General features: G+C 50.4%; 1 protein-coding gene across 1 annotated transcript; it reads left to right on the top strand.

Moving 5' to 3' along the window:
• Nucleotides 1-628: 628 nt before the first annotated feature.
• On the top strand, nt 629-60,579 carry BLK (BLK proto-oncogene, Src family tyrosine kinase). Its single transcript, XM_081237096.1, has 13 exons — nt 629-728; nt 41,408-41,516; nt 43,804-43,858; nt 45,363-45,456; nt 46,370-46,468; nt 47,495-47,598; nt 51,942-52,088; nt 52,526-52,678; nt 53,906-54,085; nt 55,222-55,298; nt 57,821-57,971; nt 59,117-59,248; nt 59,936-60,579. The coding sequence occupies exons 2-13, from the start codon at nt 41,409-41,411 to the stop codon at nt 60,139-60,141; spliced, it is 1,506 nt and encodes a 501-aa protein (XP_081093222.1). The 5' UTR covers nt 629-728; nt 41,408; the 3' UTR covers nt 60,142-60,579.
• Nucleotides 60,580-116,558: the final 55,979 nt, after the last annotated feature.

A 116,558-nucleotide genomic window follows, 5' to 3' on the forward strand; every position in this document is an offset into this window, starting at 1 on the left:
CACAATTGAAGAGGCTCTGAGATCAAAATCAAGGACTGGCTAGGGTGCCAGAAACAAGGGAATTAGCTGATTCTGTGCCGCCTCTCACTCATTCTGTCATTTGTGCTCTTAGTATCCCATGGGCTAGGTATCGTCAGGACTATCTGGAAGACAAGAAAAAACCAGCAAGCCTGGGAGAATGGCCACCCTGTCCTCCCAGATGGCACAAGGCAGCAGAGCCCAAGCTCCTTCTTGCCTTGAAGACAAACGCTGCAAAGCAGAGCGAAATACCTTGCCGAGTTAGCTTGGAGGTTACTAACTCTGCCAGGCTTGCTGCAGGAAAAACAACATCTGTGTTGTTAAATCAATACCCCATGAGAAAATTTCCCAGTGGCCGAGGGGCATTGTTACCTATGTGGCCCAGGCCCAGAGAAAGACCAGCTGCTTGTGGTGCTTCCTCGCAGGCTTTTCCTGGACCCAGTGAGCCCACGGAAGCTTTTGAAGGGCTTGGCGGGAGGGGCGGGGCTCCTTGGGGGCAGCTGTGACCACAGACCGGGGAGCCTGCCACCTCGGCCGGGTGATTGCCATCGTCAGCAGGAAGCTACGAGCTAGTGAACTGATTGAGACACCTGGGATGGGCTCCTGTTTTGGGATTGCTTCCGAGCTGCTGGCTGTAGCTGGAAGGACACTGCCCCACAAGGCGCGGGGATCTGAAGAGCTATGGTGACGGGCCGCTGAGCACTGCCAAGGTAAGAGGCATCTTCTGCCTTCCCGACCATCTCATTTCCTCAAAGGGTGCCAACAGTGCCCGGAGGCCTGTGGGTGGGAGACCGGGCAGGAACATCGCTATGGGGTTTATGGGCGGAGAGAGAAGACGTTCTTAGGATCCGAGCCACAGCTATGAACAGATTGCCCTGTTGTTTGTTCATTTCTGCTTTAGAGAGTTTTTTGATTTATAAAAGTTCATCCATCCAGGGTAGATTCTGCTTCTCAGGCTTTCTAAGCTGGAAAAGGTGGTGAATGTGCCACAGAGGAAAGACAGGAGGAGGCTGGGCCGGGTGGTGGCGAGATGCGTGGGCACTCACGGCAGCTGTGGGCTCCAGGCAAGGGCCTCCCTATAAGCGAGAGTAAAGGTACCATGGTGCAGAGCTGATGGAGGCCAGCGGTGATGCATGGGAGTGTCTGGCTCAAGGTCGATGATTGGCTGTTGCCTTTGTTTCATTTTGGGTTTGTTTGTTTTTTTTAAACAAGGTTTTCCATTTTTCAGACATTTGGGGGTAGCGTGATGGAATAGGTTTAACGATGGCCTTTTGGGCTAAGAGATCTATTTGGCCAACTGTGAACAGGAAAAAACAGTTGACAACATATTTTGAAAGGATTTTAAAAATTCTAGGATTTTGACAACTTTTCTAGTCATTTCCTAACTGCGTTTACCACTGTGTTTAGCCTCAACTGCCCACATTACCAATGAACTAAAGAGTTATCACCGTGTTTCCATAGTTATAGAGAATTCCATATAAATATGTTGATACTCCTCCCTCCCAGAAGGGAGCTCGATTCCCCTCAGCTTAAGTGAGAACTGGACTTAGTAGAGTGTATGGAAAGCGAAAAACGGTAACACTATAGTGGAGAATCCTGGCCACAAAGTCAAGGTTAACATCTCCAGGGATAAGTCATATTGTATTTATTGTGTAACTTTGTCTGCAAGGAGAAAAGTACTTCACCTGTGTGCTATTCTTCCCCCAAACCCATGATCCCAGTCTAGTCATAAGAAAACATCAGACAAACCCAAACTGAGGGATAGTCTACAGACTATTTGACCTTCTAGATTGTCAAGGTCATGACAAATGAGTGAAGATGGGGAAACTGTCACACATCAGGGGAGAAGAAGGAGACATGACAACTAAATCCAGAATTCATATCCGGGCTGGACTGGATTCTGGGACAACAACAACCTCAAAGTCATTAGTGAAAAATAGGTGAAGTCTAAATAAAGTCTGGAGTTTAATGACTATCATTGTACTGATGTGCCTTTCTTAGTTCTGGCAAATGTACCATGGTTAGGAAAGAAGCCAACATTAGGGGAAGCTGGGTGAAGGATGTATGGGAAGTCTCTATCTTCTCTTTGTAATTTTTCTGTAAACCTAAAATTATTCCAAAGTAAAAAGCTAAAAAAACAAAACAAAACAAAACTATGCTTATCCCTCCTTGGAGCAGAGATGGTCAAAACCTGAGCATGCTTAGGAAAACTGGCTTCCATGGCCCAGGGGTCCCACCTTCTCTTTGAGCATTCTGGAACCCAGCAAGCCTCTTGCATTTTTTACTATCCTCTCTCCCAGCTCCTCACCTTATTCCCAGAAAGCCCCTTATTTCCCTCTCTTCATGGTATTTCTCATGATTCATTTACTTTTTCATGCAGCACGCATCTTTTGAGCCCTCACTCTGTGTCAGGGGACTTAGGGCCGATACCCCACCTCTGTCTCCTAGCAGAGCTCACTGTGCTGGTTCAGGCTTCTGGGCCCCCAGCACATGCCTAGCTACCCACAACTGGCCCCTCACCAGTGAGGAAGTAGGAGGCCGAGCGTGGAGGCCAGGGAGGGCCCAGACCTGGCATGGAACACCCGATGAACTCTGCCATCCTGAGCTCAGCCATCCCCACGGAATCTGTGGTCAGCCAAGCAGCAGTGAGCTGTGCTGGCCGACGTTCTCCCGTGAGCGGAGCATCTCCAGAGGGATGCAGAGCCTAACTGGGACTCTTGAAGTGCCAGCCCCTGCACTGCCCTAGAGTCTGCAGCATCCAGATGTGACCACCAGGGGCGGCACCCTTGCTTGTAAGGGGCAGGTGTTTGGAAAGGTACCAGGGAGACAGAGAAGCCTGACCTCCCCAACACACACACACAAACATACACACACACGCGCACACACACACGCACGCACACCCCACAGGCCTGGCAGAGCAGGTGTGCCCTTGTTCGAAGGTGATATCTCAGCCAGATTAGAGAAACGCTGCGGAAGCAGTTGAGAAAGAAGAAAGAATTATGAAGCTGTGGGGTGATAGAGTTTAGATGAAAATCACATCACTTAGATGAAGATCAAAATGAAAGCGCGGAGGTTACCACTGGGCCTACAGTCCCTTCCCTGCCATATCCCCTGCTCCCTCGCTGCTCTGGACCCCCTCCACAGGTCCACGCTCCTGCTGGGCCACCCCCCACCCTTCCTCATCCAGGCAAGTCCTGCTTGTCCTGATTCTCAGGATCAGAACCAATGTCTTCTCTTCTGTCACCAGTGCCCAAACCCATCCCTGTGTCCCCATGGCCTCCAGCACATGCTTAGGGCCATTTGCTTGCTGGTCTGCTGTCCCTCTGGACCTGGGCTCCTCCAGGACAGGGACCAGGCCCTTCCTCCCTTCCCTCTGGGTCCCAGCACCCAGAACAGTGCCTCCTAGCACAAGGTGGATTCCCTGTGGAGTGGTTCTTGACGGAGAGAAACAAGGACACATTCTTGAACGCAAATAAGCTTAAGACATGAGGAAGAAAGCTGGAAGGAGGAAAAGCATGTGAGATTTCACGATCACCCTTAGTCACAGTGGACTCAGGGGCCATGGCCACACCGGGGCTTTAACGGGGGCCCTTGCAGAAGGAGAGGGGGTGTCACTAGGTCTTCAGCATGTTCTGCTCCTGCAAGGCAGAGTGGACCAGAGGAAGGTGCTGGACCTTGGGGCCAGCCAATCCTGCACTGGGACCTGGCTCTGCCACTTATGGGGGATCTGAGAGGGCTGAGCAAATGACCTAGCTCTCTGTAAAGGGGGAACAGTTGCACCCAGCTCCAGGTACAGAAGTGAGAACTAAATTGAACAAGATGACTGGAGCATGGAGGCTCGGCCATGGCCCCTCAGCTCCCCACGGGCCCCTGGGTGGCTTGTGCGTGCCCCCTCGCCAAAGGCCTGATGCTTCCTAAAACCATGGGGGTAGAAAGAGGTTATCTCCGGTGCCCTGTCAAGGCCACTCTCTGCTGGCCTCTTTGCACACCTTGTTACCTGGGCTGCTGCGCCAGGACCAGAGTGAGGCAAGTGGGGCTCCGAGGGTACAGAATTTAAAGAGGCTCACCCTCTCAGGATCGCTCAGGTGCAGGGGATGGTCGAATATATTCACATGTCTGCACGGATATGAGATGCTTTGTGTTTAATGGATTAAGTCAGGAGTTCTGACCTCGAGACCACAGACCCCTCTTAAGTTTCACGGGACCTGTGAGCTCCCTGAACTTTGTGGAAGTGTGCATTCTTCTGCAAAGAGCATTTATGGCTTTCATCAGATTCCCAAAAGGATCTGTCCACCCCAGAATATTTGGACTCACCAAGTCCGATGGTTAGGAAGGATAATTTAATTTTATCTCAGCGTGCTGTACGTACAAGGCAGGGGAAGGGACTTGGGCATAGGAGAGAGACAAAGCAGCCGTGGCTGAGAGGTCCTATAGCTGAGAGGTTAGATGCCTGGGCTTGTGGAATGGAGGGCCCAAGTTCAAGGTTCAGTCCTGCCACTTCCTGGCATGTCACCAAATGTCTTCCTGAAATAACAATTGTTTGACCTCACACTATACTAGCAGCCTCACCTATCTCAGTAGGGGACTTATACCCTTAAGTCTCATTTCTTTATTTGTTGATAATAGCACATCACAGTGTTATAAGAATTAAACTCCAAAGCCCTAATTCTTTGGTGAATTGAAGCTGAGGGGTACACAGTATTTCCATCTAGATTCTATTCAATGCTTCATGGAAGAATCAATTCTCCGTGTAAGAGGAGTCCTTGTAGTTTGAAAAGGCACATTTCACATTTGTAACTTCTTAGGTTTATTTGTATGCACAACATTTATCTTGAAATCTTGAAAAGGGAGAGTGTGATTTGGTTTCTCAAAAGAGGAAATGGGTTTAATAAGATTGAGAAACATGAATCTAGGTACCTTGGGTGCTCCCCCTGTGTCGAGCTTATTGAGCTGAGAGCTGTGTGTCTGGATCTCAGTGCCTGGGCTGTTCAGGGAACCACATTCCTGAATCAGGCCATACACCCAGCTTGGCAAGGACACACTGTGCTCGGCTCATACTAAAGGCTCCTGTAAGAAACAAGGCAGGCCCTTCACTGCGGCATCGTTGCTGCAATGCTGTTGAGACCGCCGCCCACCACTGCACTCAGCACCACCCTAAAAGGAGCCTCGGGAGAATTACTCTCAGACTCCAGACCCGGGAGACGCGCTCTTTGCCCGAGCAGCAGACACCAACTCTTCCAACGGGTCATTTCCCACCTGCTGCTTCAGACTCCAGGACACTTAGAGCCAAATTTCCATCTAACCATATTAGCAGTTGGGGAGCCCCATCTCAGGGTCTGTATTTCTCTGTACCTGCCTTACTGTCAAATTTGCTTTCCTGCCCTAACTTACCCTTTGGTCTGATTTCTTTGTCTATTTTTCTCTCCTGTTATTTCATATTTATTTTTATAAGTGGCCCCAAATCTTTTTGGAAAAATCAGGAAATGAATAAATAAGTAAACAAAAACAGGGCAGTGTTTTGGAAAGAGCTTGATGCATGGTGAGGGTACTCAATAAGAATTAGCTCCCTTTCTGTGTACAAAGCATAGACCATGTCTTTATTTTTTTACCAAGAGGGCCAACCTATTGTGAGACATCCAGCTGTGAGTCTATTATAGTTAGACAAATAGCCTGTTTCAACTGTCTGCTTTTACAGTTATTCTAGCCTCTATTGTTACAGAGATTATATAAAATTATTTCATGGTAAGATTCTTTTTATTCCTACCATTTCTAAAGTAAATGGGACTTTTAAAAAATAAATTCATTTTTTAAAAAAAAGTATTGCACTTGGGGACTTCCCTGGTGGTCCAGTGGTTAAGACTCCATGCTCCCAATGCAGGGGGCCCGGGTTTAATCCCTGGTCGGGGAACTAGGTCCCACATGCATGCCCCAATTAAAAGTCTACGTGCCGCAACCAAAGATCCCACATGCTGCAACGAAGATCCCGAACACAGCAACAAAGATCCCACGTGCCGCAACTAAGACCCGGCACAGCAAAATAAAATAAATAAATATTAAAAAATAAACATAAAAAAGTATTGCATTTGAAGATAGGACCAAAAGTAATAAGCCATTTTATGATTTTATTTGGGCGGCTTTATGGGAAAGGCTGAAGTCTCCTTTTCCTAATGAGATAGAGCCATTTCTATTTTGTGGTGTCCGTCTGTCTGTCTGTCGGTCAGTCTGGCAGACTCACTGGCACCTGTCAGTGCCGTCAGGGATGTGTCAGGTTAAGATAGGCGTCTTCAGGACTGACAGCAGGTATGTGCTGGCACATGCTTAACCACCAGCTTTCCGGGAAGCAAACATACACATTCACACATATAAGTTAATCATCAGTTTTACTTGTATGAAGGATGTATGATGCATAATTTACAAACATTAATATGTACAATACCCTTTCTTATAAATACCATAGAGCCCATTGATTCTCCATAGAATGCTCTTGTGGACTTTTGCCAAACCCTCGTATCCAAAGTCAAGCTATGGTTGCCATCGATGCACATGAACTTCACTGATATTTTCATTTATGCCAAGAAGTAACATCAGACTGAAACCACAAAGACGTGTCGGAACTGCACTTGTTAGTCTGTGTGGTGACCCACTTCTTTACTAAATTGGAAAATCGTTTTTTATTACTTTAAACATTTTCCCCATTTTGGGGGGTGCTATTCACAGCTACAAATATTTTTAAATGAAATCAACATTATCAACATTTTCTCCATCACTGTCTTAAGTTGGGAAAATCAGCGCAACAGATCAACCCCAGATGTATAGCCCTTGCCTATTCCTGTGGTGTAAACACTCTTGCCATAGCTGATTTCAAGCCGCCAACATGACTTGGCTGAACATGAAGCTGGGAAGCTGGAAAGAGGCAAAGCAGCACACTGTTATACTGTGTCCACCCTACAGACACAACTGATAGAAGTAACTTCAGAAGCAGAGACAAGAGTAAAATATCTAGGGAGTGATGAGGTTTGAGTGTGTATTACCTCCGTTTTTAAGGTCATTTAATTATATTTTATGTAATTTTAATCTTGTACATTTTAATTTTGAATAACAATGTACTTAACAAACAGCTCACAAATACCCCCCAAATTTAACAATTGGCTCTTACAAACCAGCGTGAGCTGGCTCCAGCACATGGCTGCCTGAGAGGCATAATATCTCAGTGCCAAAGTACAGATCTGCGCCTTGTCTGTATCTGGGCTTTGCTGAGCAGGGCCAAGTAGAGACTAACCTGCCTCCTGGGCTCTCCTGAGTCCCAAGCCTGGCAGAAGACGCTCACGGATCCGGTGGTCCTGCTGTGTGCTTGGTGGCAGGGAAAAAGGAGGGGTGCAGGGCCCTGGATGGAGACCCTCTCCCCACAGCAGGCGTGTCTCTGCACCTGTTGCTGCAGCTGGCGACCCAAGTCTTGGGGATCATGGACCCCTGCTGAGTTTCTTGGAGCCTATGACCTCCCTGAATTTGCATGCAAGCTTTTGTGGAATGGACAGGTCTTGAGCAAAGATCGTTTATAGCTTTCATCAGATTTCATCAAATCAGGAAGGTTTGGGGCTGCTGGCACGGGAAGGATTGGCTTCTGTTTGACTTCCAAGGGGAGAAGGCGGCTTTTCCGTGTACTCCTGGGACCTGCTTCAAGAATGAGGCAAGGTGGCCCCCGCAGGGGAGGCCTTTGCCACTCGTGTCACCTAGAAGTGTGGGCGGAGACACTTCCTAGAGGTGACCGGGGCTCAGTGCAGGACACAGTGCTGTGGCTCCCAGCCGTCAAGGTTGAGATTGCAGATGTCGCCCCTGACAACCGGGCCCGGTGGCCCTGTCACAGGTGCGGAGGAGGGATGGGGCTCAGCGAGCCCATGTTTCTGCCGCGGCCTGACCCCCGCTGAGGCTGCTCTCACCTGGGCAACCAGTGAGAGGCGCCCGCTCCCACCCTCCCCTCCTGGTCAGGTGGAGCTTCCCAGGGTCCTCCACACCACATTGTCACCAAGACAAGTGCCCTCTGAGAACTCGCAAACGGGAAGCGAAAATAACACCCCCAGAGAGGCTCCTGGCCCAGAGCCGAGTGGACAGGCCCTGTGACTGTCTCCCTCCTTCTGGTCTTTAGGAGGATCTCATTTGCTTGCACAAGAGTGCTCATAGGAAGCTCACACTTTGGTGGCGTCGGGCAGGTTTAACACCTTTCTCCTCGAGGGCCCTTGAAGGACGCGCAGGTGGACCGAGGTGGGTGCAACTCGGCATTTGCTGCATCCATGCAAATGGCTCCGCCACATTCATCCTGACGCATGGAACCTCTACTTGCAGCCTGCACAGAAAGCCACTCTCTCGTGATGTGCACCCTGCCCTCCTCCCGTCTGTTTGTGTGCCATCAGAACTGCCGCGGAGGCTGCCTGCCTGTGAAAGAGTCACCGTCACCACGTGTGGTCCTTCTCGTCCTGTTGATCGGAAAGGCCCTTGACAATGAAGGGAAGGGAAAGGTGTCAGAAGGACTGGAGAGAAACACGGGCCTCAGGGGCTTCCCTGGTGGCGCAGTGGTTGAGAGTCCGCCTGCCGATGCAGGGGACACGGGTTCGTTCCCCGGTCCGGGAAGATCCCACGTGCCGCGGAGCGGCTGGGCCCGTGAGCCATGGCCGCTGAGCCTGCGCGTCCGGAGCCTGTGCTCCGCAACGGGAGAGGCCACAGCAGTGAGAGGCCCGCGTACCGCAAAAAAAAAAAAACAAAACACGGGCCTCAGGAGCTGGTTTTGTCCGGGTGTATAGTGTGGTCAGAAGTTGTATATTTAAGGTCTTTGATGAATTCTCGTGGTTAAATACTTGCAGTTCATTGCAGGTGGGAGGGGCCACTAGCCAATCTCCCCTGAGCAGGTGCTCAAAAGGTGTTTCCAATGTGGTGATTGCTGCTCCATGGGGCCCTGTGACTGAGGAATGTGCCCCATCTCCCACCCCTGAGACAGGACCCCTTGAGGTTTTACCCTCAGAAGGCTGGAACCTGCCGGCACGCAGTGTTCGGTGGGGTAGTCCTTTTTGGACCCTGTTTTAAGAATTTTATACTAGAAAGACGAAAAAGAAAATCTGTTGCAGGCAAGGGGCTTGTTGATGTAGATGTGCTCACATACACACACGCACACACAGACACACAAGCACACACAGAGACACACCGGCTCATACGTACACATGGACACACACACACACACACACTTGTCAACAACACCAAGAAACCACCCAGCACAACAAATTGCATTTGCAACAAAAGTGAATGAATCCACTCTGCCCCATAAAGAGATCTCCAGGCCTCATCCATTCTGGAGAAATCTAGTCGCTGGAGCACCTCCTCCCCAAAGTCCTTCTCCTGCTTCACACTTTCTACCGCACAATGTTTTCTGTCATCAAATGGCAACACATGTCTTCTTCTGCTCGGAGTGGGTCTTGGGAGGACCGAGAGCACCCACCACCACTCCCCCACCCAGAGCCGGGCCCGGCGTGTTTGTGGGAGCACGGGGCTGGGACTGGGGCTGTGGGCAGGTCAGAGGGGAGGATGGAGGTGCCAGGCCCGCCCATCCTTGGGGGCTGGTGTTCCCTGGCCTGACTCCACACTCCGCAGGAGAGGCCGGGTCTGAAATCCCTGGGTGCCCTGCCAGCCCTTCCTCCCATCTCCTGCTAAGGTGGCCAGCTCCCCTGGCCTCTCCAGGAGGAGACTCTGTTCCTACAAAGGAGCCCCAAAGTGCAGGGGAAGCAGGAGTCGTAGCAAAGGCAGAGGACGGCTGGAGTTCCCCCAGGCTTCCCTGTGTGAGTGCAGCACTGTGATCACACTGACTTCTCCTTTCTCAGATGCGCCCCCACGTCTCCATCGTTTTAGCTCAGGTCCCCACTACTCCAGCCTGGATGATTGCACATCCTGGGAGCTCATCTGTCTGCTTCCAGTCTCTTCCATGCCAGTCCATCCTGCATGTGGCCGGTGAGGTCTTTCTAAAGGTCAAATGTGGCCCTGTCACCAGTCAGGGTAAAACCTCTGTTGACTCCTCGATGCCTGAGAACAGAGACCAGACAGGCTGGGTCTCCTTCCCCAGTTCCTCTCCCGGTATCCACCTCCAGGCTCACTGGGCCCAGGGGTCCTGTCCCTGGGGGCTCCCTGTGCCCATCACGACTCAGAGCTTTTGCCAAATCCTCTACTTTGCCTGAAATGCCCATCTCCCCAGGGAGAGATCCTGTGGATCCTTGAAGGTCCAGCTCTAAAATCTCGTGAACTTCTTATGGCCGTTCCCCTCTGCCCGGGCCTGGCTGGAGGCTCCCTCCATGGAGCCCAGCAGGGAGCTTAAGAGAAAGGGCTTTGGGCTTCAAGCTGGGTGGCACGGTCTCCATCCCAGGTCCCGTTTACACACCCCCGTTGTATCGCCAACTCCCAGCCACACACCCAGAGAGCAGAGTACATTCATGAGGTCACACAGATCATCGGTGACGCCTGGCCCTCGGGCTGGACCTCATCACTCTTCACTTCTGTCTGTCTGGCCTTAAGACTGCCTTGAAGCTTTCCCATGCTGCGCTTGCCAGCCTAAGGGGAGGACAGCGCAGCGCTGAGTTTGTTTCCTTGCTTTATTCTCTTTTACTTTCCCGAGATCCCCCCGCCCCAAATAAAGAAGAAGAAGAATGTCCTGCTTGTGAGAACAATGACGCTAAGGGGAAACTTTGAAATTGTTGACAAGGACACCAGCTTCACAGACGGTAGCAGCAAGGGTCGAGCACGTTGATGATGAAGGCGTTGCTGCTTCTGGAAGGACGTCTGGTGGGCTCAGGGGGGTCAGGACAGAGAGTGGACCCACGTGGGAGGGTATGAGTCTCAGCCACACTCAGTGTGCAAAAACAGAACATCTAGTCTGAGCATCTTTGCTTCTGCTGGGTCGTGGGAAAACCCCCAGGGAGCTCAGCACCCTCCCCCTTTCTCCAGGGTTGGGTCCAAGTTTGGGGGTGGGGAGCTCAAGGGAATCAGGCCTTTGAGGCCTGATGCTCCTCCTCAGTCCACGCAGGCCGCTGCTGGGATGTTTTATTCCAGCCTCTGCCCCGGGTCAAGGCTGTCAGGGTGCCACATCCTGGCAGCCACATCCTGGCATCTACATCCACGTGCGCTAAGCCAGACTCACGCGAGGCCCCGAGGACGCAGAAACAAGAGTCTCTGTGAGGTCAGATGTGCACCCACTGTGCCCACCCCTGTCTGATCTGTCTGTGACGGGGCTGTCACCCAGGTCCTGCCACGGGCTTCGGGGCCATCAGACGAGGTAGCCACTCATCTCTTTAGGGGCCAGCAGAGCCTTGGTGGAGGAGCTGCAGAAGGAGGGCAGCCCTGCATGTGCTGAGCGCTTTGGGAAGGAAAAGCCACACTTGCAGGATGCAGTGATGGCGGCTGTCGCTGTTCACGACCCCCCAGCTGCAGGGCTGCAGAGATGAGAGGGAGGCGGTTAGGAGCTCGCCTGAGGGACGTGAGCCAGGCCTGAGGTCAGAGCTGGGCTGTGGCGCCTCCATGCTAATGACTAGTGTGCTGACCGTGACCTTAAGAAGGTCAAGTCCTTATTGATGAACCTGCTGCCACCCCGCACTGCCCCCCAGCTGGTTGCACTGCAGGAAGATCCTTGGCAATTTTCTCTTGGTGGCTGTTGTGAGAGTAGCTAAACTCCCAGGGCCCATGCGGACCCTGCGGGGACCCTGTGTCTATTTCCAGCTTGGCAGGGGAGTGGTCTGTCTGCTGGGTGTGTCCTTTACTTTTGACTCTGCTTGTGGACGGGGGGAATCTTAAAAAGCAGAAGGTCACGTACATTTAGACATGAAATTCCTCATGCTGTTTGCAGGAACCAGTCTCCCTGTCAGCCCAGACTCGGATGACGAGGACCCAAGCCTAGGAATAAGGATGTGCCCTCTCTGCTCTTCCAGGTGCAGCCTGGGGTTTTGTGCTCCGTGAGGTCTGCGGAGCTCTGACTAGGTCCGCCGGGGACCTTCCTTCTTCACCTGCTCACAGGGAACCCATAGAAAGGGCTGGGCCACTTAGAAGCAGGAGATCTGCCACAGCCATTTGGAAGAATAGGCTGATTTTGTACAGATTTATCATTTACCTCCTTTCTTTAAAACTATAAGAATCATATAATACCAAAAAATGTTTGGAAATAGATATGAGCCATCAATAATTCCACTAACCTCTGATTTCTACCCAAGACTTGCTTGTCTTCATTCATACGATGCAACTTCTCATTGCTGGAATCATAAGGGACAGAGACCTTTGGATTCTGGAGGTTTTTTCCTTGCTTTCTTTTTTTCATCTTAACATAAGCATCTTTCCCATGGCTACATGTCTTCACAGTGATCATTTTTTGTTTGTTTGTTTGTTTGTTTGCGGTACGCAGGTCTCTCACTGTTGTGGCCTCTCCCGTTGTGGAGCACAGGCTCCGGACGCGCAGGCCCAGCAGCCATGGCTCACGGGCCCAGCTGCTCCGCGGCATGCGGGATCCTCCCGGACCGGGGCATGAACCCGTGTCCCCTGCATCGGCAGGCGGACTCTCAACCACTGCGCCACCAGGGAAGCCCCACAGTGATCATTTTTGAAGCTGCATAATATTTCATTGTGTTAACTCTATTTCAAACTGGACATTTAGTTTCCTTTTTTTAACATCCTAGATGGCTATGATTAAAAACAAAATCACATGTAGCTTGCAAAGTCATTCTGAACTACGTCACTCAGCCAAAGAGTATTCTTTCCTAGTCCTTCCGAGGAACGACAGTTATATAGGGAGATGGAATGCTTATTTGGGGGTGGAGTGGGGTGGATTTGGACTTGCATTTGAAGCCATGGTGATAGTGGCCTGAGTTTTCATCCTCTCATCTAGCTCCCTCGTTGTCAGCAACTATATTCGCTGACCAGGGTTAGGGATGTGGTCTTTGGCCGGAAAACAGACTTTCCTCTCTGTGAAATGAAATGACTCATAAGGAAACAAAACCCAAGGCTTTGGCCTCATTTGTCCCATAGTCTAAACCAAGATTCTTAATCAGAGGTCCATGAATTGTTGTGAGGGTTTGGGGGAAGACGCGTCCTGAAAATGAACACACAATTGGACATGTATGCACATAAGTGTGTTTGCAGGGGGGAGGTGTCTGTAGTTTCGTCAGATTCTCAAAGGAGGCTGTAGCCCCCAAAATGTTTTTAAAAACAACAGACCTCTCTTTCTCTCTCTCTCCTTCCCTCCCACCCCCTTTTGGGAGTCTTGGGTTGAAATAAAAGAATCCGAAAGATCTGTGTCTCCATACAGGAAGTCCAGGCGTGGAACAGTGACCATATAATCCCCATCTGGGGAGCCTTAGGATTTGAACCCAAGGCTGTCTCACTGCCAGCTCTGCGTGTGTGTACTCATTGTGCTAAAGTGCCTTATGGTTAAGAGAGTTACTTCTCTTTTTACTTCTTTAACCAAAGCCAGTTGCGAATGTGTTCAAATAAGAGGCTCTGCCATGATCATGGCCATCCTTGGTTCTTAACAAGAGGAAATGTTTTGGCCTTGCATTTCTCTCCAGGGAGTTGGACTGACACAGAAATATTTGTGGTTGGTTAATTAACCATAGGAGATGAGCTGAGTTTATCACACGGAAATGTTGTCACTCAAGGCTTAAGGAGCCAAAGAAACTTTGAAATCCAAGAGACCAAACCCAACAGTTCAACCCCACGGGTGGGAGACTTCAACCCATGATTTCCTGAATACCAAGGGGCCGCTTCTCTTCAAACAGATGTTTTTAGTAACAACAAACTATTTGGCACCCTTAAGTGACCTTGGCTTCCTAAATGTGTTTGATTTCCTTTCTCTCTTAGTAATCTTGTCCTGAATCTCCTTAAACACAAGCATGCATACCTGGAGGCAAGAAGATGGGGCAAAATTCAATCTCAGGTCTCCTTGCTTCCTCTGGGAATCTCTGCTAAGTTTACCACTTATTATTCCTGAAAATTGGCAGCCCTTAAAGGGGAAAGACTTCCTGAAATATGGGAAATAATCATGCAATAAAAAAAGAGTAAATTATTTTATTTTGGGCATCTTAGATGTAATACAATATTAAACATTAGATCAATGTGCCTTGTTGACCACATAGTATTGGCTAGGGATCGATAATCAGTTCCTAGAATACCACTGGCTTTTGGTATAAATGGCATCTTTTTATAATAGTCCTGGTAATTAAACTGATTACTCTTTATGGCAGCGGGATATTAGGGGGAAGTGGATAAGTAGGCATTTTCTTATATTTGGGTTCTCTCTGATTGATTCATTTATTCAAAAGAAGAGAAAGCTCTACGGCATATTAGAATACGTTCCAAGTGCCAAGATGGGTCCTGAAGATACAAAGATGAAAAAAAAAAAAGCCCCTTCCCTTGAGACATTCACAAAGTCTAATTTAGAAGGCAGGCATTAAACAGAAGGCCCAAAGGACTGTGATTGGTGCTGTAAGAAGTGCTGTGGGGGGCTTCCCTGGTGGCGCAGTGGTTGAGAGTCCGCCTGCCGATGCAGGGGACGCGGGTTCGTGCCCCGGTCCGGGAAGATCCCACATGCTGTGGAGCAGCTGGGCCCGTGAGCCATGGCTGCTGAGCCTGAGCGTCCGGAGCCTGTGCTCTGCAGCCGGAGAGGCCGCAACGGTGAGAGGCCCACGTACCACAAAAAAAAAAAAAAAAAAAGTGCTGTGGGCCAGAGGAGGGGATGACGTAATGGAAACAGGGTGCCAGGATGATGGATGGGCTACGCCATGCATGAAGACTAGTTCTTCAATCAGACCCAGGGACCAACACCCGAGAAAATCAGGTTGGGTGTTTCCTTAGCTCTTTTCCAGAACTTATTATCATTTCTTAATGTGGTCTAATCAATATCATCGTTAGCATGTAAAAATCTTCACTTGGTAAGTCAGAAAGAGAAAAACAAATACCCTATGCTAACACATATATATGGAATCCAAAAAAAAAAGGTTCTGAAGAACCTAGGGACAGGACAGGAATAAAGATGCAGACATAGAGAATGGAATTGAGGACACGGGGAGGGGGAAGGTTAAGCTGGGATGAAGTGAGAGAGTGGCATGGACATATATACACTACCAAATGTAAAATAGATAGCTAGTGGGAAGCAGCTGCATAGCACAGGGAGATCAGCTCGGTGCTTTGTGACCACCTAGAGGGGTGGGAGGGAAACTCAAGAGGGAGGGGATATGGGGATATATGTATACATACAGCTGATTCACTTTGTTATAAAGCAGAAACTAACACAATATTGTAAAGCAATTATACTCTAATAAAGATGTTAAAAAAAAACTTCACTCTAAACACTGCACTGAAAAAAATAAAAATAAAAATAAACACTGCACTGAAATCCACCTGATGACATATTAGTTATCCAGTAGGGATGTGGATAGTCTGGAAGATGGACAGTTCTAAATTTTTAGGTTTTATTATTTGGTCTTAACAGAGATTTTTATTATGTATGGTACTTTAAAGTTTACAGATTATTTAAATGATTTTCATTTGATCCTTTAAGGCAAGCAGGAAACATATTCCTAGCCCCATTTTATAGATAAAGCAACTGAGGCTCAGTGAGATTTAAAAATCTTGCCCCAAATCACACAAGCTTCTCAATAAATCAGTATAAGTATTTCTTGATGGTTTGAGGGTCTGTATAATAATATATTATCAAGCCATGGTATAATAATAACTGACATTTATTGAGTGCTTACTATGTGTTAAGGCACTATTGTAAGTAAGTTATATAGTTCAACTTATTTAATATAAAATCATTCAGGAACTTGCTTTCATAAAAGTATTTTTGGCTTTTTTGCCTTTGCTCATCTTATAGATGAGTCCAGATTATTCACTTTCAAGGTTTTCTGGGGGAAATGCATGATTGCCTTTCCAAATAAGTAATTAATTATTCAAGAAAGACTGAAGCAAAGTTCTCATTTTTTTCTTTTCTTTTTTTTTTTTTTGCCCTTGGTAGGATATTTTCTTTTTCTTTCTCTTTTACTTTCTTTCTGCTTTTTTTTTTGGCCGTGCCATGCGGCATGAGGGATCTTAGTGCCCCAACCAGGGATGGAAGGCTTGCCCCCTGCAGTGGAAGTACGGAGTCTTAACCACTGGCCCACCAGGGAAGTCCCAGATAGAATATTTTCATACTCTCTCACAATTTACCGGATCCCTGCCCACCACCTGGATTTGTTCTAGTGTTGAACCCCAGCAGAGTGTGCCTGGGTCCCAGGGCATGTCCACATGCTGGGCCCTGCTACGGCTGCTGCTGACACTGTGTGGTTGGCTCCAGAACTGGCATCCCCGAATCTTAAAGGAAGTGTCAACAGATTGGGAGGTGGGGATTGCAAAGACAGCAGAACGAGGCTGAGGGAGCAGAAGTGAAGACAGGTGATTCGTGGGCCGTGATAAAGTCAGAGAGGCGTTGAGAGGGGAAGAGAAAGCAGGGTCTCAGATATTTGCATAACTATTTCCATAGGGGCATTGTTTACAATAGCCGCATGGTTGAGTGGATAAATAAATTGTTGCATATATATGTCGTGGAATATTATTTAGCCTTAAAAAAGAAGGAAATTCAAACACATGCCACTACAAGGATGAACCTTGAGGAGGTTATTCTAAATGAAATAAACCAGTCATAGAAGGACAAACCCTGTATGGTGCCACTCCTATGAGGTCCCTAGAGCAGTCAAATTCTTAGAGACCAAAAGTAGAACCGTGGCTGCCAGGGACTGGCAGAGGGGGAAATGGGGAGTTTTTCTTTAATGGGTATAACGTTTCAATTTTGCAAGATGAAAAAGTTCTGGAGGTTGGTTGCCCAGCAATGTGAATATTTCTCCTGTTACTGAACTTTACACTTAAAAATTAAGATGGTAAATTTCATGTTATCTGTCTTTTATCCAATTAAAAAAAATTTTAGGGAAATACAGTAGAATAGAAAATACTCAAGTGCATTGCTTGAAGTAAGGGCAAATAATATTGCATGAGCCTTTGTTTCAAGGCGTGGGGCACGCATGTGCACCTTGGTATGTTCCATCTGGCAGGTGTACAGTGTGTTCGTACCGAGGGTCACCGTGAAAAAGAAAAAAAAAATGGCAAACGCCACAGTGGATGACTTCAGGCCACACAGCCCACTGAGGCTTCTCGTAACCTGTGTGGCTGAGCCCTCCCTCGCCCGGGGGATGCAGCAGAAGGCAGCTGCTGCTCTATCAACCTTACCTCCCAAGGCGTCTTCCTGGTCCACTCAGGAGACACTTATTAATGTCTACTGAGAGACAGATACTCTAGGAGGTCTTGTACTTCTCCATCTTCTCCCATTTTCCCAGGAACTAAACTCAGAAAACTCCATGGATGTGGGAGAGAAAGGAAATGGCATGTATTTAATTTACTGCATAACTGTGGAGGGAGGGAAGAAGGGAGGGGGGAGGGAAGGCAGGAAGGATAAAGATGGATGTGGTCTTGATTTCTCAGACTGGCAGAGTGTAGCTAAACCCTCTGTAACCTCAGGAAGTTCAGAGGCTCATTGGAAGCCTTTCCAGGACTTGGATGGGGGTTCTGGGAATCTCAGGCCAGTTCCAGGAAGGTGACAGGGAAAAGCACTCCATCCTGCTGGGCGTTCAGGAAGGACACTGGGGTCCCTGGGGGAGGAGGGGTGGCTCTGAGCTGCCCCACAGGTTCGCCCAGAGGGAGACCTTCTTTCTCTCTGACAGTTTCGGAAGGGAGCCTGTAGAAAGTGGAAGAGAGGAGCGTGTGTGTAACATAGCGGCTGCCATTAACACCTGGCTGGTAGCTTCAATAAAGTGCTGCTCATGTGAGATGCTGCGAGCCAGCTCCGCGCAGCGGCCCCCAGAGGGGGACAGGGCGGTTCAGCTGACAAGAGGCAGAGCTGTGACGGAAACGCAACCGTTGTGATTTGAAGTCCCTCGTCGTCCTGCCACCTCGGGAAAGGTGGTGACAGTGGTTGTGGGCCATGAGGGGACGTGAACAGACAGTGGCCCAGCATGAGGGGGAGAGTTTCATCCTGGCACATCACGTAATAACCCTGAAGCCTCAAGGGCTGCTGCAGGGTCCGAAGTTGATGACCCTTCAACTGTGTCTTCTTATCGTGGAAAGGATGCCATGTCAGAAGAGGAGCTCTCGGTTCTCTCACTCAGGAGTACCTGTGTGCTTTCCCTGAGACTGGGAGTCACATCCGTGGACAAAACACAGCCCTCTCCTCACAGGGGAAGACAGCCACTAAACAAATTAGGAAGTCCATGTAGTGTCAGGTGGTGATCGGGACTAGGGAGTAAAGTAGAGGGAAGTGCCTGACGGGGCGGGTGGGGTTCACCTTTATTTTCAAAGGTCAGGGAGGGTCCCTCTGCTAATCAGGTGACACTCGAGCAACATCTGGGGAAGGATGTTCCAGGCAGAGGAAGGTCAAGTGCAAAGGCCATGTGGTGAGAGTGGGTTTGTGAGTTTATGGCCCAGGAAGGAAGGTGGGGCGCTGGGAGCAGAGGGGGGCAAGAGAGAGAGGGGGAGGAAACAGGAGGGAGGGGGAGGAAACAGGAGGGAGAGAGGGGTGGAGATCCGGGGTCTTGGAGGCCATTGTAAGGGCTCTGGACTATTTTTTATTGTGATAGGACGCACATAACATACAATTGACCATTTTAACTGCACAGTTCAGTGGCATTAAGTACATTCACATAGTCGTGCAACCATCACCACCATCGTCCTCCAGAAGATTTTTAACTTCCCCAGCTGAAACTCTGCACCCGTTTGGTATAGCCCGAATTGGACCCCACCTTCCACCTCCTCCCCAAAATTCATATGATGAAGTCCTAACCCCTAGTACCTCAGAATTGACAGTATGTGGAGATAGGGTCTTTCAAGAGGTAATTAAATTCAATAAGGTTATTATTTTATAATCCAATCTGACTGCATCCTTATAAGAAGAGATCAAGGCACAGACACACACAGAAGGAAGACCATGTGAGGACAGCAGAGGAAGATGGCCGTCCACAAGCCAAAGAGGGAGGCCTCAGAAGAAACCAAGCCTTCCGACACCTTGATCTTGGACTTCTAGCCTCCAGAACTGTGAAAAATTAATTTTTGTTGTGTAAACCACTCATTCTGTGAGAGGCAGCCCTAGCAAACGAACACACCATTAAACACTAATTCCCCATTCCCCCTCCTCCCAGCCCCTGGAAACCACCATTCTACTTTCTGTCTCTATGAATTTCACTATTCTAGGGCCTCATATAAGTGGAATCATACAGTGTTTGTCCTTTTGTGTCTGACTTCTTTCACTTAGCATAATGCCTTTGGGGGTCATCCATGTTGTAGCCTGTGTCAGAATTTCCCTCCTTTGTAAGGCTGAATAATATTCCACTGTGTGTATATACACACCTTGTTTATCCATCTATCCATCCATGGACACAGGTTGTTTCCATCTTTTGCATATTGAATAATGCTATGAATGTTGGTGTACAGTAAACGTTCAGGTCTCTGCCTTCAGTTCTTTGGGGTATATACCCATAAGTGGAATTGCTGAATCATATGCTAATTCTATGTTTAATTTTTTGAGGAACTACTATACAGGACACTGGAGTTTACACTGAATGAGGGGTGGCAGTTGGAGGGTTCTAGAGGGAGAAGTGACATGGTCTGACCTACGTTTCCCAGCATCGGGCTGGTGGGAGGGCAGGGAGAGGAGGAGGAGAGTGGTTAGCAGACCACTGCAAGGCCCGGCTTAGACTGGGGTAGCAACAGTGGAAGCAGAAGTGGTCCAGTCCTGGCTGTGTGTTGAGCCCACAGAACTTAGTGATGGTTTGTTTGTGGGATGTAGAAGAAAGCGTGTGAACAACTTGAAGATGAAGCCGCCGTTTAGAGAGATGGGAAAGCTTTGAGACGAGCAGGTTTGGGGGAAAACTAGGGGCTCCTTCTGGCCATTTCAAGTCTGAGCTGTTTACTAAGAAATCCAAGTGGCAATCCAAGTGGCGACGCAGTCAGCTCGTTCTCTGAGCTCTGCCAACCCTTCCTCTGGCTCTTTTCCGCTGTGAGCATCATGGCCCTCCCAACCTCCAAGCATCATGGACCCTCCAGATGCCTCCAAGGCTTCGGAGAGCCTCCCGCTGTTGCAGCCTAGGCCTCGCCCCTCGGTGCCCCGCCTGCTTCCTGAGTCATATTTGAGAGAGAGCTTTCCCTGGGCATGAGCAGCGCCTTCTGGGGTCAGGAGGCAGCCGTGCAGCTCTTGAAGACCACGCTCCCTTCTGCGCCGAGCCCGCTCCTGTGAGACCCTGCCAGCTGCTAGTACAGCCCCGGCTCTGCAGTCAGAGCTTTCGCCCTGTTACATGGTGGGGTCCTATTCCCCAAGGCCCCAACAACTGGATCCTGAGTCATGGGGCGCCTCTCAGCTGAGGGTGACTTCTGGAAAGCCAGCGAAGAGAGCAGCCCAGCCCTGAGCCCAAGAGGAGGAAGCTGGACGTACTCAGATGCTGACTGACTGCGAGGGTGATGGATACCGGCCGCTCAGAGGTCACCTTACAGACAGGGAAACCAAGGCTGGGAGAGGGTGGGGGAAGATGCAGTGTCCACAGCGGGTTGATGGTTGAATCATGTCTAGATCCCAGTTCTCCCAGTTCTCCCAGTTGCCCAGGATGTGGCAGCCCCCGCCCGCCCCTGAGCAGCCCCTTGGCTTCACACAGGCATTGGGGGTCGCTTTATCCTAAACGAGGCACAGAGCATTTTCAAATTCAGGTTCCAGCGAAGGCTCTAGACGGCGGGTGCTCCTGGCAGACCTTGGCTTCTGACCTCAAACACCCAGTTTCATGTGCGCTTATTCGGCACATTCAACTTTTAAAAACTAACCTGTCAAATCCCTGCTGGGTACTGGGTTGTAATTCTGAGCGCAGACATCTGGGAGGCGGGGCGTGGGGGGAGGGAGGGGCGTCTTGTTCCCCTCCACGGACAGCCCCTCCCACATCTGAAGGTCGTCCCCCATCTCCACACCCGCGTCCATTACCCCTCAGGGCACCCCCTGCAGTGTCTCCCACCTGGCGACCCTGCCTGCCTCCGGGTGTCGCTCCACGATCTCCACCCAGCAGCTGCCGTGATCCTTCGAACAGGTAAGTGGGTCCGCTTGAAGCCCTCCAGGGGCTCATGTGGCTTCTTGAAAGGAAGCCCGGCTCCCTCGCCTGCCCTCCTCTCAGCCCGCACCGCCTCCGGCCGCCCTGCCAGCTCTGCTGCAGGCCGAGCCCCCGGAGGGCCTCCCCTCCTGCCACGTGGGGAGGCCTTTCCTTCGCGGGATGGCCCTGGGCCTCTGTGGAGGTCCGTCACACCATCGCTGCTCTCTGCACAGACTCGCCTCTCTCAAAAACGCTTGGCCTGGGGGCTTCCCGGGGCTTCCCTGGTGGTGCAGTGGTTGAGAGTCCGCCTGCCGATGCAGGGGACGCGGGTTCGTGCCCCGGTCCGGGAAGATCCCACGTGCCGCGGAGCGGCTGGGCCCGTGAGCCATGGCCGCTGAGCCTGCGCGTCCGGAGCCTGTGCTCCGCAACGGGAGAGGCCACAGCAGTGAGAGGTACGCGTACCGCAAAAAAAAAAAAAAAACAAAACTGCTTGGCCATTTCCTCTAGCTGTCCGGCCTCCCGTTGGCTGGTCGCTGTGCCAGCCAGCACACGAGCTCCAGAGCCCATCTCTGGTGTCCTCTCCCCACCGCGGGCCCAGGACCTGTGCTCACAGGCCTCCATCAGGGAGAACGGGATCCTCACAGGGAATGAGGGGGTCCCTGCTCCCTGTGGCACTGCCCGGTGCCACAGGGCCACACTGCCCCAGGTGGGCCCTCTCCCACGCATGCTGGCAGCCTATGTTGTCCCAGGAAAGCAGTCTGACGGTTTGGACCAGGAGTCCTGATCCTTGGTGTTGGTGCAAGAATTTCCTTCTGAGAGCCTGAACAAAAGGGAGAAGTCTCAAAAGTAGGCAATCCAATATTATTTAGAGTAATGAGCTGTACATTGCATCACTATGACTTATTTATTTTATAACTGGAAGTTTATACCTCTTAGAAATGAGTTCTTTTTTTTTGGTTAGGACATGTCTTTCTTTTATTTACGTAGCACTGAGGGAAAAATCAACACTGAGAATTAAACCATGACAAGGTGCTTGAATGATGGTGTTGATCAGTACTTGAATGTTACACAAACTTCTCTTGCCTCTTAAATTTCTTTTATCCAGTTCAAGGAATTCGGCCTTTGCCTTCATGTGCATGGCTTCAAATGTGATAGGGAATCCTTTTGTACATATCTTGGTTACGGACCATAGCAAAGTTTCATCTACTTGTAAATAGCTTCCATAGTAGAAAAAAATTAATAACAACTAAAAAGAAATGAGTCCTTTTTGTTTGTTTGTTTGCGGTACACGGGGCTCTCACTGTTGTGGCCCTCTCCCGTTGCGGAGCACAGGCTCCGGACGCGCAGGCTCAGCGGCCATGGCTCACGGGCCCAGCCGCTCCACGGCATGCGGGATCCTCCCGGACACAGGGACACGAACCTGTGTCCCCTGCATCGGCAGGCGGACTCTCAACCACTGCGCCACCAGGGAAGCCCGAAATGAGTTCTTTTTAAAAAAGAAAACTGCATTTTCCAAAATGGTCAAAGGATATAAATAGGCCATACACAGAGGGAAAAGCCCATATAAATCAATAAGCATCTCAAAAATAATTGAGAAAAAAACAAACTAAAACAAAAATATTCCATTTATCATCCATCGGATTAATAAAAAGTAATGTCTCATAATGCCAGTTTTGGCAAGAATATGGAAATGAGAACTCTTAGGTATTGCTGGGGGGAGGACAAGTTGGTACTCTGGAGACCCGTTTTGGGAATCCGCAACAAAGCTGAAGGGTCTCGCCCGACGGCCCCGTGGGTCCTCACAGTACACTAGAGGCACGTTGTTCAGAGAGATGCTCACACGTGTGCACAGGGACATGGGCTCTTCACGATGCACTTTGTCGTCGTGAAAAAGCGGAGACAACTCAACTGCTCCTTAGTAAAAAATAAATAAATGGACAAATAAAATGAGGTTTATTCACTTAATGGAATAAGATTTTTAAAAATCGAAGAACTAGGGACCTGTATAGCAAAATAAACGAATCTCAAGAACAAGTTTGGGTAAAAAAAAAAAAAAAAAGCCGGTTTCCAAAAGGTTACGTGCATTAGGAAGCCATTTTTTTTTTTGCAAAACATACAAAAGTATATATTGCTTGTGGCTGTTTATTTGTATGTTATAAATGTACAAAAGCATACGTGGTAACAACACCCATTCACTTCAAGATAATGATGACTTTGGAGACAAAGAAAGGAGAAAATAATGATCAAGCTTTAGGTGTATCAGTGACATAAAAAGGGAGAGAGGGAGGAAGAAAAAGAACTGAAGTGTGACAAAATATTAATATCTGGTGTTAGTGTTGTTACATTTGTTACTGAGCTTTTTATGCATATAAAATACTGTGAAAAAACTAATAGTGAAAATTAATAGATATATACACCTTAACCTAGGTGTATAGATCTATAATCTTGGGTTGGGAGAGGTATTTCTAAGCAGGAACACCAAAGGCAAAGATTGGTAAGAAAGATTAGTAAACTGACTAGATAAAGATGATAACCTTTTGTCCGCAATAAATACTGCAAACAAAATTAAAAAGCAAAAGATAAAATGAGAAAAATATTTATCATATATAGGACAAATTAATGTATAAATCAAATATATTTATGGTATAAAGAGGTCCTATATATAATTAAGAAAGATGATATGAGTCTTCTCCCTTTTTTTCTTGATGAGTCTGGCTAATGGTTTGTCAATTTTGTTTATCTTCTCAAAGAACCAGCTTTTAGTTTGGTTGATCTTTGCTATCGTTTCCTTCATTTCTTTTTCATTTATTTCTGATCTGATCTTTATGATTTCTTTCCTTCTGCTAGCTTTGGGGTATTTTTGTTCTTCTTTCTCTAATTGCTTTAGGTGCAGGGTCAGGTTGTTTACTCGAAATGCTTCCTGTTTCTTAAGGTGGGATTGTATTGCTATAAACTTCCCCCTTAGAACTGCTTTTGCTGCGTCCCATAGGTTTTGGGTCGTCGTGTCTCCATTGTCATTTGTTTCTAGGTATTTTTTAATTTCCTCTTTGATTTCTTCAGTGATCACTTCGTTATTGAGTAGTGTATTGTTTAGCCTCCATGTGTTTGTATTTTTTACACATCTTTTCCTGTAATTGATGTCTAGTCTCATAGCATTGTGGTCGGAGAAGATACTTGATACAATTTCAATTTTCTTAAAATTACCGAGGCTTGATTTGTGACCCAAGATATGATCTATCCTGGAGAATGTTCCATGAGCACTTGAGAAAAATGTGTATTCTGTTGTTTTTGGATGGAATGTCCTATAAATATCAACTAAGAAATTAAAGATGATACAAATAGATGGAGAGATATACCATGCTCCTGGATTGGAAGAATCAATATTGTGAAAATGACTCTACTACCGAAAGCAATCTACAGATTCAATGCAATCCCTATCAAACTACCAATGGCATTTTTCACAGAACTAGAACAAAAAATTTCAAAATTTGTTTGGAAAAACAAAAGGCCCCGAATAGCCAAAGCAATCTTGAGAACGAAAAACGGAGCTGGAGGAATCAGGCTCCCTGACTTCAGACTATACTACAAAGCTACAGTAATTAAGACAGTGTGGTACTGGCATAAAAACAGAAAGATAGATCAGTGGATCAGGATAGAAAGCCCAGAGATAAACCCACGCACATATGGCCAACTTATCTTTGATAAAGGAGGCAGGAATGTACAGTGGAGAAAGGACAGCCTCTTCAATAAGTGGTGCTGGGAAAACTGGACAGGGACATGTAAAAGTTTGAGATTAGATCATTCCCTAGCACCATACACAAAAATAAGCTCAAAATGGATTAAAGACTTAAATGTAAGGCCAGAAACTATCAAACTCTTAGAGGAAAACATAGGTAGAACACTCTATGACATAAATCACAGCAAGATCCTTTTGGACCCACCTCCTAGAGAAATGGAAATAAAAACAAAGATAAACAAATGGGACCTAATGAAACTTCAAAGCTTTTGCACAGCAAAGGAAACCATAAAGAAGACCAAAAGACAACCCTCAGAATGGGAGAAAATATTTGCAAATGAAGCAACTGACAAAGGATTAATCTCCAAAATTTATAAACAGCTCATGCAGCTCAATAGCAAAAAAACAGACAACCCAATCCAAAAATGGGCAGAAGACTTAAATAGGCATTTCTCCAAAGAAGATATACAGACTGCCAACAAACACATGAAAGAATGCTCAACATCATTAATCATTAGAGAAATGCAAATCAAAACTACAATGAGATATCATCTCACACCAGTCAGAATGGCCATCATCAAGGAATCTAGAAACAATAAATGCTGGAGAGGGTGTGGAGAAAAGGGAACACTCTTGCACTGCTGGTGGGAATGTGAATTGGTACAGCCACTATGGAGAACGGTATGGAGGTTCCTTAAAAAACTACAAATAGAACTACCATATGACCCAGCAATCCCACTACTGGGCATATACCCTGAGAAAACCATAATTCCAAAAGAGACATGTACCAAAATGTTCATTGCAGCTCTATTCACAATAGCCCGGAGCTGGAAACAACCTAAGTGTCCATCATCGGATGAATGGATAAAGAAGATGTGGCACATATATACAATGGAATATTACTCAGCCATAAAAAGAAACGAAACTGAGCTATTTGTAATGAGGTGGATAGACCTAGAGTCTGTCATACAGAGTGAAGTTAGTCAGAAAGAGAAAGACAAATACCGTATGCTAACACATATATACGGAATTTAAAAAAAAAATGTCATGAAGAACCTAGGGGCAAAACGAGAATAAAGACACAGACCTACTTGAGAATGGACTTGAGGATATGGGGAGGGGGAAGGGTAAGCTGTGACAAAGCGAAAGAGAGGCATGGACATATATACACTACCAAACGTAAGGTAGATAGATAGTGGGAAGCAGCCGCAGAGCACAGGGAGATCAGCTCGGTGCTTTGTGACCTCCTGGAGGGGTGGGATGGGGAGGGTGGGAGGGAGGGAGATGCATGAGGGAAGGGATGTGGGAACAGATGTATATGTATGACTGATTCACTTTGTTATAAAGCAGAAACTAATTAAAAAAAAAAAAAAAAAAAAGAAAGATGATAAACACCTCAATGTAAAAATGAGTAGAGGACATGAACAACCAATTCATCACATGAGAAACAAGAGTAGTTGATAAATACATGATAAATATTAACAGAAAATTAAAGCCATGTTGTTTATCACTTTTCAGTTAGTAGATTGGCAAAGGTTTCTTTGAAACTTGATAAAAGCTACTGACGAAGAACGAGGGAAATGAGCTTTCTTCATTGCTGTGAGAATGTAAAACAGTATTACCTTTGCAGAAATTAATTTAGCATCAGAGCTCAAGATCCTTAAAAATGTGCATCGTCTTTGACTAAATAATTCCACTTTTAGGAACATAGCTTTTAAAATATTGACCCAACAACTAAACATATATTCTATAAGGATGTTTACTACAGGTTTATTTATAATAGTCAAAGGTTGAAAATAACTTATTTGAGCAGTAGTGATTAAATAAAGTTAAGTCTATACATGACATGCAATTAATAATATTGGTTCCCAAACTGTACTTATGTATATATAGTTTACACCATAGTGTTTACTGAAATAACGTTATAATACTGCATTAACAGTCTGGCTCCATTTTCTTAAGTGTATACGCATATGTTAAAAACTCTGGAAATTCATCTCCAAAGTGTTCATAGTGGTTCTCCATACGTGGTAGGATTTCAAGCCATTTTAATTTTTTTCTTTATATAGACCTGAATTTTCTGATTTTTCAATGTGTGTATATTACTTGCTTAATAAAAAATTAGATTAAAAAGTAAAAGATAGCTTTTTAAAATAAAGTAACTTAGTAAGTATAAAAAGAATAATAACCTTTCTTAGAGAAAGGGCAGGGAAATACATACTCACATACACTTGCGTGAAACGCCTGAATGACAATTGGCAAAATATATGAGAAGACTTAAACGTGTTACACTCTTCAGCCCAGCAATCCCACTTCTAGGACTTTTAACCTCAACAGAGATTAACGGGGAACATGAACAAGGATAAAGTACATGAACAAAGGACATCTCTGCAGCATTATTTCTATACTAAAAAACTGGAAACAGCTTGGTGTGTAACCAGAGGAATGGGTAAAATAAGTATTGTACAACCTTCCGATAAGATGCCCCACAGCCGTGCATGTGATGCTACAGGCAAAATGGGTAACGACAGGAAAAGGTGGCCGTGATACACTCTTAAAAACAGGTCACAGAACAAGATGTAGATAATGATACAGATTTTGCGTTTTTAAACATGCCAATGGAAAATTACATACCAGAAAGTTAACTAACAGTGATTATCTCTGGATGATGGTGTTGTAAGTAATTCTTATCTCCCTCTCTACTTTCTGAATTTCCTGTAACTACCAGCAAATTACATGTGTAAAGAGGAAACTATATTTAATATGATTCATCAGAGGAGGCTGGGTCCTCCGAGCATGCCCTGAACACATAAGGGATAGAATTCTGTCACTTCTTTCGTCCTTTAGAATGTTGCTCAGGGGCACACGTCCCATATTTTTTTAGGTAATTGCTTATTTTCTTCTTTTTTAACTTCACATTTAAAAAACAATATTTAAGGGTATTATGTATTTAAGCATTTCGTTCTGTGTTTAATCCAAACCACACAGAGGTATGTAAAGCAAAAATGTAACATCTTTTTGCTTGCTAATTTCGCTCTCCAGAAGCTGCCCTGTTAGCAATTTCATTTATAACAAGGGCTTTCAGACATTTTCTTTTCATTTGCAAGTATATTTATATACTCCCTTTTTTTCTTTTCCACAATTATTTTATACAAAGTATTCTGCAATAAACTCTTTCACTTAACAATAATGTATTCCAGGCATTTTGAGTCAGTTAGATCTTTTATTCTTTTACTAATATGTCTACCCATTCATTTACTGAACTGGATTTTATCATTGTATAAGTTATTCATGAATATTATTTTCAAAATGTGGAAAGCTCCAAAGGGTCTAAACTGAAAATTAAAAGTTTGCCCTTACTGCCCCCAACCCAGAAATAAGTGATGATAACAGTTTTTGTTTTTAAATCTCCTTTTTGTTATCTTTACAACTTTAAAGAATACCAGTGCTTGATTGTAAATATATCTCTGGGCTAATTATATTGATTTCCACTATGAAAGATGCAGAAGCCCTTCCTTACCTGCCTTCCACCCGTACCCTCTCTTCTCTATCGAAATTTTCATCTGCGGTTGGTTGAATCCACAGATACAAAACCTGTAAATACAAAGGGCGGACTGTGGGACTTGAGAACGGGGGGATTTTGGTAAACATGGGGGCTCTTGGAATCAATCCCCCCGTGGATATGAAAGAGGACTGTGTATGGAATCAGACAGTATATACTCTTTGTGTTTTGTTTCTTTCTCTTAGCAGGGTGCTCTTGAGGTTCACATGTTGTTACAGAGATTGTGGTCAATTACAACTGCATTTTTGAAATCCATTCATCAGTTAATGGACCTTTTGGTTGTTTCCACCTGGGAGCTAATGAGTAAAGCTGCTATGAATGTATGTGCACAAGTCTTTGTGTCAGATGTCTTCATTGCTCTTTGATAAATAACTAGACATGAAATCTCTGGATCATAGAATAACCAGAGTATCCCAAACTGTTTTCCCAAGTTTCTGTTCCATTTCACTTTGCCGTCAACATTGTATGAGCGTTGCAGTGTCCCCCAATCCTTGCCAACATCTGCTATGATCTGTCTTTTAGTCGTAGCCATTCTGGCGGGTTGTGTAGGGGTATCTCACGGTGATTTTTTTTTTTTAATTTTATTTATTTATTTATTTATTTATGGCTGTGCTGGGTCTTCGTTGCTGTGCGAGGGCTTTCTCTAGCCGCGGCAAGTGGGGGCCACTCTTCATCACGGTGCGCGGGCCTCTCACTCTCGCAGCCTCTCTTGTTGCGGAGCACAGGATCCAGACACGCAGGCTCAGCAGTTGTGGCTCACGGGCCCAGTCGCTCCGCGGCATGTGGGATCTTCCCAGACCAGGGCCCGAACCCATGTCCCCTGCATTAGCAGGCAGATTCTCAACCACTGCGCCACCAGGGAAGCCCCTCACGGTGATTTTAATTGCCATTTCTCTAATGATTGATAATGTTGAGCGCCTTTTCTTGTGCTTGTTTGCCAGTCATATAGTATCTTCTTTATTCAAGTATTTGTTAAGTTGAATTTTTGCCTTCTTTTATTGCACTGAAAAGGTTATTTATATATTCTCATATCAGATATATGTTTTTCAAACATTTTCCGCTGTCTGTGGTTTACGTATTCATTTCTTTAATAGTGTCTTTTAAAGTGCAGAAATTTTTAACTTTGGAAAAGTCTAATTTATCAATTTTTTCTTTCATGCTTACATGCTTTTAAGTTCTAAGAGATTTTTTTTGCCTAAGCCAAGATCACAAAGATTTTCCCCTATGATTTTTTTCTAGAACTATAATGTATCTTTTTTAGCAGCTTTTAGGATTTTTTCTTTACCACTAGTTTTCAGTAATTTGATCATGATGTAACTTGATGTGGTTTTCTTCATACATGAGGTTGAGTGACTTTCTTGAATCCTTGGGTTTATAGTTTTCATCAAATTTGGAATTTCCATCTTTCATTTCTTCATATTTTTTTCTCTTCCATCCCTTTTCTGATAATCCAATTTCGTGTTTTCTGACCACTTAATGTGGTCATTTGTCTCACAGGTCACTGTGCCCTGTTCTTTTTCTAGTTTTATTTCTCTTTATTTATTGAAAGCACTTCGCTTTAATTTCTTTTTCTATTGCTGCTATGTCTACAATCTCTAAGACCGGCATCCTGTTCTAAAATCCTACCATAATCTACTTTTACTTGTTTATCACTTATTACTTATACCATAATTTTCTAATCATTTTTATGTTTTTCACAGATGTCATCACAAGTGTTTCATTTACATTACTTCACATACTTTGGAACACAGTAGATTCAGCCAGATTTCGAAGCCAGAGAATTGGTTTTTAAATATTAGTCTCTGACTCAGTGTATGGTCTTGATCAAGTCTTTAGACCTCACTGAGCCTCAGTTTCCTCATCTATAAAATGGGAAGGAGTATGTCTACTGTCAGGTCTAGATATACTATATGTAAAGCACATGGCAGAGTGTCCAGCCTTGAGTAGGAAGGAATACTAGGTCCAGTGCTAGTAATCATTAGTATTCATGCTCCCGTGTGATAGGCAAACCCTACAACAAAGAGTTTTATAAGTTAATTTTAGATCTTTTTGCCTCTAACCGGACATCCATGTCTGTAGATCCTCACAATGATTAGTTAACTAAAAAAATGTCAGGGACCTAAGGCCTTTTTTTCTTTTCTTTTCTTTTCTTTTCTTTCTGTCTTTAACCTTTTCCAATTTCCTGTTTGCAAGCATAAACTAGAGCCAGCTTTTTCAGTCCGAATGTCTCCCCGTCCCCTCAAGCCTGGTAGAGGTGCTTCTCTGCGCAAGCCTCCCTTCTGTTTACAAATTCCACCTCTGAGCTGTGCATAATAAACATTGGAGAGGCGGCTCAAAAGGACTGATGATGGATAGTGCCTCTGAAAGCAATTCAGGTCGTGAACAAACGCGCATCTGGGAAGACACCTGTGAGCCTCAGCTTGAGAGAACGAGGCTTCAGGTCAGAGATGTGACACAAATCCCTGTTCAGTTGCTTCTGTTTCTTCACCTCCGTCTTCAGCCTCCTGAGGACGAGGATGAGGTTTCTGTTCAGCTCACAGGGTCGTTTTGAGGGACACGTGTATGGAGGACAAAAAAAAATCATTCCTTTTAAAGACAAGAGGATCACAGGCAGGAAAACTACAAGCATTATTTACGAGGGACTCAGATGAAGAAATACCCAAGGTCTTCAGGACTATCTTTTAATCTTTTTTGCAAGTAATACTCCAGAAATGCAGCCAAATGAAAGAAAGGGTCTTCATGAAGTGGGGTTGATGAAACTGTCTGCATCAGCATGGTCAGGGCAGTAATTAAAAATGCAGATCCTGGGGCTCCAGGCTGGACCTACGTGTCAGAACTGCTGGGACTGGGCCTCAAACTGGCTGCAAACTCCCAGCTTTGATAATGCAAGCTTAGGAACTACTGTGCTAAAGAATCGTAACTGACTCCATTAGGAAGTTTACTCATGATTTAATTTTTTAATAAAATCAGTGCAAAAAAAATAGAAACTTAAAAGTACATTAAGATCCACGGTCCCATCATTACCAAATACACCAGTAGTTTTTTTGTTTGTTTGTTTCGACATACCGGTAGCATGTTTTACTTATCACTACTGTGTGTTTTTTGTTTGCTTGTTTTTTGTTTTTTTAATTTATTTTCTTTTTATTTATTTTTGGCTGCTTGGGTCTTTGTTGCTGAGCACGGACTTTCTCTAGCTGTGGTGAGCAGAGACTAGTCTTTGTTACAGTGCGTTAGCTTCTCATTGCGGTGGTTTCTCTTGTTGCAGCACACGGGCTCTAGGCGCGTGGGCTTCAGTAATTGCGGTGCGCGGGCTCAGTAGTTGTGGTGCACAGGCTTAGTTGCTCTGCGGCATGTGGGATCTTCCCTGACCAGGACTCGAACCTGTGTCCTCTGCATTGGCAGGCAGATTCTTAACCACTGCGCCATCAGGGAAGCCCGTGGTTGTTTTTATTGTTTGGTTTTTTTTTAGTATAAATGTACATGGTGTCTCCCAATAAAAGAATTTTATTCACAAGCTAGTAATTATCACAAGAATTTAAATAGCATCATGGTGCCATTTTCTGCCTAACTGCCTAACAAATTTCTAGCTTGCCTATGTCAACAGAATCAAATGTAGGTGGCACAGGAAGCATGTGTCTATATTTTACTTAACACATTGTCACAAGAAGGCTGTCTTCCTTCCTGAAGTTTTGCTCAGCAGCCTCAAACGTTTTACCACCTGAAAATCATTTTGATCAACTTTACCATTGCGGGGAGTGAATTTCCACTGCAGAAATATTTTCAGTTTACAAAATTGAAATAGCCATGTGTGTGTCTCCTCTTCACTGGGCCTAAGTTGGCGACCGCTTTGACCAAGGGCACACACAAGTCCAAGTCCACTGCTAGCTCGCCCAGTGGCCCTGACCTACTCAGGCAGGAGTTACAACTCTACAGTGGGTCCTATGCTAGCACTGGGCACATATTCTACTAGTATTGAAAATATCGCACAAGGTATTAACTGTGGTTTCTTGACTAATTCTAGCATTAGAATCCAGCCAGTGGAAAAACTCTATTTTCTGAACAAGGTTCTGGTGTCGATGTCTTTGGGAAAGCACCATTTCTGTATATGCAGATACTACCCAGCCCTGGTGGAATTATGCACGGCATTTTTTTTCTGGTGTTCTCTCGCTCTCACCCTTTACCCTCTCAACTCCCAAGTAACAAGTGTGGAAGGAATGCTGGAATTACAACATCAATATTTAGTGACCCCTCATGGAGCCATTAGCTGAAAAGTTGATGAGGAGCTGATCGATGGAAGGATCAAACCAGCATCACCTGAACCCAGATCTATCTTAGCATCACTGAAGTGGTGCCGCTGGACAGTTGGGCCTCCAGATAGGTTGTGACACAGAGCACATGTCCCCCCCATAAGGCATCTGTACCAGGAAAAGAGGAACCTGAATGTAGTGGGCCCTGCAGAGTTAGTTCTGTGTATGAGGAAGAGGTAGATAGAGCAGCAGGTTGTGAGCCGCCATGAGAATGCAAACTCCAGCACGCAGAACATTCCACAGGACCACCACTCTGCATCTGATAACTCAGTGGCACGAAACAAACCTAAGCAGGGGCTGGGGGGCAGTTCCAGTAAAGATGACTTGAGAGAGACTCAACCATCCATCCCACATAATGTGTGAAGCTTGTTTGAATCCTGCATAGGACACACCAACAGCAAGAAGGCATTTTTGAGACAACTGGGGAAATTGATTACGAATTGGATGTTACTTAAAACAGCAGAATTATTGCTCATTTTGTTAGGTGTGATAATGACATTGTGAGAAAAGGTCTCCATGTTTTAAAGACACGTGCAGAGTACATGGAGGTGACACGGCATGTTTCAAGCCATGAGTTTCATTTCATTTCAAAGTTTCAATCCTTTATTTATAAAACGATTTGTCTTAAAACACCTAAAGTACTTCAATCAAGAAAACAATTTCTGGGCTTCCCTGGTGGCACAGTGGTTGAGAGTCCGCCTGCCGATGCAGGGGACACGGGTTCGTGCCCCGGTCTGGGAAGATCCCACATGCTGCAGAGCGGCTGGGCCCATGAGCCATGGCCGCTGAGCCTGCGCGTCTGGAGCCTGTGCTCCGCAACGGGAGAGGCCACGACAGTGAGAGGCCCGTGTACCGCAAAAAAAAAAAAAAAAAAAAAAAAAGAAAGAAAGAAAGAAAGAAAACAATTTCTAAAGATAATTGGTGAATCTAGGGGGATGAGTATGGAGGTGTTCATTATACTCTATATTTAGAAAGTTTTCATTAAAAATAGTTTTAATCTAAAAAAAGTGATATCTGAGCCATCCGTTAAGGACTACCTAGTGTTTTCTTCCAGGTGGAAGTGATTTCTTCTTGCTGAGCTCACAAGACCTCTCTTCTGTATGTCACCTGCCTACCCTGATTGCTGTGACTTGAGTGTATGTCTCACCTCTTATCGTCCCCTGAGAACGGATGCCTTCCTTGTTTCATCTCTGTGTCTCTGCTGTGTCTGACACAGTACACGGCTGACAGTGACTGAATGAACACAAGAATATAGTTTCTAAGAGCCAACACTGCAGCTGTTTCATGATCATATGTCAGGGGAGCGATACGGGCACAGGCGATGTAGCCTCGTTCAAATTGAGTTATCCTGAACTTGAGACTCAAAAAATAAGTTTCAACACAAGCTCTTTGGCCTCTTCTTTAGTTCAGAGTCATAGGCCCATCACTGTACTCTTCTCATCTAGGAAATGGGCATTGCACTAGTGGATTCGTGGTGGGGTGGGGGGGGCAGGCCTTGGAATGCTTGGAAGTAGGCAAATGTTCCACGAGGGCAGAAAGAAATCACCAGTGAGAGGCTGGCGTCTCATCACGACGCCCAGCGCCCAGGATGGGCCCTGGGTCTGCACGTAGGCTTACCTGTTCCAACCTGAAGCTGCCCACCCATGTCTGGCAGGTTAAGTCAGAGGGTAGAGCTTTCGGCTAATAACATGGCAGTGTTTCCAGATCCCAGACTTAGGAACCAGTCAGAGGTGGGTGTAAGGCTGGCTCCGCAGCTCACGTGGCTTCAAGTCTCAAGTCCATCTCATCTGTAGAAAGAAGATAGCACTGGCTGTCTCACAGTTACTAAAGGAAATATTATTGTTGATTATTTGTATATGTGGAATAATCGTAAAATACTTATTAAACACTCTGAGCCAGGCACTGTTCTAAGATGTACCAGTAGCATGTCATAACTAATCTAATCCTTACCACACTCTGGGAGCAGGAACTGTTACCATCTGGAGACTAAGAGACAGAAATGTTAAGCAAGTTACCCAAGGACACACAGGTCAAAAGGAGCGAAACCAGGATTCAGACCTCAGCATTCTTGTCAACGGTGCTCCATGGTCTCTCTCTAACAGGACAGTGTTCATGGGGCATCTGGCTCAGGATCTGGCACAGGGGGACCGCTTAACACATGACAGTACCTGCTATTTAAAAGAATAAACCAGAGTCACAACATTGTAAATTAACTACACCTCAATTTAAAAAAATTAAATTTAAAAAAGTAAACCGGAGTCAAACTGATTTTTCTGTCATGCAACCATGTGCATTCCAGGGTTGATTTCATGCAGAAGATTTTTTCCACCACATCATCCTCCTGCCTCTCAAATAACCTGCTTCTGGAGCAGCCAGTTCAGGTGGACGGACTCAGAGCCGTCAACACTTCCCGGGGCCACACGACAGCCCGCCATCCTTGGTGGCCTCTGTCCCCCACCTACCATCTCCACCACCACCCAGGCTCTCACCCCCAAAGGAAAGGTTAGGAAATCCCGAAGGACCCCAGTGGCAGCTTAGGGCACCATGAAGCTCTCCTCTGTCACCCAGTTCATCCTCTAGTTAGAATGTATTTAGCACCCTCTCTGTTCTCGTTCCTTTCTGACCCTCATCTTGTTTGGTCCGCATGACAACCATGTGATTTAGGTACAGGCTGTTGGTCCTTGAACTCTATAAAACCTGTATAGTTGTGCATTATGGGTCAACATCCCCAAACATTTTCCATGTGTTGAATTCGGACTTGAGCACGTCAGCTGGTGAATGAACTGCCACCCGCCTGCCGACAGCTCAGTCTTGGCAGGACAACCATTTTCATCTGGGTAATAGTGTTTGCACAACTGTTTTAATGTTTTGGTGCATTTGCCCCCTAATTGTACACAAGTAGTCATTGGAATTACGTCTGTAATCATGGGTAAGTGCATAATTAAAAGACATCTGTGAAAGGCTAAAAATAGACAAAGATTTGCCAAGTAGGCAAGACATAATTGACACGTTATTAGTTTTTGTTTAAAAACATGCTGAAAATATGGCATTCCATAAAGCCAGGATCGGGATGAAGGAAGCGCACCCATAGGGCATTGCAAGCAGACAAGTGCGCTGAAACCTGGTTTAATTTCCACAGAAACAGAACTGCCCCTTCACCCCCCAACAAGAAAGTCCATTGTTTGGCTTTTTTCGGCATTCACCTCAGAGTATGTTTTCTCAGGAAGTCTTTTTTTTTTTTTTTTTTTTTGCGGTACGCGGGCCTCTCACTGCTGTGGCCTCTCCCGTTGCGGAGCGCAGGCTCAGCGGCCATGGCTCATGGGCCCAGCCGCTCCGCTGCATGTGGGATCTTCCCGGACCGGGGCACGAACCCGTGTCCCCTGCATCGGCAGGCGGACTCTCAACCACTGAGCCACCAGGGAAGCCCTCAGGAAGTCTTTATATATGAAAACGAGGAGTAGTTTCATACTTCCCAATTTTATAGGTCACAGACTGAGCCTAGGTGATGAGGTGATTTGCCCAGGTTCACGCAGTCAATTCGTGGCTTGCTTTTGAGCCCAGCTTGCCTGGACCCCCCACTCCCCCCAGGACCAGGGAGGTTGGAGACGGCTGTACAAGGCTCTGCCTGGAATTCCAGACCTCCCCCGTCCAGCAGCTCCCTGGAGGGGTTTCCTCCCGGCAGGAGGGCCTTGGAGGCAGGTGCAGCCTCCACAGAGGAGAGGACTGTGTGTCTGAGCCTGAGCTGTGGGCCCAGGGGATGGAGCCTCAGGCAGGGCACCTATGTACCTGCTTTGGGCAGGGAGGTCGGGGGCAGCGTGGGGGCTGAGAACCCCCTCCAGCACCCGGCTCTGTCACCTTCAGTGTGACCTTAACAAGCCACCTTGCCACTCCATCCTCAGCTGTGAAATGAGGATACAGTAAGTCCCCTACATACGAACCGTCAAGCTGCGAACTTTCAAAGATGCGAACGTGCCCCTGTATGCCAGCTGTCGTACTGTACTACTGCACTTTTCAAGGTACTGTACTGTAAGATTTAAAATGTTTATTTTTTGTGTTTGTTTTTTATGTATTATTTGTGTGAAAAGCATTGTATACCTATTACAGTACAGTACTGTATAGCCGACTGTGTTAGTTGGGTACCTAGGCTGTTTCGGACTTAACGACAGCGCTGTCGGAAAGGAACTCGATCGTGTGTAGGAGACTTACTGTAATTGTAACCACCCTATGGATGCTACATGAATATTGAATGAATCATGTATGTCAAGTGCTTTCAACCTGTGGAATGCTGGCCACTGTGAATAAAGGGCTTCCAGTTTCTCTATTTTTAGTTACTGCCTCTGCCACATCCCCTGCCAGGCTGAGGCTGTGTTTCAGGGTTTAAGCGTCTCCCCTGGGGCCTACATTGATCTCCCTGCTCTGGTCAAGGTGGGCAGGGGCGTCTAATACGTTTCAAATAAACAAGCAGAGGTCGCCTCCCCCAACATCCCCTCCTCTTTCTAACCCCTACCCCCTGCACTACACACACACACACACACACACACACACAAGCACACACACGGGTGCATTCACATGCTTGCTCTGTCATGCACTCACAGACACACGCAGGTGCACGTGTGTGCACTCTCTCTCTCTCACATACACACACACACACAACTCACATCCTCCCATCCATCCTTCACCGCTGGGAGGAGGCCAGTGCCCTTTAAGTGCAACAAAGCCCCCTGAACACCCAGGCAGCCGCACGTGTTGCCTTGGGCTTCTGCGTGGACGCTGCGTTTGTTTCCTGGCTCCACCCAGCCTGAAACTGCCAACATATCACAGCGGGGTGGCAGCCCTAGCACGGGGACACAGCTCTGCTTGTCACATGGCTTTCTGGGTAACTCAGGCTCCAGTCAGAGCCTCTGGGGTGGAGGAACCCTAGAGAACCGATGTGTTTATAAAACCCATGGAAAAGCATCTGCATACACACTGCTAAGGAGTCAAAGGACGAGGAAGTGTAAGTAGTGGTGATTTAATCTGAGGAATTTTACTTCCTGTCAAGTCATGTAGATGTTCAGTTCTGCTATTTAAGTGGACATAAAGGTCTGCCCAGGAAGTTTAAAACTGGTGGCAGTATGGTTGACCAGATAGGGTTGGTCATTCGGGCAGGTGCAGAAGCAGGTGTCCAAGTCGGGAAAGCTCTAGAAGCTGCTGCCGTCTGACGCTTCATTGCGCCAGGAGGCTGGGACAGGGAGGAAAGGCCTGAGGCCCAGGCAGCCGTTCTCCAGAGCTGGGGCTGACCCGGGTCCAGGCCTTACGCCCCCTCTGGTCCCCGGCAAGTCATTCACATCTCTTTTCACTTTCTGCTTGTACCAATAAGATTATGCTTCCTGTTAAAGGATTCAAGGAATATATAAAATCATACGAAAGAAGGTAAAAGTCACACGAGGTCTCATTACTTGAGATAAACAATATTAACACTTTAGGAAACATCTTTTTGGAGTCCTGCTTTGCATTAACGCCCACACACGCACTTTTTTAAATTTGCCTTTTTTTTTCTGTTGGGTGTGGCAGGCTTCCTCCCTTTCTGTCTCTGCCTCCCCTGCTGTCCCTACCTCCCCCACCAATCACCAAAGTAAACACCTTCGTGTTTACCCTCCCAAACCTATTTCCATGTAATATAAAAACATGTGCATGTGCCTAAGTAGGGATTTCTTGTCTCATTCTTTGGTTTTTCCGAATATGGGACAGCCTCACTTCTTCACATCCTGCTTTTCTCACCTAACTATATGTTGTAGCCATTCCTCTTAGCCTCGCTGGTAAAGATCTAACATGTTCTTTTTGATAGATGCATAATATTTTAGAGACTTTTAAAGTGCAGATTTACTCAACAATTCCCCAGTTGGTGAGCAGTTACAAAGTTTCTTTTGTTTTTTGTTGCTACAACTATTGCGGCAATAAACGTGTTTGTATCTCATATATTCCTATATAAGGATGTCTTAGTAGCAGTGAGATTCTTGGAAGTGGGATTGTAAATCGGAAGGTATGTGTAGTTTTTCATTTTAATAGAACTTGAGAGATTGCTTTCTACAAGTTTGGCAATATTTCATATTTTATTTGTTCAATATTTATTAAGCACTTACTCTGTGCCAGGCACTGTTTTAGCAATTTGGATGAACAATGTGTAATGCAAAGATCCCAGACCTCACAGAGGTATCATCTTAGAAATGGAGTGGGAAACAACAGATGAAATAACAATAATAAATACTTTTGTACCAGAAATGTAAGAAAACACAATTTTCCTTTTCTTTACCGTCAACAATTGGTATTACCATTCCTCTTATATATTTCCCAATCTTATTGATGCAACATTCTTGTTACTTTGATTTGCATTTTCCAGTTGGTAAGTAATTTCAACATTTTTCACATGCCTTTTTAGTGATTTTGATTTGTGTTGGATGGATTGTCTATTTATAATTTTTACTCATTTTTCTATTGAGTAGATTATATGCTAAACCCATACTTCTTGCCAAATTTCATGACCTCTGTGAATAAGCGGACATTTGTTTGCCATATGCTTTGCAAATCTTTTCCCCAATCTATTGCTTATCTTCATGATGGTTTCTTTTACTGTGTAGTACCTTTAACATTTATGAATCTGTCCTTTTGTTATGAATATGTCTTTTTGTCCTCTCTCAGCTTCTAGCTATTCCATCTTTGTCAATTGTTATCTCCAAGCTCTGGGTCATATGTATGGTCTCCTAAATTTTCTTCCAATTAAAATTTTTTAATTTTTAATATATTTTTTCAATACACCTGGAATTTATTTTTTTAATATGGTGTGAGATTGGCATCCAATTGTATTTTGTTCTAGGTAGATAGCTATTTCCCCAATACCTTTTATTAAAATAAACCCTCAGTTCTCCACTGAATTAAAATGCCACTGTTTTCATATGTGCAGTTTCCATATGTACTGGAATCTGTTTGCATTCTTATTATTATGCGTCACTGATGATACGTCTATTCCTATTCCACTTTCATGCTGGTTTGATTTTACTCTCCTTTTTCATAATTTTAAAGCTAGGCTAAGACTTTATTTGGTCATAGAAAGCTTCAGATAATGTTATCCAATTAAAAATTGTAATTATTGGAAGTACATTTAATTTATATTGGGAACAACAAATAAGTCATAATCAAGAAAGAGAAGAGATGAAAATAATTACAAAACAATACGATGTAAAACTTCATGGTAAATTGGAAATGGAGAGGAAATCAAAGATGTCCTATAAATCATATAAATTATCAAAGTGGTGCAAGAAGGAGGAAAAATGGCAACAAATTCCTGTGGAAGAAACTGGAAATTTATTTAGAGATCTACTATTTAAAAGGGCCCCAGGAACAGATAACTTACCAGCTGAGTTCCATGTAGTCTTTAAAGAACAGATAAACCCCAACGTTATTAAACGATTCAAGATCATAGGAAGAAAGACAAAGAGATCCCCGGTATGTTATGAAGCCAGAGTCATCTTAATGTTAATTCCTTATAGACTAATCATGTTCAGGAATATAGATTTTCATTCAAAATAAAATATTAGCAAATAGGATCCATCCGTGTATCAAAAAGACTAAGGCACTGTAACCAAATAGCTTTTATTCCAGAATGCAAAGATGTTTCAGTAGCAGAAAATTGATCAACATAATTCATTACATCAACAAATTAAAGAAGAAAATTATCATATAAATAGATATTAAATAGTCACCTGATAAAATTCAGCAGCCCTTCCTAGTACAACCCCATAATCCGTTATCCAAAATGTGGGTAAGTGTAGTGGTCTAGTGTCAGCCAGGGGTCCACAGTTGCCTCTGCATTGCTTAATTCTTTGACCGGGAACCAGCTGCTTAACATCTCAGACCTCCTACTTGCGCTTATTTTAGAGACGTGAAAGGATGATACAAGATACGTGAAGTTCTTGGTCAAGCGTAAGCTCTCCTTGAACAGCTGGCCCTGGAATGGGGGTGGTGGTGAAGTGGCGGTGCTCTTGGCCGTGGTCCCCGGGGTCTTTCCCACATCTGTCATTTGGAGATTCTTTACCCAAGAAAAATCTTGATCGTATTTCACTCACCTCTCAAGAAGATTCCCCGATATTGTTGAAAAGTTGGCATTAGATGCCTGTACTATCTTTGTGACCTAAATTACAGCATCTCACCTGAAAATCTGAGCTGGAAAGATCCTCAGAACGTTCTAACATGGGCCAAGAGAGGCAATGTGACTTTCCCAAGTGAAGACTGAAACCCAGACCACCAGACACGTTGGTCAGCCTCTTTCTAGACGGCAAGGCTCCTACCCCCAGGGGCCTGGGATCCACCCTGGCGGTTTCTGGCAGTTTCCTCAGGCCAGACCATCTCTGTGTCCTAAACCCAGGAGTCTCTCCTCTCTGGGCCACTTCCTCCTGCTCTGGGAAAAAAGATGGAGGCAAGCTTAGCCCACCCAAGCCCCTTCTGACCCCATGTTCTGACTTTGACCTTCACTGCCCCCCTGCTTCCCCACCTTTCTAATCGGCAACCGGAAGGGGTTTGGGGACGCTCTTGTGCACAGAGGCTCTGAAAACCTACTCACATCGCCAATCTGCTGTGTGTTCTCCGACAGGATGGGTGTGGTGAGCAGCAAAAGGCAGGCCAAGGAGAAGGGGAAAGGCAGATGGAGCCCTGTGAAGACCGGCACCCAGGGCAAAGAGGCCCCACCACTGCCGCCCCTGGTGAGTGACTGCTGTGCGCGGCGGGAGGGGTGGGAGAGGGGCGCACGGAGCTCCCCCGCGTGGCTCGGGGGCTGCTGCTCGTCTCCAGCCAGCACCAGCGCCATCTCTAGACAACGCGGGGCACCAACAAGTAGGCCCCTCCCACTGCCACCACGACCCATGTTGCAGTGGTGGCATAGTACCAAGCTTAGCAGCCAGATTGCCGAGCTTAAATCTATGAGCGGTGTGCTTCCAGGTAGGTTACTTAACTCCTCTGTGCCTCAGTGACCGCATCTGTAAAATGGGTACAGTAAGAATGCCTTTCTGATGGAGACGTGACCATATGCAGGTGTGCAAGGCACAGGACCGGGCCTAGGGGGCTCCTGGTAATTCTTAGCCAGTTTTCAATGCACATGGGCAGCCTTGAAGAGGAAAGGAAATCAAAAATGTCAACTTGAAGAAAGGGTGGGGCGAGGGGGTGTCTGAGGCATTTAGCAACATCTGCTGCCCCCACCCCCTGCCCAGAAGCTCCTGATGGTCATTGTCCCTTTCATGGCACTGCTGCTGGCATTCCAAGCAGCTTGCTGTCCTGGGATAAGGCAGCCTAGGACTGGAGGGGCCCTCTCCTCCGCAGCAGGCCCTCAAGTTCTCATGGAGTCGGTCATGCAGTTCTGGTCTGTTCACAAAGCGGTTGGCACCCTTTGACGGTAGCATTCCCAAAGAGGCACTTTTAGATGACGATGTTTGTGTCTTCCCCACCCGGCCACCTACCCCCTTTTGGTTTGGGGCAGTTGGGAGTCATGCCTGGGTCCCCCAACCCTCACCAGCACATTCGACTGGCCATTGCTTTATTCTGACAGTGACGTGATGGGGGAGGGGAGTGGGGATTGCCAATCCTGTTTCTTAAGAGAAATCTTATCTATCCATGTCCCAATTTAGCGCAGGGCTTGGCAGGTAGCAATGAAATGTTTGTTAAATGAATGAATGATCAGCTGGGAAAACATCGACTTCGACTGTGTTTGTTATATGCGAATAAGTAGTAGAGCCTGGAAGGTTTTAAACTTTTTAAAAAGTCACATCATATCTATTCATTATGGAGAAAAAATGTAAATACTCATTATTCCACTGCCCAATGATACCTGGAGTTAGCACTTCAGAGCTCCTGCCTCCAGACCCCTTTTCTGTGGGTTATTTATATTACACGTTTATATTGTCAATGGAACCACGCTATACATGCCATTTTGCAAAGTGCTACTTCAAAATTGTGTTCAATAAATATGGAATACAAAAAGAATATTTGGGGACTTCCCTGGTGGCCCCAGGGGTTAAGACTCCATGTTCCCAATGCAGGGGGCACGGGTTCGATCCCTGGTGGGGGAATCCCACATGCTGCGTGGCCAAAAAAAATTGGGAACGCATATGTCAAGTTGAACAAAGAACAGAATGAAGAGCCAGCACAGCTGCGTCATCTTCAGAAGTAGAAGGTGACCGGGTGAGACTGTCCGCTGCCCCCAGTGTATCCTCACCACCCCAGGCCCCACTATCCTGAGAGCGTTGAATCATTCCTTAGCTTCGCTTTTTCGGTGTGATCACACGTGTATGTGTTTCTAAACACTCTTCAGTTTGGTTTTACCCATTGTGAACTTTAAATCATTTGAATCAGACAGCACGTATTCGTCCGAGACGTGGGTTTTGGATCTCCGTTACGTTTGTGGGTTTTATCCACGGGGATGCCTGGTGCTGTAGCCACGAACTCGCCCCGGGTTTCGTTGCATGACTCGCTCCAGTTTGTCTATTCGTCTATCTTTGGTCAAAGGGTGATTTCCACATTTCAGCGATTTTTATTTTTGTAATTTTTTTTCTGGGAGCCTTCCGGTGCAAAGGTTTCTCTACAGGGCACATACCTGGGAATACATCTGTTGAGTCTGAGGGAAATATGCTTTTAAAATAATTTCCCTTGAGAGCAAATACTCTTTTGCAATTTCTCTTTTAAAGAAGAACCAGGATTTTAACCCGGGTGATACGGCTTCCTCCCACAGTTCCACGGCTGCCTCTTACGAAGTTGGGTCATCCCCACGTACCCCTCCTCCAGCCTCGTGTGTGGTTGGGCAGGTGGTCCCGGCTTGTGGGACGTGGCACTGGCACCTGGGGCTTGAGGCAGCACGTGTAGAATTTACCTGTGTAGCCTCCTGGGCCAGCAGAGAGGCTCCCCCAGACCCTCCAGCTGGCACCCAGCAGTCTCACCCCTCCTGCCCTGCCCTGGCCTCGGGCCGTGGCCTAACACAGAGCACGTGCATTTCCGCTCTAGGTCGTGTTTAACCACCTGGCTCCGCCCCCTCCTGACACCACGCACCCGGACCAAGGTAAGAAGGGGCTGCTTCGGCAGCTGAGGCTCCCCTGGCCACATCCTCCGGGCCCCGGCTTCGTGCAGTTGGAACAGGGGCCGAGGTGGGAGCAGCTTCCTGGGGAAGACGGGCCCTCGAGGGTCGGAGAGGAGGAGGCCTGGGGGGAGGCTGAGTGAGGTGCCCTAGGCTTCACCTGCCCTTGGGGGGTGTCCCTCCAGGAGCCAAGCACCAGCTCATTTAGTGTACCTGAGCCTGGGTGGGCTTTTTTTTTTTTTAAGACTTTACAAACTACGAACGAGCACCAAAAGAGTTACAGCAAATACAAACAGCATCGTCAAACCCAGGCTTTCAAAAATTCTAGCTGCCAACCTCCAAGGGCGAAGGCCGATGGCTCTGCGTCCCAGCCCTTGCTCTGTTCCAGATGGAGTTTCCCATGTCTAGTTTCCCAGCCCACTTTCAAAGGCCCCCTGCTGGCCTTCTAACCACCCCAGGTCTCCACTGCCACTCGGATGGGCCGGACTGTGGAGGTGACATAATGAATGACCTCGGCCCTCTGACATAATGAATGACCTCGGGGGTTCAGGCCGGGGCAGGGGGCTCACAGGATGGGGCTTCCGGGAGAGCTCTGCCCGAGCATCCTCATAACCCACCTGCATCCAGCACGGGGAGGCCTCCGGCATTAGAGCCCTCGCACGACTGCGCTGAACAAACAACCCGGAGCCCGGCTCCGCCCCAGGACTGCGGAGGATGCAAAACTAATTACGATGCGGCCCCCCCCCGCCCAGGAGCTCAGAGTCTTTCAGTCAAGAGCTGGAACCCAGTTAGTGGCCTGGTGCCTGGTGTTTCTTGTCTTGTCTGCTGAGGATCACGGTTAATTACCATTAGGGGCGATCCTTACTTCCCGCCGGGGCTTCGCATCTCCAGGAAGGAAGCTCAGGAGAAGGAAGTAAAACCAGCTGCCTTTGGCACAAGACCTTGAGTCTCAGAACCGGAGGAGGCCTCTGTCATCTATTCCAGCCCCACTTCCCGCCGAGGGGAGGTGAACAGCCACACTCTGGTGACAAAGCTGAGTCATCTACTTCTGGGGACGCTAAGTGGTCTCCCCGTGGCCTTTTTCGGGGCGGGGGGTCTTCGCTCCCCAGAGCTGTGCAGAAAAGCAGTGGTCATTGGAAAGACGATAAGCCAAGCTCTGGAGCCCGCTCCGTTCCAGGGACCAGCAGCTCGTCTGGGTACTGCCAGCCAGAGCGCTGTGACAGGGCCCTGGGTACCGTTACAGGTCTAAGTTACAGCTGCTTTGTTCCGAGACCACGACTCCCCTTGGAACAGAGGCAGGGAGGGCAGGGGGAGGAGGGGAAGAGAGGGGAGGGTCACGGCCTCCGAAGTGATAAGGGATGGTTCCCAGACGTGGGTCTGCGGCCCTCAGGTCCGCACAGCCGATCTCCCTAGATCTTCAGGATGTTTCCAGCCCCTACCATCGCTCTAGCAGCCCAAGCAGTGACCACCTCTTCCCTGTTCACCCTAGAGGAACACTTCGTGGTGGCCCTGTATGACTACAAAGCCGTGAACGACCGGGACCTGCAGATGCTAAAGGGGGAGAAGCTGCAGATCCTGAAGGAGTAAGTGTCCCGACACCGTCCCTGTGACTGCAGGACCCCACCCCCCGCCCACCTACCTTTCCCCCAACCCACCGCCCTACACGGCTGCCTCCAGAATACCTTCTCCAGTGCCCTGCCCCCCAGCCCAGCCCAGTCACTCAGTAGTAGGGGGTTCGTATTCACTACCTCCTGCTCTGCTGTCAAAATCCTGCTCTTCCTTCAAAACCCACCTTTAACATCACCTCCTCCATGAAGCCCTCCTGATGCCCACAGCGCTTGCCTGGCTGCTCCGTCACAGCTCTGGGCTGGAGTCTGTTGTGTCCAGATTTGTCTCCCTTGCCAGACAAGATCTCGCAGGAGACCCTACCTGTGAATTCAGCTTTAGTTTATCCAGGGTTTCTTCTCAGAAACTGCTCTACAGCTACTCTCTCGCACGTCGGGCTTGTCCTGTGGAGGCTGAGGGCTCCTTTATTTCTTGATGTTCTGCGATAAAGTGTGAAGGCCCCGACCTTTTGACCATCTGTGGGATCCGGTTGGTCCTCTCCTCCGCAGCCCTCCTTGTTTCTGTCTTTCCCACCCAGTCCAAACTCACTCCCCAAACCCTAAATGTGTCCCATTAATCGAGAGGAAGGCGGCTCACCAGAGGACTGGGGCCCTCTTGGGCGGATCAGGCTATGGAGACAAACCTCCCCTGGAGGCTGCGTTGTTCACTTTCCTTCCCTGGACCAGGAGCATCTTGGGCCCATCGGATGCTGGCGAGTTGGAATGACCTGGACACCCCACATCACTGAGCCACTGGCCCCAGTTCCCTCCCTCTGCCCGACCCCCTGCCTCTCGAATCCTCTGCCTCCCAGGGGTGAGATGCTGTGGGCTGTGAGCTGCCCAGAGAGGCCTGTGGGAGCTGCTACCTGTTTTGTTTTTCTTTCCCACCTAGAGCTGGAGACTGGTGGTTGGCCAAGTCTCTCATCACAGGAAGAGAAGGCTACGTGCCCAGCAACTTTGTGACCCGAATAGAGACCCTGGAAGTGGAAAAGTAAGTGGACAGGCGGCCCCTCAGAGCGGAGGCGTGTGCTGGCTGCTTCTAGTCTGTGCAGGGCAGAGCCAGAAAGTAGCTAAAGAGCAGGGCAAGGTGTGAACCCGGCACAGAGAGGGCAGGAGAGGGGTGGGGACTTGGTGCCGCTGGGAAAGGCTTGTCTAATGTCCCAGCAACGTTTAAATCTCTGTGTGACACTGAGGGTGTCACTCAGGGAGCCCATCTCACCCTTCCCATCTGTAAAATGGGAGCTGCCCATTTCCTGGCTAACCTGATAGAGACGACCCCATGTCCCACCGCCTTGATCAGCCACCCTCCTCCCCTGCCTCCAGGACAGGACTCAGGACTTGCACCTCGGGAGACTCACAGGATGGGGGCCTCAGGGGACAGCTCCGCCCCAATATCCTCATAACCCACCTGCACACGGCACCAGCCAGGGCCTCGAGCATTAGTGCCCTGAGCAAACAGAGCCAGAGCCCCAGCTTTGCCCAGGACCCGGGAGGATGCAAAACCCATTATGACGTGACTCCGGCCCTGAAGGAGCTCAGAGTCTGTCAAACTCACGAGCTGGCACGGGTTTGCCGCCTCGTCTAGTATTCCCATCCAGCAATGCTCGCCCCCAGGAGGGCTCCTTGCCCAGCACGCCCGGCCCTGTGCCTGTCCCTGGACCAGTGTGGGGCGGGCACATCCACCCTGACCAGCCTGTGCTCAAGGGGCACTAGAGACCCAACCCCAAGGAGGGTGGGCTGTGAGGGAAGGTGTCAGGTGCATTCTCCCAGAGCGAAATTAACAAAGGGCACCAAATACTACTCGCCTTTCATTTCAAAAAAACACCAAGTCCATCGCTGACAGCAGGGAAAGGGACCGAGCGGTATTTCATGTATCAAAATGTCAGGGGCTCAGCTCAGGGTTAAGTTGGCAACAGGAACACATTTTATCTCTGGAGGGAAGGGACTTGGGTGACAATATCCCCGGGAGTGTGGCCACTCCCTGAGGTCTGTCTGCCTTTGTGCTTTTCTTTTCCAGGTGGTTCTTTCGATCAATTTGCCGGAGAGATGCCGAGAGGCAGCTTCTGGCTCCAATCAATAAGGCTGGCTCCTTTCTTATTAGAGAGAGCGAAACCAGCAAAGGTAAGCCTGGGCCTCCACTGCCCTCCCCGTGCAGCCCGGGAGCCCCACCTGCAGCCTTGCTTCTGGGAGTTGGGAGGGGGCCAGCGTGTGGGGTGCTAGGCAGGAGAACCTGGCGGCGTTCCACCCCGGGGGGTCCCTCCCACATCAGGCCAGCCAGGACAGCCCATGGGTATCCGGTAACTGAGCGTGAGGCTGTACACGTGGACAGTTCTCCCAGGGCCCCGCTGGAAGTGTGCCCAGCATGAGAGCTGCTCCCATCTCGGGCTGGTCTCGCACTGCCTCGGTCAGCAGGGGTGCTGAGGCTGGCGGGGGGCAGAAAAGGGGGTGTGACCCAGGGCCACGTCTGGAATCAAAGGATTTGGGAGCTGAAAGAATCCTTAGAGATCATCTCAGCTAGAGGCTGTGACTCAGACACTTCCAAGAGCCTGTGAAGTATAAGTTTGTGATATACAAGGAGGGGGCAGTGATCACTGAGATCTGGGGGACTCATAGATTCAAACCCACTGACCGAGCAGAATGTTTCTGCCACCACCCTCGGGCCACTGGGTTTTCTCTTTCTCTGTCTTTAGTTTTCTCTCTGTCTTTCCTCCTCAAAGTTCTTTCTGCTATAAAGTATAAAACACATCTAAAAATTGCATAAATTATACATGAGTGCATAATTATAAGCATAGAGTCATGCTAAGTAAACACCTGTGTGACCACAAGAGCGAGAACATTCCAGACACCCAGAGTCCCCCCACTGGTGCCCCTTTCTGTTTCACCTCCCCACCCGCCAGAGAAGCCACCACCGTCCTGACTTGGATGGAAATCCTTCCTTATCTTTCTTTATAGTTTTACCACCCATGTTTTGTCTGTTTTTCACCTTTATACAAATGGAATCATACTTTTTAGTTTTTGTGTGCATCCTATTCCTTTCACTCAACACTGTAAGATTCTGTATTCGTTTGCCAGGCCTTCTGAAGCAAAGTACCAGGAACTGGGGGACTTAAACAACAGAAATGTGTTTTCCCACCGTTCTGGAGGCTAGAAGTCTGAGATCAAGGTGTCAGCAGGGTTGGTTGTTCCTGAGGCCTCTCTCCCTGGCTTGTAGGCGGCCGTCTTCTCCCTGGGTCCTCACATGGTCATCCCTCTGTGTGTGTCTGCGTCCTCATGCCCTCTTCTTATAAGGACACCAGTCATATTGGATCAGGGCCCACCCCAATGACCTCATTCTAATGTAATCACCTCTTTAAAGACCCTATTTCCAAAGATAGTCCCATTCTGATGTACCGGGGGTTAGGACTTCAGCACAGGGATTTGTGGGGGGGGGGCACAATTCAGCCCATAACACACTCACCCGTGTTGTTGAGGGTAGCAGCAGTTCACTGTGACTGCTATACGGAATCTAGTGTATGAATATTCCATAAGTTATTGCTATTTCTCCACACTAACGTTGGTGGACTTGGGGTTGTTTCCGGTTTGGGGCTGTTATGAACGTGCTGCTGTGAACCTTGTTATATATGCTTCCTGGTACACGTTTGCCACTAGTCTTCCATCTTTGAGGTACTGCGCCAAAACCGCCATTTGAAAGATGAGAAAACTGACTCCCTGAGGGAAGAAGTGACTCCTTCAAGACCAACAGTGAACAAGCGTCAGGGCCCAGATCCTCTGAGGGGCACCAAAAATCTTCACAAGCTCTAAAGCGTGTCAAACTGGCCTAACCTGGGTGGATGGAGGGGAGTTTCCCAAGCAGGGCGAAGAAAGCCTTTGTTATCAGGACACTGCACAGAGGGACCCGTTACAGGAGAGGAGGTGGCAGCAGTGACATCAGAGGTGAAGGGGAGGGAGGGTGGCTGGGCTGTGAGTCTGGCCCCCTGTGTTGGGGCAAAGAGAAAGGACAGGGCTTTCCTGGTGGGAGCACCACCCCCTCCCCTGCCCGCTGGCTTACCCTTCAACTCCATCCATGGCTTGAGAACTGCAGGGAGTGGAAACACTAAAGCAGCAAAAGCTGGACAAAGAGAGCTGCTTACAACCCACTGGAGGCTCAGGGGAGCTCCCACAGCTCACTGCCCCTCAAAGGGTCAGAATCAGGTGGGGGAGGTGGAGGGATGCAGTGGTGCGTTGGGGCACTCTGTGCAGAATTTCCGGAAATGCACCCATGGATGCATTAGATTATATACACATACATATTAGGATATTGCCACTACTCCATTTGAATAGCAGTGCACCTATGTCCAAGAAACAATATGGGAATCATTAGAGATGACATATGTGTTTTGTTTGCTGTAGAATATTTCAAATGCATACGGAAGTAAAGCGAATAGTATAATGGAGCCCCTGTACCCAACACCCAGCTTCAACAATAATCAACCCAGCTAATCTCGTTTTGTGTATATCGCCACCCACCACTCTTACTTTGAAGCAAATCCCAGACATCACGTCATTTCACCCGGAAATGATGTTTCAATTGTTGCCTATTGCTAAGGGACCCCCTGGAGGGAAAGGGCGTCCCCAACCTCAGTGTGAAGGAGGAAGGGGTCTCTAAGGGTGGCGGGTGTCTCCTCCTGTCCTTGCCCCCCTCCCCAGCTAGTCCAGGCTGGGATTGGCCAGATGGAGCTGAGGCTTCAGGACCCCACGCACATATACACATCCCTGCATACACATGCGCACACTCCACCGAACTCCAAAGCATCTGGAGGCCACAGACAGAGGATGGGAGATGGGGAAGGAACACTGCCCCCAGAAGCCAGGGAGCGAGTTCTAGCCCCGAGAGCCCTCCAGGACATCCCTTAGCTTCTCAAGCTTCATTTAATTGGTATCTGTGTGAGGACTGACTAGTTTCCCAGTTCAAGGGCAGGTGGTCCTTACAGTGTTAAGAAATCTCAATCTCTGGGAACCCAGCCTTGTCTATGCCCAGCGCAGCCCACACGCAGCACGGAGACAGGACAAGGGGATCCGGATTTTGTGAACCGCGAGGATTGAAGTCCCCTTTAAGAAGAAGGAATGCCAGATTGTAAACAGATATTGGGGACAGTCCCTAGGAGGAGCCCACACAAGAGAGAGGCCCTAAATCAGAGCTTCCGAGGCTCTGCTGGAGGAGAGCCCAGTCTCCTTGGCTGATCTAGAGGATTCGCAAGCAGGGCGCAGCGGAGGGAATGGGGAGAACAGCTCCTTTCCTCACTAGGGTGATGCGCGGATGAATGGACTCACTAGAGCCACTCTCTGGTTCCTGAGATACCGGGGCGCGTTGCACCCACCCGGGGCGAAGTCGGGGCCACAGTTTGCCGCGTGCGGGCTGGGCTGGGGTCGGCCGCGTGGGGCGGGCTGTGGCGGAGGCAGGGCGCGCCGCGGGGCGCAAGGCTTCTCCGCATCCTTTTGCAGGGGGGCAATAAGAGAGGCGCAGTGGCCAAGGGTTAGGGGAGAAGGGATTTGAGATGGACTGATGGGCTGATGGGGGAGGAAAGACGCCTGAAGACAAACACCGCAGAGCAAAATCAAGCGCCCACACCCAGGACAAGAGGTGTCCGAGCCTGACCCCTGGCGGGGAAGGGTGGTACTGCTCGCGGTAGGCGCGCCCTTAGGAAGGGCACGGGAGCCCCCAAGCCTGCCGCTGGCCCGCGGAGGGCCCTGGGGCAAAGCGACATTCCACTTCTGGGCCTCAGCTTCCAAATAAGAGTGGAGGAGTGTGGTGCCCAGAGAGCTGGACAGAGGCGCTTTATAAAAACCATCCAGTTCGTGGAATGTTGTTCAGCTGAAAACCCTTGCCACCTAAATTGCTCTTAAACCCTTGGCATCTGCTACATTAACCTAGAAGACAGAATACCTAGAGGTGTGTATGGATTTGAACAGAACCCCTGGGGAGTGTCTTATGTTCTCCCCCATAGACAGGAGTGCTTGGGATTGTAATTTACTATTGCATGTGGGGAAGGGTCAGCCTTTCAGCTGGAATGAATGAACAAATGAATGAATGAATGAATGAGGCAGTCTCTTAGTCCCTCCAACAGCTCTATATTTCTCAACATCCCACGGCAAAGGGTCCCCAAGCCCCAGGGCCCAAGCTGGGGGACAGCCTGATGGCTAAGATAACATCCTGCCTGCTCCAGAGCTCTGGGATTCCCTGGCTGAGTTTTGGGAGATTTGGGGGGGAACGTCAACGACAGTGTCAGATGGAGCTGAGAGGACAGGCTTCCGGGAGGGTGGTGGGTGAGAAGAAGGAAAAGGTAACTTTTGATGGAAGTGGTCAAACTGGAGAGCAGAGTTTGGGGAACTCTTTTCCGGGGTATTGAAAGGAAGCCCAAATCCCAGCCTTGGTTTTCCCTCTTGACGCCTTACTTCTCATGTATGTGTCTTTATTAACCCTCCAGGTGCCTTTTCTCTGTCTGTGAAGAATGTGACCGCCCAGGGGGAGGTGATCAAGCACTATAAGATCCGCTCCCTGGATGAAGGCGGCTATTACATCTCCCCCCGAAACACCTTCCCCACCCTGCAGGCTTTGGTGCAGCATTATTCCAGTAAGAGGGGGCATCTGATGAGGGGGCCTGGGGGGCTTGTACCAGAGGAGCCCTTGTATCTCTCTATCACTAAGATCTCAGGATGGTGTGAATTATTGGTGCCATCTTGGTGGAGGATTATCCCAAGGCTGGACCTAAGGAGTTGACAACTGTCAACATAATGATTCACATTCTGTATCCCTAATCCCCTCTACTGGCTGTGACCGCTTGGAGAGTAACAAGTATTTTCAGTCTTAGAGACAGCAAGACAATGATAGCATCCCTTGCTTAATGCAAAATGAATGCAGAGAGCTGTGTGTGTGTGTGTGGTGTGTGCACGACGGGTAGGGGTGGGGTAGGGTGGGCTATAGGGGGCAGGGACACAGCTGGGAGTGATGTGGCTCCCATGAGAATGAGACCAGTCTGGCTCCAGCCCCACCTCTTCTTTCCTAATGTAGAGAAAGGGGATGGTTTGTGCCAGAGGCTGACCCAACCCTGTGTGAGCCTGGCTCTCCAGAACCCCTGGGCCCAGGATGAATGGGAAATCCCCCGGCAGTCTCTCAAGCTGGTCAGGAAACTTGGATCTGGGCAGTTTGGCGAAGTCTGGATGGGTGAGTATGTGTCTCTCCCTGTCCTGCGTCCTGAAGCACAGAAGTCTCAGGATTTGCACAGGGCATCATGCTTCCCATAAAGGCTTATGAGGGGGAAGGGACTGCGGCTATATACCCATTTTACAGATTAGGTAATGGAGGCACAGAACACTAAAGTGACTTGCCCTCAGCTGTTCCGCACATGATGGTGAAGCAGTAGAATCCAACTCTCCCACCCCCTTAGCCCAGTCCCTCCTTCGATCTTTGCTGCCCAGAGCTGCCTTTGCCATTGATGTGGGTGTGACCTGGAACGCCTTGCTAACTCATAGAGTGGCCACAGCATGTTAACCGTGGTGAGCGGTGAACCAGGGGCCCCAAGACTCTGGTAACAGACCAAAGCCACCACTTGCAGCTGTGAGACTAGCCAGTCCCTTAACTTCGGGACCCCTGTGGCCTCACCTTCAATTACGGTTGACGGTCGCTCCTCTGCCCAGCATGGGCACTCTCAGAACACAAGGTGCTTTATCTTATCCCTGGAAAGGTCCGTGTCTCTGGGCATGATTTCACGGTGGGATCCTGCTGCCCCGCCCCCAAATCCTCTGGCACCCAGGACTGATGCCTGAGGTGCCCCTGGCAGGAGCTCCACCTGGATTGTTGCAAGTCTGAGTCATGACTTGCCTTCTGCCTTCAGTGTGGATGGGGACCTCATGGTGGGGGTGGGTGTGTGCAGGTGCTGGCGCTATAAGGGAAACATCACAGGGCGCAGAAAGGGGGAAGGAGGCCCCAGGCCCCCTCTGCATTCTCTATGCTTTTGTCATGGGCTGTGATGCTCCTTGCCACGCTGAAGCTATCAAGCGGTAGAAGAGACTCATTACGTAGGGGTAGGAGGCAGGCTACTAGAAGGACAAGAGATGCACCCCAGACCCGGGTGTAGGGGCAAGGAGGTGAAATGGCCCCCCTCCCAGGCCGGGTAAGTTCCTCCACTGCCTGGGGCTCCCGTCTGGCAGGGGAGGCTGGGACAAACTGGCATCCCGCAAGGTAAGCAGGCACATCCATCCCTCTCAGGAGCTGTCATTCCAGCCCAGGACCACTTCCGGGGGGTGGGGTGGGGGCGGCTGTAGCCTCAGTGCCTCGTCTATAGAACAGGGATGGCTCCTGGAAGCTTATGTCGATTTTGGTTAAGGGATCACCTCCCATAGCCTCTGGGTCTTCTGAATGTCCTCTTCATTCTCCGTCCCTGGGGCTCAGGTTATTACAAAAACAACATCAAGGTGGCCATCAAGACCTTGAAGGAGGGAAGCATGTCTCCGGAGGCCTTCCTGGGTGAGGCCAACCTGATGAAAACTCTCCAGCACGAGAGGCTGGTCCGTCTCTACGCCGTGGTCACCAAGGAGCCCATCTACATCGTGACCGAGTACATGGCCAGAGGTGGTGCCCTGCCCGGGACTGCATCCTTCAGACAGAGGCAGGGAGGCTTGAGGGTGGGAGTCCAGGCTTGGGGGCCCGAGAAGGCTGAGGCTGATCTGCTGCCATGGGCTTGCCTGGCCAGGAGACCTCCGCAGGAGATCACTGAGCCACGGGCTGGGTCAGTTAGCCAACATCTTTCAGATCTAGGGTGTTCCATGTGCATGGGGGGCGGAGGGAAGGGTGAAGAGAACAAGAAAGATCAGCAGTCCTTACAGAGCAGAGTCCTCGGTGCAGGAGCCCTTGAACCAGCATTTTTGGAGCGCGCCTGCTGTGCCTGGCACTGCTTGATGCCCCCTGGGGAGGACAGGGCGAGGCAAAGTCCAAAGAACAGTAGGCTGGGTGTCCAGAGACGGTTCTAGTCCAGGGAACGTTTTACAACCCTTTGAGTACTTTACAACATGGATGAGAAGAAAGGTTGGGCGAGATGGCCTCTGAGGTCCATGGTGTGGCCATGCTCTCCCGGGGCAGGGGGCTCCTTCTCACCCCTCCTGTGGCCCTGACCATACACTGATTCTGGTCAGATCCTAACATGCTGTGCTAATGCAGTTCCTTAAAGGTCGTCTTGAAGGGGGCCCACGCTGAGCACCTGACTCCCCAGCTCACCTCGTAGCCACCCCTGTGGTGAGCATCCCCCGACCCTTAGATGCCAAAGGGGAGCTGAGTTTGTTCCCTGCACCAACCCAGGAGACGGGCCTCTCCATTCTGGTGCTTTCTTGTGCCCTTAGTCCTCGGAGGAAGAATCTCTGCCAACAGACGGTGAAGGGGGCAAGAAGATGCTTCAGAATGTTGTGCAGGGAATGAGCAGCTTCTGCTCCGGTTCCCTGGCTGCATGACCTTGAACTTGGCTGAGACCTAACATCCTCCGAGCAGCTGGTAGCAGATCAGCACCTCCTGGGTGCTGTGAGGGCTGAGATGGGAGTTTCTGTAGAGCGGAGGCACCTGCAGCTGTGGGTGGGTTTGTTCTCTGGGCACAAGAGATCCGACCGAGTGCCACCCACTTCCCGCCGCAGGTGGGGAGCAGCCCATACCCTGAGAGGCCGGCCCAGCCAGGGTTGGGTCACTCTGCACAAGTGCAGCTGCAACTTCTCTTTCCTCAGGCTGCTTGCTGGATTTCCTGAAGACAAATGAAGGTAGCCGACTGTCCCTCCCGAGGCTGATCGACATGTCGGCCCAGGTTTGTGAGAACCGAGTGCAGCGGGCCAGGCCCCCAGACCCTCCCCTCCGTCCCCATGGCTTGACAAGATCAACTAGTTAGAGGTTGTGTCCATTAGATTTAGGCTGGGCTGTGAAGGACAGAGAGCCCAAAGTCATCACGGCTTAAATGTGTCAACACCAGAGGTGGGCAGTCTGGGGTGGGCAGTGGGGCCACGCCTCAGAGCAGGGACCCAGGTTTCTTCCACCCTCCAGGTCTTAGCAGGTCATCTTCCCACCCAGGGAGGCTGCTCACACTTTAGCATCTTGTCCTCCTCAGCCAGCAAGAAGAAGTGGGGGTGGGGGAGCCCACCTCCCTCCCTTTAGAGACGCGTCCCCAAAGTCACCCACTACCCTTGCTCTCCCAGCCCCCTGGCCAACGGTCACCAGCCAACACCTGCTGCAAGGGAGCTTGGGAAATGTAGTCTTTATCCTGGGCAGCCGTGAAGGAGTGAGGTGGGTTCTATTGCTAAGGGCGAGAGGGAGGAAAGGATGGTGTGGGAGACCCAGAGAGTTCCCACGAATTCCGTGTCACACGGTAGGCCCGTGTGTTGTGGTGACCTCGCCTGTCCTCAGACGGTGCCCACAAACGCCTTCTGTAGACTCAGACGGCGTGAGATAAAGAGCAAAAGGAAGAGAAGGGACCTTTCCTCCCCGGGGAGTTTAGCTGAGGGTTCTAACCGGCAGCAAAGCACATCTGGTGGCTCCAAGTGTGCATCTGTTAAAACTGGAGCTCTCAGCAGAAAAGCTCTGGTCTGTGGTCGGCCCGACACACACACACACATACACATCCTGCTGCAGAGAGGCACCCTCCCGCGTCTCCCTCCTCCTCTACCGTTATCTGCTGTTAATATCAGGGCAGGCACTGAGGTCACCACCCCTCTTCTCTCCACCGAGGTGAGCACAGGCCGGGTCCAACAGGCTGGGGAGGTGGTCTCGGAAAATTAACGCTGGTGACCGGTTTCAAACCACAGCGCAGTGATCAGCCTGCCCACTCCTTTTTTCCCCCATTCTTTTCCTTCTCTCTCTCTCTCCGCTGTCTCTTAGTCAATCCTTTGGGAAATCTTGGGTCCCCCAGAGGCAAAAGATGTGAAAAGCCACCTGAGTTTATAAGTAGGTGTGGTCAAGAATCTGAAGGTTAGGAAACCAGAAAATCAGAACCTTCCAGGCGAGCAGCTTCTAAGCCACATTCTGATCATGCTAACACACCTCACTGCGTGCGCGCACACACACACACACACACACATGCGCGCACACTCACCGCCTTCTGGGCGCTCCTTGTCCTGCTCTAAGGCATGAAATGCCAAGCTCCCCTCCAACCACAAGCCCATGTGCCCCACTTGGCAGCCACACGGCAGCTCCCCCCGTCCTGTCACATCTGGGAGCCTTTGCCCAGACTGTGCCCTCTGCCCAGACTGTGCCCTCTGCCCAGACTGTGCCCTCTGCCCAGGATGCCTTTGACTCTCTTCTCAGCTGGCAGAATCCTAATCAGCGTTCACGACCCAGGTCAAGGTCACTTCTATTCAATTTTTCTGGACAAGAAAGTGCAGAGAGCACCTTGGTCACGTGCTCCCCTAGCATCGTGCCTGGTGGATGCTCCTTGAAAGCAGATCTGGGTCCTGCTAGACCTTTTTTTCTTTTTAAATTTCTAATACCGCTCATATAGTACATACATACATGAATACAATATAGTACATATTTTTAATGGGATGAATACTGCTAAATGCTGTCCAGATGTAAGATATTTGGTATTCAGCTTTATAGTCCTCACAGCACCATACCAACACATGTGTGTGATGGAATGATTTAGCAAAGGAATAAATATGAAAATATATAAATGAATGAATAAATGAATAAACCAGTGTAATGAAAGCCTAAGGAGGAGTGGGATCAATTCCAGTGCTGGCTTTGAGGAGGTAAAGTGGCTTTCTATTCTCTGCCTCAGTTTCTTCATCCACCCACTGGGAGTGCAGTGAATAAACCCTGAGTTAGTTTCTTTGGCTAAACGGCACACAAGCAGCACAAACAGCTCCTCCTGGCCCAGTGCTGGTGATCTGGGACAGAAACAGCTCTCTTCTTTCACTGCCTCTGTCCCGTCAGGATCCTGCTGGGTTAGGTCCTCCGCCAGGGCTCACCTAATGCTCACCGCAACCCTGGGGCCCTGGAGACCCCTCCCCTCACGTTCCATGCCAGGGCAGTGATTCCCCCTCCCCCAAGGAGCTTAAGCGATGATTGCAATCCAGGGCTCCCTGCTCCAGGACCAGTGCTTGAACTTGCTGAGGAGATGAAACCCTCTCCCCAGCCTCCTGCCTTCGCCTCCTCTCACGCCCCTTCCTTCCTTTTCTCCTGCCTGCCTTCTGCCACCGTCCTCCCCTGCAGACCCTTGGAAGGAGAGGAGAGGTGGGTGAGCAGGGGCGGGGGCCCCTGGCTCTGATGCAGAGGGCGGCCGGAGTCCTCCTTCTCCCCAAGGGGCGCTGGCCTTCACCGTGGGGTCCATTCCCTCAGATTGCAGAAGGAATGGCGTATATCGAGCAGATGAATTCAATCCACCGGGACCTGAGGGCAGCCAACATCCTGGTGTCTGAGACCTTGTGCTGCAAAATCGGTGACTTTGGCTTGGCCCGGATCATCGACAATGAGTACACTGCCCAAGAGGGTGAGCGAGCCTCCCAACTCCCCAAGTCCCTTGGGACTTCTTGTCATGCAATTCGGGCCTTGCCCCCAGCTAGTCCAGCATTTCCCTAAAGTGTCCTGTAGAGCACAGGTGCCTCAGGACGAATAGCTCTGTGAGGGAGTAAGTTTGGAGACACCGCCCAGTCCATCCAGCCCTCCCTTGGAGACTCCCAGCCCACAGCAGCATATTAAAGGCACTGAGAAGTCCTGCAGCTAAGGAACAGTGTACTCGTGCCTCACCTCGGGTCTCCCAAACTAATTGGAATCCCAAAGGCTTTTTCCATGTAACTTCTGTGAACCTCCCCTCCCCTCCCCTCAGGGGTTCACAGAACACACTTTGGAAAACACTGCTCTAAAGTATGAGCAGCAAAACCTAATACCTGAATTGGGGTCTCCACACGCACTCTACTTTACTTTGTAAAACTTTGGCAAAAATCCTCTTCACAAGAGGATTTGAAAGGATCAAAATACATTTCATCAAGCAAGTTAGTGAGCAATATTAGCTCAGCATATTAATCAGTTGATACGGGAGAAGGATTGACATGACTCGTTCCCTGAGGGAACTTCAGGGGATAAAGCCAGGCAAGGTGCAGGTGATCAAGGGCAGGGCCGTGCGGTCTGTCCTGGATGCCAGCCAGGGCTGCAGCCATCCGGTGGGCTTCATGGGCAGCAGGATTTGAATTCTTTCCTCACTGTGACCCTAGGAGGTATATCAGTCCTGTATCACCATTTCCATTTTGCAGGAGAGGATTAAGGCAGGGACAAGTTAAATGACTTTCCCAAGCCGTGGGCTCCTGTTAGTAAACAGGACTCATGGGAGGTGCCACAGGACTCTCCCATCCCAGATGGAAACACGTGCTGGTTGCCCAGTGAAGCCCACTGGGCAAAGACCCAAAGCGGGTGACAGGGGTGGTATTTGTCCTTTCATGCTGCGGACCCCCAGGGTCTGCACACTCCTGGTCATGTGTCCTAGGGGTCGGAGTGACTCCCTGGATGCATCTGTGTCTGGCACAGCTGCCCTAACCCCGCCAGGCAGGGCAGGGTGGAGGGGAGGAACAGCAGGGCGTTGGGGGGCGTGCAGGGGCAGTCAGTCACGGCCCCACAAAGCTGCCCTTGGCTTTCTCACAGGGGCCAAGTTCCCCATCAAGTGGACTGCCCCAGAGGCCATCCACTTCGGGGTGTTCACCATCAAAGCAGACGTGTGGTCATTCGGAATCCTCCTGATGGAAATCATCACTTACGGGCGTGTGCCCTACCCAGGTAGGCGGCTGCGTTTTGCAGCGACTCTGCTGCTCAGGGCTGTCCTGAGATGACTGTGATGGCAGATGTCCCATGCCCAGTGCCTGGGGTTGCCCACCTGCATGTCAGAATGGAGCCCAATGGTTGAAACAGAAACCCAAGTGTGCCACTCTGGGGGCGGGGCTTCCACCCCCTTCCTGGACGTTGCTCTTGGCAACAGAGCTGTGTCCCCTTCATCCAGCAGAGGTCAGTGAGCCCCCAAACCTGGAATTCAGTTAAGGTCGGGGTCTGAACTCAGGTTTCCTCCAACTAGTTTGCCCGTGGCCCCTCCCTTGGTCTTGCACCTTGGGTACAAAGCCCCATCTTGAGGGTCCACCCCCAGCCCCCAAGCCTCCCAGCCTCAGGCCCGAAGGGCTGGGACCTCTTAGCAGCCTCTGGGAGGGGTGGGGCCTGTTCACCAAGTACCTGCGCAGTGAGTGATGCTCACCTGCGTGCCGCGCAGTCACAGGTAAGCGAGGTAGGCTCCCACCCAGGAGGAACTGTCCCGCACTGAGATCGTCTACAGCCTCATTTCCTGCTGTTCTCCAAGCAACGGAAAGTAAATAGTGGGATGCGTAAAGGTGGCACCAGCCGGGCTGCGAGGGCGGAGGTGGCGGTCCGTGCCTGGCGGGCCCCTGCCGCCTTCAGCCGCGTCCCCTCCGCCTCCAGGGATGAGCAACCCCGAGGTCATCAGCAACCTGGATCGCGGCTACCGCATGCCGCGCCCAGACTCGTGCCCACCCGAGCTGTACAGCGGCGTCATCGCCGAGTGCTGGCGCAGCCGGCCTGAGGAGCGGCCCACCTTTGAGTTCCTGCAGTCGGTGCTCGAGGACTTCCACACGGCCACCGAGGGCCAGTACGAGCTGCAGCCCTAGGCCCGTGTGCAACTGACGAGGACTCTTCACCCGGCGGCTTGCTCAGCCCCAGATGGGCTGGAGAGGCAGGGAGGGGTCGGCAAGCCCATTTCTCAGATGAGCAAACTAGAGGTAGAGCGGCCTGGCAGGTGGGTCACGGCTTGGACTCCGGATCCGATCTCAGCACGAACCTTCTTCTCAGGCTGTGTGCCCCTGGGCGAGTTACTTAGCCTCTCTGTGCCTCCGCCTTCTCATTGGCACAACGGGGCAGAACCACAGTCGTGTCTACCTCGTATGTTCTTCACGAGGGTGACCCGCTAAGGTGTGCAGAATAGTGTCCGGCACACTCGTAAGTGTTTGTCATCATGTCCTATGAGGCTTCCTGTGCTGGCACCAAAAGCCAGGAGTCGACCGCAGGTGACCTGAGCCCCGCGGGCTCCCACCTGACCCATGCTGCGCTCCAGCACTTTGGGACTTTTCCGTAATAAAGTCACGAGAGATCTGACCTTTCCCGTGTCGTTCCTGGTGACAAGCCTGGACATCGCATACATGACCTTCGTGGTTGCATGAGTGGTGCCGCTAGGAACTCGCGGACGGCCCTGGGTGAAAAGTCAAGCCCCCAGCCCCCCAGGACGAGGGCGCAGACCCGACAGTCACAGCCTTTTAGGGCAGCTTGAGTAGGACCAGCAGGTGGCGCTCTCACCTCAGAAATCCTCGGCCTCCAGGTCTGAGTCGGGGTCGCGGGTGGGAGGGCCGTTGCTCTGCAAAGCGCCGGAGCTGACAGAGCGCGCACGGGGGAGGCGAAGCAGCCCTGGGCTCCGGTGGTGCCGGGACCAGCCGCCTAAACTGATGAGGCGGCGATGGTAACACCAAGGAAGGTTCCAGGTTCCTCACTGTTCATGGAGGCTCCCCATTTGTCATGTTTTTGTTTTGTTTGTAACAGATTTTCCTTTTTTTGAGCCGTTAGGTTTACAGAAAAATAAATGAAACGTGTAGAGAATCCCCATTTACCCCTCACCCCGCCCCACCCCCAATTTCCCCTATTATTAACATCTTGCAATAGTAGCAGTGCCTTTGTTACAACTGATGAGCTAACGCTGACACATCATATTAACCGCAGTCCGTAGTTTATGCTGGGATCCACTCTTTGCTTTGTGTTCTGTGGGTTTGGACGCATGTATAATCCCACGTCGTCCCACTACCATACGGGATACTTTCATGGCCATCCTCTGCGCTCCACCTATTCTTTCCTCTCTCCCCCCCAACCCCCCGAACCTCTGGCCAACAACTTGCCCCGTTTCCACTCCTCTGATCATGTGACAATCAAGGAGGTGGGAATACAGAGAAAGAAACCAGCAACAGAGAGCGAATGGGGCGTTTCCATGGTCACACAGGTCATTAGTAGCAGGATAGGGATGTGGCCCCAAGCAGAGCAGCTGGACGGTGGCAGCAGAGAATGGGGGATGCTGGGCTGGGAGAGCCTCAAGGAGGGGCTGCCGCGCAGGCAAAGGAAGACAGACACCTGCATAGTATTGCTGTTTCCAGAGTGGTTCCCAAGCAGCCCCGGGAGGGATGGAGAGGCGGGCAGGGTGTCACCATTATGATGCCTAAATTCTTTTCCCAAATGAGGAAACCGGCAGAGACTCCACACATCAGGCCTGTCCAGAGGCTCTTAGCTGGCCAGTGCTGGACCCTGGATCTGAACCCGCTCTTGGCCCCAAGCCCCTATTTATGGCTGTGGAGGTAGTATTCTCCCAGTCCCAAGCTGTCCGTGTGAGGGTATTGGAAAGGGGCCCAGGCCTGAGAGAGTGGAGACTATGACTGCCGGCCCCCAACCAGAGCTCTGGTAAGGAGTATGCCCCAGCCTCGGACCCCTCATGGATTTTGTGCTTCCCTTTCTCCCTCCCTCCCCAGAGCCAGGGCATTTGCAGTGCTGTTGTAAAATAAGTAACAGCAAGACCTTTGGGATCGGATACACCTGGGTTCAAATTCAAGCGCTTCCTCTCCCAGGTGTGTGAACTCAGACACTTGGCTTGACTTCCCTGAGTCTCAGTTTCTTCATCTGGAAAATGGGCACACTAATAACTCCTACGTTATAGGCTTGTTTTGAGGTTTAGACAAAATAGAACACATGGGGTGTTTATCCCAGTGCCTGTCTTATGGTAAATGCTCAGACACTTTAGCTCTTGTTTTTTTCTTCTTTTTTTCTGGCTGCATTGGGTCTTTGTTGCTGCGCGCGGGCCTTCTCTAGTTGCCGTGAGCGGGGGCTACTCTTCGTTGCGCTGCAAGGGCTTCTCATTGCAGTGGCTACTCTTGTTGCAGAGCAGGGGCTCTAGGCGCCCGGGCTTCAGGAGTTATGGCACGTGGGCTCTGGAGTTGTGGCTGGTGGGCTCTGGAGCACAGGCTCAGTAGTTGTGGCGCATGGGCTTAGCTGCTCCGTGGCATGTGGGATCTTCCCGGACCAGGGCTCGAACCCGTGTCCCCTGCCTTGGCAGGCGGGTTCTTAACCACTGTGCCACCAGGGAAGCCCGGGCTCTTATTATTTTGACAGTCCCCAAAGAAAGTCCTTCAAAGACCCTGCTCCACAACCTCCAACGGCCTTAACTGGGTGTCCCCTGTCCTCTTTGTCTCCCAGGGTGGGCTTCGAACTGTGCCCCTCGGCGTTGTGCTCTCTACTGGTTGCTAGGATTTTTCTTTGTCTTCTGTCACACTGCTCCCACCCTCAGGGCAGAACTGCGAGAAGAGCTGCCCCGGGTGTTGAAGTCAGGGACCTGGGTTTACCCAGCACTTTCCAGCTGTGTGACCTTGAGTTAGTAACTCAAGTCCTCTGAGCCTCAATTTCCCCTTCTACAAGCAGGGAAGAGCAGTGACTCCCTTGCAGGGTTGTTTTCAGGCTTTAAAGAGACTCTGAGTTGGTGCATTTGGCTGCAGTAACAAACCCCGCAGCCTGCGGGGCTTCAACAACAGACATTTACTTTCTCACAGCTCTGGAGGCTGGAAGTCCAAGATCAAGGTGTCAGAAGAGTTGTTTCTTTCGAGGTCTCTCTCCTTGGCTTACAGACGGCCGTCTTCTCCCAGTGTCCTCGTCCTCACGCGGTCTTCCCTCTGTGCGTCTGGTCCTTATCTCCTCTTCTTCCAGACACAGCAGTCGTGTTGGATTAAGGTCCAGTCCAATAACCTCATTTAATTTAATCACCTCTTTAAAAGGTCCGTCTCCAAATGCAGCCACATCCTGAGGTCCTGGGAGTTAGAACTTCAACATAGGAATTTAGGGGAAACAAAATTCAGCCCATAGCAAATAGTGACACATAGACATAATATAATAATTATTTCTTCTTTTGTATCTTCCACTCTACCTTCCCAGCGCAAGACATACAGTAGGTGTCAATGTATCCTCGTAACTGACCAGTTTTAAAAACAAGAATATTTAGTGTGAATAAACTTCCCATCTATGAATAAGGAAGAACCAAAGCTAAGCTGGAAAACCAGTGGACTAGCTCTCAGCAAACACACACAATAATCCAGATTTATGCAAAGGATACAACTGTCTCCAGTGATTTATCTTACAAAGGGGTCCACTACATACTCCTTTAGGTACTTTTTTTTTTTTTTTTTTGCAGTTCACGGGCCTCTCACTGCTGTGGCCTCTCCCCCTGCGGAGCACAGGCTTCGGACACACAGGCTCAGCGGCCATGGCTCACGGGCCCAGCCGCTCCACAGCACGTGGGATCCTCCTGGACCGGGGCACGAACCCGTGTCCCCTGCATCGGCAGGTGGACTCCCAACCACTGCGCCACCAGGGAAGCCCTCCTTTAGGTACTTTAAAAGTAAGGCTCAAGTTTCCCCAGGCTTCATGTTGTCTGGGGTTTTTTTTAAGTGTGGTAAAATACACATAGAATAAAACTGACCAACTTCGGCACTTTTTAAGTTCAGTAAGTGTCAAGTATATTCACATTGTTGAACCACCATCACCACCATCCATCTTCAGAACTTTTTCATCTTCCCAAACTGAAAGTCTGTTGCCATTAAACACTAACTCCCCATTCCAGCCTCTGGCTACCCCCATGCTACTTTCTGTCTCTGAATTTGACTATTCTCTGAACCTCATGTAAGTGGAATCATACAGTATTTGTCTTTTTGTGACTGACTTATTTCACTTAGCATAATGGCTTCAAGGTTCATCCAAGTTGTGGCATGTGTCAGAATTTCCTTCCTTTTTAAGACAGAATAATATTCCATTGTATATTGTACATATTGCATTTTGTTTATCCATCTGTCGATGGACACGAGTTGTTTCCACTGTTTGGCTTTTGTGAATAATGCTGCAATAAACACTGGTGTACAAATATCTCTTGAGACCCAAGCCTGGATCATCTAGTAGTTCTATTTTTAATGTTTTCAGGAACCACCACACCGTTTTCCACAGCAACTGCACTATTTTACGTTCCCACCAGCAGCATACAAGGGTTCTGATTTCTCCACATTCTCACCAACACTTGATATCTTGATAGTAGCTATCCTAATGGGTTTGGGCGGCTAGTGTCATTTTAATAGTATTAACCCAAGTTTCTGTGACTTTGGACACCACAGGACCTCAGTCCTCTTTGATGTCTGAGTTTCCCGAGTTTTTTTCCCTGTATTTGCTGGTGACAAGCCTCTTCAGGCCGGTGCCTCTGAAGTTCTGCTGTTTGCAGCTGGGGGTTGGGGGCTTCGTGGGCCTGGCTGAGAGGTCCCTGCTGGGTGGAGGTCTGCGGTGGGGGGGCGGGCAGGACTCTATTCTGGGGAAAGGACTCTATTTCTGTTTTCCCCCTGGGTGAGTCTGCCCAGCACTGCCTCAGGGTTTACTTGCCCAAGGCTCTCACCAGCCGTCCCCAGGTGGGTCTGCATCCATGGGCACATGCTCAGACCTCCACCCCAACATGTTCACAGGGAAGAAACACATCCTGTTCTGGGCACCCAGCCGCAGAGGCAACAAGGAGAGAACTGAGGGCAGCAGCCACCATGACTCACAGGCAGATCAGGGAAAACAGACAACTGACAGAGGCTTGTTGGGTGCATCCCACAGCCAGCCAAGCTGAGCTTATAAAGTCTTCTGGATTAAAGAAAGAGCTCACCTTGACACCATGTGTACAATCTGAGCTGAATAGGCCTTCATGACCCGTCAACATTTATTGGGTATAAAGAGAGAGGTAGATCCTATGATCCTCATTTTAGAGATGAGGAGACTGGGGCACAGAGAGGGTAAGTAACTGGCCCGAGGCCACACAGCTGGTAAATGGTGGAGTGAGGTCTCACCACGCTTAACCATTCTTCCAGGAAGAATCTGGTCTAGATGTTTCAAACCGTGCCCCTCAGAGCCCTGGGCATCCATGCTGGGCTCTCAGGAGTAGGACGCTCACAGTTGGGGGGGGGACGGCGGATGGGAGAAGGCCCCCCCATTTCAAGCACAGCAGCCCTTCTTGTTTCTGATTCACATGCTCAGCTGCCTCACAAGGGTCATTTGAACAGAGTGTGGCTTTTTAATTGTTTTGAAAATCAGTCATCTAGTCCAACCCTCCCTCCACCCTCACCCTCTCCCAAGTGGGAAACTGAGGCCTAGATAAGGATGCGTGGCCACACGGGGTCCACACACCAGGGCCCCGCCCTCCAGGGCCGGCCCTTCCTCTGCCCGCCCCAACTCACCTGCTTTCCTGGTGGGCAGATGTTAGTTTACTGCAGGTTTTTTTTTTTTTTTGAAAATAGACATCCCTGTAATACTTGAGAACTCTCCAAATGGGATTAGTTGGTTCCCTGGAAAACCTCAATTTCTTTTTTGTTTGTTCATTTTTGGCCACATGTGGGTGCGGCATATGGGATCTCATTTCCCTGACCAGGGCTCGAACCTGTGCCCCCTGCATCGAAGTGTGGAGTCTTAACCACTGGACCGCCAGGGACGTCCCAAAACCTCATTTCTGAACCGTGACAGAAGAGCTATTCATTTGATGGAACAGAGTCTAGTGCCTTTAAGACGGTACTCATGTGAATGGGGCCCCAAGGGTGCTGCACTTGACAGTTTGCAAAGGGCGTCCCCTGGCTGCGCGTGGCCTCGGGCGCTCCTCACAGAGCCTCTCAGATGTGTGGCTGCCTTGCTCCCTCCTTGTCCTGGATGGGGGGAGACAGCGAGGATGAGCGTGGCACCCACCGTCGCGTTGCTGGGGTCGGGGGGTTGGAACGCCCACCCTGCGCCCCTGGCTCCGCGTCCAGCGCTGAAGGGACCCAGCAAACGGCACCGGGATGAAAAGTAAGGAGCAGGGTGGACACAACCCACGTGGGGCCCGCTGAGCGGCCATGCAGGGCCATCCTTTTTTTTTTTTTTTTTGCGGTACACGGGCCTCTCACTGTTGTGGCCTCTCCCGTTGCGGAGCACAGGCTCCGGACGCGCAGGCTCAACGGCCATGGCTCACGGGCCCAGCCGCTCCGCGGCATGTGGGATCTTCCTGGACCGGGGCATGAACCCGTGTCCCCTGCATCGGCAGGCGGACTCCCAACCACTGCGCCACCAGGGAAGCCCCAGGGCCATCCTTTTAAGGTTGAGCAAACCATTCCCAGAGGATGACAGGAACGTTTCATGAGTGCCTGGTGGGAAAGAAGTGAGGAAGAGAAACATCTGGTGCTGATGGGGCCACCAGGCTGGGTGGAACCTCATCCTGGAGACAGTAACTGCCGTCTCCAGAGAGGTGAGGTGGCCAGAGCCCCTGCATGTGAGGTCGGGAGTCTGTTGCTGATTCACGGGGTAACAACTCCGCCTGACAGCAGCCGAGTGCTTAAAAATAGCCATCAGGGGACGTCCAGGAGATACTGGGGGAAAGTTAAAATTTGTGAGTGTAATGGCAGGTGCATGGAAAGGTCTGACTGGTACCTGCAGGGACTTTGCGGACATCGCAGGTCCTCCTTGGCCCTGAAGGGATCCAGAGACAAGGAAGACAAGAACCTGTTCCCAAGGAATTCTTAAATATGCCTCGTTCCTGGGAGCGTCTGTCACACATCCATCGCTGTGCTCACAAGCGTGGGCGCTGAGGCAGTGTTGCCCACCTTTGTCACCTGCCCAGCGCCCAGCTCCTGCTTCATGTACAAGACTGTGTTTAGCCCACAGGACAACCCTCAGAACTGATTCTGTTATGAATCCCCTTTGTATCGATAGATGAGAAAACCATGGCTGGGAGAGGTGAGGTCACCTGCCAAGCCTGGGCATCCGGGACGCAAGCCTCTGTGCAGAGCTTCCTCCTGCGGGAGTTCCTGGGGGAGTGAGGGAGGTACGGCTTTGCTGGAGACAGAGCTGGAGCTGCCCCAGACCCACCCGCGGGCTGGGCCCAGACCCCTGTGGCCGCGCTCCCTGGCCGCTTGCCGAGCCTGCTGTGGACGGACGGGCTCGGGAGGAGCCAGGCCGTGTTCGCTTCACCTCTTGGCTTTGCTTCTTGCTGGCTGTGGAATCCCTGGCGCATTATTTAACCCCTCTCGGCCTCAGTTTCATCCTGTTTAAATTGGACGCAAACGTACCAGCTCACAGGGAAGCTGAGGATGAGCCGCGATAACGTGCATAAAGCTTCGGGTGTGGGTCACGCGTGCAGTAGAAGGTCAGTACGTGCACGGCCCTCCCCCGTCAGGGCCCAGGCTGGACAGCATCTCCCTGGGGTCACCTGGGAGTCAGTGTGGGAGCCCAGCCTGCCCACCCCGGGGCCCGTCTGCCTCCCCTTTCCAATCAGCTTGGCCCCTGGGCCTCCAGGCCCCCGTGGGCAGCAGAGGCTGTCGGGGCTGATGGGAGCCAGTCCCAAGGGGTCTGAAGGCAGAGACTGATGAGGCGAAGGGGAGATAGGTGCCCGTGTGCCGACAGTGTCGCCTGCGAGGCAGGGGAGGCAGGAGGACGGGCCGGACCTCGGCCTGAGGTCTTCTAGAAGGACGAGGGTGCCACCCGGAGGCACCTCTGCTGGAGCCGTTCCCTCTGGGCCAAGGTCGCTCTGCACTTCTTGGCTAAAATTAGCTTCCTGCTCATCCCTCTGGACTGAACGGCCTTTCCCATGAGCCACCAGGACTGGGCTTGCACAGGCCGACTGGCCTGTGAGCCCTCCGCTCTCCAGAGGGAAGTAGAATATGTGGCCTCTGTTCCGGAGGCTGGACAAGAAGGGGGGGGGGGCCTGTGCACGTGAGGGTGTACGACTGCGGGCACCAGCGGGCCTGCCTGCACGCCTAACTCACCAGGCCAGGGCACCACCTGGGAAAGAGACTTAATCCCAGAATTGTGCAAGCTTTTTGCCATTGGCATTATTTCTTGATTGTGTTGTTTCTTTCGTACTCATTTCTAGCCCCTAGATTGGAACAGTAGGCCCACTGCACCCACGTGTACCCCACCTGGGATTAAGAAAAATATGCAGGGCCTCCTGAATCCCGGATGATCCACGGCTATTTATTAAGTGAGTGAGTAAATGATAAAGTAAACTGCGGAAAGGCTTGGCCAAGCCGTCCCTTCTGTTGAGCAGGGCTGTTTCTTTTTCCCACTGTGTCCCCAGCCCCTAGTACAGAGCCCGGAACATAGAAAGTGCTCAGTGGATATTTGTCAGATACGTGAATGAATGGGGACAAGTTGCTATTTTGCTCTTTGTCCACATCCGATAGATAGTAACATATTAAAGTCAAAACAAAACGCCCAATCAGGGCTCAGGCAAGGAAGGTTTGAGCCACATCAATAAGGGGGTTGAGGCTGGGAAGACAAGAGCCAGTGGTCGTGGCTCTGGGGGCTGGAGTCCTGTTCAACCAGGTGGCCTTTGGCAAGTCAGCTGACTCCTCAAGCCCGAGTCCTCCCTCGTCAAGAAAAGGCCCCCACTACGCGGGGCCTTACCTTGCGTGCGTGACACAGGCGGTGCCTCTCCAGCCCTCCGCAGAAAGCCTGGCACATGACAGGCATTCAATAAAAGGGTAACTGTTACTATCAGTACCAGATTTTTGCAAGAGAAATGAGGGCTAAACGTCCAGAAACCAAGGATGGGATCACTGCTAATCCTGCAAAGGACATCAGAGCCTCAGGAAGGCCGTGAACAAGTGAAAAGTAAGTGTCAGACGGGGAGAAAATATTTGCAGTAGCTGTGTAACAAAGGATTACTGCAAAGAGAATGTAAGGAGTCTTTCCTGTTTCTAAACAACCTAAAGACAAATGGACAAGTGATTGACTTGGGCGTTGCACAGAAAAACAACTACAAACAGCTAATAACATGGGGAGAGGTGTCCAGTCACAGCAGTAAATGGAAAAGTGCAAATTAAATAGTAATGCAATGTTTTTGCCATCAGAATGGCAAAATGGCAATACTGCTAATATCCAATAATAGTGGTGATGATGTGGGGAAATGGTTACCCTCACCGAGTGTCAATGGGAGTGTAATTTGATAAAAACGTTTTGGGGAGCATTGTTGGCTGTACCACTCAACATTTGGGATGCCTACATACAGCGGTGGAGTAATTGCACTTCTAGAAAACTACCCTACGCTAGAACATGCCCTGGTTCTCAAAGACATGTGTATGATAACCTTCGCGGCCACATGCTGTCTTAGCAAAAGCAAACACTGAAAACAGCTTGAAGGTACAACCATGGGGAAGAGGGAAGTAAATTTAGGCACATGTATTTTGTGGACTCGTACTCTGTCATTAAAATGAATGGGGCACTTCCATATGCTGTGGAAACACGCCCAAGATACGTCGCGTGGTCGGGATGGGGAAGGTGCAGAAAAATACACATGGCGTGATTTTACACACACACACACAGTTTTGTATTTATCACACAGACCCTTACACATATGTACAAGTGCAGCAAAGGGAGCAGAGAGAGCCCAGCACGACCTGGGGTGGAGGTGAGGGCTCATGGGACAAAGGCGGATGAGGGAGGGGCCCACAGTTTACCCTGTCCTCCACCGGCTCGACTCTTTTAGGATGAGAATGCAGTAATGCACTTGGAGGAAAAAAGCCAGGCAGCGTCAGTGATGGATTGCGCGATGCAATTGTGCCTGGTGGCAGAGACGGGGTGACGTGACCCCGGGGTTGGGTCCGGCCCTGGGGCTCCAAGCGGCCTCCTGACGCTGGGCCTCATTTACCCCCACCCCCACCCCGATTCCAGCCCACTTCCTCTCCAGATAGCGCCCCCCACCAGGTTATCAGCGGCCTCCTCACGGGGAGGCCAGCTCGGCACCACACCTTTAATGTGCAGTCATCAGGCTTATCATCCTGCACTGAGGGAGGCGGGGGGGTGGGGGGATAGGTCCAGGGACCAGGCAGGGCTGCTTGATGGTGACCAAGCCCTTCCCCTCATCCTCATGGGGTAAGGGGTGGAGCCTAACTTCCCACCACCAGCGACTCCTCCCTCCACGACTCGGACATCCCTGGGACGGTCTTCAGACCTCAGACTGCCTCGTTTCCTACAATAATGGTCAAGACACCTAGAATGGATTGCACGCCTACCACGGGCCTGCCACTGTGCTATTTGGCGGGCCTGCTTTTTGGCTTCTTAATCTTTATACCTAACAGGGAAGCACGGAGTGATGAGGAAACACTCAGAGATAGTAAGTGACCAAGGTCTCCAGCACATATGTGGCAGAACCAGGTCACTGAATGGACATCTGCCCAGAAAGCAGGGGGTCCCAGTGGACCACGTCAGCTCCAGCCCTGGGTCTCTCCCAGCTGCCTGGAACCCCAGCAGTGACCCATTCTGCCTCTTATCCTTGGGAGTGGGTGAGGGGCCCTCTCCTTTGGGGCTGACTCACACAAATGTCATTACACTTGAGCCCTACTAATTGAGAATTGTGTCTTTTGGCTTTTTGAGGGACCGGGTGGGTGGAAGGAGCACTTGATAGGATCAGAGACCTGGCAGACTTCTCTGAACCTCCGCTGTGCCACGGGCCAGCCTCGCTTTTCTCATCTGTAAAAGAGGTATAGTACAAGTCCCTGTGCAAGTAAAAGGGGTGCCAACATAGATCACACTCCGGGAGTCAAGTAAATGGGCGACAGGAACTGTGGCATCACCACCACCAACAGCAACATCACCACCATCAGCATCATTTGTGCCAATCTCAATGTTTGCATTATTGTCCCTGCAAGCCGCGTGCATTTATTGAGCACCCGTGTGGAGCCAGGGCTGGTCCCGGGGCCTGAGGGAGCCTCCCCTGGTTTCTCTCTTTGCTCCACCCCCGCCCTTGCCCTGGCTGCGTCGTTGGTGGTCTCGGGCCCACCGCAGCACTGAATCCCTGCGATAACTCTGGGGTCATGGGGGTCAGCCTGGGGCCAGCAGCTGCTCAGGCATCCGGATCTCTCCACGCTCCCTGCTGATGGGGGGCTGTGTTGGAGGCTCGAGGCTCTCAAGACGTTGGTGTAAACACCGAGATGAACACGACAGCATCCGCAGCAAATCTGGATGAACCAGGAAGCATCTCTCCCTCTGCCGGAAGCCACAGGCCTGGGGGGAGGGGGTCCTGGCCAAGAAAGCAGCATCCCAGCCTAGGAGGACCTGTCCCAAAGACCCAGTACCCACAGGTATGCCCAAGGTACCTTGTGCAGATGGTGGGGTAAGGGATGGGCCTTCTCTGAGGCCCCCTTTCCTGAAACACTGCCCCTCTGGCATTTTTACTCCTGGCATTCCCCCTTATACTCCTTTGGATTCCATGGGACCACTGTGAACCTCAGTCTCTTCTTCTGCAAATGGAGGATAATGCCTCCTCTTGCTTGACCTGTAATATTTGTGAACAACGGATTGTGCGGTACCCAGTGCAGTGTCCGGACACAGAGAAGCACTCAGTACCAGCCAGCACCTTCCCGCTATGAGTTTTGCCCTCCCCAGAAGTCCTTTCCTAAGACGCTAAGGCCCCTGGGATGGGCCAAAGAGGCAGTGTGGTCTGTGACATCCGTCAGTGAAGGAACATGGAGATAGAATCACAGAACTTTGAAGCTGAAAGGTCCCTGCAGAGCTGGGCAAACCCAGTCACATTTCCCTCCTTTGTGAAGGCTACAGGTCTTGTGGTCAGCTGACTCAGGTGGGACCTCCACTCACCAGGTGCGTGGGCTTCAAGCAGCCCCTCAACCTCCTGAACCCCGGCATCCATGCCCTAACGCGGGGGTGATAATTATGTCCGCTCTGCTGATGAGGGGAGGTATGAGAAAACGTCTCACTAGTTGTTTGCACTGTTTTCAGAGGCTCAAGTAGCTAAGTGTTTCCCCAAATTAGCTGGGAGTCAGTCTCACCAGGCCTGACCCCTAAGCCTCCTCCCTTCCGTGGTCCACAGAGGCAGACAGTCCGGGGTCTTGGCCGAGCAGCCCGGGGCTGAAGCCAGGCTCCAGCACCGCGGGTCCTAATTCAATACCAGTAGCTGCTGTATGGGGACCGCTTGCTGTGGGTCAGGCCCGCCGCACACTTGGCTTGTTCATTGTCCCCCGTCATCCCTGAGGTACAGATGCCCTGACTTCCCTTTCCAGTCTTCCTGTGGGTGGCATGTTCTGGGGACGGCGCTGAACTCGAGGGACACACAGTCAGGCACGGACCCTGCCTGAGAGGGGAATATGACTAAATTATAGTCAAAACCACAAAAATAATGGCGGCTACCATCTATTAAGTACTTCCCACGTCCAAGTGCTTACTACACCCCCAGAGTTTGATCCTATTATGTAATTCTGCCCTTATGAAGTGGGTTCTAGTCTTATTCTCATTTTATGGATGAGAAAACTGAGACCTGATTAGGCAAACAATCAGCTGAGACTGGATCGCAACTTGGGTCCTTCTGACACCAAAATTCTTGCCCTTCGTCCTACAGTTCTTTCTAGATATTCTCCCCGTTAGTCCTGTGGATGAAGCATGGCATACAGTAAATGCTCAGCATCTTAAATAATTGTCATCCTTTCTGTCTTCCTCCAGCCATGTTTGTTCTGGGTCACTCTGGTTCCTCCCCTCTCCCCATCACCCACTCTGGCTTCCCAGCGTCCCTTACATGACCTCAGCTCCCCCCACCTTGAACTTCCGCCACACCAGACCCAGGATCCCCGGCCCATTGCCTCAGCCTCTGCCTGCTTCAGAGGACTGAAGAGCCAGGAAATAATTGCTTAGTGAGTGATCAATACACTGACATCTTCAGATACTGAAAACACTTCGATTGTGACCTCCTCTCCCTGATCAGGACCGTTCATAAGAATCTGTGTAAAGACTTAGGTTTCCTCTTCATTCTTTTCCTCTACACGTGCCTTAAAGTAAGCAGCAAAATACTTTGGACTCAACTTCCTCCAATAGATTCTGTGGTTCCTGCAGCCCTTCTCAGCTCCCCCCCTTTTCCCTATAAAATTAAGCTTCCCTTCCTTGTTCTCTGGATTTGCCTCTGGGCCTCCATAGTTCATGCCTCCTGAAGTGCAATTCCTTTGGCTATTCTCAAATCAACTCACTTTTACTGGTTTAAAACAAAAAAAAGTAAGCAGCAAAGAGGAGGTGGCCGGATATGCCAGGAGGGGAAAACGAGGGGTCCAGAAAATCTCCAGCTAACAATCAGGACTGAGTTTCTAGTACCCACCCTGGCCAGGCTAGTGAGTGTGCAGACCGCAGGGTGTAAGAATTCTGGGGCCGGGGAGACACCACGTTTCCACTTATAGCACGGTCTCTGAGGGAAGTCTGGCACCTGCCTGCCAGCTCACGTTCTTTATCCTGCCCATCTGGCCTCACCCACCCTGAGAGGAGGTGGAGGGCCCTGGGGTCATTTCATGCTCCTGCTTCTCGTTTCCTTCCTTAGGTCGATTCTCCCCCTGAACTTGCAAGATCCACCTCAGATGAGTTCAGGATCTGCCTTGGAGTCTCTTACCTTCTATGTCCTGCCTCCTAGATCTGTTGGAATAAGGTTACAGCCACAAAACACTTATGTAGCCAGGCACCTTAGATGCATGACATCCTAACTTGTCTGGTGTGAGTCAGGGATGCCACCTTCTCCCCCTTCTCCTCCCGGAGATGATGCTTGTCTACACCATTAAAGTAAAATGAAAGTTGGCCGTCCATCCAACTTCACAGCAGCATTATTCACAACAGCCAAAAGGTGGATAATGGAATTTTGGAGCCTCTCTGTGACGAGTGTGTCTCCAAGAGGCCAACGGTGGCCAGTTCGTGATTGCTGGGTCCCACTGTAACCCAGGGAAGTAATTGTGCTGCAAAAGGGCACAAATAATGTCAACATTCACAAATTAGGCAGATGAATTCCATCCGGTAAGGAAAAGGAAGAGGGTCCCTGACTAAAGGAACGTCTGGGTTGAAAATATACAGAAATGATGAAGTGGCCTTACCTCCCAACATTCCTGGGATGGAATGCTGATGTCCAATCAGTTTTCCACAGATCTTATAAGGTTGTGAAAAACTAGTGTTACTGGTATAAGAAGATAGTAAGTGTACTGGGTACTTGGTTAGTTAAACATGGAAGCGGGATATGTGTTACTATGGCCATGATGACTTATTCCCACAAGAAAGATCACACTGCTATCTCTCCCTGTGCTTCATATGAGAACCGATACAGGACTGCAACAGTTTCCCAGAGATGCGCCCGAAGGCTCTACGTAATCACTCCTTGAGATAGTAATACACACTGCATACTTTAAAGTGTGAAAAATACTTCAAAAAAGAAGTCTGTTTCACTTCGCTTAATCTAGCATTTCTCCAAATTAATTTTCTACAAAAACCTTTCTCCACTAATATCTATCATTCTGTGGAAATAGAATTTCTAGGAACATACTTAGGAAAATGCTTCAGTATATCATTCAAATACCCTTGACTCACCCGATGATTCATTGAACAGTCAACGTTCACTCGCAAAGACATGTGTTGTCCAGGCACTAGAAATGCAGAGTACATGAGTGCAGTCCCTGGCCACCAGATGTACACCGTATGGGGGACACCACGGTCAACTGGCTTCGCAGGGGCTGTGTAATTCCACAAAACACTGAATAGGAGTTGGAATAGCGGGCAGTGTAGGGTCTGGAGATGCCTGGGAGAGAGCACCTACCCCAGGTCAGGCATCGGGGAGGGATTGTCATGGGACAAGCTGCTTGAGCTGAGCTTTAAATCAAGTTGAGGAGTTAGCCAGGTTCTCATTGGAGAAGATTGTTTTAGAAAGAAGGAAAAGCCCACAAGGGACTTCGAAACACCAACAAGAAGAGCTTACGCAGGGGATGACTGGAGCAAAAGGTGTGCAGAAAGGGATGAGAGAGGAGAGGCTGGAGAAGAAGATGGGGAAAGATCCTGGAATCTACCGTCTTAAGGAGTGTCAGCTTCGTCCTAAACCACGTGGCACCACGGAGGGTCTAAGCGTGTGGCTGTCTCCCTTCCTGATACTGCTGGATTGAGAAATTTAACTGCAGTAGCCTGGGGGCAGGGCAGGAGGGCCAGAGCTGAAGAGGCAACCCCGGCACAGGGGATGGGACCGACTCCAGACAGGACCTACCATCGTGGGCAAAGGCAGCATCCAGGCAAGCAGTTTTATCAGATACGTCAGCAGCGGGAAACCTTGCGGTGGATGCCCGTCTCTGCATAGGCAGGAAATTCTGTGAGGCGGGGGGACAGGACTCTAATCCTGGGGGCACAGGGGAGAGAGGAGTTGAGATATAAAGATCTAGGGGAGCTTTTTTTCTTTTAAAGAGGAAGCAGTGGTCAGGAGGTAAAAGAGAGTGAGTGGTGGGAACTGGGGTACAAGTGAGAAACACGAAAACCAGATTCATCAAGATTTGTCTCAGAGCTTGGAGTGAAGGTGGGAATTCAGTGGTCTTCGCTGTGAGGCGGGGGAGCTGAGAACTAGGCAGGTGGAGGCCGGAGAGCTGCCCCTGCAGGTCTCACCCACCAGACTCACTGCCCAAAGCAATCCAAGTGTTCTGGGCTAGTGCTGCCCTCTGGTGGCTAGAGATAAAAAGCGAGGGACAGCTCTCTAGGTGGGCATCTCCCCTTTCTCTTTGAAGGAATGACATACACGCTGCCCTTACCTCTTTACAACGTTCTGTGGTTCTCTGTCCACAACTTAGTTCACTCCAGATCAGACACTCGTTCACATATACACATGCTCCCTCTTAACTCCTGCATCTCTGCCTTAGCTCACGCCCAGCATTCTCAGGGGAAACCTCTCCCCATTCCTACCTTGCTTTCTTTTATTCTTTCCTGAATTTTGTTTTGGGACAGGGGGGATTCCCTTAAATGACCCCAGTCACCATTAATAAGAGACTGCAGGGCTTCCCTGGGGGCGCAGTGGTTGAGGGTCCGCCTGCCGATGCAGGGGACGCGGGTTCGTGCCCCGGTCCGGGAGGATCCCACATGCCGCGGAGCGGCTGGGCCCGTGAGACGTGGCCGCTGAGCCTGCGCGTCCGGAGCCTGTGCTCTGCAACGGGAGAGGCCACAACAGTGAGAGGCCCGCGTACCGCATTAAAAAAAAAAAAAAAAAAAAAAAAAAAGATAGCAAAGGACCTGTATGAATGGAAGGAAAATATATTAGGTTTGAAACTAAGCACAAGTTTTAAAAAGTGGAACAATGTTATCAGTCTCTACAGCACAGTACTCATAGGTGCTACTCAGGAGCCCCCCTCGGGTACGTGCAAAAATCTCCATCTATTTCTCCACCTTCTTCTGATTAAAACTCTAGGTCTCCTCAAGAACTAGCGTTTAGGAAAGGAAAATGATTGCTTTATTGAATCTGTTATTTTGTTCATGTAAATTATGAGTTTGCAGGGCCTCCCTGGTGGCGCAGTGGTTGAGAGTCCGCCTGCCGATGCAGGGGATACGGGTTCGTGCCCCGGTCTGGGAGGATCCCATATGCCGCGGAGCGGCTGGGCCCGTGAGCCATGGCCGCTGGGCCTGCGCATCCGGAGCCTGTGCTCCGCAACGGGAGAGGCCACAAGAGTGAGAGGCCTGCATACCGCAAAAAGAAAAAAAAAAAAAAAAAAAAATTATGAGTTTGCAGGAGCATTTACTTTTTGTTGCAAATACATGTCATTTTAGACAATGGGTTTAAATAGATTGGGAGGTGGGATAGGGGATTGGAACTAGTACATTGTTTCCACAAGGAAGTGTGTTACTATTTCCAAACAAACCCATCCATAAGTAGGGGCTGCCTGGGGCATCACTTCCTTAGCGTCCAGGTTGAGACAAGGTCTACGGGGGCGAATGGAGGTGTGATGGGGACAGCAGATCCCTACGTGAGGAAAGGGAAGGCTCACTGACTGCACTTCTTCTAGAACTACAACCAGGGGCCCGGCACTGGACAAAGGCACCCGGGGGCAGGGAAGCAAAGCCAGAGCGACTGTGAGAACCAGTTTCTCTCCTAGCAACCGTACAGAGCATCTCTCAGAACTAAAGACAAGGCCTCCCTGGCAGTTCCTAGGGTGGCTCCCAGCTGCTCCCTTGTGCAGGGAGGGAGACTTCCCTTGTGAAGCCAGCTCAGGCTGTGCAGTTACCACGAGGCTCCCCTGGAAGGCCCACAAGCTAGGAAAAAACCAGAATGATCTTTGCAGGCATCGGTACAGCTCAGCAGCTCGAATCACGGGTTCCTGCACCTATGAAGACTGCCCTCTGTGCCACGGTCCTGGGGGCGCAGCAGCAGCCTGGGCTCCTGGTGCAGGTCTCGGCCCCTCTGTCCCTGTCTCTCTCTGTCTCTCACACACACACACAGATCCAAGCACATTCTGACCTAGACCTCTCCTTATCTGGTCATGAACAGCGGCCTGTGTTCTCCCACAGGCCAGGAGAGCATCAGCCACCCTCAGGGACGCTTTGCTCCACCCTTTGCAGAGTGAGCCCCCTGAAAGCCGAGGGAAACTGATGATTTCCCTTGAGCAGGAACTCCAGGAAGTTCTCCCTCTTCCATGGACCCCAGAGGGCACACTCCTGCCTGAGCCAGAGCATTGGAGGACACGATGGCAACCGCAGAGGTGACAGGTTGGGCTCCGGATGGGCACTTCAGTCTCGTGCTTTTTTAGAAGAGAACGGAGGACATTCCTTCCTTGCCTTTTTCTTCCTTGCCTCTTCTCTGCCCTCCTGGCTCTCAGGATTTCCAGTCCTATTCCATGTCTGTTGATCCCGTCATGTCCACGCAGAAGGCCCTGGGGATTCTTGGAAGGGCACCTTGAACCTCCTTTTCTGCACAGCACTTGTCATAAGACTGAGAAATCATCATCTGTCCACATGGACGACCGGGGCACTGCCGGAGGCTGGGGCCTGGGTACCACGCCCACCCCGCGTGCCCCGCTCTGGCTCTGCGTTCAGCCCTGCCTCTCCCGCCCCCGATCCCTGCTTGGGGCCGCCCTCCTCTGCTTCAACCCTCGCAGCTCTCCTGTCCCCCGGGGTGGCTATCTGACCGCCCATCAGCTGGACAAAGCGTCTGTCAGCTTTAATGGATGTACAGCTCCCAGCCCTGACATGTTTTATGCATCCCTGGGGGCTTTGATCTCCTTGTCTGCGTACATAAATGAGAGGATTACCGAGCCATCCAGAACAGGGCACCAAAAATGTCTTTCACTGGGGTGCTTTGGCCTCCAGCAGATAAGAGTCATAAGCCGAAATCCCGGGAGCCATTAGGGCCCCGAGCTTGAGGGTAACTCTGCTCAGGGAGAAATGGTTCAGAGGGGCTGGCCTAGGAGGTGCTCCCTGTCACAGCTCCCCGATATTGTTTATATCTGGGTGAGGCGGATAAAGAAACCGGTCAGTTCTGGCACCGCCCTCCCTCCCGGAAGATTACAAGCAACTGTGGCTGACATTTGCCAAGGCTGCCTGGACTGACTTGGTGGTGGCGTATGGTTACTGTCAGGGATTTCTGGACGTGCGGGCTGGGACTGGACACTCGGGTGGGGACTGGTATTTTTAGGACACTTTGACTTCTCAGCTGGATTTAGGCCAGCTCCCCTAATGGGTACAAAGCGGCAGTGTCACTCCTGCCTGGCTCCACCTCCTTAGAGAGGGAGAGAGGAAAAATGAAAGTGGTTATTGCCCTCACCACCTCACGCCTGGTGGATGCTGAGGGCTGAGCGTTTGGAGGTGGGGTTCTTTGAATGCTCACCCGAAGTTTCAAGATGGCAGCACAGCTATGGCAACCAGCAGGGAGATTGGGGAGGGGGTAAGACACCATCAGGGAGGTGGGAAGGGTCCCCGTTAACCATCAGCCAGGTGAGGGGGCCTCATAAGTTGCTCAGGTGAGCTGACAACGACTCTGATCCCGATTCTCTGGCCCCCATTTGTTTAAGAAGGCTGCCGTATCTACTGACATATTTATCACATGTGCCTATATGTTCTAGGGACAGGTGAGTCACTGGCAAATAAGGTACACTGCTTCCTTCAATGAGCTCAAGACCTTAGCATCATTTTCCTTTAGTAAAATAACAGGAAAGCCTCCCGGGGTTGGAAAGGCCACCTAACCCAACCTCACCTATTGTTTGAGGAGCTTCTACAATATCACTAAGAAAGAATCATCTGCCCAAGCTTGAATGCTTCTGGTGACAAATACCTCACTACCATAAATCTTTGAGACGTTTGACTATTGTAAACCTACCCTGGGTCAGAACAAAATTTGCTTTCCCATAGTATCTACCCCTTGGTCTTACTCCTTGTCTCTGGGGCAGAGTAGCATGCGTGTAACTTGCCTCCACAGATCTTGTGTGGAGTCGTCTCTAACCCACTGGCAGGTCATACTCCACATCTGACCAACGGCATGGAAAGTTAAGTAATGTCTAAGTCATGCCCCTCACCCAACCCCTGGCCACCCACTAACCCATCCAGGGCCTTTGTGAATTAGACGAACGTGTCTTTCCCCAAGGCACATTATCGCCACCTGCTGGCAAATTGCCACAGTGCACCACTTCCTGGGGACTTGGTCCTCCCGGCATTGAGGTTCCCTTTTCCTTCGAATGTGAGAAGGAAAGTTGAGGAGTCTCAGCACTGGAAGGGGTCAGTGATGTGCAATCTAAACCCAAAGTGATTTTTTTAAATTATTTTTTTAAAGACCAAGCAAAACTTTCTTGAGCATCTAGAGCGATCCTTCTCCAAACTTTCAGAAAGCGTCTCACGCTCCCAGACGCTTTTAGCCTCTGTTCCCGACTCTCTTCCTTTCCTTGACGCTTTCTTTCATTTTCTTTCCTGCGTTGGTGCCTCATCCCCAGGACCCCAGTCCTTGCTGACTGGTTCAGGAGTGGATGGAGGGGGTCTGCGTTTATAAATTATCGATGCCCACTAAAGAATAAATCGGTTTTATACGCCTCCCACCCTGAGCCCTGGGAGCTCTCAGAGTTCAAGCTCAGTCATCCTGACTCCCTCTGGGTCTGAGGGCTGAGCTGGGTCCCGTCTGGGGGCAAGAGGTCCCGCCCTGCCCTCCAGTAGCTTCCAACCAGTAGAGCGTCTCACTTGGACTTGACACAAACATTTCCTTCTTGGGAGAAAAGGCCACCCTATGAGTCTGATGTATCCAGTCATGTCCAACAAGCGACCCTCAGTGCCAGGAACACAATGCCAGGCCTCAGATTGGCACAGGTTTGGGCAACAAGCAGGCTTTGCTCTCTCTCCTGCTCAAGGCACCTGGGAAAGCTGGCGTGGGGAAGGGGCTACCTCCCCCTGTGCAAGTCCCCAGACAACTCTCGCCTTCCATTCCTGGACACGTTCGGCAACTGTGTGCAGTTGGGTTTGTGCAGGAGGTAACACTTGAGCTGAGTCATAACAGGAGGGAGATTTGGAAAGGTGGAAACAACCCAAGAGTCCATCAATGGATCACGGGTAAACAAAATGTGGTCTAGCCGTACAATGGGATATTGTTCAGCCTTAAAAAGGAAAGGAGCTCTGACACAGGCTACAATGAATGAACCTTGAGGACATTCTGCTAAGTGAAAGAAGCCAGTCGTAGAAGGACAAATAGTGTATAATCCCTTGCTTACGTGAGGTACCTAAGTAACCACACTCATAGAGACAGAAAGTAGGGTGGGGGTAGCCAGGGGATGGGGGGAGGGGAAAAGGGGGAGTTCGTGTTTAGTGGACACGGAGGTCCAGTTTGGAGCGATGGGCCAGGTCTGGAGATGGATGGCGGTGATGGGTGCACCACATCGTGACTGTACTGAATGCCATTGAACTGTATGCCCCCAAACAGCTAAAATGGGAACTGCTATGTTACGTATATTTTACCACAATTAAAAACCAAAAGGATAGGTGCATTTGGAGACTGGCAGGGACAGCAAGCACTGCAGGAGGTGGGGCAGCTGGAGTAGTGGTGTGGAGAGGCTCTACGCAGGATCGGAAGTAGAGTTTGACTTCCTCAGTACAGTCATTTATCTGGACAAAGTCACCCTCCATCTCTGAGCCTGTCTCCTCCTCGAAGGAAGCGTGCCAGCACTAACCCCAGCCCAGTCTCTCTCATGAAGGATGGATGAGGAACAGCCTCTGCCAAATCCCTTATAAACCACAGGAGCATCGAGATTTTGAACTGGGCACTTCAGGGCTAAACGTATTGAGGCGATGGAGCTCCACTTTAGTCAAAGATGGGGTAGAATCTCCTTGAAGAAAGATCTTGGAGACCCAGGTGCTACAGGCATCCTTCAGCATCCCGAGGACCCTTACCCACAAACACTCACTCAGACCTGGCTGAATCTGCTTTCTTGGTTGCCTGGATACCCCAGTACTAACTGGGACCATACCATCTTCCCCCTCCCCTCTCTGCCCTCATCTTTCCCTCTCGGGACCAATCACGCCCCCAGGAACCCCTTCCCTCCCTGCACTGGGAGCATCCTTCCCTCACCACGATGGCTCGCCAGGCTGAGATGTGCTCCGAGTGGGAACTTGAACTGAGCTGTCTGTCCCCTGGAAGCTGCACGAACATCCATTGTTGGGGACCACCAGGCCACACCAGGCATCTGCCTGTGCGGCTCCTCTGTGGGGTGGACTGCTTTGGAGGCCAGCCCCCGGATTCAGAACTAGAAGACCTGGATTTGAGTCCCAGCTTCAAAGCTGGGTGTTCTTAGAACGTCACCAACTTCTTGGAGCTGCAGTTTCCTCGTATGTGACCTGTGACGTGGGAAGGTATACCTGTCTTGCCTTTTTACCAGATTGTCTCAGAGACCCAAAGGGGATAATAAATGCAACAGGGCATTGCTGATTATAAATGGACTGGCAAATATGAGGGGATACATTACGATCCTGAGTGCTTGAGCAGTGTCTATACTGTCCTTAGTAAAGGAACGTTCAAGTTCCAGACAAACACCTCACAACTCTCCCTCCCCGTAGACACCTCTAGACCTAGCTGGTTGACAGGCCCCATCCACAGGCACAGGAATGAATTAGGAGGGGCCTTCAGATGCCACGGATTCTTTAAAATATGTCTATTTCAGTGGCTGAATTACCGTTTCAAATTTCTGAAATGCCGGAGAAGCAAAAGCCGCCTCTGACCACGTGTTGCAGCCTCCCAGCCTGCCTCCCGAGCCGTCCTCCCCAGGGGCCCCTCCCGGGTTAAGGGCAGAGCACAGTCTCCCCCTGCAGCCCCACACGGCACAGCTCCAGCTCCTCGGGCTGGAGCTTGGACCTGGTCCAGCCCCAGAGCCAGGATAAAAACTCCACTCTCCTCCGAGCATTTGAGCCAATTAAAAAGACAAATGACCGCTGGCTTATCTTTCCTTCTTCTCTGCCCCTCCATCCCTTTCCACCCCATGGCCCCCTCCCCTCCAGGGAATGGGGCTAGGGACCTCCGGGCTGTGCTTCCTTCTGTAACAACCAGGCTACCCCATCCCTCTCTCCTGCCCCCCAGACCTGCCCTGGGCGTTTCAAGGTCTTGAGGGATGGATCAGCTCTGGGCCCCTCCTGGAGCTTCTGAGTGTCCCCAAGCCCTCGGGCTGGAGGACCGACAGTGGAGGCATAGGAGTGAACTAGGAGAAAGTAAAGCAGAAAGGCCACAGGCTCAGATGACTTTTTTTTTTTTTTTTTTTTTTTAATGAGAAAGCCTTAGAGTTTATTTTCAAGCTCTTGCCTTGGAGCCTGGAGCTTTAACAGAAGGCTCTATTTCTGGAGGGGCATTTAATTCATTTGTTTTATGGTTAAGATGACCGGGTCCCCTGCCTTGAAGGAGGGCCAGCCTGCCCAGGAAATAACAGTAGCTTTGGAGGTGGAAAGCCCTAGGTCTATTCCAGTCTCCAACCCCAGCAAGCTCTGAGACCCAGAGCAAGTTACTGAAGCCTCTAAGCCTGCACGCCCATTTGTCAAACGCCTATCTGATAGGAGGGTTAGAAGGAATAAGATATCATGCATTAAGTGCCTGGCACAGCATCGGGCACACACAAGGCATGCCATTAATATCCATCAATTCTCTTCCCTGCTGTGGAAACCTCAAGACATTTATTCTTCCTCTATGACTCATACCTTCACCTCCTACCATAGCTTATTTAAGGGTCTCATAAGTATCAGCAGAAAGTTTATCTTGAAATCTAAATGAAGAAAAGATAAATCTTTGATACTGTATCTCCCTGATGAACTCCTATTCATCCTTCAAAACCCAGTCCAATTGTCACCTCTCTGGCATTAACCTTCTCCACCATTCTCCCAGCACCTTGAATACACTTCCATCTTTACTCTGCAATATTGCAATTGTTCCACTAAGTTAATGAGTATTTACTGAGTGTCTGCCACACGTGAGGCACACTGCCAGTTCCAGGGACACCTTGGTGAACAGGATGAAGGAAATCCCTGCTGTCCTGCAGCTTATATTCAAGTTAGAGGAAACAGACTTTTTTTTTTTAATTCGAAAAAATAAGCAGCTTGTCTGTCTCCTAGACAATGGACTCCTTGTCTTCTTCCCCTTTGTATCCTGAGAAACTGCACAGTGCCGAAAAAGTGGGAAGCTCGGCAAATGTCCATTCTCTTCTCCAGCTTCATTTTCGATGTTTCTCTCCTCTGGGAAGATGACCAAGGCCTGTTCACAGGCCCTTTTGGCGGTCAAGGTCCATTGCTCCTTAGGTCTGAGCAGCTATGAGCACCCCATTTCACGGCCACACCAGCAGACTCAACAGCCTGCCTGATATGGACAAAGTTCCCTCAGACTCGCTGCTGCGAGACAGAGTGCATGGCAGAGAGGCTGGACCTGCCTGTCACCACCAGGCTGGGCCCAGGAGGGCTACGTGTGCAGGCTGGGGGCAGCCCGGCTGACGACCAGGCACCGTCTGCTGAGTCGTGGAGCCGCATCTGAGAAGCCCCCAAGAGGCAGGGACTATAGCAGGAGCTGAATTCCTTCCTGTTCCCCACTGCAGCCAACTCTCCGGAGAGGAGCCTTTTGGATAACGTTTGGCTCAGCCAAGGCAGGGAGTCACTGGGGTCCTAGAATCACGGCGCTAAAATGGAATTCAGAGATCAGCCAGCCCAGGTCCCTCACTGATGGAGAAGACAACTGAGACCCAAGGTAGGACAGAGTCACGCTTTAGATTAACAGGCTCGGGGCACTCGTCTGCTTCAGGAAGGGAAACTTGCGGATTTTATGTTCCTCATCCACTTTTTTTTTTTTTTTTTTTTTTTAGCGGTACGCGGGCCTCTCACTGTTGTGGCCTCTCCCGTCACAGAGCACAGGCTCCGGACGCGCAGGCTCAGCGGCCATGGCTCACGGGCCCAGCCGCTCCGCGGCATGTGGGATCCTCCCGGACCGGGGCACGAACCCATGTCCCCTGCATCGGCAGGCGGGCTCTCAACCACTGCGCCACCAGGGAAGCCCCCAAGCTCTCTTTTTCCATGACACCGTGCCTCCCCACAGAGGTGTTGGTGGAAGGCAAGATGCTCTATGTTTGTGGGCCAGGAACTGCTTCCAGCACGGTCCCTGGCTCATCGAGGAGATGCGACACCCGACACAAAGGATGCACGACCCCGTCCCGCAGCCAGTGGGTACACTCCCACCTGCACCCCCATCCTTCCAGCTGCCACTCGTCTCAAGCAGCCAGAGCACACGGAGGGCAGGGCTCAGTCCCCCAACCTACTGGGTCGCACCTGTCCAGGTATGGTGCTGTGGTGGAGAAGAAAACACCCAAGATCAGAAGTCATCAGCGTTGGTTCTGGCTCCATGACCTCGGGTACTCATGTAACCCCCAAGCATCTTCCCCACCAGGGAAATGAGGAGCCCCAGCCTTTCCCATCGGGATTGTCGAGGGAGTCAAATGAGCTCACACAGGCAGAGGACCAGTCCCAGGAGCCAGGGGAGCTTGTTCCCAGAGACGAACGCCAGCCCCTCCCAGCTGGGCAACCCAGAGCGAGTCACGCCGCTTTGCTGAGCCTCAAGTTTCCTGTCCCGTGAGATGGGAATGGGGACAGTCAGACCTGTGCAGATCAAACGGAGAGCTGTCTGTGAGGCCACTCGGTCGACGGGTAAGCACCGTGCAGATGGTATTTGCCACATACTCAAAAAATAGCCACCACCTGACAAAACAAAGCCTTACTCCGCAAGTAGCAATGTTGATGGCACAGAACCAGCAGTTACGAAACGTTGCCAGCTGCCCCTGTCCTTGTGCATTCCCAAGGTCTTAGATGACTGAGCCCTCGGGGACAGGGCTTGCAGGACCCTCCCCAGAGCGGACTGTCCGTCAGGACGACCCCCTTCAATGCACGAGAAGCCACTGGCGCTTCCTGGCTCTCCCCGGGCAGCTGCAGCTGCTGCCTGAGACATCACGTGCCCTTGAGAAGGTAGCTCCCAGTGCAAGTTTAGTCTGAAATTCCATTCCAGGCCTCCCCCTGCCCAGAGCACAAGGCCTTGAAGATGTTGCGTGCTGTGTGGTCGGACCGGGCGAAAGGAACAGCGCGAGAGAAAGAGGGGCGAGAGGGAGACCGTGAGCGCAGCGATAGCGGGGTCAAGGCCAGAAAGTACAGCGCAGACCAAAGGCTTTGCATCCTCTTTCGGCTGAAGCAGTTGTTCGTGGTGATGCATAAAAACGAGCATCTTCGTAGCTCCTTCATCTCAGGACCTCAGATCATTTTCCAAATGCAAGTCCCTCCCACATCCTTCGTCCTGGAGCAGCAGCAATGCCCTCGTGACCCCAGCCTAGAAATGTTCAGGCCTTTGCCCACTTGTCACCTGTGTCTTTTAAATGGCGGACCCTTGCGGCGGCTTCCCCACCACCCTCCAACCCCGCAGCCTGCCCGGGCTCCCTTACGGACAGAGTTGTGTCCCCTCCAAATCCCTGTGGTGAAGTCCTCACTCCAGGATCCCAGAATGTGACTGTGTTTGGAGATAGGGTCTTTAATGAGGAAATTAAGTTACATGAGGTCACTAGGGTGGGCCTTGATCTGATATGCCTGGTGTCCTTATAAGGAGAGGAGATTAGGACACAGACACACAGAGAGGGACGACCGTGTGAGGACACGGAGAAGACGGCCATCTACAAGCCAAGGAGAGAGGCGTCAGGAGCAACCAACCCTGCCCACACCTTGATCTCAGACTCCCAGCCTCCAGAACTGTGCGAGGATACATTTCGGTTGTTTAAGCCTCCAGTCTGTGGTACTTTGTCAGCCCGAGCAGATTAACACTATTTCATATTAGCTTCAGTTCAATTCAAGAGATTGCCCAGCTGGGGCTGGCCAGGCACCGGGCCAGACTACAGATTCAAAGAGGAAAAAAGACACCAACGCAGCCCTCAAGTTGCTCACGGTCCAATGTGAGGTCAGATAAGTCAAGGAGAGAATTCATTCTGGGAGTTTCAGAAAGAGCACCGAGTGTGGGGTGATTAATTACATGAGAACGTCCAGGAAGACTTCTCAGAGGAGGTGAAACCCGAGGACATGCTCAAAGGATGGAAAAGGCTGGACAATTTATCAGGCAGAAACAAAGAGGGTGGGAGTGCTTGGCAAAGTCACTGACGCACAAAGAGACGAGGCAAGTTGGGGAAATTACCAGATTACAGGAGCAAATAAAGCACCAACTTGGGCGGGTGGTGGGAAGTCATGTAACCTCGGGAAGCCATGTAACGTCTCTGAGCTTGGTTTCTCCATCTGTAAAATGGGAATAACAATATCTCATGCAGTTGACATAAAGGTCAACTCTTACAGTGGGGAAGAACGTTTATGGCAAAGCACTCATAAACCTTACTTCAAATAAACTCATCATAAACCCCCTAAACTTTGAATTCTACTCACCCCTCCACTACCACTTGTAACCTTCATTTGGCATAGGCACTGGTTAAACCAGGCCAGGCCTGATTTTTTTTAAATTAATTAATTAATTAATTCTTTTTTTTTTTTTTTTTTTTGGCTGCACTGGGTCTTTGTTGCTGCACGTGGGCTTTCTCTAGTTGCGGCAAGCAGGGCTACTCTTTGTTGCAGTGCGTGGGCTTCTCATTGCGGTGGCTTCTCTTGTTGCGGAGCACGGGCTCTAGGCGTCTGGGCTTCAGTAGCTGTGGCTTGTGGGCTCTAGAGTGCAGGCTCAGTAGTTGTGGCACACAGGCTTAGTTGCTCCGCAGCATGTGGGATCTTCCCAGACCGGGGCTCGAACCCGTGTGCCCTGCACTGGCAGGCAGATTCTTAACCACTGTGCCACCAGCTAAGTCCCTCTGATTTGTTTTTAACAAAAAAATAAATTAAAATTTTAGAATAGATTCAGATTTGCAGAAAGGTTGCTAAGATAGTGCGGAGAGTTCCCACATGCCCCCTCCCAGTTTCCCCTATTGTTAACATCTTACATTAGTATGACACACTTGGTACAATTAAAGAACCATTATTGGTGAATTATTATTCACTGAAGTCCACAGTTTCTTCAGATTTCCTTAGTTTTCACCTCATGTCCTTTTTCTGTTACAGGATCCCATTCAAGATACCGCATTACATTTAGTCATCAAGTTTCCTTAGGCTCCTCTTGGCTGTGAGAGTTCTGGACTGATTTTTTTTTTTTTTTTTTTATTCTGAAGATGCAGCATTTGCTAGGAAAAGTACTAATGCACAGACGTAGGAAGGGTGGTGAGGAATGTGATTTTTTCAGCATTGTATCATTTGGCTTCTCAACAATATTGGTTACAAATGAGATTTACCTGTCCCCTGAGGAGCCCTAAAGAGTCTGTGGTGTTCTTTTTAAACATCTTTATTGGAGTACAGCCTGTGTTGTTTATAGTCTCAGTCCATTTTGTCCTTTGCATTAAAACATAATAACTAATTTACATGAGTAAACACACAGTTTTAGGATTATCCCCCTGTGTGACAGCCCGGGCCCTTTTTCCCTTCCCAGTAGGCCTCTTCTGGTCCCAGGTGTCCTGGGCTCGTGGAACCACCTGAGTCCCCAAGGTCCTGTCTCTCAGAGAGGTGAAAGGCTGCCTCCTTTTCTGGGCCCTGGGGCTGGGCCTGGGGGAGGGACAAGGACGGCGCATGCCCAGTGGCGTCTGTTCCCTCCGAGGACCTCTGCAGCGGCCCTGGCGTCCATGTCCACCAGCACACGGTCGGACGGGAGGCTTCCACGCGGCACCTGCATGGCCTCGGAGGTGGGCTGGGCCGCGTGGGGCTGTTACCGGCTGGGACAGGCTGGAGGAAGGCACCGCAGGCCCTGCCCTCTGGGCTGCGGGAGTGGCGATAAAGGCACACGTCCCACTGCTCTGCCAACGCAGCGCTCTCTGTCTGGAACTCGAGGTTGGAGGGCTGGGTCCGTTCACAGATCTCACATCAAGGCCCCGTCGGGATGACGAGGAACCAAAGAGAAGCACTCGCAGTCGGAGCAGCGTTTACGGGCCCGGAGCGGCAGAGAACCGCAGATCCCCCCCCGCCGCGGGCTGCAAGGTCCGAGTGACCCCGAAGTCACACTCACAGCTGAGCTCGTTTCTCCTCATCTTTTTTTACTTAAAGAAAAGAACTTTTTAAATGGCTCAAGTCACTGTAAAAAGAATGAAACAAGCAGATGGAGTGAAAATCCCCCAGAACACTGCTCAGTCGAGTCCCCTGCCCAAGGGTAGCAAGACCAGCAGCTAAGCTTGTGTCCTGAGAGGTCTCCTCAGTGGATTTCCATGCTTCTATGGGTACATCTAGAAATGAGTAGGTTCTAATATACTGCACTAATCCACTAGATGGGCTCACATACTATCCTCATACACTAGAGGATTTACATAGGGCTTCTACAAGTCAGGATGTGCTATGGTTTATATAACGACTTACTTACAGAAATTTGGACCCCTCCTCGTTTTCTTTCTGCTCCAAACCATGCTGTAATTAAAATGCGTCCCCTTTTTCATTTTGCAGGCAAAGCTGGTAGGTGTCCATATCCCACTGGGACCAGATGGTCACACGTCTTCCTCTTCATCCTGGGAAGAGACCACCCCCTTGCCCTGCACGTTTGCCCTGCACGGTGTATAAGGAGTGATCTACAGCACACAATGTCCTTCCCAAGCTGTGTCTATTTCCACAAATACAGCTGATGAATCTTTGAAAATGTTGGCATTGTTGAATGATATTCTCAGCCCTAACTCTTCTTTAGGTTTCAGACCGTTTGGCCTGAAGATGACCAGGGGAACAGTATAGAGATTGCATCATGTGCTGTGGCTGCCATAACAAGTGATCACAAACTTGGTGGCTTAAAACAACAGAAACATTCTCTCAGGGTTGTAGAGACCAGAAGTCTGAAATCAAGGTGTTGGCAGAGCCCTGCTCCCTCTGAAGTCTCTAGGAGAGCATCCTTCCCAGCCTCTTCCAGCTTCCTTGGCTGGTGTCTGCATCACTCCGGTCTCTGCCCCTGTCTTCAAGTGGCCTTCTCCTCTGTGTGTCTGTGTCTCCTCTTCTGTCTCTTATAAGGACACTTGTCATTCAATTTAGAGTCCATCCAGGTAATCCAGGATAACCTCCTCTCAAGATCCTAAACTTAAGTATGTCTGCAAAGACCCTTTTTTCAAATAAGGTCACGTTCACAGGTTCTGGGGCTAGGATATGAACGTATGTTTTGGGACCACCATTCAACTCACTACTGGGATCGTTAGTGCAATCCTCCACTTCACAGATGGGCGTATTCTTCCCAGCCAGGGGGTGATAAGTACTATGGAAAAAAAAACAAAGCAGAAGAGAGACACAGGGAGGTGCCAGGCCAGGGGCGGGGTTCCTATTTCAAATAGGGTGGTCAGGGAAGGCCTCCCTGATAACACGACATTGACCAAAGAACTACAGAAGTGAGGATGTGAGTCATATGAGTGTCTGGGGGAAAAGCCTTCCAAGCAGAGGGAACGGCAAGGGCAGATCCGGCCTCTGTGTACCCTCGGCACTTTGCTCCTATTGTTGTACTAATTTACCGCACTACTTTTATTTTAACCATGTGCATATTGGTCTCCTGGATTAGACTGTAAGTTCCTTGAAGACAGAAACTGTTTCTTTCTCCTTGGAACCTCCCCAGCGCCTAGCCTAAGGCATGATGCATGATGCATGGTAAGTAAATACTTGACAAGAAAGCAAATGAATGACAGCAGATATGAAGGGATGCATGGCTTACATGACTTGCCCAAGGTCATACAGCTGGTCAAGGGCAGTGCTGAGACCAGAACACCAGAGCTCTGGTTCTCATGAGAAAGCAAAGTGGCACATTTCAATGGAAGCTCATTTTCTAGTCAATTCTCTCTAAAGAATCCATTTGCTGTATTGAGATACATAGAGCAGATGTAACCACATCATAAGACAGAGCCACAGGTCTCCTCAAGTCATGGGCCTTATTGAATGAGAATATCCGCACTGCTCTAACGCCAGGAAACATTTCATAAATGGCTGGTTACGGGGCCAAGAAAGCAGAATGGACAAAATCAATAAATTGAGTATCTCTTGAGAGTAGACCAGATTCCAAGGAACAACCACCCAAGAAACCAAGTGGCTATGGGAAGAGGTAAGGGACAGATTGACATGCAGTGCTGGACAGTTGGGTCAGCTGATTATCAGCAGGGACAATGGTAGTTAAGGGGGAGCCCTGGACTGACTTCGAGGCTGACCCTCAAGGCCATCGTGGACTGGGTCCAGTGAGCTCAGGTCAGCAGGACCTAGAAAGTGAGTGAAAGGGCACGGTACTGTAAATCAGAGAGGCAAAGTCTGGTGGGGTCCAGAGCCAGGGAAGGCCAGAGGCCAAGGACCCAGGTAGAAAGATGGGGAGGGGGGGTCAGTTGATTACAGGGAACACAGGGCAAAGCACTTGCAGGACCTTGGATAGCTCCACAGGAGGCTCTGCTGAGGGGACTGAGGGTCTTTCCAGCTCCAAGTCCCAAGGGTGAACAACTGGATCCACCTCTCAGACGAAACTCTGAGATTTAAAGACCTCCTACAGTCCCAGTGGCTCTCACCCTCTGGCTGTGAGGAACAAAAGGGCTTCTACACTCTGAGCACATCAACACATTTCCCGAAAGTAGTGGCTCCTTCAGCATTTTTAAGGTGTTGTCTTGATGTGACCAATGGTTGGCAAAGCCACAATGAAGCAGGAGAGATCAGTGTTCAAAGGAGGAGCCTTAGCTGTGTTCCAGATCTCCCACCTCCAGTGCAGACCTCATCCCCAGCCTGGCTTGCCTGCTCCAGATAGCGGACACTGGCTATGCCTTGGGCAAGGGGTAATCGTCACCTATGCAGGAATCCCCAGGCATCTCCAGGCCATGCCAGTGCATCTGTGATGTGTCAGAACGAGCATACAGTTTGGAGGCATTTAGCAGCACAGCAAGTTATTTCGCTTCTTTGAGTCTCCATTTTGTTACCTGTAAAGTGCGGGCAAAGGATACCTTTCAGAATGATTGGAAAGACTAGACAAGCTACACAAAGCACCTGGCACACAGCACAGATTCCATGAGTGACTGCTGTTGTTAGGATTGAGACCACTCCCCGTCCTCCTTAGGGTCACGCTGGGGGTCTAGTGCACACCCCTCAGAGGTGGCGTTGTCCCTCTCCCAGAATTTTTAATCCCCTGCCACATCCCACCCAAGTTTGAGGCTTGTGTCCAGGCAGGCTCTTAAGACACGGTGGAAACAGACAGCCAGGAGACGGGAGAAGGATTTTCAAAAGCCAGTGGAAGAAGAACTCAGCAGCTTAAGAATTGCTTCACATACTAATAAAACATAACATTTTTGGACTGCACAGCCTGGAGAATGGCTGAAGACACACTCAGTATCGGCGCAGCCTGGTCAAACTTTCTGCCCCAAGAATCAGGCCAGTACAGTGGGCGCCTACTTCTGACCAACATAAAAATGCTTGTGGAATTATTTATGACAAGGAAGAGAAGCCAGGGCTGGATCATACAGATCTGGATTCAAACCCTCTGTCTAGCTCTCACTAACTCTTTGGCCTTGGGCAAGGCCTTGGGCAAGATCCTCACGAGCCTTGGTTTCCTCATCTGTGAAGTGGGGGACTAACACCTCCCTCAAAGAGCTGGTGAAAAATAAATGAGGAAACACGTCTACAATTCCTGACAGACAGTAAGCACCCAACAACCATCAACTCCCTACCCTTCCTCCCACAGGAGTGAATATCAAGATTTTGAGGGGGGGATAGTCTAGCTTTTAGGTTTTGTTGTAAGATTTCCTTTTTTTCTTTAATTTTTGAATTAAAAATTTTTTTAAATTGTTGTAAGTTTTCTAAGTGAGCTGGACCACGTTTCCTTGCTTCTCATAGGCAGAAGTAGACTCACAGAGCTGGGAGAGCTTTAACCATCACCTATTCCAATATCTTCATTTTAATGAATAAAATGAGTCAGTGAGGCCCTAGAAGTGAAGTGGCCTTCTGTATTGCAATTCCTTTTGTTGCAAGTGAGCAAAATCCAACTCGGACCAGGTTAAGAATCAGTGAAATGTTTGGGACATCAGACACTGCTGGGTCCTGAGACTCAAAGGACGTTACCAAAGCTTCTCTCTCTCCTCTACCATGTCTTAGTTCTCGTTCTGCTTGAGGCTTGCCCTCATTGTCTCTACAGCTGGCAAGCTTTCTCCATACAGAGGGGAAAGGAGATTGGTAACAGCTCTAGACTTGTAATGTCAGTTCAGCAACCTCAATAAGAACTTCACTCTCCCGATAGCCTATATACATCCCAGGGAAGGACACAGATGGTCCTATTTGCATCATGTGCCAACCACTGTATCAGAGGGTAGAGGTCAGTGATTGGCTAAGCATGTGATGGGGTGGGTGATACAAGACCTTATGGGGGAGGCTGGGTGGAGAACACCCTTCTATCCACTCTGTCTGCCGAGTCATCCAGCTGATTAGTGGCACCCCTGGGGTGAGCGCTCAAGTTTTCTGATTCCTAGTCCAGTGTTTCTTCCCCTCCATCAGCTCACATTCCTAGACCCAATGGTAGACCTTAGTTACCCAGTGATGGGAATGGATTTGTGCTATTTCAATCCCTTAGGAAATGTGAGGGCCCACAGCTCACATCTGGGGACCAGTCAACCAGAGCTTGTGATGAGATCAGGCTGCAGCCACGGTCAAGGCTGTAAGGGTCTGGGAATACTCGCCTGTAACCGGCTAGGACAGTACTGTTCTCAGTCTCCCAGTTAGCAGCGGTGTCAACACTAAGCTACATCGCCTGTCAGGAATTCAGGGGCCTCTAACATACACTCCCACTGTCAGAAAAAGGTTTCTTAACTGCTGCGAATCTGGCTGTACTGCTCTAAGAAAATACATCAGGTTGCTTCTTCTTTGGCCTCACCATGCAGGATCTTAGTTCCCCGACCAGGGATGGAACCCGTGCCGCCTGCAGTGGAAGCAGTGTCGTAACCACCGGACCGCCAGGGAAGTCCCTCAGGTTGCTTCTTTAAAGCAATTGTTCACGCATCTGGTGCTATCTGCACAGTTTATAGACATTCCAGAAGGGTCAAACCAATCCACCACTCCAACTGAAACAGCCAAACAAACCTCAGCACCAGCTGATATCGCCGTGCATCCAATCCACGTAGAGCATTGTATGTTAGTGTCACAGAATGTTAGAGCTAGAGATGGCCCAGGCTTTCTTCCACTTTACAGATGAGGAAGTTGGGGAATAGAGAGACCCGTGTTACTTCAGGGCAGAGTTTTACAACAACATTTATCCAAGAAATCTTGAGCCTGGGCATGGTCGAGTGCTGGTCTAAGGGCAGGGCAGCCACCACAAACAGGCCATGGAGGCCACAGCCCACTCTTGGGCTCCCCAGGTCCCCCTCCACAGCCATTCAAGTCCTCAGGGACACGGGGCCTGAAGTCCTGCTGTGTCACAGGGGCCAGCAGTGGGCGAGTTGCTGGCCCTGGAGGGAAGTCTGGGCAGAGTCCTGGCATCTGGGTCCCCTGTCCTCTGAGGCATCCCCTCCTGCTTCCCAGAACAAACTGCTGGAGCCCTCGGGAGACCCGGCTCGGCCAGCTGTTCCATGTCTCATCTGAGGAGCAGAAATTCTAATAGGGATGATTAATGAGTTTCTGGGCGAGGGGAATGGGAGCCGCACTTTCCTCTGACACAGAGCCTGGTCCCGCGGGTGCCGGCATGAGTGATGCTCTTCCGTGGGGCAAAGGGCTGTTGTCTGAGTCAAGGGATGATTTAACTCCTCAGGGAGCCAGCGATCTCACCAATAACTCACCCTCCTCGAGAAAGGGAGTGGCGTCCCCCGTCCTGTCGGCGTCTCTGCCCACTCGGGGGCAGGGGGGGCCCCAGGAGCAGTCAGCAAGGAAACCCCACGTCAGCATCCGGCAGGGCAAGGTGGGAGCCGACAGGCACGGGAGCGGGTCAGTGTGCTGACCGCTGGGCAGGGGCTGCCCCAGGCCGCCGAAGGGACCCCCAGGGGAAGAAGGAGCCGAGCTAGACTGACTGGGTCCCAGGGCCAGCCCAGGGCAGATGCAAAGGGTACTAGAGGGTTTGAGCTCGGGATAAAAAGAACTTCCCACCCATCAGATTTACACCCACACCCATAAAGAATACGCTGTTTCCTGAAGTGGTTACTGAGGATGTGGAGAAATCGGGACCCTTGTGCATTGCTGGTAGAGTGTGAAGTGGTGGAAACCAGTATGGCAGTTCCTCAAAAAATTAAACCTAAAAGTACCGTTTGACCCAGCAACAGATATTTGCATACCATGTTTATAGCAGCACTAGTCACAGGAGCCAAAAGGTGAAAACAGCCCAATTGTCCATCAACAGATGAATGGATAAACAAAATGTGGTCTGTGCATACAGTGGAATAGTATTCAGTCCCAAGAAGGAAGGGAATTCTGACATATGTGACAACATGGATGAAGCTTGAGGACGTTATGCTGAGTGAAACAAGCCAGACATGAAAAGACAAATACTGTATGATTTCACTTATACGAGGCACTTAGAGTTTCCAAATTCATAGAGACAGAAAGGAGAGCACCAGGGGCCGGGGGCTGGAGGCAGGGGGAGATAATATTTAACGGGGACAGACTTTCAGTACGTGACGATGAAAAAGTTCTGGAGGTGGATGGTGGTGACGGCTGCACAGCAATGTGAATGTATAGAATGCCACTGAACTGTACCATTTTTAACCTTAAAAATGGTTAAAATGGTAAATTTTTTGTTATGTATATTTTACCACAATTTAAAAAAAAAAGAAAAAATGCAACTCAGTAAACACAAGAGAAGGGGCTCAGGCTTTTGAAGGACCTGGATGATTTTGAAATTCACAGGTTGTCTGAGCATCAGGGAGACTTAGGGTAAACTTGAGAGAAAATGGGAAACTCTGGACAAACTCTGGGGCTCCATCCAGTCCAGATCCTCTCAGTCTGAGATAATGATGCCCAGGGCATCTGCCCCCGGAAAACAGATGCAAAATTGATCTCAACCCTGACAATCCACTTCCTAAGTCAGTCTCCTGCCTCTCCTGGTACCTTTCCTGTATTAGTAATAAGAATTACCAAATACAGGTCAGTGTGCCAGTCCCTGTGATACGCACACTATACACACTGTTCCTCTAAAACTCACAGCAAACCTAACAGGTGGGTACTGTCAACACCCCTTTTGCAGATGAGGAAAACTCAGCTTTGACGCTATTAAGTATCTTGACCAGAGATTTCTCCAGCACTCACTCTCCCACCAGCATGCGCTGTAGACCAAGGGGCATGAGAAACGGGATGAAGATGGTACAAAGCTTTGTCTTCAAGGAAAACGGGGCTCTAGCTATGAACCCAGCTGTTGGACTCACTAGCCATGATTTAGCCATCTAAGCCTCGGTCTCTCAGTCTGCAAATTGGGGATGATCATCACACCTGCCCAAGGGTTTGTCACGAGGACAAGGATGCAACCAGTCAACAACGCAAGAGCTTAGCGTGGTGCCTGGTGAGGGAGAGGCGCTGACAAGCGTCTACTCTCCTTGTTAGCATCCATCTCTCCCCCTCTGAACTTTCCGAGTGCTTGGCTGCACTTGGCAACTCCTACCAGGCGTTGGATGGAGCACTTTAACTCAGTCCAGCAACCTTCCTGCTCTCCACCCTATTTGAGGGCAGAGGTCTCATCGTGCGCCTCTCCCGGTGTCCAACCGCAGCCTAGGAAGTGCGCATTGAATGTCTGAGTGAAGGGTGACATAATAAACGGATTCATGATGCTCTTTGTCCAAAAAAAAAAAAATCCTGCGGCTACAATCAGAGCCACAGTCGCGGGGTCCATGAGGCAGGCCAGAGCACCATCCCGCCCCATCCTCGCAGACAGCCAGTCGGCCACTTTGACTGATGTCAGAAAGGACCAGGGGAGCAGGCGACTTTGGGAGGGGACAGCCCTGGGCGGCCGTGTGTCCCGGCAGACAGGCGGGAGGGAGTGACAGTCCTGGGCCTGCGGTAGAAAGTCGAGGCTGTGAAAAAATGAGTGGGAAATGAAGTCAAGGAGCTGAGGGAAATGGCAGATCTGTTAACAGGCTGTTTTTGCTTTTGTCTCTGGAGGAGGAAGAGGATGGAAAGTAGAGAGGACAGTCACGGCCGGCTTCCTGCCCTGCCCGCCGGGGTGGGATTGTGCTAGATAGCGGCTGATAGCGGTGGAAACCGGGGAAGACAAGATAAAGGGGCGGCACACAGGCAGCAGACCCTCGGAGCCAGAGCCGGGGAGGCGCAGGAGGGGAGAGAAAGAGGGTGAGGAAGCCGGGAGGACGGCCTCACCAAAAAGGACCCTGCAGAAGCTGCCCAGCAGGCCGGGGCCTCTGTCTGGGGATGAGATGCTGCGCTCTCTCGCTCAGGCCCCGGGGCAAATCCCACCTTCTCCAGGATTCCTACCCGTCCTGAGTGCTGGGGCTGCAGAGGGTAGCCAGATAGAAACCCAGCTCCCTCCAGGGGTGTTTGCTGCAGGTTGGATGGCTGCTACAAGTGGCAACTCAACTAAAAGGCTGATTCCTCATCTTCCCTGTCCACGGACTCTTTGGTTCCTCCCTGTGACCCCCGACCTCTGGGGCAGCCACAGGGGGTCTCTGGTGACTACAGCAGCAGCCACTCTGCCGAGAAGGCTTGGGTGGTACCCGCTTCGTTGCAGGGCCTCTTCTGGGCATCAGAGGGCACGTGGGGAGCCTGCGTGAGCAGCGCTTGTGTGTATGTGCCCCCAGCGCTGCACGCCCCGCTCCCCGCTCTGCTCGCCGTCCTGAGAAGGAGCCTGGCGCTGCCATCCACGCAGGGCGCAGTCATCGTGTAGACGACGCCTGGGCCGTCTGACCTGGTCACCCTGCGGCGTGACACTCTCGCCACTGCTTCCTCACAGAGCCAGGCGAGGCACGGACCCAAGAGACGGCAAGGAGCTGGCGTCAGGAAGAGCCCGGAGGCGGCTGACCCTGGACAGTCCTCTTCTCTCTGAACCCCCGCTTCCTGCTCTGTCCTCAGCCTCCAGCGTCGCTTCTGGCTCCTGCTCTAGCAGGCTGAGGTCTGGGATGGCCTTGCTGTCACTCACCCACGCGGCCATCCTGCCTCAGAAGCTCAGGACACAGCCCATCCCCCCTGCCCCCCGCAGAATCCTGCTCTCTGCACAGCATCCCTTCCTCAGCTCGTTCCTTGACTCGGCCCCTATTTCCTGAACACCTTCTGTGTGCCAGCCCCGAGCTGAGATGTGGGGACCCAGTGGGGACAACAGCGACCTGCTCCCACCCCGATGGGGCTCTCGGTTGAGAGGTGATGCCGAGAAATGAACGACTGGTCATTGACAAGCACAGGGAGTGCTGTTAAGGGTTCTGTGAGAGATAAAGGTTGGGGAGGAGGTAGGTGTCAAGGAAGAATACATCACTTCCTCCTCCAGACCACAGACTTCTTGTGTGTGTAGGTATTTCAGTGGCAGAGTTGCCGATCTCACAGGAGAAAGGACAGAAAGGTGAAAGGCAAAGGACAGACGCAGAAGGCAGACAAGAGAAAGGGACCAGCGTACAGAGAGGAGCCGGGCATTGTGTGCTAACACGGTATTCATAGAGCTCTGATAACTCCCTAAGCTCGAGTATTGATCTGGGCAGGGAGGAGGCACTTCGACGTCTGTAAGAATCTTCCAAGAAACCCAGCCAGGCCTCCTCACGTCTAGAAAATTACACTCTGAGATCATCAAAGCTTAAGGAGCGTAAGTGCTTGGTTGAGCAAAGGGACACCCAGGAAATGCTGCCTTGAACCAAAGGAGCATATGTTCCAAACACGAAACTGGAAGGGAAAAGATATCCTACTCCATGCAATAATATCAATAATAATGAAAGCCAAGTCTGGATAACCTGTGCAGCAGATGCTTGTCTTCTGTTTCCATGCCCCTTTCCTCCTGCACTGGCCTTTCTCCCCTCAGTGTTTTCCGTGGGCACCCAGCACTCTCAGAAGACAGCATGTGAGTTACTCATTCACACTAAGGTGTTCATGACTTACTTGCACCTTAAAATGGGACAGATGGAAGGGTCGTTGGTGCAGTTTTACCCAGTCCACGGAGGAGAGATTTGAGACCTGTAGGAATCCTGCAGAGCCCTCACAGAAAGAGAATTTACTTTGCCTAAAGCTGCCCTTGAAAACACCATGTCCTATCCACGGGGCACTTTATTTCTGCCTCCGTCTCATTCTAGTATTCAACTTTTGGAACTTCCAAAAGAAAGTCCTATCAAGAAAGAAGTGGATCCCATGTGGCCTGGAATTGGGCCCAAGGAAGTACAACCCTGTCCTGGCCTTCTGGTCCCCTTGGTCCCCTTAGCCCTGGCCTCTGGGCCAAGATCCCCAGGGATGGCAGAGAATGTGGCAAGATGAAAGAAGATCACCCAGTAAACACCATGACAAAGCAGACAGTCCCTGCTCCTATTCTCTAAGCTTCTTTTCGTCCCAGGAATGTGTGTTTGAGAGGCAAAGCCAAGGGCTTTATCAGCTGCCACTGGATGTCCTGGAAAGGACTGGATTTGGACTCGGAAGACCCAGGTTTGACTTCCGGCTCTCTGTGATCCCGGAGTCCTCATGGTATGGAGACTAACATGGGTGTGGAGATTCGCCCGTGTGCCTCACTGGGTCTGGTGAGAACCTATTGGGATGGGGCTCCCGTGTGGACCCCGGCCTTTAGGGACTGTGCTTATTATCAGCCTGGGGGTCTGGAGCCGCAGGGAGGGGGACAGACGGATGGCAAGGGTCTCCGCCGCTCTCGGGGTCATCTGCAGGCCTCGAGCCCCTCACCCTCTTGAAGGAGCAAGACCCGCCTGCAGGGTCTGTGTGTGTGTTAAGTTAGGTTCACGAGGCAACTGTGCACGGTGAAAACTACCTTCAAATGGAGTTTGAAATTAAATTTCCCCAGGAGCACTCCAAAACAGACCCATGAGATGTTAAGTTTGACTCCATAGAGAAGTCTCCAAATGCTCACCGTATGCATTTATTTTCTTTTTAAAGTTGAGGCAAAAACTTGAGGCCTGATGGTCTCATTTTCCCTCTGGCAGCCAACACAGGCTGGCCTAGCCCACCGTGGCCCACCTCCTCCTCTCTGCCCCAGCTCTCCGAGGAGGGGGCCAGGAGGACGACCTCTAAGCCCCACTGACACCTCTCCTCTGCCCTGCTCACCAGGGGCCCAGACCAGGCTCTGTGCCAAGCCACAAACGGCTATACCCACAGCAGCCACGCCTTACCGCGTGGGACTACAGGCCACGCATCCAGCCGGCCACCTTAATTGTTTCAATTCTGGCCTCAGGACAATCCCTTGAGAAGCTCCCTTATTGGACCTGCTTAACGGATGAGGAAGCTGAGTAATTCATCCAAATGGCAGGGGGGCAATGCATCACTTTCTTTCTTAACCACGTTCTCTGAGGGGCTTTATAAGAACGGCAGCTGCGAAACACACACACACACACACACACACACACACACACACACTCACACACTCCTGTACTCAGACCTCCACTATGAGCGAACAGGATCCGTGAATGACTGAGCACGTGAAGGACTGAGCACCTTGGGGAGAGCACAGACCGTATTTTTAAGACTTTCCTTGGGGGCTGGCACAGTTTGGGTGTGGGGCGTTCAGGGGTGCGGTGTAACAGACATGAAGGTGGGTCTTCGCGTTTTCTACCTGCTCTCGGGCTGGACCTTCCCAGCTGGCTGCCCTTGGGTGTCATCCCTTATATTCTTACTGAGCTCCTACCAAGAACAGGCTCTGGTGAGGCCTTCCGGGGCTGCAAGAGAGTCAGAGAAGGAAGAGCCTGTGCCCTCCCCAGCCAGAGCTCACCAGAGGGACAACAGGTCTCCCAAAGCCCAGAGTCCAGGGGGGCAACCCCCCCCGCCAACCAGTATCCTCCACCCTCCCCAGCATTTCAGCTCCGAGGCAGGCCAGCAGGGTTGAGAGCCAGGGACAGAGAGAAAGGCCAGGAATGGTGGCGGGGAACCACCCCTCTGCGGCGCCCTCGGCGGCCCGCTGAGGGGAGGAAAGGGGTGCATTCTCGTGAGAATTCTGATAAATGGGCTCCTCCACCCCTCCCCCTCCCCCAATTAAAGCGAAGCCGTCCGAGCGGAGATGCAGAAACCACTTCCAAGCCAGGCATGACATCAACATTTCAGCGATAAGCGGTGGACAATGGGGTGTTAGACTAATAGAAAAACACCGCTGGATAAGGCCGGCTCCTGATACCCAGGCTGATGGGAAATACCATTGTCTGTCCACTGTCAGCTGAGTCCCGGGGCGACAGGGATTCCAGCGGCCGCAGGCAGCAGCCGGGGGAGGGGCGGCGGCCGGTGGGGTTGGGGGAGGGCGCCTCGGGGGGGGGGGCGGGCGGGGGGAGGGGCGTGGGAGAGGGTGCTCAGAGGCTCCGGGAAGGGAGGCGGAGGGTGCTCTGGGCGTGGCAAATAGAGGACGCCCCGCTCAGTCCCCGCCTCGTCTGCTGGGGAAAGTGTCTCCCTCGCCCGGCCTCCTAGAAGCCTGCGACAGCGACGTGGAGCTGCTGTTCCCAAGCTCGGGGGCCCGCAGCAGCCCGGAGAAACCCGAGGGCTGGGCAGAAACGGAAGAACCACGCTTCTCTCCACGCCCCTGGGACTGTGCTGCTTGACCGTGTTCATTGCTCGCACGTGAACTTGCTGCTTTGAGTCTCAGAATTTTTGAAAATTTTTATTAAAGTAATATGTGCACAGTTTTTATATTTTAAATCCATTAGTAACAAAAGAAGGTTTAACAACAAAACTGGTTTCCTGCAGTCCCCGTCCCCATCGCCCTTCCCATCCTGTCCCCTGCCCTGTTCTGCTCCCCAGAGGCAACCAAACCACTGTCAACCTCTGGTGCTGCTTCTGGTGTTTGCCTCTCTGTTTCCGCATGATGTACTTATGTTGCCATGTCTTTGTTTATCAGTTTTAGACATCACCTAATGGCTTCTTCATATGGCAAGTGAGAACTTTGTAATTTTACACTACTCCCCTTTTTACTTTTTCTCTCTCATCCTTCCAATATAATACTTGAGTAAAATAATAATAGGTGATTATTTCTGACAATAAAAATATTGCTGTAACCCTGTTTCATAGATCCTGTGTTCTCTATTTTCTTGATTTATTCCTTTGTCTTAACTGGAACAGCTCCTTCAGTACCTTCCCAAGAAATGGTACGTTTTTCATTTGCTAAGTTACTGAATTCTAAATTGGAAGGTTTTTTGGGTTTTTTTTTAAGAATTTTAAAACAATTAAAAAAGTATTTTAAAAGGATTGCTCCTTTGTCTTCTAGAAGCTGTCAGACTTCTCAAGACACCATTCTGATTCCTGAGTCTTTGTATGGGACCTTGTCTTATTGTTTTGGACAATCAATCAATAGGCTGCCGATCCGGAAACTCACCTCCTTTAATTCTGGGGGAAAATTGTGTATTATTTCTTGGCTAATGTCTACCCTTTCCCATTTTCTCTATTCCCTTCTTCTAGAACTTCTATTAATTGGACATTAGATATTCTAACTTGATAGTCTAAATGTCTCATCTCTTATCTCGCATCTTCTATTTCTTTATCTTTTTGTTCTACTTTTGGGAAGATGTCTCTTCAACTTTATCTCCACACCCTCCTATAAAATCCTTTTTTTTCTATTATATTTTGATTTTCAAGAGATCTTTCTTGCTTTTTGATTGCTGCTTTTTCATAACTTCTAGTCTTATTCCATTAAGGCAAAATCTTATCATCCAAAATATTTTAATTACGATTAATTATTTTTAAGTTTTCTTCTGCTCCTTGCATTGTGTGTTACCTTCAAGATCCTTTTATCTGTTTGTCTTGATTCCTCTCCCTCCACTCTGCCAGATGCTCCTGGGTCAGGAGCCTCCCCAGTTGAGGTTCTACCCGAAGACAGTTTACTTAGTACCTACCACCTGCCAAGCCCTAGGATTATGCTGGAGAGCTCATGGAACCCCTTCCTTTGGCAGAGAAGAATGGTGAACTCAGTGAGAAATGACTTGCCCTACATCTTATGGGAGATGGGAGCAGTGCTGGACCAGGCAAGCCCAGCCCATGACCTTGACCTCGACCTCCACCACCACAGAGGACACAGCTGACAGGTGGCCAGGTCTCCCTCCCTGCTCACCTCTCTGTGTATCACTTCCTCTCCCTCCCTCTGTTTCTCTTTGCCCCTTGGATGACAGATCACGATAGGGTAAAGACATTTAGTATGAATTGCACAAATTGCACAAAAGAGAGCCTTGGATATTCTATGCATAATTTTTAAGTGAAGAAATACAAATTTTAAAATTTTATATAAATAAATCTGTCAATTATCCAACTAAATGGAAAACAAAAACAAAATGTGATACTAGCGATAAGAGGGGTTAGATCTCAGGAACTTAATTTGGATGAGACAAGAAGCTGCCAGAGTGGCCAATCTTTGGCTTTGGGCTGAAGCGTTTTGAATGAACCCGGCTGGTGTTTAGTTTTGAAGGAAAACAGCATAGTTAGAGAACAAGGTTTAATTGGAGAGTTTACAGTCTTTTTTAGATCTCTGCCGGAGACCATGTGTCAAATCTCGTGAGAGGATTCTGATTGGTTCTGCGCAGGTCACACATCTGAACCAGTCACTCTGGGGAAGGGAGTAAACGATTAGAATTGGACCAAGCCAGGTCATAGGCCACCCACGGGGCCCTCTGTGTTTGATACCCCATTAGACCCGTATGAGGTTCATGTCCTGCTCCCCCAGTGAAAGCTTCCTGTCCCTTAAAATCATCCACACAATAGACATCTCATCAGTGCCCTCTCAGAATAAAGCACTATATTCAGCTTTGTGGGAGAAAACAAAGATTAGTCAGACTCATCTGGCCAAAAGGGGCTTAGAGCCAGTAAGAGATTTAGTTATGTCCATAAATATCTATAACAGAATGCAGTTGGGCCCTAAAGGCACAAACAGAGTGCTCTTAGAGGCCACAGAAGGGAGATATCTGAGGGGTCACCTGTGGGAACCAGGGCAGAAGAATAATCCTATAACCTTGGTGGTTCATTGGATGGAACCACCAAGGTGAGGGAGCCTCAGTCCTGTTTACCCAGAGCTGGCTGGCTGCCTGGGCACAACTTCTTGAAGGTCCTTCCAGGCATCCAAGGTGCTGTTTTCTCTTTCAGGTCCAACCTCCCATTCTTCTGCTCACTTTCTCAGCTCACGTCAGGACCCTGACTCCTCCCTTTCTCATCCACCGGGCTGGTCCATCCAGTGTTTACCTGCGTCCTGCCAGCATTTCTACTTCTGATTCCTGAGCTCCATCAAGGAACCTGGTTGGTGATGGCTTTAGGTCAGATTTGGCCCCAGACTTTGTTCTAAGCGTCTCTTAACCAAATGCTTCTGCCTCTAACCCCTGGACTTCTAAGTGATCCTCAGTCAGCTGACAAGGACTCTCTCTTCAGTCACAGCCAACCTGCTACATGGGGAAGCTCAGCCTTTTAGAATATCCCCCTTTTCATCCCATCATATCCCCCCACCCATGATCCCATTGGAAGGTTGAATTTTCATAAAAGAGAGAAAGTGGATGCGGCTAGATGGAAAGGAGACAATGCTGCTTGGAGGTGGGGACGTGGCTGGTTAGAAGGGAAATCTCAGCCAGCCAGCTAGATTGGCCTCTGGGGTCCCATCAGTTCATAATTTCACTTTACTCAGTAAATGGGTTTCACAACTCTACATGCTCCAGAAAATACATGCGGTTTTTTTCCCCACACTGGCTAGAATGTGAAAAGCTGTCAGTCAAATAGTTATTTGCTCCATGAGAAGCACACAGTGGGTTAAATATTTTCCTTTCTTAATGACTCTCTGAATGAATTAACTCCTTTTTTAAAAAAATTGAGGTAAAGTTTGCATAACATAAAATTAATCATTTTAGGGGCTTCCCTGGTGGCGCAGTGGTTGAGAGTCCGCCTGCCGGTGTGGGGGACACAGGTTTGTGCCCTGGTCCGGGAAGATCCCACATGCCGCGGAGCGGCTGGGCCCGTGAGCCATGGCCGCTGAGCCTGCGCATCTGGAGCCTGTGCTCTGCAACGGGAGAGGCCACAACAGTGAGAGGCCCGTGTACCGCAAAAAAAAAAAAAGAATGACTCCTAGCTTCTGGCTTGCAACACTGTCTGGTTGACCCTATTGAGGGCCAGGAGCACAGAGAGGACTAAGTCTGGGGAGATGAACAGGATACCGCTTTGCTCAATGGTGCCCAGCAGGGTTGTACAACATAGAAGTCTTGGGAAGATCATGGGTTCAGTTTTAGACAAGCTTGAGGTAGCTCTGAGGCACCCAGATGACATCAGTGAGGAGACAGATGGAGCACAAAGAAGAGGTCAGGGCTGGAGACGAGGGGGTGGTGGGAGAAACAGGGAGCCTGGATGCAACTGCAGAGTGGGGAGAAAACCTAGACCCTGAGGGGCACCAACTTCATAGGCTGGAGGGATGGTTTCCTGCAATGGACACTAAGAAATGACCAGAGTAGTCAGAGGAGACAAGGAGCTGCAGAAGCACCAGATGCAAAGGAACCGAGGGCTTCAAGGTGGAGGAGGGAATCGTAGACAAAGTCAAATGCCGCTGAAAGGTCAAGATGAATAGAGAAAACGTTCATCGGATTTAGTGACACTGAGGTCACTGGTGACCCTAGAGCTGTTCCAGTGGCCTCATGGGGGAGGCGTGGTTGAGGTGTACCACGGAGCAAGTGAGGAAGCAGAGAAAGTAGAGGCAGCTCCTTTGGGAAGCTTGGTTTCCAAACAGTCTATTCCAGCCCTTCCCCATCCTCACTGAGTGCTGTGAGACTTTGGGAAAATCTCCTCACCTCTCTGGATCTCATTCCCCAAGGAAGCCGGAGGGAGCAATGCTGTATCTCCAAGCACATGCATAATCTGCTGCACCAAATTCAGCATATATAACCTGAAAAAGAAAACAGGGCACGTGCGAGGACAATGAATCGAAAGAGAGTTGGGTAGGGTCACTTTTCTAGGGTCCCCATTTCCCTTAAGGGCGGCACGGAGCCCTTTAGGGAATGGAGGGCCCTGAACTACCTCCAGGGTCTAGTGGGGCCTGAGTCTGCCCAAGGACGACGCAAGAAGGGGGCAGAGGGGGCGAGAGGAGGAGAGAGTGGCCTGATTCAGGGCCAGTTTATTCTTCCCAGAAGGTGCATCCCCTGCGGCCTGGGGGTGGGGCAGGGATGAGGAGGGCAGAGAGCAAGGGCGGCAGGAATAATTGCTTGCACTGGCAGCCGCCGGCTGGAGGGACCCCCTGGGACCCCAGGGTAGAAAAGAGTGTGGTTCCTCTAATGGCCACAGGTGTTGGAGTAGAAAATTTTCCATGAAAAGGGGGCTGTTCCACATGATTAAAATAACCACTTGGCCCGCTTGGCAAGCACGGGCCTTGTTTTTTTCACACTTCACAGCGTGTCCTTCAACTCCTTTTGGAGACTGTTCCAAGGATAAATGGCTAAAGGAATTTCTTTTCTTTTTACTCACTAATAAGGAAGGAGTGGGAGACACTGGGCCCCCAAGGGCAGGCTGGGCAGGCAGAGGCAGGGCGCTGGGTTTTGCTGGAGGCTGAGCAGATCGAGGCGGGGGATGAGGATGAAATGACTCGGCAACTGGGAAACCTTGTGGGGGGGGGGGGGTCGGGGGAGCTCTGCAGAGACACTGTCTGGTTGGAGGCTGCCTGGCAGGAAAAGCTGGCGGTAGAGTGACAGGGACTGAAGTCCCATCCAAGACAGAGAGCTCAGGACCTGGTGCTCCAGGTGGTCGCAGCGGGGAGTGTTGTGAGCGAGGCTGGGGAGAAAGATATGCGTGCACCCCCTGGGGTGTTTCGAGGCTACGCCTCGGCACGGAGAAGCCAAGACCTGAGGCAGCCTGCGCGCATGCGTGCGCTCCACTCCCGCTTTCCCGCCGGTTACTGGGTGGCTCATCGTCTCGCCGGCCTCTCTGTAAAATGGAGCTGCTTGAGGATTGGATGGGGCCCATTTCGAGAACAGCATGTGAACAGCAGATAGTGTTAGTGATGGTGGCGATCCTTTCTCAGTCCCCACCCAACCTGAGTCTCCAGGGTTCTCACCCATTCTCTCTACCCGGGTTCTAATTGCGCTTGCGTTTTCTTTGTTTCTCTGTCCTGGATCAGGTGGCAGATACCACCTCCCTCGCCTTCATAATGTCCACTTTACCCCTGGGAATGAATGCCCGGGGTTATCCCCTTCCACTGAAGCAAAGGAGGTGACACTTTGCTTGTTGTTGCCATTGTCACATTACCATTTTTGGGTGAAAGCGAACCACCTTCCTACCACCTTACTTCCTGCAGACGCCCTCTGCCCCCCCCCCCCCGTGAGCATGGCCCTCACTGTCACGGGAAAGCGCTGGGCCCTCGCCCGGGCTGCCCCCCACCCTGGGCTGTTCTCCCCCATCCCACCCCACCTCCTGAGGTTCCCCAGGCCCTCGCAGGGGATGTGCCCGGCCTTGACCCCAGATGGCCTTCCCTCACTGTCTCAGGCCTCACTGACACTCCCCTCTTCTGAACAACACTCTCCAAACAGCTGGTTTCCAGGGTGCGATCTGAGAGTCACCTACATCAGACTTCCCTGGGGAACTTAGAAAAGCAGATTCCTGAGCCCCTCCCCCATTCTGAATTATAATAGCATTCCTGAGCCAGGGCCAGGGAATCCGCATTTGTAATGATCCCTACAGGGGAATCTTAAGAGACGCACACAGTGTGACATCTCATCATCTGCCATCCCTCATCATCTGTGCCAAAGTAGCAGGCCTGAAACATTGCAGTGCATGTCCTAGTGCCCTGCACATGGCAGGGCTCAATAAACTGTGTGTGTGAGAGAGAGAGAGAGACAATGGATGAACAGATAGATGGTGGATGGAGAGATGGTGGATGGATAGATAAGGAATGAATAGATAGATTATGGATGGTTAGATAGATGATAGATGAATAGATAAATGATGGATAGGTAGATAGATGCTGGATAGATAGGTAGGGAGATGATGGATAGATAGATAGACAGATGATAGAGCAAAACCTTGTTACCTTTTTTTTTTTTTTTTTGTGCGGTACGCGGGCCTCTCCCTGTTGTGGCCTCTCCCGTTACAGAGCACAGGCTCTGGACGCGCAGGCTCAGCGGCCACGGCTCACGGGCCCAGCCGCTCCGTGGCATGTGGGATCCTCCCGGACCGGGGCACGAACCTGTGTCCCCTGCATCGGCAGGCAGACTCTCAACCACTGCGCCACCAGGGAAGCCCTTTGTTACTGTTTTGATCCCAGTTATGGTGTCTCCCGGAACTGAAGTGTGGGATGTAGAGCAGGGTCTCACGAAATACAGGGCCTGGATCTACGAAGCTGTTTAGAGCAAAGATAGCTAGAGGGTTACGCTTGGATTCGGTAACCTGGCAGGACAGGGTTCAAGTCTGCTCCTTACTGGCTGAGTGTGGCCGGAAGAGTTACTGGATCTCCAGTAACTGACTTGCCCCATCAGTGAAAGAGAATTCCAACAGCACCTGCTCTCAGGTGTACTTGACTTAGATGGTGCCAGCAGCGAGCACACATGTGCTCCGAGCCCTGGCCTCTCTCTTCCTTCTCTCTTGCAACCTCGCTTCCCCGGCTCCTCCCTGCAGACAGCCAACCCTTAGCTGGTTTACACCTCCTCAGAGGCAACCCAGCAGAGAAGAGGCACATGTCTCTCAGCCTTGAACCCAGGTCTCCAGAGAAGAGACCCCGGAGGGGCCTTCAGGCTGCATCGCAACCTTAACCCCCTCCAGTGAGGGATCCAGTCATGCAAATGCGGATGCAGCTCCATCCCCTCAGCTTCCACCGAGAAAAGAAACAGTTCTCGGGCTTCCCTGGTGGCGCAGTGGTTGAGAATCTGCCTGCCGATGCAGGGGACACGGGTTCGAGCCCTGGTCTGGGAAGATCCCACATGCCGGGGAGCAACTAAGCCCGTGCGCCACAACTACTGAGCCTGCGCATCTGGAGCCTGTGAGCCACAACTACTGAGCCTGCGCGTCTGGAGCCTGTGCTCCGCAACAAGAGAGGCAGCGACAGTGAGAGGCCTGTGCACCGCGATGAAGACTGGCCCCTGCTCGCCCCTGCTCGCCGCAACTACAGAAAGCCCTCGCACAGAGGCAAAGACCCAACACAGCCAAAAATAAACAAACAAACAAATAAATAAATAAATTTTTTTAAAAAAGAAATGATGGATGAATATTAAAAAAAAAAAAGAAAAAGAAACAGTTCTCAGTGGAGGCTGGTGACGGGCTGGGCAGATACACCACCCCCAGGTATTTACTGTGGATCCCCAGAAATAAGCCGCCTCCCCAGCCCTAACCCCATGCTGCCTTTCACCTCCAAGAGCCCGCCCTCCACATCCTCCTGGCAGTGAGTCCTTCAGCCTCAGAGGCCCTCACCTCTACCCTGATCCATCCCGTATCCCCTCAAGCCCTCCCCGCTGGTATGATCCTCCCAAAGCTTCCCGTGTGCCCTCCACTGGGGGGTGGGGAGTGGTCCCAAAATGTGAGTCCTACCCTCAGGGTGCTGACAGTCTAGCTGATGACAGCAAGGCAACACACGCAAACTGATTGGAGAAGCATCGGATACTAAGCGATGAGCCGTGACTCTCAGGGCTCCAGGGGTCCAGAGAAGGGAGAGTCCCGTGTGGGCTGCAGTGATCAGGGAAAGCTTCCTGGAGGAGGAGGAAAGAGGGCAGGTGTCTGAAGACTCTGGGGGTTGGGGAGAACGTTCTAGGCAGGCACCAGAGGAATGGAGAGAGCCCTACGGATAAGCTGCCCAGGTGGGAATAAAGGCCGGGGAAGGAGAGGAGGAGAAGGCCAGCTCGGCAGGAGCTGTAACTGGGGTGGGCTTCATTGGCCAAGCATGGGCCTTCAGACGGGGTGCTGGAGGCCGGTGAGCCACGGCCTCCCTCCCACCCCGCCCAGGCAGGCTGGCTGTTGGGCCTCCCAGGCCCAGGGGCTGCCCCATTGATTGGCCTGTGAAAGGCCACTTGGTAGGCTGGTTGCCGAGAGACGGCCCCAGAGGCCAGGGCTAGGATTAGTGAGTGGCCCTGTTTGCTCTCATTGCTGGGAGGAAAGAGGACTTTGGTCCCAGCTTATCAAACTGCCCTGGGTTTGAAAGCCCAGGAATGCAGCCTTGGGCAAATGTGCAGGTTCACAGGACACCCATTAATCAAACAGTTCCCTTCCCTCTACCCCAATAACCTGGGCCCCACTACACACACACACACACACACACTCACACCACACACACACACTCACACACACACACTCTCACACGCTCTGCCACTGCACTTTCATATGGGCTGGGCCCCACTGGAGGTGTGTCAGGCTGGTCCGCAAGTTGTGTCTTTCCCCTGGTTTGCCTGGGGGCCAAGCAGAGGCAGGTGAGCTCCACGAAGGAGGAGAAAGCCGCCCACCACCCCGCTGCTTCTTGGCACAATTCAGATGGCAACGCGTTGTTCCCTCAAGATGGAAAGAAAAAATATCCTGGGCAGTAACTTTGTACAGTTTTTTAAGTTTTGAAAAGTTTTAAGAAGTAAGCTTTTTAGAGCAACCTTTTTTAAAAAACCATCAACTTCTTCTTACGCAGTGGATGAAAGCCCTATATCAACCCGGAGGCCAAGCTTTGCAGCTTCTAACCCAGGGTTTCTGCCTCTTTGGGGCAAAGGGGTGGAGGTGGAAGCACTGAATCTAAGCAAATTGAATTTCTTGGATATAAATAAAAACAGTAAATGTGTGTTCCTGTTAATAGGTTCTAGAAACCAGCTGCCCAGGTTCCAAATGGGGGAACGTAGCTTGGAGCTATCCGGAGTGAAGGTTAATGGCCATGAGAAGACAGTGTGAGTTTCGATGAGCAACTGTGCGCTCCAGCTACCAGACCTTGAAGGTCAACCTTGGTGGCAGAAAGCACAGAGAATAGAAGGAGGGAGATAAAGGGCTGAGATATTCCACGCTGCCCAGACAGCAGCTGAAATCCCGTGTTCCGCCCTGGGTACCACGCTTGAAGTTTCCCTGAATTGTAAATGGGAGCCCAACGCGAGGGGCTGAGTGCTTCAAAATTATGTCCAGTGAGTGCAGACTCTGGAGGTGCACGTGCAGGGAAGGTTGCCAGCCCCGCCTTGGACCCACATGCTACCATCTCTCAACTCTGCCCACTGCCCTCCACCCACGACTGCCGCCTTAGCCCAAGCAACCCGCGCCTCCAGCCAGGCTTCCTCCAGGGGCCCTGCCTGGACTCTCTCTGCTCTAGCCAGAGGACACCCCAGAAATGCCTTCTCCACCTGGCAGCTGGCTCAGCCTCGCTGAAATCCACACCTGATCCTGCCGTCCCCACGTAAAACTCCGTGGTCTGCACCCACCCTCACCCCTGCCAGGGCCTCAGGATGAGGTCCGGCTGACGTCCTGACTGGGTTAAGCTGTCTGTGACCCGCACATTCTGAGTCACCTGCAGTGCAGGCGCCAGGCTGCACCCCCCGCCTCCCTTGTCCCAGCCCCTCTGTCTGGAGCACATATAGCCCTGGCACCCCAACTGAGTAACCCTCGTGTGCCCTCCAGCACGTGGCTTGCTGTCCTCTCCTCCGGGCAGTGCAGCCCCCCAGGCTCCCCCAGCCTGCAGGCCATCACCCTACGGGGCCACCTCTCCTCTCCCTTCCACCAGACCACCAAGCACGTGTCTCTCCTCGGCTCCCAGCCCTGGGCCCAGCATCCAGCAGGAACCCTATCAGTATTTGCCAAATGCATGAGTACCGCTGTTTTCAAATACTGAAAGGCTGCTGTGCCGACGAAGGGTTAGTCCTAACCCGAGGGGCGCAGTCAGGACGGGCGAGTGGAAGTGACAGAGGGACAGGGACCTGGTGGGGGTCCCCTCTGCCATAGGCTGCCCTCAGAGGCAGTGAAGTCCCTGTCCCCTGTGGTCACCGAACGCGACAGGCTGGCCCCTTGAAGGGGTGGCCATAGAGGGGATGCCGTTTAGATGGGATGACCTCCACGGCCTCCAGCTGCACAGCGCTCATGCTGAGACTCGAGCTGCCCCGTGGGGCCCAGCCAGGCTGTGCCTCGGAGCTGCTGAGGAGCGGGATGCAGCCCGACCGCCACCATTCCGGAGAGGTGTGTTTCGTACCTCTGGGAGGGCCAGGAGGTTGACCTTTGACCATCAGCCTGCGGACCCCCAGGGGAGAGATGGACTTTTCTCCCCGAAACCTGCAGGGCCAGCGCTTAGCGCTCATCCCCTCCTTGAGAGCAAGAAGATGTCTTCCGGCCCCGTGCTGCCGCGGGGTCTTTACCGTCAGAGCAAAGCCAGGTGCAGCGGGGGAGGGGAAGTGACCTCCACTCAGCCAGCGAGGCTCCTTGGCCTCAGCTGGGCTGTCCTCCCTCCCCAGCAAGGTCACTGTTATCTACTCCGTGAGCGCGCTCGCAGGGCCTGGACGCCCTCCAAGTATGTAGAGGGAGTTTTAACCTAACCCAAGACTAAAAGGCCTCCCACACTTGACATTTTCCAAGTGCTGTAAACTCCAGGCAAGGACAAGAAAGAAAGGCGCCGGGAAGCACCTCTGCAGCCACAGGCTGTGGATGTTACCTGCACGAGTGCACTGGTGTGTATGTCGATGCACGTGTCTGTGCTGGTCAGTGTACGTCCATATGTGCCAACGTGTGGGCATGTGTGTGCGCACATGCCATTGTGTGTCTTGTGCATGGATTATTACACATGCATGTGCCTATGTGTTCACGAGGGTGCAGAGAAGCTATTTTCCCTGACTGCAAGGCTGGATTTATAGAAACATTTTGTCCAGACCCTCTCCCAGGCTGGGAAGCCAGGGGAAAGTGGTTCCAATTCTCAGCCTCTGGCTGCTTGATGGATGTGGCCATGGGCAATGCCCCCAGCCCTTTTGAAATCTTTAACTGTGAACCGTCTTCATCCTCCACAGAAACTTCTGCTCCCCTGTTGCTGTCAGAGGTGCCATCACTTTCTGGCGTTGAGGTTCTAATCCTCAAAGCCACAGGGAAAGAGAGGGACGTAAAGTGGACAGTCCTGAATCCCTGCCGTCCCATCACCGGCTGTGTGACTCAGGTGAGTTAGGCTCTCAGCCGTCAAATCCGAAAGCACCTGAACGTACTATCACACATGTGCTCCTCTCTCCGCGTCTCTGTAGTTCCCTGCATTGTAAATCCACTTTCCCAATGTAGAATCAAAAAGCAGAACAGGGCTTCCCTGGTGGCGCAGTGGTTGAGAGTCTGCCTGCCGATGCAGGGGACATGGGTTCGAGCCCCGGTCCGGGAAGATCCCACATGCCGTGGAGCGGCTGGGCCCGAGAGCCATGGCCGCTGAGCCTGCGCGTCCGGAGCCTGTGCTCCGCAACGGGAGAGGCCACAACAGTGAGAGGCCCGCGTACCGCAAAAAAAAAAAAAAAAAAAAAAGCAGAACAAAAACAACAAAGCTATTTCCCAGCCTCCCCTACTGCGGGGACGCTGAGATGTCACCCAGAGATGCACCTGCATGAGGCTTCGAGTTGTTGACAGGGAAGCAGGCCGGTGGGACGTCTGCCAGAAGGATGAGGAGCAGCAGCGGATGCTGAGTGGTGCTCCCTGCCCTGCCCAGCTCTGCGTAGCCCTGGGAGTCATTCCTAGAAGGTCGACCTAGAGCCTGGAGCTCACCCACAGCCTTTAATAAAGTCTCTCCTGCCTTAACTACCAACTAACACGGATTCTGTGGTCGGCAACTAAGAGCCCGCCAGGCCCCGAGACATCGCCCCTACCAGCAGGTGTTAAAAACCGGGAGGAATTGTGACTGTGTTAAACCAGGTCAGATGACAGTGCCAAGTATGGTCTGCTCCTGCCAGAAAAGCCCGTGACATCCGGCCCTGAGAAGAGAGCCAGGCTCCTTCTTTAAGCCCGTGCCCTGCTCGCAGGCTGGCAATAAATCCAGAAGGCCAAGCCTCCAGCTCTGTGCAGCTGGGTCTCCTGTGGCTGGCGTGGGACCTGGCGCCGCCCCATCTCCCGCTGTCCGAGGTTGGGAAGAGAGTGGGAGGTGGTGTGTTACAGAAGTGGAGCCGGATTCAAGGCCCCCTGGAAACCAGCCCAATGTCCTCATTGTCTTACTTGGAGATTTTCCTCTGTGACTAATGAACACCCACTGGGTGCCAGGTCCTGCCTGGAGCTAACTAGTTTGGGGGGGGGTGTGAAAAAAAAGGTAGAAGATCCAGTATCTAGCCCTAAAGAGTTTAGTGGGGTTGGGGAGACATCTTAGATATGTGGGAGAGAAAACGGACCAATAGAAAAAAGTAGACTTGATCTTCCATTATTGGGAGGAACAGACTGTACCCACCCCTGCCCGCCCCCTATCAGGGACGATGAGATGGCTTTTTCTGGAGGGGGCAGCGGGGTCTTCCCAAAGGAAGCTGGACAGGGCCTGGCCCTTGAAGGAGAGCCAGGATCTAGAGGGACGGAGCAGTCTGGGCGGGAGTTCCAGGAAGGGGAAAGGCATAAGCAGAAGCGCAGAGGAGGGAGAGCTTGTCTGTGTCCTGTCCAGGGCTCACCTGCTAGAAGGGAGGCTGGCGGGGAAGTAGAGGGAAGTTATCTGGAATTCCTGGAACTGTCAAAGCTTGGATAAGGAGCTTGGGTTTCAGTCCAGGATGAACACATGGCTGGGTTAGAACAGAGGTGACACTGATCTCACCTGTTTGACCCCACTGTTTGACTCAGAATATTTTGACAACAATAAATCTATTTATTTATTTATTTATTTATTTATTTATTTATTTTGGCTGTGTTGGGTCTACGTTGCTGCGCGCGGGCTTTCTCTAGTTGAGGTGAGTGGGAGTTACTCTTTGTCGCGGTGTGCGGGCTTCTCATTACAGTGGCTTCTCTTGTTGCAGAGCACGGGCTCTAGGCGCATGGGCTTCAGTAGTTGTGACGCACAGGCTCAGTAGTTGTGGCACGCAGGCTCAGTAGTTGTGGCTCACAGGCTTAGTTGCTCCACAGCATGTGGGATCTTCCCAGACCAGGGAATGAACCCGTGTCCCCTGCGTTGGCAGGCAGATTCTTTTTTTTTTGCTGTACGTGGGCCTCTCACTCTTGTGGCCTCTCCCACTGCGGAGCACAGGCTCTGGACGCACAGGCTCAGTGGCCATGGCTCATGGGCCCAGCCGCTCCACGGCATGTGGGATCTTCCCAGACCAGGGCATGAACCCGTGTCCCCTGCACTGGCAGGCAGACTCTCAACCACTGTGCCACCAGGGAAGCCCGGCAGGCAGACTCTTAACCACTGTGCCACCAGGGAAGTCCCCTAACACTTCCCTTCTTTCTCTGAGAAAATCTTCTGAAATCAGGAGGGATCCCTGAGGTAGATGATACGGCTGGTTGAGAGTCAGATAGACTTCCCTCTGCTCCCTGGGACTACTTCTCACCTGGGTCCTCTTGCCCTTCAAGGAGCCTTAGGTCAGAACACAAGGTCACTGCAGGGGGAGGCATCTGGAGCCCTTGGGCCACAGGGAGTCCTACTTACAGGATAAACAGGGGACAGAGCTACAAGCTAAAAGACACCACAAGGGAAGCAATGAGACAGACCCAGAAGGTGGGACATTTTGCACAATACAGTAAGTCATACAAACTTTCGAGTTGTGAACTTTGAAAGATGTGAACGTGCCCTTGTATGCCAGCTGTTGTGCTGTACTACTGTACTTTTCAAGGTACTGTACTGTAAGATTAAAAATATTTTCTTTATTTTTTGTGTTTTTTTAATGTATTATTTGTGTGAAAAGTATTATAAACCTATTACAGTACAGTACAGTATAGCCGGTTGTGTTAGTTGGGTACCTAGGCTAACTTTGTTGGACTTACCAACAAATTGGACTTACGAATGCACTCTCAGAACAGAACTTGTTTGTACGTAGGGGACTTGATGCTCTGGCTCTAGTGTCTTCAGCAAGTCAGTGCTACTGGATTAAAAGAGACCAAAGGTGTTTAACAACCAGGTGCAACACATGAGCACAGATTAGATTCTAGTTAGAACATCTGGAAAAATTTGAATACAGAATGGGTATTAAAGGATACTAAGGGACTATTATTAATTTTTTTGTATTTTAATGTTTATTTTGACTATGTAAAGAAAATGGTCTTATTTTTTAGAGACACATTCTGAAACACTTAAGGGTGATATGCTATGATATTTGTGATTTACTTTAAAATACTTCAGCATAAAATATAATAAGTTTAGAGGGGAAAAATGATATCAAGAGAAACTGAAAGTTAGAGACACTATGAGTTAATAGCAATTATCTTATGAAAGTAATTACAACTGTTGAGTTTGTGCTGATAGTACAAAAAAATCATATGTTGAAACTCAAATCCCCAGTGTGAGGGAATTTGGATGTGGGGGCTTTGGGAGGTAATTGGGGAGAGATTAGGTCATTAGGGTAGGGCCCTCATGATGGGATTAGTGCCCTTACAAGAAGAGGAAGAAACACAAGATCCTCTCTCTGAACCATGTGAAAATGAGAAATAGGGCTCTCACCAGCACCTGACCATGTTGGCACCATGATCTCGGACTTCCCAGCCTCCAGAACTGTCAGATATAATTGTTGTTTACAGCACCCAGTCTGTGGTATTCTTGTTATGGCAGCCTGAGCTGAGACAGTGTGAGTGAAGTCAG

This window comes from Mesoplodon bidens, assembly GCF_964165515.1.
Source record: "Mesoplodon bidens genome assembly, chromosome: 6".
In the NCBI taxonomy this organism is placed as follows: domain Eukaryota; kingdom Metazoa; phylum Chordata; class Mammalia; order Artiodactyla; family Ziphiidae; genus Mesoplodon; species Mesoplodon bidens.

Coding starts and splice junctions, on each gene's coding strand:
- BLK (XM_081237096.1), top strand. CDS start 41,409: ATGGGTGTGGTGAGCAGCAAAAGGCAGGCCAAGGAGAAGGGGAAAGGC. Junction 47,599..51,941: donor AGAGAGCGAAACCAGCAAAG/GTAAGCCTGGGC, acceptor TTAACCCTCCAG/GTGCCTTTTCTCTGTCTGTG. Junction 57,972..59,116: donor TGAGTACACTGCCCAAGAGG/GTGAGCGAGCCT, acceptor GCTTTCTCACAG/GGGCCAAGTTCCCCATCAAG.